Source organism: Chenopodium album, chromosome 21 (genome assembly GCF_948465745.1).
Source record: "Chenopodium album chromosome 21, dcCheAlbu1.1, whole genome shotgun sequence".
In the NCBI taxonomy this organism is placed as follows: domain Eukaryota; kingdom Viridiplantae; phylum Streptophyta; class Magnoliopsida; order Caryophyllales; family Amaranthaceae; genus Chenopodium; species Chenopodium album.
The window spans coordinates 4,931,791-5,066,621 of record NC_137854.1 but is presented as its reverse complement, the minus strand read 5'-3'; the positions used below and the strand labels follow the sequence as shown (position 1 = coordinate 5,066,621).

The 134,831-nt window shown below is 33.8% G+C and overlaps 15 protein-coding genes, 1 long non-coding RNA gene and 1 pseudogene across 27 annotated transcripts; 6 read left to right on the top strand and 11 right to left on the bottom strand.

Moving 5' to 3' along the window:
- The first annotated feature begins 654 nt into the window (after positions 1-654).
- LOC145601450 (chromatin assembly factor 1 subunit FAS2-like) lies at positions 655-5,576 on the top strand. Its single transcript, XM_081657472.1, has 12 exons — positions 655-1,009; positions 1,617-1,728; positions 2,512-2,538; positions 2,623-2,695; positions 3,214-3,317; positions 3,403-3,614; positions 3,698-3,794; positions 4,021-4,093; positions 4,252-4,340; positions 4,425-4,563; positions 4,678-4,778; positions 4,867-5,576. Exons 1-12 carry the CDS (start codon positions 896-898, stop codon positions 5,109-5,111), a joined length of 1,386 nt encoding a protein of 461 aa, XP_081513598.1. The 5' UTR covers positions 655-895; the 3' UTR covers positions 5,112-5,576.
- Positions 5,577-5,624: 48 nt separating this feature from the next.
- On the bottom strand, positions 5,625-6,713 carry LOC145601451 (uncharacterized). The gene has a single exon (XM_081657473.1). The coding sequence runs from the start codon at positions 6,678-6,680 to the stop codon at positions 5,805-5,807; it is 876 nt and encodes a 291-aa protein (XP_081513599.1). The 5' UTR covers positions 6,681-6,713; the 3' UTR covers positions 5,625-5,804.
- Positions 6,714-7,651: 938 nt separating this feature from the next.
- On the bottom strand, positions 7,652-12,346 carry LOC145602180 (protein trichome berefringence-like 7). The gene is made up of 5 exons (XM_081658350.1): positions 12,141-12,346; positions 10,854-11,928; positions 9,583-9,741; positions 8,972-9,251; positions 7,652-8,148 (listed from the first exon to the last, which is right to left on the bottom strand). Exons 2-5 carry the CDS (start codon positions 11,681-11,683, stop codon positions 8,140-8,142), a joined length of 1,278 nt encoding a protein of 425 aa, XP_081514476.1. The 5' UTR covers positions 11,684-11,928; positions 12,141-12,346; the 3' UTR covers positions 7,652-8,139.
- Positions 12,347-12,674: 328 nt separating this feature from the next.
- Positions 12,675-16,020, top strand: LOC145602734 (PKS-NRPS hybrid synthetase cheA-like). The gene is made up of 3 exons (XM_081658901.1): positions 12,675-12,749; positions 13,286-15,308; positions 15,395-16,020. The coding sequence occupies exons 1-3, from the start codon at positions 12,699-12,701 to the stop codon at positions 16,018-16,020; spliced, it is 2,700 nt and encodes an 899-aa protein (XP_081515027.1). The 5' UTR covers positions 12,675-12,698.
- On the bottom strand, positions 15,972-19,107 carry LOC145602878 (uncharacterized). Its single transcript, XM_081659031.1, has 4 exons — positions 18,894-19,107; positions 16,804-16,926; positions 16,308-16,718; positions 15,972-16,220 (listed from the first exon to the last, which is right to left on the bottom strand). The coding sequence occupies exons 1-4, from the start codon at positions 18,951-18,953 to the stop codon at positions 16,098-16,100; spliced, it is 717 nt and encodes a 238-aa protein (XP_081515157.1). The 5' UTR covers positions 18,954-19,107; the 3' UTR covers positions 15,972-16,097.
- A 7,563-nt stretch (positions 19,108-26,670) lies between these two features.
- On the top strand, positions 26,671-27,507 carry LOC145602733 (uncharacterized). The gene has a single exon (XM_081658900.1). It carries the CDS (start codon positions 26,671-26,673, stop codon positions 27,505-27,507), a length of 837 nt encoding a protein of 278 aa, XP_081515026.1.
- Positions 27,508-31,639: 4,132 nt separating this feature from the next.
- Positions 31,640-43,357, bottom strand: LOC145601737 (zinc finger CCCH domain-containing protein 55-like). Of its 3 annotated transcripts, XM_081657806.1 has the most exons (6): positions 43,197-43,357; positions 41,782-42,425; positions 35,579-35,719; positions 35,296-35,480; positions 32,162-34,961; positions 31,640-32,044 (listed from the first exon to the last, which is right to left on the bottom strand). In XM_081657806.1, exons 3-6 carry the CDS (start codon positions 35,672-35,674, stop codon positions 32,015-32,017), a joined length of 3,111 nt encoding a protein of 1,036 aa, XP_081513932.1. In that variant the 5' UTR covers positions 35,675-35,719; positions 41,782-42,425; positions 43,197-43,357; the 3' UTR covers positions 31,640-32,014. The 3 variants fall into 3 exon arrangements, with proteins under 3 accessions (XP_081513932.1, XP_081513931.1, XP_081513933.1); XM_081657805.1 differs by lacking the exon at positions 41,782-42,425; XM_081657807.1 differs by lacking the exon at positions 41,782-42,425 and having other exon boundaries at positions 35,305-35,480.
- A 3,912-nt stretch (positions 43,358-47,269) lies between these two features.
- On the bottom strand, positions 47,270-54,199 carry LOC145601656 (DNA repair protein RAD4-like). Its single transcript, XM_081657705.1, has 11 exons — positions 52,957-54,199; positions 52,768-52,860; positions 51,506-51,598; positions 51,313-51,414; positions 50,875-50,924; positions 49,897-50,634; positions 49,058-49,283; positions 48,765-48,959; positions 48,525-48,674; positions 48,130-48,339; positions 47,270-48,059 (listed from the first exon to the last, which is right to left on the bottom strand). Exons 1-11 carry the CDS (start codon positions 53,260-53,262, stop codon positions 47,670-47,672), a joined length of 2,553 nt encoding a protein of 850 aa, XP_081513831.1. The 5' UTR covers positions 53,263-54,199; the 3' UTR covers positions 47,270-47,669.
- Positions 54,200-55,346: 1,147 nt separating this feature from the next.
- Positions 55,347-58,024, top strand: LOC145602107 (putative pectinesterase/pectinesterase inhibitor 51). The gene is made up of 2 exons (XM_081658257.1): positions 55,347-56,354; positions 57,175-58,024. Exons 1-2 carry the CDS (start codon positions 55,415-55,417, stop codon positions 57,855-57,857), a joined length of 1,623 nt encoding a protein of 540 aa, XP_081514383.1. The 5' UTR covers positions 55,347-55,414; the 3' UTR covers positions 57,858-58,024.
- An 854-nt stretch (positions 58,025-58,878) lies between these two features.
- LOC145602042 (UDP-glucuronate:xylan alpha-glucuronosyltransferase 1-like) lies at positions 58,879-63,516 on the bottom strand. Its single transcript, XM_081658153.1, has 4 exons — positions 63,042-63,516; positions 60,938-61,156; positions 60,166-60,794; positions 58,879-60,053 (listed from the first exon to the last, which is right to left on the bottom strand). The coding sequence occupies exons 1-4, from the start codon at positions 63,092-63,094 to the stop codon at positions 59,020-59,022; spliced, it is 1,935 nt and encodes a 644-aa protein (XP_081514279.1). The 5' UTR covers positions 63,095-63,516; the 3' UTR covers positions 58,879-59,019.
- Positions 63,517-67,454: 3,938 nt separating this feature from the next.
- Positions 67,455-72,562, top strand: LOC145601458 (uncharacterized). Of its 7 annotated transcripts, none has more exons than XR_014104396.1 (9): positions 67,458-67,935; positions 68,071-68,210; positions 68,605-68,762; positions 69,113-69,212; positions 69,299-69,450; positions 70,321-70,390; positions 70,505-70,653; positions 70,766-70,843; positions 71,817-72,562. It is a non-coding gene; the product is annotated as an uncharacterized LOC145601458 (long non-coding RNA). The 7 variants fall into 7 exon arrangements; XR_014104397.1 differs by having other exon boundaries at positions 67,459-67,935; positions 68,081-68,210; XR_014104398.1 differs by lacking the exon at positions 67,458-67,935 and having other exon boundaries at positions 67,962-68,210; positions 71,817-72,109; positions 72,304-72,562.
- A 2,894-nt stretch (positions 72,563-75,456) lies between these two features.
- On the bottom strand, positions 75,457-77,621 carry LOC145601616 (uncharacterized). 4 transcript variants are annotated; one of them, XM_081657666.1, is made up of 3 exons: positions 77,335-77,621; positions 76,959-77,148; positions 75,457-76,172 (listed from the first exon to the last, which is right to left on the bottom strand). In XM_081657666.1, the coding sequence occupies exons 1-3, from the start codon at positions 77,485-77,487 to the stop codon at positions 75,616-75,618; spliced, it is 900 nt and encodes a 299-aa protein (XP_081513792.1). In that variant the 5' UTR covers positions 77,488-77,621; the 3' UTR covers positions 75,457-75,615. The 4 variants fall into 4 exon arrangements, with proteins under 4 accessions (XP_081513792.1, XP_081513793.1, XP_081513794.1 ...); XM_081657667.1 differs by having other exon boundaries at positions 75,457-76,151; XM_081657668.1 differs by having other exon boundaries at positions 75,457-76,148.
- Positions 77,622-80,639: 3,018 nt separating this feature from the next.
- On the bottom strand, positions 80,640-86,582 carry LOC145601781 (putative Histone-lysine N-methyltransferase ATXR5). Its single transcript, XM_081657849.1, has 6 exons — positions 85,881-86,582; positions 85,642-85,722; positions 81,919-82,151; positions 81,613-81,713; positions 81,320-81,532; positions 80,640-81,181 (listed from the first exon to the last, which is right to left on the bottom strand). The coding sequence occupies exons 1-6, from the start codon at positions 86,227-86,229 to the stop codon at positions 81,022-81,024; spliced, it is 1,137 nt and encodes a 378-aa protein (XP_081513975.1). The 5' UTR covers positions 86,230-86,582; the 3' UTR covers positions 80,640-81,021.
- A 3,253-nt stretch (positions 86,583-89,835) lies between these two features.
- LOC145601839 (protein MKS1-like) lies at positions 89,836-91,673 on the top strand. The gene has a single exon (XM_081657917.1). The coding sequence runs from the start codon at positions 90,365-90,367 to the stop codon at positions 91,052-91,054; it is 690 nt and encodes a 229-aa protein (XP_081514043.1). The 5' UTR covers positions 89,836-90,364; the 3' UTR covers positions 91,055-91,673.
- Positions 91,674-92,563: 890 nt separating this feature from the next.
- On the bottom strand, positions 92,564-96,627 carry LOC145602445 (uncharacterized). Its single transcript, XM_081658634.1, has 6 exons — positions 96,229-96,627; positions 96,032-96,117; positions 94,020-95,102; positions 93,654-93,875; positions 93,447-93,571; positions 92,564-93,222 (listed from the first exon to the last, which is right to left on the bottom strand). The coding sequence occupies exons 1-6, from the start codon at positions 96,241-96,243 to the stop codon at positions 93,062-93,064; spliced, it is 1,692 nt and encodes a 563-aa protein (XP_081514760.1). The 5' UTR covers positions 96,244-96,627; the 3' UTR covers positions 92,564-93,061.
- Positions 96,628-106,822: 10,195 nt separating this feature from the next.
- LOC145602800 (uncharacterized) lies at positions 106,823-110,346 on the bottom strand. Its single transcript, XM_081658955.1, has 7 exons — positions 108,883-110,346; positions 108,700-108,790; positions 108,399-108,556; positions 108,228-108,279; positions 108,040-108,119; positions 107,851-107,944; positions 106,823-107,524 (listed from the first exon to the last, which is right to left on the bottom strand). The coding sequence occupies exons 1-7, from the start codon at positions 109,777-109,779 to the stop codon at positions 107,046-107,048; spliced, it is 1,851 nt and encodes a 616-aa protein (XP_081515081.1). The 5' UTR covers positions 109,780-110,346; the 3' UTR covers positions 106,823-107,045.
- A 13,848-nt stretch (positions 110,347-124,194) lies between these two features.
- Positions 124,195-125,897, bottom strand: LOC145602300 (U-box domain-containing protein 27 pseudogene; annotated as a pseudogene).
- Positions 125,898-134,831: the final 8,934 nt, after the last annotated feature.

The window sequence follows — 134,831 nt, the reverse complement described above, 5'->3', positions numbered from 1 at the left end:
CTCTATCATGTGTTTTAAAATATTTTTAATCAATGTTATGCATTTATAAATGCCTAACTTTCCTCCCTTTAAAATTCCTCATTACTCCCTCCACCCACATAGCCAATATTATTATTATTTTGATTGATATAATGATATTGTTAGTAAATGACTTTCAGTTAGCTTTTACAATATTTTTTTTAACCGCAAGTAATGATACTAAGGATTACTAACTTTACCACAACACATATAGTACGTCACACTGATATAAGGAAGTTCCACATATGAGATTTGTTGTGTTGAGACATCAGGAAAACTCTCAGCTCGTGACAACAAGCACGACTTGCAACAATTGACTGGCCCAGAAGTCAGTTGACTTGTTTTAACCAATCAATTTGTCAAATAAAATACACGAAGTATAAAAATTACTAAAAAGCCCAGCATGAAATGGGACGTGACTATGTGAGTCGGACCATACATTATCTCCAATTTTATATGATCAACAAAAGTTTAGTTCAACATGATTTTCCTTAGCTCATTCTATTTTTTAGGTGTCCCATTCAATTTACCTTTTAGACTAATCTAAAATCGGGACTTAATTGTGAATGGTTAGTTTTAAATTCCCTCCCAATTGTTTTTGGTCCGTTATATGGATAAGTGGATAACCCATTGAAACAAGACCTTACAATCTTACGTAACATGGCCTGCCCATTTCCTACTAATTCACCATAGATCTCGAATTTCCCGCCAAAACAGAAAAGGCGCCAAACACCCTCACTCTTCTTCTTCTTCCTCTATCAGATAGGTAGAAATAACCGAACATTTCCCCAATTATTTCTCAAAACCCTAAAATTTTTTAGTACAATTCTGTAGATCTTGATTAATTTCACTCAATTTCTCAAAAATCACTGAGAATATGAAAGGAGGAACAGTTCAGATCAATTGGCACGACACTAAGCCAGTTCTAACCCTAGATTTTCATCCCTTTTCTGGACTTCTAGCTACTGGCGGCGCTGATTTCGATATCAAGGTCTTCTTTTTCTCTCTTCTCTATTTTAATTCTTTTCAATGAAACCCTTATTTGAATTTTCGATTGTAATTGCTTTAATTGAAGAATACTGGATGATGAGCGATTTTTGTGGGATACTTGATTATTATAGTAAATTAGCCGTCTTTATGTGAAATTTGGAGCTGGATTAGGGTTTGGGTTTGTGGGTTCTTGTTAATTTTATCAATTTGGGTGTAATTTTTTGACGGCAGTAGCGCTCTTTATTTTTCGAAATCAATTAGATCCCATTTTTGGGTAAGTTTGAATCTTGAACTAGTTTTTGCAATTGGACATAACAATAAATTTCTGGGAATGAATGAAAATGATCAAGTATATCGCTATAGTAGTTGGTAATATTGAGTATAACATTTCTGTTTTTGATCTTAGGTCTATTATTGTTTAACAAGCATTCTAATTATGCTTCTTTAACATGAGTTTGACTTGCTTGCAACCATGCTGCGCATCTTTGGAATATTTAGATTCTTGATAGTTTCGTTGTTTCGTGTATGTTTAATCTTAAAATGTGTGATGGCATTGACCTGCTTCTGAGTGTTCTCCTGTGTTTAAATGCTTGATGGGATTATTTCAGATTTGGCAACTGGATTCGGGAGAAGCGCAAAATAAAATTCCAACAGCTTCCTATCAAACTAGTCTTTCTTATCATAGTTCTGCTGTGAATGTTCTTCGATTCTCTCCTTCAGGTAAGAATTAATCTTGCTGACTTGCTCAATGCACTTTCAATTTTTCATTTTCTATTCCCACATGCTAAAAAGTCTGAAGCTAAAAGCTTAGAATAGTATATAAGATAAGATGCCAGTAGCCTCACCTTTAGGGCTGCACTGATATTGTTCTTGGTTGCTGTAATATGTAACAATTGATGATGTGACAAATTTGGCTTTCTCAAGTTTTTTCAGTTTGTGTAGTTTATATTTTCTGCCAATGACTCATCACGCTTGATTTTGATAATGGTTGAACTTATACCTTAAGATTTAGTGATGATGCTAGTATGCTAGTTGCCTAGTTTTCAAGAGGAATATGAGTATCTCCCTCCAGTTGATGTTCAAACATAAAGTGTCAAACGTTGTGCTACATAATAATATGTTTTAGATGTCAAGATGATTTGCAGGCTAATTGCGTTTGAATTATTGGGAGACTAGAGGGGGGGGGGGTCTTGGACATGATAGGAGGACTGACTGACCAGATTAATTGGTTGAAAGTTTCTTGGTCTGTTCCAAATTTCCAAGCTTTCAATCAGTGTTTGGAAATATGCTTCAATGTCCTTGTTTATGATTTCTTGTGCAGTTAAAGAAGTATGGAGGTCAAAAGTAGGTGGAACTAAAGTTGTACAATGTGTTTGGAAATCCTTGTTTCTAGTTTGCATGAATGTGGACAGTCCGTATATGCATGTATCTAGTTTTGCATGAACTTCCTTGCGGCTTTGATGATTATGCTAATAAACAATCTTTTGACTGTGCTGTGGACAGGAGATTTAATTGCTTCAGGTGCAGATGGTATGTAAATTACTTGCTGTGATATAATTTCAGTTTGGCTTTTCATTGCTTATTGATTTCTGAATAGAGTTTTAATTACTGTAGGAGGTGAACTTATTTTATGGAAGTCTCATCTAACAGATGCTGGTCAAGTTTGGAAAGTTCTGAAGACGTTGTCGTAAGATTACCTTCTGGACCAACTAATCTATCTTTAGCAAACCTTAGTTAGTTGATTCTATTTTTAGGCAGTGTAGAGAAGTAGTGACTAAGGTAGATATGAAAGCAGTCTTTCTGAGTTAAAGTTTATGAGATACATGGAGATTTGTTTACTTCAATCATTGTATAAAACCTGTACAAGTCATGACTCAACCGCTTCAATTCACAAGGGATTGGAAACCATTGATCTAACCTGATTTGATCATTATTCATTGTAGTGAAATCTTGTTTTTGAATACCAGGCATATGCACAACTGGACTTCCACAATTCCGTTTTGTTAAGATTAATATTTGCTTGTTATTTATTATCTGGGATTCATGATTATCAACTGGGCCATTTAGTTGGTCATTGGTGGAATCAGCAGATTGTATGTTTGAGGACGGGATAGATTGAGAATTTTGTTTTAGGCATCTATAATAGTTTTAAGTTTTTAAAGTGTTAGCATCCTGTGTGTCTGATGTAATATTTTTCTTTTTCAGATTTCATAGAAAAGATGTATTGGATCTGCAGTGGTCCAGGAATGGAGCTTATCTTATCTCTGGGTCTGTTGACAATTCTTGCATCATATGGGATGCTGAGAAAGGTACACAAAGTATTTGAATTGTATGAAAAATACCTGCCTGTTGTTGTTTCATTGTTGTTTATAACTGTAAATCTTTGTCATTCAGGCTCTGTCCATCAGATTTTGGATGGACATCTTCACTATGTTCAGGGAGTGGCATGGGATCCACTGTCCAAGTTTGTCGCATCACTTAGTTCTGACAGAACTTGCAGAATTTATGTTAACAAACCTCAGAAGGCAAAGGGAGTAGAGAAGATGAATTATGCTTGTCAGCATGTGATTGTAAAGGCAGAACAGCAATCTGCAGACGATACCAAGGTTAGTAATGACTTGTTCATAGACTTCATACCAACTGTGTTTAGTATTGATGAGTACTGACATTGTCAAAGTTGGGGATGCAGTGCTTGAGGAGTCACCTCTTTCATGATGAGACATTGCCATCATTCTTTCGAAGATTAGCCTGGTCACCTGATGGTTCATTTTTACTAGTACCTGCTGGTAGGGATCAATACTGGCTTCATTTACTTGTGAAATTATATGTTTTATCCTTTTGGTAGGAGGTAGATTTAGCCCCATTTAGGGGAATTTTCCATTGTATTGATACACGTGGGGTAAATCAAGATTTAAATCTTATGAGGATGAAGAATCTGAAGTTTCTAAGAAGCTAATACCAGATATCATGAACTTGATTTTCATTTTAACACTTGACTGCTTTCTCTTGCAGGTTTATATAAATGTTTGCCTGATTCTGAATCTATCAACACTGCTTATGTATTTTCCAGAAAAGATCTTTCAAGGTAAGTTGCATCTTTTGACTCCAAAATGGAAGTTGTTGCCTGATCTCTTTTGAGATGACTTTTTTACATTTTCATGCATTATTTTGTTATTTTCTTGATTCAAATTGAGTACACCTCCCTATTTTGAGTACAACTAATCTATTTTCATTGACATTCAGACCTGCATTACAGCTTCCCGGTGCCAGCAAGCCTGTAGTAGCAGTGCACTTCTGCCCTTTGGCTTTTAACCTTCGTGGATCAAACTCAGGTAGTATAATTTTTAAGTTTGATGCATATGGTGAACAATTTCACAATCTGATGTTATTAAACGAACCATTATTATCTTTGACAGCTGGGTTCTTCAAGCTTCCATACCGGCTCATTTTTGCTGTGGTAACTCTGAATTCACTGTACATTTGTGACACAGAAAGTGTTGCCCCTCTGGCTATCTTGGCTGGTCTACATTATGCAGCCATAACAGATATAGCATGGTACTGTTCTCCCCATGCTTATGCCCTTCTGTGGGAATAGCATGGTTTACTTTATTTGTAAGTATTCAATATCTGTTTGTATGCTGCAATCCTGAAACATGTAGCTTTTGATAGGTCGCCTGATGGAAAGTATTTAGCATTATCTTCACAAGATGGATACTGCACATTGGTAGAATTTCAAAGTGACGAACTGGGAACACCTATCCCTTTTCCAGGTTTGTCTGTCCATCATTTTTGAGAAATTTTGCCTTTTATTTTGCACGTTTTCTATTACTATATTTATTTTATGTTTAACTTTCTTAGATGGAAAGACTGCTAATAGTCATGTTGATGAGACTCCTAGTCAAAAGAAGCCTGACGCAATGGTGGTCAAAGCTTCTGTAAAAGACAGCACTGTTATTTTAGAGAATAACCAAACTGTAAAAGACAGCCCTGTTGTTTTAGGGAATAACCAAACACATAACAAACAGGCATCACCAGTGGCTAGCACTCCTGTATCTAGCAAGCCAGCTAAGAGGCGTATTACTCCCATGGCAATTGATCCTTGACTTCCATCATCGTCTTTGTAAAGTTCATGTCATAATCATCACTCTGCTCCGAGGTTTGTATTTTCTTCTGCATTTTGTATAGTGAGTCTTGAACTCTTGAAGGGAAGGTTCCATATATCAGTTAAGATTGCAAGTGTATCATGAAATGATGCTAATACATAATTTTGATATCAATTTCAATGTTCAAAACACTGGAGTTTGCCAGCAACTCAGCATTTTCAAGTTTATGGTACAGCAATTGGTACTAGACAGTAACAAATGCGGACTTAATCTCGCAATGCTGAGATGCTGATATTGGGAATTTGGTATTAATACTGCTGGAGTATCCTGCTTTCACCGTTATTACTACTTATTAGGAGGTTTTTGGAAACCCTACAATATCAAATGGTGTACCCAGTAAGATTACTATGGCACTGAATCACACTCGACCTGTTGTACTCCATATGTAATGTTGGCCCTTTTCATTTGTGTCATTCTCAAAATTTTGTTACCAGAAGCATTTGAAAAATGCAATCATAATAATATTTTTTATTAAGAAAAAATATGTCGTGAAAGAAAGAAAGAATTCTGAACTTTATTTGTTGAAATGTACATACAAATTAGCGAATATTAAAGCAACATGGTTAAACTTTTTTCGTTCACCGTTGATTTATGTCCTCGGTGCATGCATATATAGCATGTTCTTCAGCTCATTCATGAGTTCTTGTTCTCAATTTGGAGATGATCAGAGTCAGAATTTGTAGGTGCAGCTGTTTGGAGAGAATGGGGATGATGTGCACCCCTTACATGTGAAGTCCCACTCACTATTTCATCAGTTATTATAGTTTCATGAGTATGAATGTCATCTTCAAAGGTAACGAGCACAGCTTGCTCGCCATGAGGACCACGTACAACATCTTCATGAACGTGCATATGTTCATCAATAGTAATGTTATCAGTCTCCTTGATCATTCTCTTTCTTCTCTTCTTGATGAAGCAAAACAATGCAGCTGAGAGGAATGCAAGAAAGAAGACGCCTCCAAGAGACACAAAGATAATGATGATGGTAGCATGGTGCCCTGGAGCAGGAGGTGGAGTGGGCACCACATGAGGAGGTGGTGGTGGAAGCTTTGGTGGCAGTGGTGGTGGCTTTACTGCTGGAGCAGGCGGAGGCAAGTGATGTGGTGGCCTTGGAGGAGGGGGGTTTGAGGGCTTTGGTGGGGGAAGAGGGTGTGGAGGGGGTTTGGGTTTTGGTGATGGAGGAGGGTTTGAAGGCTTTGGTGGTGGGAGAGAGTGTGGAGGTGGGTTAGGTGTAGGCGATGGGGGAGGGTTTGAGGGCTTTGGTGGTGGGAGAGAGTGTGGAGGTGGTTTAGGTGTTGGCGTTGGAGGAGGGTTTGAGGGCTTTGTTGGAGGGAGAGAATGTGGTGGCGCCTTTGGTATCGGTGTTGGGGGAGGGTTTGATGGTGATGGTGGGGTTGGTTTTGGTGGAGAAATGGGATGAAAGGGAGGTGCTTGTTTCGGCGGGAACGGGAAAGCATGTGGTGGTGGAAAGGGGAAAAATGGATAGTTGAAATTTTGTGGTTGAGCCATGGAGGTTGATTACAACTAAAGAAAGCAAATGTAGTTTTGAGCAGATGATGTTTTAGATGTTTGGGTAAACGACACATATATAAAGCCATCCATGAACTCAGTTGCTTGAATGTTGATTGAACTTCTAAGTGCATATAATTAAGAAACTTGCACTTCATTCTAAGATTTTGAGGCTGTCATCTTGTATTTGAAAAATACTTGATGACTCTTGCTAAGTTTGCTTTCACAACTAGGATTTTCAGTACTAAAATGTTTGAAAATTGATCAAAAAGCTCTTGCATGTTTTTACTAAAATTGACCCGTTATGAATCAACCCGCAACTGATAATCTTGTATTAAGCAAAAATTATTATTCACTTCATTATATAAATCAATACTACATTACTATTTTGGTGTTTAGAGAGGCACTAAGGCAAGTGATGAGAATCGATCCCAAGATCACCTGGAATCGGGAGGGGAATTCTAACCACTTGAGTTATCCCTCACTCTCAATTTTTTGCTCATTGTATAACTTTCATAGAGTCATAGTAATTTGGAGTAATTATGGAGATTGAAATGTAGCAGTTATTTTTTAAATCATGTTGACTAGTAATTTGTCAATCTAATATTTGATAGAGTAAATAGAAATTTGAAGAATTATAGTCTTTCAAAGTCTCTAGTTTCCGTTAGATTTAAACATATGCTACTTTGACATTGACACAAAGACTAAAACCAACTTAGCAAGAAACCATTTTCCAACCCAAATGTATTGCATTCCAAGCATCTTTATAATGAGTGATTGACTGCTTTTAAATACAGAGAAAGTTATATACTTCTATCTTTCTTATTTCTTTTTGTTTTTCCTTAAACTTAAAGACCATAAATCACATGGTTAAAATTAGTTAAAGCTTGAAGCCAAAGCTTTGAAGACATCTTTGTTTTGCTCATTCTAAATTCATATAATTACAAAAAATTATTAATCATATACTTCTCCCACCCAATTTTGAACCTCAGTTCCCTAACAATCTGGAAATGAGCAGTTTTTCTCTAATCCCTGTTTTTATGAACCGATATCAAACATGTTGATCAATGATACAATATTACATAATGCACAGACGTTCTCTGGATATGGAACCAAGCAGCCCGAACATATTGGAAGAGAAAAGGTATGTACAATTTTGCAACTTATATGTCCTATAATGAACAACTATTCATATTTTCTACATACAACAATTGATCAAAGGTGAATGAAAGAATATAACCTTGAACCTCCCAAGGCTTCATTTACAGCTCCTCTTCATACACAAATCGTGGAAGGAAAAATCTGTAGTGAAGGCCTAAGGACAGTCTCTTTAGCAGAAAATCTCTGTACTGATACAAACGCCGCAACTTCTCCAATGTGTATCTGTCCTATCAAATAGAGGACAAGTAATGTATAATGGAGTACGTAAGCCAAAGATTCCAACTTGAACTTTCCCATTTCAGTCAATCTGCAAACAAGATTGAAATGAAAGTTAGAACTATGTTGATATATTCTGAAGAATGTTTAAAGCAACGAGTTATCCAAGGAGGAGCTGCAAGTACAATTCCCAATTTGACAAGTACTCCAAAACAGGAATGTGTTTAAATGTTGGATACAAACATGTAATGCAATTCAAAACTCTGCAAGATTTTGGTTATTCAACATGGATACTTGAAATGAAAATGCCTTTGTACTATACATGTTATCGGAGTACTAAGTAATAGAGTAATTGAAGCTTATCTGATCTAGTGAAATACTTTGGTAATATAGAATTTCAATTGGGAAACTGTTCATGAACCTTCAGCATAACAAAATCCAATAAACAAATGGAATAAAGGATTACCTTGACCTATCCCCAAAACACAGTAAAAATGACAATTTTAAAAAACTTGAATTTCTAAGCACGTGGTCTAAAAATATAATTATTGTTTGACAATACATTTTCTATTTAATGCCATGAGATGAAAAACACATCCTGTGCTTTCATTATTCAATACAACTACACGCTGTCAATACTGACAACCAAGTAACTAAAGAACTTGGAATACGAAAGGGACAAAAGGGTAAGAAGACTTCCCTCTAAAATCAACAGTAGTGTTAAGATTACTAAGGTGACAACAGAGGTTAGAAACGTTGAAATCAAATTTTGAGCACAGCTAGCAGGACTTAGATGCAAAAAAATGAAGTTTAAGGTAATGCAATAAAATGATAATGAATAATGAGATGAAAAAGGGCCAGATAAAATGTTACTTGAATGATTGAAATCAACCCTATGCTAATCATTGCAGTACCTTGTGAGAAAAAAGGTCAGACAACAAAATTTCATTCCAAAAGTCAGGTACCCCAGGCAGACACCAGTGGCTACAATCAGCGAAAGATTTACGGTCACTCCAGTTGCCTACATGTGCATCACCCCTAGAAGCTGACATGGAAGTGATGCGCAACATTTTAACAGGAAATCTCATCTTCTTCACTATATCAATTACCACATCTGAGAATGGGCTCTGATGCTTAAAATCATAATCTGATTCTGGAAATTGCATCACTGTGCAATGTGCGCTGGATTGAATACTGGTACAAACAAGATGGGTAAATGAATAGATTAATCAAATCAGTGTATATTTAGGCCATGCATAGTTGCGCACACACAAGCTGAACAGTAAGGGAATGATTCACAATTGTATTACATACGAAGTATAAATCACCGAGTAAAGTTATTTGAATTATTTTTATTATCTCAATAAGCTTAAACATATAGATATACAAAAAAGGGGCAAGTTTTTCAGCTTGTAGTTCAACACTCAGATCAGTTCAATTCATCAATGGCAGAGGCAGTAAATGTTTGTGTAGCACATTGCGGTAAGCTAATTTTGAAACATGTAGAGGGAATTGCTCAATGTACCTCCAGTGAGATGGCTCAAAAGTACGAAAGTAAACACGTGTTCTTTTTGAATCTACTGAAGCTTCCACCCATGAAGCCCAGGTGGCCATAGCTGTTTTAAAGGCCGAAGGTATTGACATCCCAAGCTTCAGTGAACCACCTAACTGAAAATAGCAACCCCTGTTAGAAGACAATTTAAACAAATTTAGTATATGAATAGAAAAAAGAAATGCAGCCACTCTAAAGGATCTATGCATTTTCAAATAAAAGATTGACAAATTCGTAATACATCACAAACAACATGCAATCTAGCAACTGGCATGCCAACCACAAGCTATTATGGCTTGTCTAGGAATTAGGATGTATAAATCACTACCAAAGAATAGAATTACTGTTTCCTAATACATGATAGCTGCTCCAATAAGTCCCCACTATTGGCTTCACTGGGTGTTGGCAGGTGTATATGTTTAGTCTTACCCTTTCTATAGTCTAGATCAATGAATTGGCTAGGAGGAAAATGATAGAAAGACACCCTCCATACACTATTTGTGCTTATAATAATGACATTGCATAAATATCCATGTTTAACTCATCAAAAATCAAGAAGCATCTTTGCAAACATATATATTTACAACTAGCCTCCTCCCTAATATTTCTTTTTGTCGCTCCAACAATCCCATATCTATCTGTTTTAGTATTGACCAATGCAGCTCCCATATGTTAAGGCTGTGAAAGTGACAACATTATCTTCAGGTCTAGAAAAGAATTTAACAAAGAGCAGTGACCATTCAAGAGGTACAATAAGTAAACTTATCAATATGCACTATTACACTTTTAGCATGGTTGTCTTTCAAGGATGATTGTTGTTGTATTTTCCCCCAAATTCCGAAATCCTTAGAAATGCACACAAGATGGCTTTTTCATATAAATTATTAGAGATATAGACTCTTTGAAAAAGAGTCAGAGAGGTATAAACCTATAAAAGATAGGCATGGAAACATGCTGTACGTCTACCTTTGCACAGATATACATTTAACCCAACCTCGATGTGGACTTGCTGAGAGACAAGTACACATACACACAACATAATAAATTATTGTGACTTTGAGTAATGAGATCACACTAAAATTCATAATATTGTAAACTCCTAAATAATTTGTGATTACTCTAAATAGTATAAAATGACTAAATTCCTCACTTGCAATATCTTTTGTAAACTGTAAAATACAAAGTTGCATAAAATCGATAAATTAACATAGATCACATGCTTTTATATGCACCAGAAGACTTACGTTTCATATAACTTTGACGGTATCCACCAATGTCCCGAGTTGAATATTATTGCATCTGAATTAACCCATTCCTTACTAATGTCATCCATTTTGTCAAGCTTGAGTGTCGACTTCACTCTCTTTGGGGAATGCTTTGTTGCAATACCAGGTTGAACCAAGAAAACGGACCGGTAAAACTCCACAGATAAATTAAAGGAACGAAAGCGAACAACCAAGTGTCTCGTAGTTTTGGTTATGTTCCTTCCTTTCACTTCGTAAACACTCTTCTTGTCCTCCACTCCTGTCATAAGCAGGCATATAAAAGACTCCCATTGTGTCCGACTCATAGAATCTCCCACAAAAACAACCCTTTTACCTCGAAGCCTTTCCAATACGTTAGATGCATTAAAATCAGGGATCTCACAATCTTTGGGCTTCCATCTCCATCTAAGGTAATTTTTATCCTTCCTCCCATTGCCCAAGCAATTGAAACCTTGTTCCACAAAAGGACACTCAGAAGAATTGTACAAAGGATAGTTGTAATCTGATACCCAACTCCCATCAAAGACATCACACTTACTTGATGAAGCACCATACTTATGAAATACCAACCCGAAATTGGGAAAAATATTGAAATACCCAAAAGATAAACACAAGTAAAAGGTGATCAATGGTCCAGTAATGAAGAGAAAGCACAAATTCCGAGAGATCAAGCTATCTCGACGAAGTCCATTGGAGTTGTCTGACTTATCTTTATGGAGAAACACTTTTGGACTACCCATAGCAGTGGCATTCTTCCTATTTGTAGATGTACTCCTACTAATAGATGAACCACTGCTGAAAATGTTCATGGTCTTAAAAGATCACAAAAACACTCCTCAGAATTACACATTACCAAAACCATAGATTCCAAATAACCCTAAATCCCAATTTTCTATAGATTCAATCGACCTTCATCATTCAACTCAGAATTGCATCAAAACCCTCAAACCCCACATACCCATTAATCCAAAAATCAAACTAAATCAACAAACAAACTATTATAACCTGGAAATCTTCTGGGCCTCAAAGCTCAATTTATAATGCAAAGCACAAACTGCAAACACATAGCAATCATATACAAATATGGATTAATTTCCAAGATTCACCAACATCAAAGAACAAAAACAACAATTTAAACTACACCCAACTCATTAATCATGTAAAAATACAAATGGGTATCATTCAAATCTCAAGAAAAATATGTTTCATACAGAATCATAATGATGTAATGGCAGTTTAGAAAGAAAAAATGCATGAAAAAGTTACCAGTTTAGAAGCTCAAGAAGGATCTCCAGGCATCAAATAATGCAGAATTAATGAGTGATTTGAAGAAGATGAGAGAGAATGGGGAGAGAGTAGAGAAGCATGAGATGAAGATTCGAGGGAGAAAGGGTGGGAGCCGAGCAGCACATGACTGAATGAGACAGAGACTGGACAACGGACTGTATTTTTTCATAAACTATTTGAGTAGTTGTTACATTTTGCCAACCCAGAAAATGATAGGGGGTTGTTATTTAACGCCCACAAATTACTCAAAACGCCCGCAAAATTACAAAATAATTACGATATTACCCTTGACTCTATTTCTTACCCTCTTCAACTCTATTTGTTATCTTCCATCCCTTTCATAACTCTAACTCTCAAAATCGAGCTAAAGTAAACTTTACCACCACCGAACACCGCCACGGTTACCAGCATCAACACCACCGCCAGCACCACCAACACCCAACACCACTATCACCACCACCACCACCACCACCACCACCGCCACCACCACCACCACCGCCACCACCGCCAGCACCACCACTATCGCCACCCGGTTACATGTCGGAGGCGGAAAGCAGGGTGTCCACCCCGCCGGACCCACTTGGTGAGGTAAATTTTTAATTTTTCTCGCCGAAAATGTACAAAACCGCCCGAAAAAACCGGTTTGACCATGGTCAAAACGCCCAGGAAAAGCGATTTGACCATGGTCAAACCGCCTAGGACAACCGGTTTACCGTGGTCAAAACGGGTTTTCTAGGCGGTTTGACTATGGTCAAACCGCTTTTTCTGGGCGTTTTGACCATGGTCAAACCGCTTTTCCTGGGCGTTTTGACCATGGTCAAACCGGTTTTCTAGGGCGGTTTTGTATTTTTTTTTAAAAAAAAATCTTTGCTTTAATTACTATTACTATTATTATTATTTCTATTATTATTATTATTACTATTATTATTATTACTATTATTATTATTATTTCTAATATTTTTATTATTATTATTTCTATTATTATTGTTATTATTTCTACTACTATTATTGTTATTTTTATGATAAGTAGAATTAAGTTGTGATCATTGTTGTGATTATTATGTTTTTTATTTCCATTATTATCATGGTTATTATGCTAAATTTCATGTTATTTCTTTGTTTAGGCGTCATTGCCGGATTATGGGGGTGATGGAGTTGACTACAGTGCAGTCTTTATAACGTCAACGATGTTCCCAACTTTTGAAGAGGCCTTTGAATGGGCTCAAAACATCTCTATTGGTTGCGGCTTTTTCCTTACAAAGTCTTCGTATAAGACACAACGAGATGGTCGGCCGGTCAAGTATCTGAAGTGCGATCGTGCCCATAGAAATACAGCCGAAGACAGGGATATGGAGAATGTTGTACGAAAAAACACAAAAAGAAAGGGTATCAAATGTCCTTTTCGGATCAAGATCACATGTGTGGTAGATGATCTTGGGTGGCAAATAATTCCTGTATCTGGTTTGCATGGCATGCACAACCACCCTATGATGGTTTATCGAGAGGGTCATAGACAAGTGAGTGGTTTAAGTCCGGCTGCGAAGCAATTGGTTCGACAAATGAGTTCAGCATGTGCAAAACCTAGTAACATAATGGCAGCTGTGAAAGATGCGTATCCCAATGAGAACCCTAACATGAGGCACATCTATAATTTCAGAAGTCGTTTAAGGGTTGATGATAGTGAAGGGAGAGATGTCGTAAACCAGTTTCTTCACTTGGCCAACGAGCACAAGTACGTTAGTTGGGTAGCTGCTGACCCCGACACACGTGTTGTCACCCATGCCTTTATGGCACATCCAGAGATGTCGAATATGTTGCGGACTTATCCACATGTCATAGGGATGGATTCCACATACAAGACAAACAGGTACAACATGGCGTTCTTCGAGATTGTTGGGGTCACACCGACAAACCAAAACTTTTTGATCGGGTATGCTTTAATGAAGACAGAGTCTTATGAGAGTTACAAGTGGGTGTTGGAGAAATTGAAGCTGTATATGGGTTTTGAAGTGACTCCTACTGCGATTCTAACTGATCGAGAGTTGGGACTGTTGAAGGCGGTGAAAGAGGTATTCCCAGACACAGCTCACTTGTTATGTAGATGGCATATCAACAAAGATGTGTTGGCCAAGGTATATCATTTGTGTAAGAAAGATATGGTGTTAGCTGAGAAATTTAGAAATGGGAGGTGGTCAAAACTCATGAATGCAACAACTGAGGCTGAGTATGAATTTGAGTTGCGTCAAATGAGGGATACTTGGGGAAGATCATGGCGTACCGTTGTGGATTATGTGGAAAAAACTTGGCTTGTACACAAGGAGAAGTTTATCTTGGCATGGACGAATCAGGTGTTGCACTTTGGCAACGTGAACACGTGTAGGGTGGAGAGCCAACATTCTGTGCTTAAACAATGGCTCGGTAGTTCCAGAGGGTCGTTGGATTCAATATTCAGTCGTGTGCACCGCGCCACAGAGGGTCTGCTTATTGGAATTCGTCATCATTTGGAGGACTCCAGACGACGAATTGGAGTGGAGTATAGGGGCATGCCGTTGCACAATCTCAGTGGCCATATGTCCTTCCACGGTCTCAAAATTCTGAAGCATGAGGTGACCAGGATGAGAGAGTTATCTGATGATGTGTACGAGCGATGTGGTTGTGCGTTGTTGATGACACACGGCCTACCATGTGCTTGTACCATATATACCTCGATTCAGGGTGGCACGGGTTTATATTTGGATCAGGTCCATCCTTTTTGGAAGACTCTCGTCATTGGGGATGGTGTAGGCATTCATACTTTTGCTGATGAGTCGGAACAGGACACTGCACAATTTAGATCCCTAGTTGATGAGGTTCTACAACGCGACCCCGGTTTTGTGCGGAGTGTGAACCGAGTGTTGTTTGCGGAGCTTCACCCTGAAGAAGGAGATTACGAAGAACCTGAGATAAACGAGACAACCAGGGGTCGACCACAAGGCCAGCAGTGGTCTTCGTCTACTAGACGGGATGCAAGTGGGTTCGAGCACATTCCGAGCAGTCTTAGTCGTGGTCGTGCTCGTGGGCGAAGTCGTGGTAGAAGCAGGGGTCGTTCTACATCCAGCTCCGGTCGTGGAATATCAAATGAATCTGTAAACATGAGGACGCCACCTGGTATAAATTGTTATTATTATTAATATTTTTGTACATTACGTAATGAATGGCGAATTGTAATTAATGCGTTGATGATGTATTTACAGGTAATCAGATGAACATCGACGAGTTTTTGTACGTTGATTGGTTTCCAAATGTCATGTTGCCGTATTTGGAAGGATGGGTAGACCCTATCGGTGATGGCAACTGCGGATTTCGTTGTGTTGCAGAATTCTTTTGGGGTAACCAGGAGGAATGGATATTGGCCAGGACTATGATTGCGAATGAGATAACCAGGCATCCTAACGTCTACTCTCACATTTACGGTGATCAATTGGAAAATGAGGTTCGTCGTATCACGTGGACTGGTGGTAGGTGCACAGGCGACCATTGGATGGCAGTGTTTCAAGACTTGTTCCCGATCGCAAATCTGTTCAACGCTGTCATTATGCTATTCGGTACAGGCATTGATGGTGTAGGTGTGTATCCATGCATCACTGTGTTACCGTGGAGTGCCCCGTCCACTTCCACGGGCCCGAGTAGGGAGCTTGCACTACTAACGGTGGGGAACTATCACTACGTGCGGTTGCAAATGTCTCCTAATTTCCCTGTTCCCCCAATAGCCGGATTTTGGTATGACGTTCGTGAATTTAGCGTCCAAGATTGGGACCAACGATATGCAAGTAGGATAGCAACATGGCATAATATTAATAGAAATTCTACTTGTAATTAAAAACGCAATTTAAATTCCAGTTTTAATTAGTTTTTAATTACAATTTTAGTTATAATTAAAAATTACATTAAATTCTATTACATTCTCATCATTGCATCCCACGCCGCAATAAGCTCCTGGGCCTCAACCACTGTTGGGGTGACCTCACCGCCCGTGTCTGCAATGAATCGCCGAATCACATGCATGGAACGACCCATCCACTGCAAAATACAAAGCAAATAATCATAACGTATAATATTTTGTACAATAATAAAATAATACAATGATACACTTCATAAAATACTTACGTAATCAGTGTTCGTCCTCTCTGGAACTGCCGGAGGGGCTAGTTCCGCAGTATCGCAGATAAGCCGAGGATGGGAGTACGTAAAAAACCATGGCAAATAGTCAGGTGAGCATGTGGGAATCTCATCTAGTAGAGGTGGATGGACATGCAAGCCGAGACAGCAGCTCCCAGGACCGAACTTCTTCCATAAGACCTGACCCCGAAAAGTGACGCTGTACGACCGGACATTAGCAGGTCTATACGCCTCGTCAGGGACAAAACCAGGGAGCGGTATCCCCTGCACGTGACCAAGTTGCCGTAAGACCCTGTCTGGGTTATACGGCTCGACGATGTCCCGACACTGTATACAGCCCATGTAAGTGGTCCTCGGGACGTCCTGCGCAGGGGTGAGAGAGTAGGGCCGCCAGTTAACCTGCATATGCAATAACAATAAGAATGTTACGTTACATGACAACACGTTAAACAATATTACACATTTAATAAAACAATAACCATACCTCAGCATCAGTCATCTGATCAAGTCGGGCCCGAAATGATGCGAGTCGGTGCTCATCCCTGGACTGTGCTCTAGTATCCCACATCGAGGCACGAGCCTCACCAGGCTGTACCACCAAAGCTCCCTGACATGGCCGAAAGGATGGGAAGTACTCATATATCCATGCCTGGAGAAGCGTGAGACAACCACCAATGGCCTTACACTCAACACGGGAGGCGATACCCAACTGACGATAAAGGAAAGCAAGTGCAGCTGACCCCCAAGAGTAACGGTCAAGATCGTCAGTAGACTTCTTCAACTCCAAAATGCAGGAGGGAAGAAGGCGGTTACCACTCTTGTCAACGAATAAGGTGCTACCGAAGAGTGTAACAAAGAAAGCCATGAACTGAACGTCGGGAACCCGATCCAACAACTTGCACCGCTCATAAATGGTAGTCACCGCAACAACACCGTTTTCCCAAACTGCTCTTGGTTTCACCAACAGCTCATCCCTACTCAACCCCAGCAACTCCTGAAAATCAGCCTGGAGAGACGCACTGTCGCTGACCATGTCCACCAAGTCCCCGTCAACGGGGATCCCAAGAATGTAAGCGACGTCGTGTAGCATGATGGTCATCTCACCAAAAGGGAGGTGAAAAGTGTTCGTATCCGGCTGCCACCGTTCAACGAACGCAGAGATCAGAGGCCAATCAATGTGGGAATGCATGATAGACGGCAAGTGTCGTAGTCCAGTGACACTAACGCGCTCACGTAAATCAGCACTCAACTCTGTCTCCCACTCCTGCAGCGACTTGCACCACTGAATCCTACTGTGGCACCTCAACGGCTCACGATCCTGTCCGACCCAAATACGTGACGCAATATGAGCCGCGTAGCTGGGAATAAGACTCCCATCAACTGGACCCCCCGGCATCGCCTCCTGAACAAGCCAAGTAGTATCCGCGTCTCGAGCAGCACGAGACCTACGAGTACGGCCAGTGCTCGTACTCGCACTACTAGAAGCCACAAACCTCCCTCCTCTACCTTGCATGACGAAAACCCCTGATGGCGCCTCCTCGTGCTCGCCTCCTGCGAAAGTCGAGGCATCCTCCATGTAGTCATGATCAGGATCATAATCGTACATGTCATCATCCGCCGCTCGAGAAGCTGCCCTCTCCCTCCTAACAGAAGCATCAACACCTCGAGATCGTGTATGTCGAGGACCTGATCCTTCGACATGTGTGAACTCGATGTTTAACCTCCTCATGTTTCGTGGCTGTCATTTAATTAATAAATGTAATTGGTATACGATTCAATAAATTTAATATATATAGAAATATAAATGCAATTACTTTTTTTTATCTAATTTCCTAAATATAATGCTATTAATATATAAACTAAAATTTACCAAATATATTAATTAAACTCAACGTAAAATATAAAACTATATTAGTTGATTATCTAAACATACACCTAATTATTTTAAAATTCAAATACACAAATACATTATTTTATTTCTAAACATAAATTTAATAAAGCTACACATATAAAAAAACAAACATATACAATATCATTTTTTTCCTAAACATATAATTAATAAAGCTAAACATATACGAACATATTATTTAATTTCTTATACATAAAACGTGAACTTAAATTAAACAAATATATATAATTAATATTTTTTTAAATTATACATAAAACGTGAACTTCAAATAAATATTTTTTTTTTTACTAAACAAATATTAAAATTAATCTAAACAATTAATAAACAAATATATTATTAGTATAAATTTAAATTAAAAAAAAATAATAATTTAAATTCCAGTGCTCAAACCGCTCAAGATATCCGGTTTGACCATGGTCAAACCGCCCAGTGAAAACGGTTGACCGTGGCCAAACCGGATTTCCTGGGCGGTTTGACCATGGTTAAAACGACCATGAAATCCGTTTCGACCACGGTCAAACCGCCCAGGGAATCCGGTTTGGCCACGGTCAACCGTTTTCACTGGGCGGTTTGACCATGGTCAAACCGGATATCTTGAGCGATTTGACCATGGGTAAACCGCCTATTTTGGGCGATTCGGTCAAGCGTTAAAAAAAAAACCGAACCTGCTCCTCCGGCACGCCGTCTTCCTCCCTCGACCGTCCGACGTTCTTCGTCCTCGGCATCTTGGCGGTTCTCCGGTGGTGTTTTTGGGTGCTTGTGGTGGTGGTGGTAAGGGGGTTGGGTGTTGGTGAAAGTGGTGGTGGTTTTTTGTTTTTTTGGTTTGAAGGGAGTTGAAGAGAATGGTTTAGGGTAGAGTGGTTCAAGGGTAGAGTGGTAATTTCGTTGTAATTTTGCGGGCATTTTGAGTAATTTGCGGGCGTCAAATAGCAGTTCACAAATGATATTTTACTGCCAATTTTAGACAAAAAAAAAAGGATAATTTTTTCAAAAGTAGTTGTGAAAAATAATATTGTTAAATGTATTAATTAATTAATGAATTAATTTTCTTCAAGAAGTTATTGAAATGAGATCATTCAATCACTCGGGGTTATGATGTGTGTTATGTTATCAAATGATTTTTAAGATTGGAGTATGCTAATGAAATCATCAAAACTAACCTGACGGGAAAAAATGAAATCATCCAATCCATAATTTGATATGCTTGAAGTCTTAAATATGAAATGACTAGACCCAAACCAACCGAGGATTCAAAGTGTTAACTCTACATTACACTCATTTGGCCACTAAAGATTGATCTATTTGACTTTTTACAATATCAAAAAATCTTAGATCATTAATATAAACCAGTTTAATAAGATCCATGTGACTAGTACATTGATAAGAAATCTTACTTCAAATTATTTTCTAGATTTGTCGCAAAAATATATAAAAAATTATTCGTGGATATAAATATTTACCATTTATATGACCAACATGCCAAACGTGTGATTAATCAAATCCAAGTTTTTGAAAAGAATTACTTCGTTATTATTATTATAGTGTGAAAAACTAGATGTCTTCATTTTGAAAATTAAAGCATAAACCAAAAATCATGATTAATAATTGTGTATGATTTGATATTGTATGTTGTACTTTTTTTTCGCTATATATAATGACTTTGGATTATATCAATGTTGTACTAATGTAAATATGTAATGTTGTACTTTATGTTCTACTATGAGGGCTACGATAACTGGCCCAAGAGAGATTAAATCTGGGCTTGACTTGGATATTCATCAGATTCTACAAAAATGGATTTTCATGTAAACTAGCCAATGTCTTAAAGCCTGCCTTTCCTCTTTCCCATTTGCTATCTCCAATATGCATTGTAAATTTGCAATATTCTGAATTTCTGATTACCAATATTACAGTTAGACTACCTTCATTTTGGTTAAGTATGAGGGAGGCCATGGCACAAGGCGTACACCTGCCTAACCAAGGCACGCTGCCAAGACACAAGACATTGCCATATCGGGCATGGGCATAACAAGGGGTGAGCCAAGACATAAATGAGATATTTTTAAACACCCAGTTTTCCTCCTAGGACCCTTTATGAACCCGAAGAAGCAATTCAATACATAATCTTGTCGAGTCTTTAATTGTTTTCCAAATACCAAACTTGAAGACATACTATATACATGAAATTGGACTATTTTCAAAGATTTCAAGACCTGGAGTCGAAAACTTTTAGTGATATTATGGGAGGTATCTTAGAATTATATAATGTTGTTTGGAACCATATATGTCCACTAGTCGGTCACATAAAGTCTGTGGCGACTATGTATCTTAGGTTACATAAACAGTTAAACTGACAGTTTAAATGCAAAATAGGTAGTTCTAATAACTCAAGTTGTCTCTCAAGGTCACACAGGGTCCATAGGAAGCCTTAGGGTCCACAAGCTGCATTCCCATCTCTTTTACTACTGAGTCTATAAGGGTTAAAAATTATTCAAAATCAAAGGATATAATCCATGCTTTTGGAACAATTCTAGATTTTTTTTTTTTTTCAAAATTAAAATGAATGTATAAAGTTTCCTTCAAGATTATTATAGAAACGACCGAACTGGAAAAAGTACGCATCTTTCCCTAGGGAAAAGCCTAGCAAAAGTCGAAGAGCAACATGCATATAGAATGGCCAAATAAAGACCCGAATGGCCAAATAAAGACCCATCAAGATGAATTTACCTTTTAATAAACTTTTTCTCAATTAAGAAACATTGGGATACCAAGTAATTTCTTTATCAAACAACATGTCACTATGAAGCTCAGAGTTCAGACTATGAGGAATAACTTACACCTCCTCTCTTTTTATTTTTTATTTTTTTTTTTGTAAAAAAAGAAAAAAATTCATAATTTAATTAAAGGGTTAGTTGAATTTCATAACTCTCATGCATATAAAAACTTTATATTATAATTACTACTATGGCCTGCTCTTTCCCTAATACAGTAACACTTACCCTAGGGTTGGAATAATTATGCTTTATTTAGTAAGCAGCTTTTGATCATTTTTAGTAAGTCCAATCCCTCCTTTAACATCTTTCCTTTTCCTATTTCTCTTTTTCTGTTCCCTCCACTTAGCTCATTAATTCCATCTCCTTTTTTTTTTTTTTTTAATTAATTTTTTTATTATTATGCCTCAATTTTAAAGTTTATACATGAAGAAAATACAGTACATAAAGTTGTTGGTATGAATTTTTCCTTCTAATTCTGATAGTTAAGCTCTTAATTAACTACTAGCCCTATTTAATTGCTAGTTTATCGTTGATGTCGTCATAATTTTCAATCAACTTATGATCATATCCCATAATATCTTATAGTATAGGTCAAAAATAATACTTGCACAGTACAATTTGTCAATTTTGAGACTATTTTTTTTTTTTTTTTCAAAAATAACTTTTGGTAAAACTGTGATATACCTTGCTATAGTCAATAAAGAAATGAGTTAGAACCGTAAATGACTTATTTATTTATTTTTTTTATTTTTTGACTAATTGCATTGTCCTTAACTATTAATGTTTTCGTAACTCCCTACTGTACCAATTTGATATTCTTGCAAGTAACTAAGGTTTTCATTATAGATAAATCTAAGACAATTTACTTACTAATTAATACAAAAGAAGTGTCTAACCTATTATGGGAAGACACCATGAATATTAGAGGATAGACAACTAGTTAATTAAGCATAGTGTACTCTTATTTATATATTGACAAGTGCCCTCTTACACTAAAATAAATAATTGTATTTATATACAATTTTACTTGGTACTAATATATAATACTCCATATATAATAAAATAAAATAAAACTGTTTTGAAAGCTATGTGATATTAGATAAAATTCAAATCAAACATACGGTAAATTCTTACAGATTATGTTGATTGTTAATAATGTTAAATGGATAGTCTCTTTGATAATTAAGTGACATTTTCTAACAACATTCTAAATTTGAAGAATACGTAATTAACACTAAGTATATATTTCTAGTAAAAGTTAGGTGCCATATTTACCTTACGTGAAGAAAGATCAAAGATTTTAAAGCTTGTTAATGGTAAAAAGTCTATGAGATCGATCATCACATATATTCACACATGACATAATGTATGCCTCCTTTTTCTTCTCCAAACTTTACGTCGCAATAATATCGTAGTTCACTACCAAAAAAAAAAAAAAAGAAATATATTGTTGATTGATCACACGTAGAATTAACATGAAACATTAATACATTATTATTTAATACAATAATGTCGTGATGTTATATCATATGATTTGATAATGTGCTGTCAATGATTGATTGATGTTGATGTGATGGCTAATGTTTAGAAAATTAAGGAAAGATATTCCTCGATTGATTGATGAATACTTTGTATGTTACAACTATAAATCTTATACTGAGTATAAAAAAGCTACTAAAGTCTTATCTAGTTCTAAAACTAATAGAGAAATTAAGTCTTAAACAAAAATCATCAAAATTAAGCTTCCTTAACGTAATACATCACATAATTATGGGCGTAGCGAACATAGGGGTGCGTGAGCTCTCCATAATCTTCTACTTCGTATTACTTTTACTTGTATGGAACTAAAGATAATTCAGATAAATTAAAAGTTTTGGTCTCTAAAAATAATATTTAGTATGTCTTTGATCGATCAAATAAATTGTGTCATACACTAGAAGTTGCTTTAATTTGATTTAGGGCATGTTCATATTTACTGAACTAAGCTGAATTAAACTGAACAGAATTGAACTGATTGAAGCTAAACTGAACTGAGCTGAAATGAATATTTTATGAGAGGGGGAAATTAGGTTTTGAACTGAACTGATTGGAGCTGAATTGAACTAAACTGAACTGAACTAAATTAATTGGAGCTGAATTGAACTGAACTGAAATTAAGTAAATGTGAACAAGCCCTGATGGTAGTAAAAATGATCTCTATTTAATAGGAGATTTCTGCGATCCATATACATACTTTTCCATTTTAAAGATGAGGAGAAACCTAAGGGGTTAAGATGTGTAGTTGAGTCATTCACTTTATAATGAACTACACACCGATCGATTAAGTTTTAATTTTGGTATGTAAAGATAATATAATGACCTAGCTTTTTCTTATAAGACACTTTTAATTGTAGTAGGACCTTATTATTGCCTAATCACATTGCAAAATTAAGTCATGGCTAGCTCCAATATAAAATTTCAAACGTTAAAGAAACGAAACATCTAGATATTTAATTTGACAAAGCATTATGCACTAGTTCGTCCAACGATATGTCCAATCGGTTCAAGGTTTTTTTTTTTTTTTTTTTTCTTTTTACTTTTTTTAAATAAAAAAATTGAATCATCGTAGAAGAAGTATATAGATCAATGCTAATTAAATCTTGTAGGAAAGTAGGATTCCAATTAAGGGTTCATCATTTTTCTTTTTTTTTTTTTTTTTTTTTTTTTTTTTTTTTTTTTTTGGCTAGCATGATAGATCAAACAAACACTGAGATACATAGAAAAACAATCCCATTATAGCTCTTCGATCCATTTATGCTGGGAGGGACTTCATGTAAAACCAATTAGGGTTGTTTTGGGACCGAATTAAGGTTCATTGCGACCAATTTCTAGCATGTTTATGGTTTGTGGTTGATTACCACCATACCGTAGATTGAGTAGTGTGGTAGAGTATGAGTATACTACAACTTAAGATAAAAGGGGTGCAAGAAGTATACTCATACGACTGTAACACTTCAAAATATTATACTCATCTAACTTAAATTTCGTCCAAAAAAAAGGTTATGTTTGGATTAATGCATTTAGGCCCTAAATCCTTATAAAACTATTTTTAATTCTAAAATAAGCAGCTTTGTTCATGTACATATAATTACATCAAATATTTATTAGAAGTATTGCAATCTCTCACATAACATAAATAATAAATGCTGTGTATTGCAAGTCAACCCATAATATAAGACTTATAAGTACTGAATCGTACTAACTTCTTGGAGATGCTGATCACAAACGTAGCACAATGATCAGCGCACATTTTTATTTTTTTTTACTTTTATTTATCTCGAAACTTTTTTATTTTTATTATATAAAGTTCTTCCTGTACTTTTACCTAAAATTACGTAGTATCAACAAAAAATAAAAAATAAAAAAATCCAGATAAAACTAAGAGTTGAATAATTGATCGAATGCGAATGTCACTTGCCAATCATTTCCAAACAGATTATTGTCTTTTCAATAAAACAATGGTACATATATAAGTGTATAAACAAATGTTGAATTTAATCAAATAATAATAACAAAACGTTAAGAAAATGAGACAATAAAGGGAGGAAGGCATGATGGGAAAACAAGTAGTTTATCATAAAGTTGTACTAGGAGTGAAATAAGCTTCATAAATATATAAAAGTTTAAATTAAAAGAAAAAAAATAATTACTCCGTAGTTTAGATCAACAAAATTAGCATTTTTCTGTTCACTTTATTTTCACTTAAGCAAGTTTAGATAAGAGAAATAAGTTCTACTCCGTAATAAGTTTTGATAAAATGAATTTAGAAAGAAAAATACTAATACGACTAGAATAAGTTTTGTTAAGTTTTTTTAGACAGGTACAATGTATAATTAAATTTAAATTAGTTAGGTAATTAGTTAAATAGAATGTACTTTTACCATAGTGAAATAATAAAGTTTTTTTTTTAACTATTTAAATTAGTAGTATGAGTATTAGTAGTGTAATATTATTTTAATTGGTATACATAAATCCTTACTAATAATTCTTTTTGGGCTAAATCCTTTTACTTTTGATTCCCTAGGAAGAAAAATATTTCAAATTAATTACTTAGTTAGGTAAAAACTAACCCTTTAATACATGATCCATACTATGTAATTCGTAAAAAAGTTAATTAATCCATATATGAGACTAGTTTCATTACAATTCACAACATTTTGGTGCGATTCGATCACCTATATCAAATTCAAAGTGGAATGTAGTTACTTAAACTGTTATGCTAAGAAGGTTTATGTATATATTCAGGGGTGAATTATTATTATATAATATTGGATGAATTTGTTACATACAAAGTAATTATTGTATAGGCTAACACGAGGCATGCGTTTTACCTATTTCACCGGTAAGAATTTAGAGTTATTTCTTTTTTCGTCCCCTCAATCTTAATAGTAGCTAGACTCCTTATTAAACGTTACTTGTATTAAACGTGGTGACTTCTCTACCATAGTAAAACTAAAATTTCCAATTCCACTCTTTTTGTACGATTGCTACTATGTATAGCTTTTCTTAATAGTTCCACTTTCCCTAGCTTAATCATTTCTATTTAGTACTTATCACTACCAAAATCCCTTTTTCTTGTACATAATTTATTGTCATAACACAAAACTTTAGTTTTTAACCATCCATTTTTTCACCTCACAAATGTGTTGGGATTTGGGAGAGAAATTTGTGTTAAAGTAATAAAAAGGAGAGGGGCATCCTTGTCTTTTCATAGTGCCATATGCTATGTTTGGCTAACTTGGGATGGAGCAAAATAGGCATGAGTTTCAGTTTCATATTAGTATGACTATTATGGTTCGTTGCAATATATTTGTATTGACACTTTTTAATTCATATTCATATTGCATTCATTTCAAATTAATGTAAAGAATTGATTGGAAAATAAGAGAAAAATGAAAATATAGTGTAACCTTGCAAATAAAAAGCAATACAATAGTAAGGAAACTAAAAATAATGTGCCCATGATACATGACAAAGTCTATTAAGTATATATTGATGAACCACATACAACTTGTTTAAAATTCATTCATAGACACAACTTTAAATCACTTAGTTAACCCTATTATTAATAAAATTAGTCAATTATTTTGTTCGAATTAATTGCATTCAAAACAAAGGATATTCATTATATGTTCGGTGTTACTATCACACATTCACACCTATGTTGTAATTTCACTAGTAATGTGACGGCTAAAACCAACTTGATATTATATACGTTGTAGTACGTATTTCTCACTGGAGAAGCTAAGCGAAGAGATATCATGTGTTGTATCCTACCACTTCTAGTCGGCTACAATCTAATAACATTAATAAAATCATTAAAAAAATAAATAAAATTATACGGACGTTTTCACGTGTCCTTAATATTAGAGGTGCAAAATATAACGAATATATATTTATTTTTGATAACCAGTAAAAGGCTATTGGAGTATACATACGTCAAACCCTAATCATATGTCCTTGAATAGAAAGATCATAATGTGTTGAAATTTATGCATAGGGGGGTAAGGCCACCTTTTTAAGCACTTCATTAAATAGGGTTTGCAATTCATTCTCTCCTCTCTTTTTATTATATTTTCTCATACTCCAAATTAAAATTAAACCTTCATATCATTATTCAATTCTTTTCATGGACATCAACCACATACATAATAAACTCCCCATAAACCCCAACTCCACCTTCATCAATTGGGATAAAGGCCTTAACCTTTCCATGGACATGGATGATGATTATCATCATCATCATCAACATCAACATGACCATCATCATCAACATCATAACCATCATGTTCATCATCCATTTATACATGATAGTAATAATAATCCGGTATGGCAAACCTACCATAATCTTCCTACACCACACTCATCTCAACCCTCCATTCCATCATCATCATCATCATACATCATCAAACAAACAAACATACAAGAACAAATAATATTAGAGGAAGATGAGCATGAGTTTGAGGAAGAAGAGGAGCTAGGAGCTATGAAAGAAATGATGTACCGGATCGCGGTTATGCAACCCGTGGATATTGACCCGGCAGCTATCCGTAAGCCTAAGAGGAGGAATGTTCGGATCAGTAATGACCCGCAAAGCGTGGCGGCCCGACATAGGAGGGAACGGATATCCGAAAAGATTCGGATCCTTCAAAGGTTAGTACCCGGTGGTGTTAAAATGGATACTGCCTCTATGCTTGATGAGGCTATTCGTTATGTTAAGTTTCTTAAGAGACAAATCCGTCAACTTCAATCCGGATCCTCCAATCACCAACCACCACCACCACCACCCGTCCCCACGTTGTCGCCTTCCGATTGGCCACCGCCTCCTCCCTCGGTCTCAGCCTCAGCCTCGCTCTTTAGTCCCTACTCTAGCCCCGGGAGGTCCAAAGTGGTGCTTATTAGGGATAATAATAGTAACGGTAATCATCATCATGAGGGGATGATTTTTCAACACCGAGGTAATTAATTAATTAATTAATTGATTAAATAGTTTAATATCGAAATTGATTATATATATATATATATAATCCCTAGGGTATGTATGTATGTACGTTGCATTGTTGTAATAGATAAAATCATTGGTATTATTATTGGGAAATAACTATAATGCTATTTTCAATAATTAAACAATAAGTAGGACTATCTAGCATTATAGTTAGCTCAAAATTGTTCAATTGACATGTATGTATGTACGTGTGTATGTCTGTATTTGCATAAGTGTGTACTTATACATGTACTAATTGAATTGAGATTAATTAAGCTTGTTTAACTATATAAAGGTCTACGAAATTTAAGATTTAATAGTTAAGTTAATTTGTATGTTTGGACAATGCATGTGAGAATTTGAGAAAAACAGAATGAAGAAGAAAAAAGAGTTTGTTAGTATATGATTGACTAAGATATATGGCAGCCAAAAATAATGCTCATAGTACAGTTAGTTTCAGGCTATGAAGATTGGTCCGTCTACCTTTTTTTCATGGCAAACTATATAATATAATCATATAAATGTATAATATAAGTTCAAAATGAGAATATACAAATATAGACTACGTATGATATGTAACAAATTAAGTGTCTGCAAGTTGCCGGAAAATGAGTTCTCCGGGAATAAAACTTAGTGACGTGAGACATTAGTTTAGTTTTGTTTTATGAAAAATGATGTGATTTATATTATATAGACCATATATACTATAGTAGTAAAATATATAATTTGGAGAAAAAGATAATGATGAAAACTATAGTATAAAATAAAAAACATGAGCATGCAAAGAAGAAATGCACGCTATGATAAGAGGGAGAATGAAGAGAGATGCATGAAAATGAAAATGGCTGGTTGTGAAAAGATTACGTGTGGAGAGTTGCACTGCAACCATTTGTACATCACCCTTTAAATCATTACATTATTTAATGGCTCATCACACCCTTGTCACTCCTATTTCCCCCTTTTTTTTCCTCTATAATTTTAAGTAATTTTTTTTTTCCAGTTTTCTTTTGATTAAATTTGATTTACAATTATTTCGTATAATTTTTTTGTTTGAAAGTTAGTGTATGATTGAGTGCTATACGGTCATAGAGTATTGGACTGGAATCAGTTAATTTGGCTAACTGTTGTTAACGTTATTATTCGACACTTGGTTTTTATGTTGATGAATTTGTTTGGTATCACTTGGTTTTAATGTTTTTCTACGATACAATTTGCATTGTATGTAAAATGTAATTTTGAACTAGATTATATGTACAATAAATTATGAGTCATTAATTTTTTTTAAAACAACCCAAAAAAAGAAGTAATGGAAACTACTTTAATCCAATATGCAAACTAATTGTTAGAAACGGTTTATAACTTAGCTCAATTTATTCCTTTTGATGAATAATCTTAGTCAAAAGATAGTAATTGATAAATCGATCACACTTTTCAATTGAATCATTTCCTTGCATGATTTTGGCAAGAGAATGATGAAGTTTGCTCCAATTTATTATAAATTCATTCATCCAAATTCCAAAGTTATGTACTTGTTTATTTGACATTCTTTCTAACAATTGTACCATGACTTATAATATAATTCACAATATAATAAATTTCTCTAGTATGTTGGAGTTAGAATTTGATGGAATACAATTCTAAAATTAGCTTAAGACCCATACAGTCCACTAAAAGAAATGTATCAGTTTGTTTCATGATTTTAGCCATTTTCTTTGTCTTAGTATGATTGTCTACTTTATAGTCAAAGATGCATTTTTTTCATGTACAACTTTTCATCAAAATATAGCTCAATTTTTAAAGATCATATTCTTATTGTATCAATTTTACTCAATTTTTTGTAATATTTATTTTATGTACTGATAAATAAATGTGCATTAAATACTTTATGAATTCCAATTTTATGTTCAGGAAAAAAGTAACATGCATATTGCAGTGTATACATGTTTTTATTTCAACCAAGTAAATCTGAGTTAAAATGCTTGACTTTGATTTGGCTTGATTGAGTCAGTGTTCAAGAGTTTGAGGCTTTCCTTGATTTTGTTTAGCTCACGGGTCTGAGCTGTAGGTATTGACCTTGTACAAATTGTACTTATGGCTACAATTTCGAAGTGTTAGAACAACTTTATATCATCTTGAGTGACGAGCCTGCGAGCCCCTCTTCCGGTCTCAGGTTCGTTTGGTTGACATGGGAATTAAATTTCTGTAAAAAATTGCATTTTATGGGAAGCTATTTCTCTAATAAAATTTTCACTTTCCCCATTATATGTTGCCAACCAAACAAGCTAAGGTCTCAATAATACCTCAAAATCACTTTTATATTTCTCGTGAGTTATAATGACTATATCGAATAAAATTGCCCAAATGTAGACTTAGCTTTGACCTAAAAATATGTAAAAGTATGAATCATCTTGGTTTGTAACTATCAACCAAATACGTGATAAATTGATCAAATAGAAAGTAAATAATTCAAACTTGAACTAAATTGGACGACACTTACCTAAAAAGACCCAAACTCTGAGTTTCTTAATTCAAAAGGAGTCATTTATCATGTCATTGGAGCAATGGAGCTTGTAGTGATTCAGTCTTTGTAAGTCATGCTAAACCTAGATTTGTAAGTGATGAAGCATATATAACAAAGACTTTGTATATGTTAACGACGACATAAATAAAAAATATCACCACAAAAAATTAGATAGATCATCATATAATAATAGATTGGACCAATAATAATTCGATCATTTCCTAATCAATATTGACTTGACCTCAAGAAACCCGAAAACCTTAATATTAACTTTTGATAAATACCTAAATCACTATCAACTCTACATACATACATTGACTTGAACAGTATGTAGAAAACGCAAACCAGATGTCCATACTAGACCCCTATTGTACGCTGACCTTTATAAGAACAACCTTCTATTCTCACCCTTACAAACGCATTTACCTCACGAGTTTTTTATTCTTTTGGTAAAGTTTTTTTAAACAATTCTTGTAGAGAAATTATAATGATGTTGAATACAAAACAAGATTTCATCGCTCAAAGAAAGATTAATATGAACACATTTGTAGTTTTGTACATCATTATAAGTAATTATAATAAATGAGGGAGACACTATATGTGTATAACTTCCACATGCTAATGTAAGGCAACAAGTATTTTATATTTCCAATTCCAAAAAACCAAATGTCATGTGTATACTAGTGTAAACTTATGAGTCGCTACTCACTTTGATTAAGAGGAATAATTTACAAGTAGCATATACTTGTATATTGCTTATAATTTATAAAGCAATTCCCTAAATAAATTAAGTATAGGTAAGTGATGAATCTATAAGTAAAATCCAAGGTATTGGTTTTTTGGGGAATCGAAGGCATGTATTTGTCTCCCTTTAACTGGAAGTTTGTTTCTTCAAGATTGCACACATGACATCATCCACGATGCCCCTTTGTAATGTGATAAAATTCTAAACAAAAATTCTAAACAAAAAATTTTGTTTGCAAGTCGTTGAACCCTAAGCTTACTCTACATCTAGTATAACATTTTTGGAGTTGTAAGAGAGCAATCATTGTTACCGTCCCCATTGTAACTTACCCGTTCCCACGAGTTCGATTCTGATAGCATATGACCCCCTTATATATAGGGCTATATGTTCCATACGGAGAAACCAAAAGACCAACTCAACCAAAAGCCTAAGTTAATTGATCAAATTCGCTTACCAAACTCATGAAAGAGATCAGTATTGTTATATTATGGTTTTCTTAATCAATATCTTACCTTTATCAATGATTAGTATGGTACTTGATCTGTACTTAAATTTACTTCTTACGGAGTACTTGTTAATTTCCACTGTCTTCAAGTCAAAATTGTGACCAATATAATTTTTTGAAGCAAACAATTATTCTACCGTAAAAGTGGTAACTATACAAGTTATACAACTCAAACAGATTACAATGTGTTCAACCATGCTAATTCAATATGCCATTTATTGGTGGTATAAACACAACCTTTCGGATTTCTGACCATTAAGTTGATTTCAGACAAGTAATATTCTACCTGAACGCAAAACTTCATTTAGTTACACTCATATGTAATAAATTCCAGCCTGCAGGACGAAACAAAAACAGCTATATTGTTCGATCTTGATCAATAGAGGTATTCCCTTAAGGCTATACCACTTGCATTTGATCACGAGTCCAAAGTCGAAAACTCAACAGCATTCTGTGCTAGCAAAACATTCTTGAGTGACATATCGCCCAAAACAATATATGGCTACCTCAGAGAAGAAATGCCAAAATAACAAAATCAAATTCATAGATTTATCTCATACATTACAAGCTAGCTAATTTATCTAAAGAGCAAAAATTACATGCAGAAAAAGGGTTACCTCTAATGCATAAAATGAATGTACAAGAATTTTAAAAGACCCAGCTACCACTAATATGGTACAGGAAAATCATATTCAATACAGCAATCCATTAGTCAGATTTAGCTCTTTTGATGTTTCCCCACGTATGCCTGCAAGAACACAAATTAGGTTCAGTTGAATTTCGCTAGCTTTTGCTTCTATGAAAGAGATTCTGCAATAACTATAATCGCAGGATCTAAAGGTGCAAATTTGAAACAGAAACTCACCTGTACAAGTTTGTCAATTTTTTGCTTCGAGCATGACAGATACATGTCGATTTTCTCTTTCGTTTGAGGAATTTGAGGCCCTAGTGTCTCTGTAACTTTGTCAACCACTTTTTTCACTATTGTCTTGTAGGCATCTTTGCTTACATGACCATCCTTCCATGAAGGCTTTAAAAGCTCCTTCACAAACTCTGCTAATGCAAATTTGAATTGGCGGAGTCCCTTTGTATCTTTCAACTTTTTATCGTCATCAGCTCCATCATCTGCACCCATATCCTGAGAAGGCCCGTTTTCCGAAGCCTTAATTATTCCTTCATCTGTTGTTTTGCCATATTTCTCATCCTTGGATGCTGCAAGAGGCTCTTGCTGAGTCACATTATCCTTGTGATGCATTTCATTCTTAGAGATGTTCAGCTCGACACTAGGCAACACATGATTACCCAAGTTCGGCATCTTTGGCTCAACGCTGTTACATACAGGATCATATGGCTTTAGTGCTTCAGGAGCTTGATTTAGCTGGATTAAAGCAGCAGAAACTGGAGGAACAGGTTCTGCTATGTCAGGTGGATTAGACAAACTACAGGGAGTAACAGCAGTCGAAAACTGTGAATGCTGCTGCCTGCTTTCAAGTAGTTGGGTCAGAGAAGCGGTGAGATGGGAGAGTTGTGCCAGTTGCTCATTGCTTACAGAGCTATGAGCAGTAGCAGATTCTGGAGCAACTTCAGATGAAGCTAAACTGACCGCATGAGACCCATCAACCTTTTTATCTAGAAAGGCTGATGGATTATGTGAAATTTGCCTTTGCATTGGCTCTCCTTGAGAAAGATGTGAAGGTGGAGACAACTGACCTTGCCCAGCATTCTGTGATGGGAGTGACAGCTGATTTTGTCCAGGGGAAGGAAGTCCAGGGAATGGCAGCTGAATTTGTCCAGGGGGAGGAGGTCCAGGGAGTGGCAGCTGATTTTGTCCAGGGGGAGGAGGTCCAGGGAGAGGCAGCTGATTTTGTCCAGGGGGAGGAGGTCCAGGGAGAGGCAGCTGATTTTGTCCAGGGGGAGGAGGTCCAGGAAGTGGCAGCTGATTTTGTCCAGGGGGCGGATGTGAAGAGAGTGACAGCTGATTTTGTCCAGGAGGAGGATGCGAAAAGAGTGAGAACTGACTTTGTCCAAGAGGAGATTGCGGAGGGATTGACAACTGATTTTTTCCAGGAGGAAGCGAAGGAATTGATGGCTGACTCTGTCCAGGATTAGAATGTGAAGGGAGTGACAGCTGAGTTTGCCCAAGTGGGGGATTTATGTTTGTATTAGTGTGAACATTGACACTCTGATCAGGCTGAAAATTACCTTGCCCTTGTGGGAGATTCAATGGTTCATTCTGAACAACACATAAGCCATCATGATCTCGAACATCTCTCCTTCCCCCAGAATTCAATATAGGTTTATTATCCTTATAATCTGGATTCTGCTCAGCAAAAGGATCATGAAATACTTTCTGTTCCTGGAATCCAGCTTGGTAATGCTTCTCATATGAAGTTTCTCCAGCCACATCTTGCTGAACAGCTGGAAAAGAAATGTTAGATGCAGTTTGTGAAGATGAAGAGTTCATGCCCTGCTGTTTGACATCCCGAGGAAAAATCTCCATATCACCAGAAAAATTTTCCGTCAAGCCAGGGACGTTATTTTCTATCTTCCACTGAAGTGCCTGCTTTTTGTCCTGGATCTGAGATTTGCCTAAGTTTGCCGATGTTTCTCGTGTTTGTTTTATGTCTAGCATATCATGGCTCCAACAATCATCCCCAGGTCTTGATCCAGTCATGTCTTTGGCCACTTCTGTGATCTCATTTTTATCATCTCCCCAACCATGCGCTGCAGGATTATTAGGTACTGTAGTAACATCACACCAACTTGGACCATCCCAACCTCGGTCACCCTCATATTTATGGTCTGGACCCCTCCCATCGCCTTTATATCTTGCTGTAGTCACTTCTTTCCTTACATTCTTGTCCTCTCCCCAACCTTGCACCGCTGGAACAGTTGAGACAGCAGTCGCATCACTCCATCTTGGACCTTCCCAAACCTGACCACCCTCACTTTTATGGTCTGGGCCACGCCTATCACCTCGGGACCTCCTATCTGGACTATATATTTCCTGAACCTGATGAGAAAATTTGCAATGAGTTCCATTACGGCAATTTCCAGCAGCAAAAAACTTGCATGGAGTTTCACCTCTTTTGGGAGGCTCAAATTCATGATTTCGGTCAGGATAAGTATCCCTCCGTCTGTGGTCAAGATCACGATAGGAATCCCTACTTCTATGATCATGATCAGGATAGATATCTCTACTTCGAAGGTCATGATCCCGGTTCCTGTAGACATCTTCAACCACTCCTTTATCAAACACATCAACAGCAGAATCATCATGCACATACCTGCACGAATCACCTCTTCTACACCTACCCTTCAAATATTCGTTACAGATATGAGCAGATTTCTCAGTCCTTATAGCACTGTCTTTGGTGTCATCAGGAGAATATCTTGAACCTCCAGTCTTTCGACGTCTACTTTCCCAATCTTCTGGTGAGCTGCATTCCAGTCGCCTATTATCATACATTTCATCCTGGTGAAGAAAATGGCAGCTACTCCCTCTCCTGCATCTTCCAGAAGAAAAATCTCTACATATTTGTGCTGGAACTCCAGATCTGCTTCTACTCCTATCATTCACTGCTGGCTCCCGTCTAAAGTTATGAGCTGGACTCTGGCTCCGGCTCCGGCTCCGGCTCCTGCTCCTGCTCCTGCTCTTACTAATCCTAGACATCAAACCAAATTTAGGAGAAAAGGAAAACCCAATAAAAACCTATAAGCAGCTAGCACAAGAAGCTGATAACAGACATGAATCAAATGGTAAAGTGTAAACTACAAGTTTAAAGTGAATGATTGGCTACCCCTTGTTTGAACATATTAACCACTTTGAAAAACCTAGTCTACAATATTTCATGTAGGATATAAAAACAGAAAGGTTTAAAAAAAAAAAAAAAAAAAAGAGTGCCTGTAAGATCTCTGGAAGAGAATAGGATATCAATCAAATTCTAATTACAAAATCCTAAAGAAACATAAAAAGAACAGGACAAATTGGCATCTTACAAGTCGTACCGGTGTGATCGACCCCAACCATTCCTTGGGGACCGACTTGAGTGCCGAGGTCTCCATTCATCTAGTCCTGGAGAAATTCTTGTGCAATTTCCTTCTCTATCCCAAGTCATTGCGCTTTCTTTGCTGCGACTATCGTGTCTACGTGAACCTCTACCAGGTGAAAGAGGCTCTCTAGGCTGTCAATTGAAATTATTATCTACACAGTCAGATTAATATACCAAAAAATAACCCCTAAGCAAGACCATTAACGTACTCCATGAAAAAAACAACCTACCCTCCGTGTCTGAGCCCTATCATAAAAGTTTTCAGGTAGTGCTTCAGCATCTTTATGGTCCCATTTTGAATGGCGTCTCTTGCTACTTCCACTCATTTCTCCAGATAAAATAGCAGGATCTTGATTACTCAAATGTGAGCTCTGCAAGAAGCATTGAAAGAATAAAAGGTTAGTTAAATAATGAAGATATTTCAAACATATAATGCTTTCATTCTAAAAAAAATCTGTCAAGACAAGACCCTGACATATTAAGCAGAGGTATTCATTCCTTCTCAATCTGTCCATAAACGGAAGCAAGCAAATATGGTTTTCAAATGATGTAAACTACCATAAAAATCAATATAATGTAACAAATATATAACTCATAAAACTTCGCCAGCAAGTCAAAGTTCGGTCACTAGCCGCAGAGTCACTTCCAGAGTTCGAGTTAATCACTAAGTCCTCTGTCCAGCTAAGAGACAGATTGACTATACACTCAAGTGTGAAACATCCAAAAGGAATTAACTACACTATAAGCATATTTGACAAAGCAATAAGCATATCTTCCAACTGGCCAAACTAGTACACATCTCTGAGTCCCCCCCCCCCCCCTCTCTATATTGTAGCGTATAAAACTAAAAAGACAGCAAAAAAAAAAATGAAGAAAAAGTAAATAAACAGATCTGCAAATGGGGTTCAAAAGGTTATTGTTCCTTCACATGCTAGTACAATACTTTCTCAAAACTATTTAGTTTGTCAATCTCCCCAATTTGCCTTCAATTGGAAAATCGAAGTCCTGCATAAGTGCATATCAACAAAACAAGTTTTGGAAAGAGGTTGTACTGAATTACAGATAAAAGGCTAGAATGTTGGGAGGAAAAATAGAGCAATTTCAGCTGCTATACATGAAGCAGGCAAAAGGGATAACGAAGGCAAAAAGCACCATTTCCAATTGAATTCCAGTAAAGAGACACCTGCCTTTCTGTCAATTAGATGTTAAACAAAGAGGGCAAGCTGTCCTTAATAAAAGAGCAGCTAATGTCCCTCTCCCCGGTCTCCCCTCTCCAGAAAGAATAACTGAAACTGTGTCTCCAAAAAGAAAGCTCTAGGATGGGATACTCATTCATAAAATTGAGTAATTACACCTTAATTTTGAATAAGCATCTTCTCATCAAGCAATGATCAGTCATAAGAACCCATGAAGTGAATAATTAATATCTCGTATATTAATATCCATGATTTGAAAATACGAATCCGGTTCAATATCACGTTGTCATGGGAATAAATGATGTGTTGATTGTAGACCGCATCGCAGTTGTCACAGTACAAATTTGATTTCAAAGTGTTTTAGGATTTTAAAATAGGTATGCACTATTAAAGTAATTAGAATAGAGTATAAGGGGCTTAAAGCCATTGGTCGGAAGACATGGGGAATATTTCGTTTGAGTTAAACAAAGAATTTGATGTTCATATGAGATAATCGGTTGTTGAACACCCCATACAAAATTGAATTATTTTGGTTTTGTTATTTTATATTTGCAACATCCTAACATGTGCTTTCTCAATTTATTTTTTTTATTTTTTATTTATTTTAAATGTTACCAATTACTGTAAATACTCAATTTCAATGAGTATAAAAAATGTGTGTGGATGTAAGATAAAGTAGAAAAGATGATGTAAAAATGTAGATATGTGCAAGTAAAAAGTAAACAAAGTAAGTTGGTGTAGAAAGGTGTAATAATTGTCGAGTTGAAAGCTATGAAGGGGAAAGATGGTAGAAGGGATAAATCAAAAATAGAATGAAGTAAAGTGAGTAAAAAAAAAAAAAGGGATTAAAATGAAAAGTGAATAGAACAAAAAAGAATAGAGGACATAGATATGCATGTTTTTCCATTTTCCAAAGTGGCATGCTAATCGTTAGAGCTTATTTATGTCATTTCAAACTTTATCTATTCTATTCACATTATAAATACTACCTCCGTTACAGGTTATGTGCAACGATTTGACATAAAGTAGAGAGGGAAAATGTCTAATCGTTGCACATAATCTGTAACGGAGGTAGTATTATATTAGTAAAATTGAGTTTTCTTCATTTAAACACGATTTTAATCATTAATAACCATTAGTTTCATGCAACAATAGTAACAATGAGTTAGTAAAAATAGTTCTAATCATTGAACATTAGTTTTTATTAAAGTTTAATTGCTACTATTGTTAATTGTTATAATGGGCTAAATTGCATTAGCATTAATAGGAGAGCATCATTCATATTGTATAAGATAGAAAATAATTATCCAACATAACAACACACTAATGTACAATTACAAGCCTACTTTTTTATTTAAAAAATACTAATAAATAAAAAAAGAGTGGTTACCAAAGAATAAATAAATAAATAAATAAATACATTTCAATGTTTAAAGCATATCCAAATCATCCCTATTTCCTCATATTTCCCCACAAATAATAGTGATTACCTTTTCCCGTTTCTTTTAATTCTGTTCAACTTCTTTGGTAAGAGAGGCGCCATAGTTTCTAATATGACTTCATTAGACCTTCGCCACAACGCAATTAACAGACAATCCCATACAAGCACCACCAATAGCCAAGTCTTACTTGTTGCTAGTAATATTGTACAAGATTTTGAATAACATTTGGTCATTTGAAAGTTTAGGGCATCCTCTTAAGCACACAAGGCCATTAACCACAAAACTAAAAATATTATAGGCTTCTCCTTATACCCTCTTTATTGGAAGTGCTACTCAATAAATAATTCACTTCAACACCGATTCTTGCTAAAGCTTTATCGACATGTGCCATTGCTTTGTAGCCTCTTTGTGCAACGGGTTCCATAACAATGGATGGCCATTGTACATCCCAATCAACTCAAGCCAAGCTTGGTTGAAGAGCAAATTATTACACCAAGAGTGTTCATAATAAATGGCATATTCAACTTCATTCCCACGTACCTCTTCTTGTTGTTGCTTCGTAACAAAACCATATCATTATGGTTTGTCAAACAACTTTTCTTCTTAATCTTGATATACAGCCATTTACAACAAATTAAGGCACCTTTTTATTGAAACGCATCCACGTATGAGCCTCCACTTTAGCTTCGAAACATTAGTACAGTACGATATTACTCGTATGGCGTGTGAAGGTTTACAAGCTTGTAGAAAGGTCATTACTCCTAAGTTCCAAAAATGAACTAATCGAACGTTACAAACAAATATCGATTCAAATTTGGTGCCTTTCTCGAATCAATAGTCATTTCTCCTAAATCTGGAACCAGCCCTTCCTACTCTAAGATGGAGATGTTAGCTAACCCAACACTTAACTTTCTTTTGTGTCAACTTCAATATGGGATGGGGGCTCCAATCGCTCCATTTAGGGCCTAATCTGCTGAATTGATTGGAGCTGAACTGAACTAGATTGTTTGTCAGAAAAGGAAATTAGGAACTGAACTAATTGGAGCTGAACTAAACTGAACTGAAATTAAGGTGAAAAGAACAGGCCCTTAGTTATTCCTCCATCATAACAAACTTATCATCAATATTAATCGTTTTAAGGTAGGAAATTTCCGGTTTTTATAAAGGTAGGATCCCGAGCTACTTGAGCCTTTCTTAATACGCCATCACTTTACTTCAAGCTACAGACCATGTAACACAAATTAAGGCTTAACCCTTAACTAACAACCATCAATTCCTTTGTAAGCAGATTGATAGTTCATATTCAAACTCAATTCAACTCCTACATCAACCTCTCCATTCTCCTATCATAATCGTTTAATAGTCCAAATCATTATCCACTCCATTTTCAATTTCTTTGTCGACTAAACCATCCGAAATGGGGAAGAAACCTTTTGAAATAAAGAATTGTGAAGAAACCACCGAATGCCCTAACTTCAAGGTGTAAAGTATTATTGCTACATTAATCTCCTCCAAAACTTACAAGCTTTTGCCTTTGACAAAGGCTAAAAATGATCCAACAACCCATCCACCATAAGCAACTAATACTAATGCATGGATAAACCCCAAATCAACATCCCTTATACCAAAATTAGTAACATCTCCCAAGATATAGTAGCTATATGTAAACTCCAATTTATCTAAAGCTCCTCTCACGTGCTTTGTGTTAATATTTAATTACACCCAAACTCCGCCTGAGAGTTTTTTGTTGCCACTTCCAAGCCTAGATATAGAATGAGGGTTACGGTAGGTTAGTGATCCACTGTAAGACTTTGTCACATCACTTGACATGAGCCACAATGATTTAGAGTAGTATTAAGATGGTCAACCTCCTAAACTCCTCATGTTGAATCATGTAGCCGACCCCACTTATGGGATTAAGGCGTTCAAGCAAAAGAAGAAGAAGATCATTTACACCGGCTTTATAAATGCATTGGCATCATTTATAACCTTTAACCTTACCTTTACAAATCATAACACAAGTAATGCTATAATGACATTTGCACATTTCTTAAATTTTCTCACCCAAGACTTACTAACTAATATTATAGTTAAAGTAAGATTTTGGGATCCTCAAAACCACCCCTCAAGTGATCCAAGCTCCTATTACCACTAAAGGACCCAACAGACATGGACTGTCTAAAATAATCATAAGCACATGTTCAAAGCATCGTTCACCATTCATTTGCCTTTATATTTGGTGCAAAACTCATCTTCCAACTCCTCGCTTTAAAAAGCCATCAAGATGCCTTACTCAATCATGAATTTCATATCATATATCACTTTGTTCATGGCCATTATGAAAATTACATCCATTGAGGATTATTCCATAAGCATGGATTGCGGTTTACTTGCCATGTACTTACATTGTCCTAAAAATATTAACATACATTTAAAAATACACTATGGAATATCACATCAAATAGTCATGATAAGCTCATGTATAAAATAAAATAAATAAATAAAAAGACCTTAAGTTCAAAATAAGCCAATATTAACATCTTACATGTTAACCTAGTTTAAGTCTAAATTATTCAAATTAATCAGTAGAAAGTAGTACTTTTGCACATGGGATTTTGGAACAATTTTACTACCATTCCTCATATTTCACTTAAATTTATATACTTTATTTGATTTTGTACAAGTAAAAACAAGTCAATGTAAAAATACAACAAGTTAAATCCAAATAAAAACTCAAAAAAGGAACATAGATCTTGAAACTTAACCCATTTTAGCAATAATGAATGAAGAGAACAAAATGAATAACAGAATAACCATACAAATTCTCCCACATACAAAGCAATAACAAGGAGCACTAGTCTGGCAAAAATAATGAAACTAATTTATTGAAATAAAGTTGCATATGTATAAATTGTGAATACTTAGAACTCCCTCTACTCCTGAATGTTCTTCCTTTTTTGACTATGCACATTGGCTAATGTATTGCTTTGATCATAAATATTTATGGTTGGATATAGTAAAAAATAAAACAATTGAATATTAATAAACTACTCATCAAAACGAATCAAATAAGACAAACAAAAAAAAAAAAAAAAAAAAAAAAAAGATAAGAGGGAGTATTAAAGAGAGGGAAAAAATCCATACAATTATGAATTATGGAATCAACTAATCAAGAAGTTTCCGATATCATATCTATTATTCTAACAAAAGCTACAACACCCAGAAGATAAAGTACATAATTTGATATCAAATTATATTATCTCTATTTCATTTTTTATTGTCCAATTTGGAATTTGTAAACTTTAATAAGACCAGGATTTAACCTTTTAAAATCACATTTGGCTCTCTAGTTAAATCAGGCGCATATCAATATTGGCAGATATTGCCATAATCGAACCTCAATCATTAACACCAAAGCACCCAATCCCTCAAAAAAAGGCCAAAACCTATATTCTAAAAATGTTAATAAAAAAAAGGTATAAATGAAAACATTGGGAAAAGACCTATTCGAAATAAATATTGAAACACACAAAAAGAAAAGTCCATCAATACTCTTATAGGATTAGTATAATCTAGATTTTTTTCTTAAAACAAACAATTAATAACTCTTAGAAAGCAAAGTAGCTTTCTAAATTAGAAGATTCAAACAGACTTTCTAGGGAAATGTTCTCAAACAATCAAATTCCCATGGAGAAAACCTCCCTCTTTTTGCAACCTTGAAAGAAATTAAGAAAATCTATAAATGTAAGCTTTTATAACTGCATAAGAATATGACCATGTCATAAAATCACTAACCTGTTAGTATAGAAAAGCGAGCATTTGATCCAAATCATCAGGATGAAATTTCACGACCAATAAATTTGTACAAGTTGTAGGTCTCACAGTGTTAACAACCAAGTAAAAAGCTCAGATTGTTGCTTCATAAAGCCACAAATATTCTACTACAATGGCCACCTTATGCTAGTAAGGTACATCTTTTTAACAGCCTTCGCATCTCATCAAACATGAAAATTTCCACAAGTTCCATAACTTAACAAAGAATTTTCAATTAAATTAACTCAACACTCAGAAGCTTCTCCAATCTCCAAGCCCCCCACCACAGATAAAAGAATTGAATTCTTAGGATGTTCTGTCTATAGTGCTTATACCAAGAATGATGACAAGTGACTTTACACTTCAGGCTCAGCCGCTCAGGAAGGTAGTATTAAGATGTGTGAGAAAATGGTAATCAGGTTGAACTGTCCTCCAAAGTTTAGAGACGTAAAGCACTTCTATGCAAAAACCTCAGCATTCTCTCGACCAATTTTTATGACTAGCTCAAAATTACCAATAACATTCCCATAAAGGATGCAACTTTAACTGTTTCAGGAACCACATTATTTTAACTGCATCAGCCACAATTGATGAAACTTTGTATAACTTCCAAGCTTCCCATGTTACTGCAGAAAATTTATCCGGTATTAGTTGTACTCTTGGAGCTCTTAGAGTGACATCAAACTAAACAGCAGTAGGAACTACCTATCCTTCAACACAAAAGGCTAACCTACATTCCTATCACCCAAGTATACACAATTAATAGAACCTATAAAGCCCCATTACGGCATTCACTACTACTATAGTACTACCACTTAATTCTAGGGTCAATTTCTTCACTACACTATATGATACTCCACATAAACCCGAATGCCATATAATTTTCACAACCTCTTTCCACAATTTAACCGTCCAATAGAGTCGGAAAAGCTACCAAGAAAAGGGTAACAATTTAAAAAAAAAACATCTTATTCTAAACGCGGGTCTCACTCAATCACACAAGAACGGCCCCTCCAATCGAGCCAGAACCGAAGGGCGGCCGCCCTGGGCTTGGGGAGAAAAGGTCCATTTCTAATAGTTTCTTCCTATAATCAAGATATATAAACAACAGACTGCAACACATTTACAGCCAAATTTGACTCATTTATCAAATCAGGCTCCAAAAATCACATTAACATCTTCTAACATAAGAATATCACCGCAATTTACACATATCGGAATTCCAGCAACAAAATCAATCACTATAATCATTCATAACCTCAGTAATAATCAAAACTTTAAATTTTTACATTACAAGAACCCTAAAATAACTATACTGAAAATTAAATCACAGATAAACCCTAGATTGCGAAATTAAAATTCGGTGATTTAAAAAGGACAATGATAAAACATCTTACCTCGAAGCTGCTTTAATGGAGTAGAGAAAGCTCAGAATCCGCTTCAATGGAGAATTAAGAGCACGCGCTTCAATGGAAGAGAGAGATTGAGGGAGAAGAAGGTGCAGCGTAAAAGTGAAAAGCTCAAACGAAGAAAAAAAATGAAAACTTCGGAGAAAGATTAGTAATGTCTGCCGTCAGATCTACATTATATCAACGATCATTAATTATTTTCATTTAATGTAATTATAGGAATTAAGGATAAATAATCGTAAATAAAGAAATGTAAGATAATAGGTATTTTTTATTTTTTTTTTAGACTGATTAAATTTTAGAGAAAAAAAAATGGAAAATTTCACATTTACCACCAACGAAAACACCCCGTGTCATATTTACTACCCGTTTAAAAAAAAAATTTATTTTGCTCCCACACAAATCCCTAAAATATATATTTCACTACCAAATGACTTTACCTCTACTGTTTCCGTTAGTTGGGTTTAGTCACCGTTCAACCACCTTACAGCCACCCATCCACTTCACTGCCACCTCCCCCCCTGCCAGCGCCGACGCGACCCCACCCCCTCCCCCTTGCCGGCGCGACCCGACCCCCACCTACGCAGCCATCCCCCCTCCCTTTTCCCGTTCTTGCTGCCCCAACCCCCACCCTGAACCGGACTTTCCCTTTCGCGCACGGGAAATCGCTCCTCCCCTTCCCTTACCCTTTCATTCATCTTAATCCTAAACCACCAGCCCCAAACCACCCTAAACGAGGGTTTCGATTTCGATTTCGGTGGTTTGGGGATGGTGGTTTAGGATTTTGATTTCGAATTTTAGGGTTCAAATTTCAGGGTTTTGATTGGCTGGTTGGCTACGTAGGGGTGGGGGAAAGGTCGGGGTGCCGCCGATGAAGAACTTGGTGGAATTTCGCGGCGGAGGTGACGGTTTAGCAGCGGGTGTGGTGACGGTTCAACAAGAAGGGGTTCGTGGTGCACCGACCACGAGATTAGGGTGGTTGGCAGGAGGGGAAATGGAGGAGGTGGGGTTCGCCGGCTTTGGGGAAATATTTGGCCACCAGGAGGGGGGGAGGGTGGCTGACGCGGGACAGGGGAGGGGAGGTGTTTGAGATTTTATTTTTTTTAAAAGGTTTTTTTTATATATAATTTAAATTATTATTTAATGAAATATGGGGCCCACTTAACGGAACCTTAATGAATTCTGTTAAGTGGTAGCAATATATACAGTTAGGGAATTTGTGTGGTAGTAATGTAAAATATTTTTTTAAACAGGTAGTAAATGTGACACGGGGTGTTTTCGCTGGTAGTAAATGTGAAATTTTTCAAAAAAAAATACATGTATGAAGTAAAGTGTAATATTAAAAAAAAAAAAATGGTTATAGTATCATAAAACAAATTTAGTCCTACAGAGTGGGCTAAGTTGAGTAGATTTTATAATTTCGTTGCACTATATTAAAAACTTCAAAAAATTCTGACAAAAAAAAAAAAATATATATATATATATAAGTTGAATTGAATAGGTAAACAAATGTGAACATGATACACAGTCTTGAGTAAAAGCATAAATATCAAAGAGGATTGAATAGCTTTTCATCTCAATTGGAATTGTCCTCTTTGATGTTGAGATTTGTAGAGGATTCTCAAAAGGAATAGTAAATTTAAATTAAATTGCTTTAGTGGCAAAGTTTCACTCATGAGCAAAGTGAGAAGAATGATGATGCTGGAAATCATCACGAGCAATCCTTGTGTAGGGGTGAGCATGGATCGGATATCCGATCCGAAACTGGATTTCGGATCGGATATCCGAATCCGAAAATTCTCTAATCTGATATCCGTATCCGATCCGAAACCTGTCGGATATCCGATATCCGGATATCCGAAAATTTCGGATCGGATAGCTCGGATATCCAATATCCGACCTATTTAATGGCTTTTTTTTTTGCTAAATTGAAGCTCAGCAAGGAAATTAATAAGGAGTCCTATTGTTTCACAAAAAAGAATTAGTATTACATTAATTCGCTTGCTACTTGAATCTGATGAAGATTAAATAGACTAGAACTTAAAAAATATCCAACAAATAATTTTTGCAAATTACAAACAATGAAATTTTATACAAAACAAAGAAATTTGACACAAATCTGTAAACTAATTGTCACAAAAACAGAACAAAGAAATTTTAATTGTTATTGAGAAGAAAAGCCACTGTTGGTGTTGCGGGTTCGAAGCTCAAGCTAGTGATATGCAAATGGTTGCAGTTGTTGTTGCGGTTGTTGATGGACGGTGGTTGGAGGAGGGTGTTGCGAGGACCGTTGGGCATTGGTGAACCAGCCGTGAGTATCGAAGGAGGAAGCTGGTAAGGCGGTGGGGTTACATATATTGAAGAAGGAGAGTAGATCATGAAAGAGAGGAGAGAGAAGATATTAAGAGGAGGATGAAGGAGAAGGTGAATGGTGAGGATGACAGAGAGGAGACTAGGAGAGAGGAGAGAGAGGGGGGCGGTGGGTTAGAGTGTTATTTTGAGGGTTAGGAGGTTACCAGGTTTAGTTATTTGGGCCTTTGGGATATTTGGGCCTTATGTGTATTTAAGGTGCACTTTAGTGGTTTGCGGTATTTTTCCGGATATCGGATCATTTCGGATATTCGGATATCCGAAATTCAAAATTTCGATATCCGATATCCGAAATTTTCGGATCGGATATCCGATCCGAAAATGTTTTCGGATCGGTTATCCTAAATTTTCGGATCGGATGCGAATCGGATTTTCGGATTTTCGGATAATCAGATAGTTTTGCTCAGCCCTATCCTTGTGTACTAGTATATCTTCAAAGTGACTTCCTTCTCAGTTCTCACCCACTGCTACAACTTAATTCTCTTATATGGCTCGTTTTTATAGTTGGTACTCCCTCCGTCCCTTTATACAGCTTTTATTTTTCTATTTTGACACCTCAAAATGTTGTTTCTTTTTTGTTTTTTTTTTAACCTAATTAGGATCCCATGAAATAACCTACTTGCCCTCCTATTCCTCCCCCCCCCCCTTTATTTAGTGTGGTGCCGAAAAGACCTCATTTTTTCTTTTGCTTTTACGATGTTATATTGCATTTGTTTTTAGAGATTACCTCTCTATATTCTTGTCATTATTTACTAAAGTTAGCAGTATTTTTGGGCTACAATTTTTTTAAAGGGCTACAATTGGCAAAATATATATACTTTAAATGGGTGCAATCGACAAATTTTCCAACAAAAATATATGTTCAACATATACTTGTAATTATGCAAGTTGCATCCAAACACAATTTAACAAGTATTCGTAGCTCAAATGCTCAATAGCTGTGAATGACAGAAAGACGAGCAACGTGAAGTGTGTCAAGATTTTGTCTCACATGTTCAATGTGAACAAGTTGAAAAAAAAACACAAGTACATAAAACTAGCTGCCATAAATGATCAATGTCGATAGAGGTGTCCATTATTCGGATAAAAACCGAAATCCAATCCAATCTAAATCGAATAATCAATTCGGACCGGATCCACTCTAAATCGGATCAGATCGGATTGAATTTTTTTTTGAAAATTCGGATTTTTGGATCAGATAGGATTGACCTTGTTCGGATCTAAAAAACCGAAATAACCGTATTATGAAAGCGTTATTTTACAAAAAAATATCGTTAATATTAATCATGTTAAACTATGTTTATGATTATAATAATATTAATCATGTAAACCTATGTTTTCAATACTTGAATAAATCATGTACTACTATACTTTCAAGAATTGAAATTTTATTATTACAATTTTATTTTTATAATCGCATTAAACCCAAAAAAATTAACAACGTATTTTAATTCAGATTTTCGGATTGGATCCAAATAATCGAATTATAATTCGGATTGGATCAGATTAGATTTGGTAAATAATTTGGATTGGATTGGATTTGAAAATTAATAACCGAAATTGATTTCGGATCGGATTTGATTTGGGCTAAATCCAAACCGAAAACCGAATGGACACCCCTAAATGCCGAGCTTCATAGCTCTCTCAGTAGAACATCCAAATCCAGAATACGTCCTGGTTTAAGTGCAACAGTTTAAAAGCATTAAGTTAAGTTGAATTTACATAAATTAACTTCTCTAGCCTTGAGCTCGAAACCAGGATTGGATATAACTAAACCTATACCATTAAAATACAAGTTAGACCTAAAAACCATCATAGCTTCCGATTTGCCTAGCTACACACTGAAGCTAGATCACAACCAAAATCAGATTTTATACAATGGCTCAAGATACACAAAAAACTCAACCTAATTAAACATGGCCCCCAGTTAAGAATGTGCCAATGTGCTTATGAGAACCCCAAACCATGACTCATTCTATCTTATCTCCTTCCTCTACCTTCCCAAAATCTTGACAAAGTTTCAGCACTAAATTTCCCAAAACTAAAAATCCTTCATGCCAACAGTAAGTTGTTCTGTAGTGCAATCTAGTGTTAAAGCTCTTCCACCTGAACTGATACTCCACAACTACACCGTTTTGTTCGGGTCATGCTATCCTCATCAAAACTCTCATCATCTGTCAAAAAGACATGTTCGTGATTTTGCGTGAGCATTTTGTCTGAATCATGAATCTTAGCTCCACGGACATTATCTCGATGAGGCACAGTACTTTCATTCACATATGCAGAAGCAGCACATGAAGATTTACTCTCAGTCTTCAAGGGTTCAGTAACAGTATTTGATTCCACATTGTTCAAGTAAGTATTGTTCAATCTTTGTCGAACAACCATAGATGATAGAAGTTGGTACCACCGCAAAAGTGCCTGCCTCTCCTCCCTCTTCCTGTCTTCCTCCTCTCTTCTCTGCTCCTCTTCTGCATATGCCTGTCAACCTATATATATTTAGTGACCAATACAGCAAATGAATTAAATATGATGCAAGTGTAACTGTTACCTCTAAAACTGTTTCTTTGAATTCAGTGCAGACCACAATGCCTTCATATACAGGTATTGACCGTCCATTTCGAAATTCAAATCCAACCATAGCAGGAGCAAAATTGATCCCGAGTCTCTTCACAACAGGAACCAACCTTGGAAACCGCAGATGCACAGTGCCTGGAGGGAGGCACTTCTCAGACCAAACGTCCACTTGACCACGCTCATTCTACAAGTAGAGGAATAGAGACCAAGTACAAAACATAAATCCATGAAAACCAGGTGACTCGTCCAGCCAACTCATTAAATCAAGCATTTTTGCAAACATCGAAAACAAAAAAGGATGGAAAAACACAAAGTCAAACCATTAAAAATCATACACCAAAAAATCTGTAAAAATACACACATTCCTACCTTAGGCACAATTCCATTTACAGCAGGAGGCAAACACAACGGTTCAGTTTGCCACTTTCCAAACAGAGAAACTTCATCTGACCCACCCTCACAGAGATCTTCTACTTCAATAGTTTGTCCTCTACGATTCTTAGAGCTACTCTTCACCACCTTTCAGAAAAAAGAAAGAACTTGTCAGAAAATACCACAAAGTCCAAAAATTATGATATTGCAAACTTACCATGAAATTATAAATAATACCTTTGCAGGAAACTCACTCTCCTTAACTTGCAGCCCCTCACGGACCCATCTTTCTTTTGTGTGGAGTATTTGCACGCAAGTTCGAGGATAAACAGCGAGACCAGAACAGAAACCAAGTACCGGACCTTTAGGATGCAGAGTCTGATACTTTGTAAGCCATTTTTCAATAGCATACAGTGGATGAGTTCTATAAGCCTGCATTAGCAAACCACATTATCCAAAAGGGACAAAACAACGCGAGCATACATTTAGCAAATGTAAATGGCCAATAACATCAATCACAGTCATGATACCTGTTGACTGGTGGGAAGAGGTTCAGTTAATGCCCTCGTTGCCAACTCCATGTCCTCAACAATGCTCCTACTGTCAACCAAATCTGTTGACTTCATATCTTTGTGATGCACAGGGACCAATCCACCAGTTGCACGAGACTCCAACGGCTTCAATGGCGCTAACACAGCATCCCACCATTCTAAGTAAATTCTTTTTTGGGATATTTTGTACCACTTTTCACAGTACCTGCACTAGAAACATACGCGTTTAAAATTCATAACTGCCTAGAGAATATTCAAACTGTAATTGAAGATTTCACTTACTATTCCACAATCTCAATAGTTATTAAGTTAGTAGTCTTAATACTCCATACTTAAATATATATATATATATATATATATATATATATATATATATATATAACTGTTACATACACTTTATAAATATGAGATCAAACAATAATGAAAACCAAGAATGGAATGATTTCCAAGGTTAAATATCACCCTCTTTTATGGCTCAATCAGTCACAAAGCCTAACTGACTCACTCCCACATAAAAAAAAATAAATAAATAAAAACCTTATGTTTACAAAATGTAGTCACAAGCTTTAATGAAACAAGCACTTAATTGATGGGTCCAAACCCAGAAAACATAGATTTAGTCGTAAAAATTCCAACAGTATCCATAGGTTTTCCATTTTTAAACTAAATATTCAACATTAATATAACCTTTATCCAGAAAAGGTTGCACATAAAAGGTATAAATTGAAGAATCAAAGACAAATAAACCCAGCTGCATATGTCAGAATCAGAAATCAGTCATAACAAAATTGAAAATTATCTTCATAGAGATAGACAACCTGCGTGTGACATCTTTAGCCCCATGACCAGCAAAGGCAACAACATAACTCAAAGACTTCTTGCATGCAGTAACTGCAGCCTCAACCTTCAGCTCTCCATCAACTATAGAATTAACAGCATCAATATGGACCCATTTTCCAGTCATATTTTCACCAGAGCAATAGACCTCTGCCCAATGTAATGGAGCTCCTACTTTTCTTGAACCAATTGCAGTAGATATAGCATGGGAGGATGAGGGAGATTCTTCAGCGATTCTCTTTATTCTTTTAAAGGGAGAAAGGGAAGCTAATGGACTAGTGGGTGAACCACTAGTAGATGCTTCAGGTTTCGTTTCGGGAGCTACCAGTGCTGTGGCGGACATAGCCATCTGCAACTGCATCTCAAATTCCAAGTCTCCTTTCTTCCTTGGGCACTTGTCCTCCTCAGAAGCATTTTGTGTCTCAATAACGGGTAGATCTGACTTTATCAACTGATTAGAAGCAAGTGAATCTTTAACTTCAATATTTGTTGGCAAGCATCCATGCTTAGCTTCAGAAATTGAGGTAACAGAAGTACCGTGGATATTTCCATGGGAAGCAGATGATTTTGTAGAATTTGTCTGACCTGTGCTCATTTTACTAACCATAAGTGTTGAAGAGTTAAAGATATCTTTTCTCTCCCTGCTGCTTGCATTATATGATTGCTCATTTTCATCAACTTCTGGTTTCAAAGAAGATACATCCAACACTGACACAAACCTGGAAAATCAGAACTTATTGAAATCATATCCCCTGAGGTACATTATTCCTAAAACTCAAGCATAGGTTGCACAAGCAAAGCTTTTTTTTAGCTTCTTTCATTGTTTTGGTTGGATTATTTGACTGGATAAAAGATAAAAAGTACTTCATATGAGGATATGCACAGTATGGCACAATTAAAAAAAAAAATGCAAATATAAGGGGAAAAAAATAATAATACACAGAGCTCATTGAAATCACCTTGTTGTAAGATTTAGAGCTCTAAATAATGAAACAGACAGCGCTGCAACCTGTGACAAAACTCCAGTTAAAGGGAATGCATAGAAGTTCATGAAGAAAAGATTAATAAGATACGCATTGTTATACTTTCAAGTTTCAACCAAAGTCAAGAGTCAAGACTAAAACCAAAACAGCAAGCACGATGATATACTCTCTGACCAGTACAATCCAATTTATACTTGTTAGTTGCACATTCAGTAACAAGTATAACACATGCGATATTTTGTCACAATAATGTTAAGATCTAAAATTCTAAATTAACAAGAAATGGAATTGATGTTTCATTGGCAAGTATATCAGCCCATCCATTCCAATCTCATGCTTACAGCACCTATCATGTCACAAACAAAAGCAGAGATATTATTATAACTAAAATGAGCCAACTAAGTTTTTAAGAACCTCTTCAGGACTCCCTCCTTGCGTTTCAAGAGCGTATGCTAAAGCTGATTGAAATGGTTTTTCTGCACTGCTAGGGCTTTTGACTTTGAAATTCTGATGAAACTGCAAAATTATATCAGGAGAATCAATGAAAGTCTTCAGCATAGGATGAATAGCAAACAATTGGAACTTGAAAGCTAAACATGCCATTTACCCAAGAGACAAGAGGAGTCAAAGCATTAGCAGTAACTTTGCCAACTTCAGATAACTTTAGTAAGTGTGGTGGTAAAAGTGAAAGTAAAGAAGCCTGCCACAACATTCAATTTCAAAAATCAGGTACAAGGGCCAAGAGTAACAGAAAGCTATAGCAAGCATTATGCAAGGTATAAAGAAGTGAAAACGAAGAAAGACTTTTCTAAAAGATATAAGCTCCTTGGAAGCTATTGTTGATGGGTTGACTGTGTTCTAGTTTCTACACTTCTACTAATGGCAATCTTCAAAGCAAAAAAATTAGGAAGCAGAGTATTTTTTAGAGAGGGGCAAGCCCCATAAAATAATTTTTACTATGGGTCTAATGGAAACATACTATTTCCTCGCTCATTTTTCAGTGTTACAGTTGTAAAATTACTAGGATAAGACTGCATAAATGGGAGCTTCCCTAGACCCTGTAAGTCCAGATTAGATTGAACAAACTGTCCTAGCAAATTCAGCCTTCCTCTCTTGATTGATTACCTCCTTCAGACAAGAAGCAAGCAATCCATTAAGGTAGAAGACTATGATTCAACTTAGCTAGTAAGCCAATATAAATTTTTGTCCTAAAGGGTTTCCAATCCTCAGGAGATTTTGACAATAGAGAAGGCCTTTTCATTATCAATCTGAGTGTAAAATTCATCTAAGAAAGTAGGCACAATATATCAACAAGATAGGAAGAGGTCTGAATAATGCACATGACAGTATGACACCGTGAGAGACAAAACTCAGCTGCAAAGATTTTGTTGTTTGCAGCAGATAGAGACGGGCAAGAAAATCTTTCCCTGATCATAAGCAGTCTCCATATGACCATATCCATCCGATTCTTACATTCTCTTGAAGATTAAATCTTTAAATTTCTCACATTATGCTCTACAAATATGACATCCCTACCTAATCATAAATCATCCATAATATATGTAGCCTACACTGCTACCTTTAAGCATTTTATGAGTAATATACCTTTTACTTATGATTGTATAATGCTTTATATTCCTACTATAAGCTTCCTAAACTATCCTAACTCTTCATTTCACCTCAAGTACCCATGTAATGATTCATTTTGGGCCATAATCAATATTTTTTACAAAATAAAATAGCCGTACACATGCCCGTGTAGAACATGAGTACCCGAATCCGAGTAACATAGTTAACCTCTTTATCATCTAAAGGGGCAGTTAACAACCCACTCATAACTTGAATATAGCAATAAACCAGTATTATCACCTGAATAAGAGGATCATCACAGGCAGCATCAATTAATCGCCCTCTTGCAATCAAACAAAGCAAATGAGCCTTATGCACAAGCTCTGCAAATTCCTGAAAATTCAAACATCATCAACAAAATTAATTTTAAAAAATACAAAAATTGCATAAAATTCAAGGGCAATGAGACTTTATTAAACAAGAATTCACCTTGTCTTCAGCAGTAGCTCTTCGAATACGCTTCTTTTTCGGCGATTCAGGCAAAGCGTCAAATTCAATGGTAACCCCATTATTTTGATTAACATTATTAACATTATTGTTGTTAGAACATGAAGAAGATGGAATGCAACCTTCTTCCCAATCGGCTTCATCGTCTTGAATTTGAGGGTTTGATTTTTCATCAATTTTGTCGGAATTTTGACGGAATTTGAGAGGTTGATTATCCCGAATGATATCTACACTCTGGAATTTGGATTTTCCAGTGTTTTTCTTCCGTTTAGTGGTGGATTTATCCATTCCCGCCACAATTAAGTGAAATCCCCAAATTTGAATTAACCCTAATTTTTGTTTCCAGAATTCCAGTTAGTTTATGTCGGTTTGTGTGTTTCAGGGTTTGGCGCAATTTTTTTGTTTGGCGTATGAACAGACACTTGCACTTCCCCCATTCTCCTATGCCTAATACACATGTTTTATTTACTCTTACTCATATACTAGGTTAGTAATTTTTAAAACTTAATACTTATTATTAGTTTAGCATTATTATTTAATTATAAAAAATTAAACCTAATTGCAAAATAAGATAAAAGAAACTGTAATTACAAAAAAAAAAAATTAAAAATTTATCACACTAAAGAAAACAGAGAGATTGCGAGTGAGGAATAGCTCAAGTGGTTAGAGCTTCCTCCCGGTTCCAGGAGATCTTGGGATCGATTCTTACCCCCGCCCTTGTGGCTCTCTTAACACACACGCACACACACCAAAAAAAAAAAAAAAAAAAAGAGAAAGAATAATATATACATAACTAATAAAAATAACTATGAATTACATCATAAAGTTATAGATAGAAAACAATTATTGCATAATATTGTATAAAAAAACATAATATCTTTGTTTGATTGTGTACAAATGGAATATACTTATTAAATAGGAAGTTAAATATTATTGAATAGTTTGTATTAAAAACTTCTCTAACAAGCTTTGGCCAAAAAAATAAATAAATAAAAAAAATTAAAAGAAAAAACTTTTGGAGGGAAAATTTTTAACCAGGATATGACATGTGTCATTCCTGATTTCGCCTTCAGTATAAAGTTATAGATGATTTTTGATGAAGTGAAACTACTTGCAATTAAATAATTAATTAACAAATTGAACTTATTTAAATTTAATACGAGGGAGCCCCATTTGATATCAGAGATTAACAATCTAATTTATCTCCTCTCGCAACTTTATGTGTTGAAATCTGTGCCACTTTATTATTTTACTTTTATCATTTAAAAAATAAAAGAAAATGAATAAATTGTGAGAGGAGATTTATTCACATCATTTATCTCAGAGATCAACTTGAATTTACCCATTTAATACTTATCTTTTAAAATTGATTTACTTTTAAATTTTGGGATTGTTTAATTCACCTTATTGTTGCTTACGTGATCCGATCTAGTTATCTGATTTAACCAAACTTTAACCTTACAGGTGCGATAATCTATAAAGAAAAAATATTTAAAAATAAGTTGAACTTGATATAATAAAAGCTTCATTTGGCATATCAATTGGTTTATATGTAATAAATACATGTACTTCATATATTGGCACTTTGTAATTGCTATAACTAATCAACGTGAGATCTTGCTAACGAGTGTCCCCATACTAAAATAACTAATTAATACTTAGGTGGCCCTGTTTAGTTCGCCTTATATTTTCTTATCTGAACTTTAATCTGGTCTGATTTGATCAGAATGTCATATTTGACCTTAAATATACGATAATCTAAATGGAAAAAATTATATCAAGTAGGGTCTTGTTAGACCCGTAATAATGTGTATTTTATTAATATGTGATTTTTTGAATTTTTTCATTACGAAATTAAAGATATTTAGCGATAAAAAAATGCACATAAAACGATGATCTGATATGAACTTAATTTTTTCTAATCTGAAATGATGTGAACTTAATTTTTCTTAAATAAGTAAAAATAAGATGAATTAAACAAGGCCTTACTATGTTTTTTTGTACTTGCAAATATTTGACTTTTACACTATTCATATGTTTCACTTTGACTAGCTTTAATGATTTATTGTTGAACAAAAATATAGTTACTTAAAATCTTCTTAGATCAGTTTCAACTTATATTAATTTAATATCATATTTAGTATATTATTCAACATCATGTGTAAGACTCATTAGTTTTTGCCAAATTACAAAAACATTTTTGGATCATATAAAACATTCGTGAGTTTCCCAAACAAAATCCAACATTGTACTATAGAATCATTGAAGGATAAGCTAAACAACCCGTGGAAACACCATGGTCCACTTTCACCAATAAAAATCCCACACTCATCAAATCTTACCTCATTATTAATCTCCCTATTTATTTACACCTTCCCTACTTCATTTCCATTTTTATCACTCCACTGTCCACTCCACTCCACTCACTGAAATTACCATAATGCCCTCACCGCACCACCTTCTTCTCTTCCTACTACTTTCTCTCTCCACCTTACTCCACCACTCTCTCTCCTCCTCACCTCCCTTCCTCAACATTTGCAAAGCCACTCAATACCCTCTCACGTGCCAATCCACCCTCCTCGACTCCAACCCGAACACGACCCGTAACCCAAACCCCACCCATTTAATCCAAACCACACTCTCACTTTCATCCCACCACATCCAAACCGCTCAATCATTGGTCCATGACATACTCCGTACATTCCCTAACCACCATAACCGTACACTAGCCTCGCGTACGTGCCTTGATTACCTCACTCTCTCCTCCTACCGTACAAGGATCTCTTCCAATGCCCTCACCTCACGTGATACTCTTCATGACGCACGTGCATGGGCTAGCGCCGCGTTAACTTACCAGTATGACTGCTGGTCCGAGCTTTCTTACGTCAATGGGACGCGCGTGGTTGACAAAACGATGTCGTTTTTGAACAATACTCTCATGCAGACGACTAGTAACGCGCTTAGTTTGCTTCACGCGCTGATTAACTATGGGGAGGATACGACGTCGTGGCGTGCTCCTTTGACGGAGCGTAACGGGTTTTGGGAGAGAGGTAGTGGGCCCGGGTCGGGTTTGGGGTTTGGGTTAGGGAGAGTGGAGTTGAGGGGAAGGGTAAATGTGACGGTTTGTAAAGAAGGGAAGGCGCGTGGATGTTACGCGCGAGTGCAAGAGGCGGTGAACGAGGCACCAGCGTCGTTGAAGGCGAAGGGGAAGGATAGATTTGTAATTTACATAAAGGAAGGGGTGTATAAGGAGAATGTGATGGTGCCCTTAGAGAAGAGGAATTTGGTGTTTTTAGGTGATGGGAAGGGTAAAACGGTCATTACAGGGTCAGTAAATACAGGGATTATGGGGATCAGTACGTATAACACAGCTACTGTTGGTAAGTCCATTCGTTTTCTTTAATGCATTAAAGTCGAATTTGTTACTTAGATGTTGTTAATTGTTTTTTTGCTAATTAAAATTGATTTTTACTTATTTAGTTTTGTTAGTTGTTACGTATCTCATACGGATGGAAGTTATGCAAGTATTGTATATTCAAATCAAAATTTTGTTGATAGAAAACAATGATTGACGATAAGATGTAAATTTGGATAGTCTAATGCAGTAATGCATGATACGTTACATGTTAGTATATATATGTCACCTCTTGGAAAGTCGGAATTAGGAGTGAGACTCTAACCAACTGAGCTATCAATGGATCAACCTGTCCCTCACATGCACTCTCGATGGTCAATTCCTAGCATGCTATACGTAGTTTATATAAGTATTGTACTAGTCCAGTATGTATACTTGAATACTTGATAGTGTATGTAATAATACTACTACTAGCTTGCTCCTTTGGTCAATTGGTTATGGGCTTATTCATAACTAGGGAACAGGGATTGGAAGTTATAAATATTATAAGATAAAGTAGTTTAAATGCATTAATAATTCAAAAGGACAAGAATTAGCTAGAACAGGATCACATAGTCAAAAAGTGTTGAAAATATAAAATAGGTGGCATCTTATGGGACATCAATCCGTAACAAAAGCCAAAAGGTAAGGTTAATTATACTTTCCTGTCCTTTTCAATTATTTATGTTTGAATTTTCAAAATTTTTGTAACAAAGCAAGTGATTGTTCCTGAACTTATTTTAGTCGTAAATTGAACTTTGGTAGCTCTTATGTTTTTAAAAACTTGTGAACTTATGTTTGTGTAGGTGTTAAAGGAGATGGGTTCATGGCGAGTGGGATAACATTCCAGAACACGGCAGGCCCAAACGCACACCAAGCAGTAGCATTCCGATCAGACAGTGATTTTTCCCTCGTCGAAGATTGTGAGTTCTTAGGGAACCAAGACACCCTTTATGCACACTCCCTTAGACAAGTTTACAGATCATGCAGCATGGAGGGCAATGTGGACTTTATATTTGGCAATGCAGCTGCCATCTTCCAAGATTGCACCATCCTAGTCAGGCCGCGCCAAGTGGACCCCACAAAGGGCGAGAACAATGCCATCACAGCTCAAGGGAGGACGGACCCTGCTGAGGCTACAGGGTTTGTGTTCCTAGGATGTCACATTAGCGGAACCAATGAGTACATGAAGTTATGGCGAGAAAATCCCAAGGTCCACAAGAACTACCTTGGAAGGCCTTGGAAGATGTACTCTAGGACAATGTTCATACAGTGTACAATGGATGGTCTTATATCGCCTGAGGGATGGATGCCGTTCAGGGAAGACTTTGCATTGTCTACTCTTTACTATGGGGAGTTTGGGAATAAGGGACCAGGGGCTGATTTGTCTAATCGCGTTAAGTGGAGTAACAGGATTCCTGAAGTGCACCTCAGTGCTTATTCTGCTCAAAATTTTATACAGGCTCATGAATGGAGTTCTAGCTTCTGATTTCTCGCATGATGAAAAATGAACTAGTTGGTACTCGGCATACTCCTATATACAGTAGTACTTTGTATGAATTGTATCATCAATTGACCAATGCATATAGATTAGACATGCCATGTACACTCCAATTTGAGTACTCATATATGGAAATGGATTTACATTATGATCAATGAGCTCAAAGTTCTTATATGAGTGCTTGTTATCAGATTTTAAGATCATAATTTAGTCCTACAAATTATGCAAAATAACTACTCTGACATAAGTGACTTCCTTTTAAGGTATGCAAAATCATGGTTCACTATGTAACAACATGTTCACTGGATGGGGGTTCACATTGTCACGATTCTCATCTTCGTGACAATGTGACACATTGACTAATAGTGCACTTTGCTCCAGTGCTATGGTTATGTATTGGAAGGCACCACAAGGTTCATTTACGGATAGGATTTTTAAAGGTATGCTCATCTTCTCTAACTGTATATGTTGAACATGTTCATCATTCATTGCTGAATGTGGAGGATCATTATAAAAATGATATAATTTGAATTAGTTACCATATTTCTACTATGATTTTGCTGTACTGAGAATGACTGTTACCTAGAATATAAACCTTTGTAGAATGGGTTAATTTTGCACATATTGTACTCAAGATTTAGACAGCTTAAAAATGTTTCTATGTGGTAGGTGATTCATTGCCTTTGATCTTTGGATTTCGATCAACAACTAATTTCAACAACTAATTTGCATAGGTAGCTGTCAATCTTTGACAGTGCAACATGTTAAGTGTAGTTTCTATTTTCCTTCAACATGACCGGGTTAGAAAATCTCATTAGAGGCTAATTTTGGTCTAAACTAATGCTTCTAGCAAAGTTTGTCCTTAAATTTACTGTATTTGGGTTGAACAAATAAGATGCTAGTCCATGAAATTCTGAATCCTATACCAAAAAAAAAAAAAAAAAAAAATGACAGCTGATTTAATTTCTGAAACATCTGCTCTGTATTCTGTAAAAGTGTGGAGGTTAAGAGGCTAAATTACTATAATGAAGAGCTTTATGCAGTTTGTATAGATTCTATAGCTAAACCAAATCCAAAGATGAATCCAAGTATATCACAGTATTTTCAGAAAATAAAATAAGAAGGGAAAAAATTGATCAAAAATCCTGGTTTAATGTAAAGAAGAAAGAGGAGTCACTTTAATAGCAGGCGGTGCACGAGCAATAGGCTCATCATCAGTCCAGTTTGTCTCACCCCAGTGCTTCAACATACCCTTCCAGTTACACAACTTATCAATGCACTTCTTCATCCTCTTATCTTTAACCGCGATCTTCCAATGCCCATCAGTGTAATTTCCTTTCTCAGCCTGCCTTCGATCCCACTCAATCTGAGCCTTCTGCTTTGTTCTCAACAGACAGAACTGCTGAAGGTTCTCTGGCATTGCATCATGCACTTTCCACCATCTTGCGTGAGCTACATCACTCGCGAACTCCTGTAAGAAATCTGTATTCCAATTACAGTCATAGTCCTTATGGCATAACCACGGCTTGATACCAAGGTAGTGTAGCACATAAAGTATAGAGGGTTCTGCCCCAAATAGCCTAGTCTTCATTTGCTTCTTCTCTTCCTCGTCGCCTACCCAAAAATGCTTCAAAAAATTCATATGCCTCGGAATTCTATGCCACCAAGTAAAAATTTCATTAAGGTATCCTTGATCACCTCCATTATATGATTCTATTTCATTTATATGATCCATAAGTAGCTGAAAAGTGCAATTCGAGGGCTCTATGACCATGACTCCCGAGTTAAAAAGAGTAGCATCGTTTCCTGTGGCTGATATTTCTGGCATGCTGAAGAGGAAGTCCATGTTCCTTAGGATGAGTAGATCAGCATCAATGAAGATGATCTTGTCATAATCTGTTAGTTGCCATAATCGAAACTTACTGTAGTTCCACTCATTGTAGGCATCTTTCTCAGCTTTTGGATTTCTTATCCTTTGGATTGTCCTGATCTTCCATCCTGCTGCCTCAAGCCCACTCCGGTGATAGTCACTGATTGACTCGTCGACCAGGATGACTAAGTCTCTAGTAGACCCTACCATTCGGATACTCTGAGCGGCTGCTATGGCACCACAGACATAGACATGAGCCGAATGCAGGATTGTTGCATATGCTTCCCTCCTTGGGTTTCCCCTGTATGACCTCTCTGTGTAACAAAATTAAAAAAAAAAATGTTGTGAAATAATACTCTATCAGTCCTGCATTCAGAAATTAATAGCGCGACACAAAAAACATTAGTACAAATGTGTGCATCATACCTTTATCTTTGAGAGGAAGAGCAAGTTCACAGGAACCAACAGGAAGCTGAAGTTTTTCTCTCAACTTATTGAAGTTAGGCTTATATAACCACACATCTCCTTCGTGTTTAACTAACTCCTTACAACTAAACAGGTTCGGTATTGGGAAGCAGTTAGTGATGAAAAGCAAGTGAACTGGGTAATTCCCTTTGGCTGAAGTTGCAAGTCCAGCTGCTGCAAGCTGTAAGTGCAACCGAGCAACATCCCTTGACCAATTCTGCTTATCAACGCGACAAGGCAGCTTAACAACAATGAGGTCAAGTCGTTTCCTTGGTGGCTCGAGCTTTGGAAGTGAAGGGCAAAGTGGTACATCCTTCTCTTCCTCCTCGTCGATCCATTCAGGATACAACGTTTCCCATGTTATGTTTTCTTCAGCATAGTCTAGGTTCAGGACAGTATGTTCAAGTTCAGGAATGATCTGATTCCAGGATTTTATTTCATCTTTGTTGAAGTTTAAAAGGCCAATTGAATGGTACTCTTTTTCATTGAGTTTGTCTAGAACTTTTGAGATGTCATCCCAATTTATTTGTAAATGTGATGTGTATCTAGGATCAGTATTACCCCATATCCATCTTTTCATCAATGTAGGCCTGCATTAATTAATTCATAAATTTACATTAGCTTTTCTCCTCTAAATAAAACAAGTCAGAAGACTAATTAAATGTGAGGGGTTGAGACAGTGTGACAACTTTCTCGAGACATTTGTTTACAATCATGAGACATGTGGACATACCGGGAGATGGAGTGTGACGATAAGTGGTGATGACCACAGAAGGCTGGAGAGTGCAAAAAAATAGTGATGAAAGTAACAGAGACAATGATGAGTAGGGCAAGTTTCAAGAGTGGTAACTTGGTCCTGACACCCTTGTTGTTGTCTAGGAGAGATGTGTTGGATTGTTTCTCGGTATCTTTTGCTTTGCTTCTGTGCAACTTCCTTTTGTAAATGTCTTCACTGTTAAGCAAAAAAAAGAGCTTATTTAAGACATTGATATTGTAATATTAAGCTACATTAGAAAGAATAATTTCACTCAACTTTGGTTAAGATTAAATTAAGACTTAAGAATTAATAATCAAGTGTTCAAACTCTACTAAACAGTTAAGTAAAAGTATCTCTTTTGATCATTTTAATATTAATCATTTCCTTAAATGCAGAGGTAAGCTAATTAAATGGTAAAGTGTACTTAGTCTTTGGGTGTCAACGACACCTAGATGATAGAAAAATTGTATCATCTTTTGATCATTTTAATATATAGATTTTTTTTTTTTTTGAAAGAAGGAATATATAGATTTTAAAATGTCATTCAATTCATTCCCCACCAGCCACCACCCATACAATGATACTTCCTCGGTATACATTGAACTTTTTTAAATAATAAATCAATGAAAATATTGATTGAGTATCTTAATTGAACGCGAGTTATTATGTATGTGAATCTTATACATAATTGATCGGAAAATTAGGTAAAGGTTCACATTCTTTTAAAATGTACTCCGATCCGTATCATTTTTTAAGTGTATTGAAGCATAATAAGTACGAAGTACCCTATTATATACGTGCATATACTTGTATAGTTGTATTTGATAGTTCATTAATATTTCTAATTTTAACACCATTGTTAAGAGCCGGAGGGAAGACGAGGGTGAAGAGAATGGTATCCACGGGATCGAGAGAATAATGTTAATTATGTGGCATAAAATTACTTCAAAACGCTTTTAAATTCATAGTATAGATGCAAAAGAGGCATTTGGGATTTATGAATATATATGGAGTAGAAATATAGTTTATCTTGGAGAAAACATTCTACTTCTGCGTTGTCCTCGACCTTACTGTTTTTGCTTAAAATATACTCATTGGATTAATATTGCTTCATTATTGCCTAACTTAGTTTCTACTCTTTATTATCTAATTGAATTAATTCTATAATTAGCATAATCAGTTTGTTTAGTACCATAAAGTGCAAGCAATCATTGGACCACATTACCTAAGCTAATTACAACTACTTAACCATAATTTGGATGATAATTTTGCTTAATTATATAACTGTACTACATATTATTTATACAATTTTTTCGATGTAAAAGTAAGTAGCTAGGGTTTGTAAGAGTTGCTTGGTTAGCATTAAATACATCAATCAACTTCAATTTGTTCACTCCGTAATAAATTAATTGATGTATGTGACATAAAAATATTTAGTAAGTACATAGTACACAGTCTACACAATAATGTCATAATTTAGTGGTGCTGCATTTTTGGATTAACACAGATTTAGTAATTTACAAAATGACAAGTATTGAAATTTTCTTCCCGTAAAAAAAAAGTATTGAAATTTTCTTACCCTGAAAAAAAAAAAAAGAAAAACAGATGGGGAAATCTCAAGGTAGGTTAGCATGCAATGCAAGCATGTACGTAGTACATCAAAATATCAAATATATCTTACTTCAATTCCATCTTAGTTAGTTTTACTTTCTTTATGCTTACACTATAATTTAAGGACTTAGTCATTATACTTCGGCTGATTTTTTTAAAATATGAATTATTATTACTCTGTAATATTTTGTTGAGATTTTACATTTTGTATATATTGTAAATATTGTGCTAAAATTTAACACAGTACAAATACTATTGGTTAATTAATCTTAGCTAATTTATCTAGTTAACTTATTGTAAGTTCTTAGTGTCTCGTTTCGCTAAAGTTGTAGTTCCATGAAATTATACAGTAATAATATATATAAACTATAAAAATAAGCTTAGACCAAAAAAAAAAAACAAGGATTTTGTAAAAGACAACTAGACAAGTAATCATAATAGCAAGTCATTTAGTAAGTAGAAAACTCACATTGATACGTAGGACCTTTGTCTAGTCTCATTTGGAGTAGTAAATGAACCCATTTTTATTGCTTCTCTTCCTCGATCTTCTTCCTCCTTCAAATGCAAATCTTAAACTTTTACTAAACAACTATATAACATACATGTTATAATGTTGAACAAATTCATCAAGTTCATGGAAAATAATTATATAATCTAGTGATATACTGATCGATATATATATTATATGGTTGTTATGAAGAGCTTTTGTTAGTGCATCGATATAGGTAATGGAAAGAGAGATGATCGAACGAGATCGAGAAAGAGAGGAGGTGAGGAATTGTGGTGGTTGTAGCTAGAAGGATGAAGCAAAGCAAGAGTAGGAAGAAATGGTAGAGAACGTAGGACGACAGGAAGATGAATTGAGTCAATATAATATAAGGGTATTGCATAGAGTAACGTCTACTTGAATTTTTCCTTTTTTAGTATTTCTTTTAACTCTATACTAATCTTACATTCTATGAAATAATCTAAATTGACTAAATATATGTAGTATTTCTATTTTCATGGTTGAATTTTTTTATACTTCTCATCTTCTAAGTTGTTAAATTGTCATATTGAACCCCCACTGATTAATTTACTACCTAATTTTAATATACTTAGTGTCAAATGTTTTTTTTTAATTTATTACTTTATTGATTACTATTATTATTTATTTTAAGCAAACGTGTCGTTCTCAACCCTTTATTTGTGAGGCATTTTACTTATTTATATTTGCAAATAATAAATAATTTAGCTAATTAATTCATATTATAATGCTATGAAAACTAAATTTAAACTAGCTGTAATTTTCTACATATTATTGATTTATACCAAACAATTGAACCCAATAACTTATTAAAGTAAAATTATTTTCTTTATATTCGATCCACTTCTTGTGATTCAACACTTCATCAACATTTAAAAAATGAACCCACTTAATAATATTCGAATCCATTTAAAAATATAATCAACTCCGCAACTCATGATACTCTTAGATACTCAATACGTATTAAATATGTTGTCATTAATTATATACACATTATTACAGTATCTTGTAACATATATACTCGGCATATGATACGAGTAAACCCTTATTATTAGCTCCTTTCTCATTGGGTTTAACCAAAATGCAAATTAGAATCTCTTTGACGAATCCTATCGATTTGAGAACAGTAATAATTTATTTCTTTACACTTCATAATTCATAGAAATGGAGTAGCAAACTCATAAGAATTATAATAGGTCCATGCGTAATAGAATTAAAAAGTAACTAACTACCATGTCCTAGAACATTGATAAAGCACACTACTATCTAGTATGATTATCAAAAGCTAGCATATACACTTTTAATGCATCATTGACATTTTTTAGTGTAAAATCAGATCAAAGACCAAAAATCGAGTTGAAAGATGGACAAGTACATCCAATGAACAAACTCTTCCTCCTTTTTACTTTTACTTCCCGAGACCCCAGCTTCATAATAATTATAAGATGGGTAATAATGATTTTACTTTTCACCTTAAAATTACACTCCCGTTTTTTAGAATTAGTTGTTATATTGTCTTGAAAATTGCGATTTGTTTTACCATGTAGAAGTATGATCCGAAGCCAATGTCACATCTTACTTACCAATAACATATACGCCAACCAATCAATAATCATTTTGTCTAAGGGATAAACATGACTTGAACAAATACATCTTTTGGGTCCAATTTAGGTTGCAAAAGTTATTGTTGGACGAAAATGATCCTTTAAAGCTAAAGAGCTTATCAAAGATTTGATTTGAACAAAAGGTAAATAATTAGCTTAATCAAGAACATCTAACTATTGTCTACTTACTCTGACTAAGGCCAAATTAAATTGATTTAATTTAAATTTTTTTTATCTTTAACCTTTTTTTAATCAAGAAAAGAATAACCCTAATCTAACCTTAACTCTTAACGTTTTTTGCCAAGTATTTGTGAGCTACTATACGAATTAGAGAGTATTAGGGAAAGTCGTTAAGGGAATCATCACTCCCAAAACACCCTCATTTGATAAGATTCAAATACATACCTTAAGGATCTGAGGTGAAAGCCTACCTAAATTGGTCAAACTTTGCTTAATACCTCGTTATATCTTGTTTGGTTGTCAACAAACTCAAGTAATTTTGTCATTAAGAACTAATTAAGTACATACTTAATTAGGAAAATTGCATATAATCTAATCTTGATAAACTTTGTTGGTGAGAGTGTGAAAGGAATGAAAGAGAATGGTAGCTAAATATATGTTCAGTTAAGCAAGGTTAAAAATGACAAACAAACCAAACCAAACTAAACCACTGATAATTTAATCTCATAATTATGATTAATCTTCAAGTCTTAACTCTCAAGTCTAAACAGTGAACTTCATTTTCTTAGGATTAGGTCCTAATCAAAGATCATAGGAAAACGTTACACTTGGCATGCATTAGCATGATGACAATTATGATGGCAGCCTTGCACCCATCTCTCCTTCCGTTTATTATATTAATTTTCTACTAACACAAACAATAATTGAGTAATAGTTCCTGTGTAAAAGTTATGTAAATTAATGTTGTGTAAAAGTTATGTAAATGCATGTATCATTCATTTACAATCTTATTTTGTATTGAGTAGATCCAACAAGTGAAGATAGAATAGAATACAACATTAGTTATCAGATCAAAAAAGGATAAAACAAAGTAATAAATAAGTGAATCGTTATTTAAAAAAAAAAAAATTAACGAAAAATAGAATCGTGATCATGAAATAGAGGGAGTATAATAAAAGCCGTCAACATTATACTTGTTCTAAATTGTTAATTCTTGGTACATGATAAATAAAAAATATATATTTTAAAAAAAAAGGATAATATAATAGAAAGGATACATAAAAAGTAAGCAAAGGTAGGAGAAGAGGATAATACATGAAGACGTGAGAGCGTATAAAAAGTTGTATTGAAAGCAAAGCAAAACCAACCGAAACCGAAAGCCAATTGTGCCACTTCATTCGATCACTCCCATGCATGCTTCAATTCTTATTACTAAGCTTACTTGAATTGCTTAAGTTTCATGCCCAACTCCTTATAATCTCATATACACTATTGTTCAAGTATTGTGAAGTTTATTTTATAAATTTCAATCACAAACTCGTGTTGATGAAATAGAAAATGAACTTCATAAGTTTTTAGGTTCAGTATGTAATTTTCTAATGTGACTACTACTTGTAAAGACCTTATCAGTAGATAGGTGGCAACAACTTCTAAACTAAAGAAAAAGATAGATGGCAACAAGAAAATAAGGTTATTTAAGTTAAATCGCTCTTTTTAGATTATTAAGAATAGTACGGATTGTTGTGTCAAAAAAAAAAACATAAATAAATAAATAAAAGAATAATACTGATTGTAAGTTTTATTCAATTCTTTTTTCTAAGGAAAATTTACATTAAACCACCTTTTATAACACTTTAATTGCAAGAAATCACCTTATAAACACACCTTAATCATAAAATTTTTTGCAACCACACACCTTTTCCCGGAAAATACCCATTGACTTGGTTTTCAGGGGTTGACTCGACCATGAGACGCCCTAAAACCGCTAACCCTCCCTTTTCCCAGCCACCCACTTCCAGTGGCCGGCGACCACCTCCCTCCTTCGTCGCCGACGACCTCATCCCCTCCCTTTCCCAATTCTCGTCCTTAAACCCAACCCTCAAGCCCTAAACCCAATTCTCGTACCTTCGTGAATTGGGTGGCTGGGGAAAAGGGAGGGTTAGCGGTTTTAGGGCGTCTCATGGTCGAGTCAACCCCGGAATACAAGGTCAATGGGTATTTTCTTGGAAAAGGTGTGTGATTGCAAAAAATTTTACGATTAAGGTGTGTTTTTGCGAAAAAATTTTTATAAGGTGGTTTCCTGCAATTAAAGGGTTATAAAAGGTGGTTTAATGCAAAATTTTCTTTTTCTAATTATTTGATCTAATTGATCTAAATTTTAATAAGCTTATTTTATTTGTAAATTAAGCGTAGATAACTTGGCTCTTATTATTAACCACTATCTGAAATTATCAAAACCCATCTAAACTTAATTATATGCGTACATTTTAAGGGAAAAGAGTAGGAGACATATTAATTTGTAAGGATATAGGATATAAAGGATATTAGCCGAAAAAGAAAGGTTAAATTGATACTTATAATATAAATAATTTACAATGTATTATATGGGGAATTTTCTTCGTTCCATTATATGGGTAAATATGTAAATATGTAGACCTTTTTTTTTTTTTTTTTTTTTTTTTTTTTTTGAGGAAAGGTAATATGTAGACTTTTTACTACTCCGTATATCCATAACCATTATAAAAGTGCAAATGTTGCTACTATTCCTTATGAATAGTATTTTTTGGTGTTATTACAGCCTTGTCCCCAACATTAATGAATTGCCAATTATACCCCTTATTTCCACCGACTTACTTGGCCCTTGCTTTTCACCGACTTCCTGACCTTCTTGCTTCTTCCAACTCTTCTTCCATTTTCTCTCTCCTCTACTTCTTCTAAAGTCTGCGCTGATTTTTTTTCGCCATTTTTGTTCCCCATTTTTTCTTCCTTTTTCTACTTCAATGGAGGATGAAAACGAAGCTCAGTTGCTCAACAATTTAATTGATAGAATCAATGAAATTGCTTCAATTTCAGATTATCGTCCTCCTGTTAAGAAACAGTACTGTAATTTAGCTCGTAGGTTGAAGCTTTTGACCCCAATGTTTGAGGAATTGAAGGAGAGTCAATTGCCGTTAGATAACGATGTTGTTATTAATCTCGTTGCTTTTCTCGATTCGCTTGTTCAAGCTCTTGATTTGCTCCGATTTGGTTCTCATGGCAGCAAAATTTATCTGGTTTGGATCTGCTCATTATATACTGTTAATTACTCTTTATTATAAAGGATTTCATGTTAATTTTGCTTATTTATTTGAAGTTTTAGTTTGATTATTGAGTTCTGAGTATTTTTCCCCAAATTTGGTTGATTTGAGGTAAACCTAGAGAGAGAATCCTAGAGAAACCTAGAGAGAGAAACCTAGAGAGAGAAACTTCTGCAACTCAAGATGAACGTGAAATCCAAGGGCGGCGGCTCAAATACCACCACCGATTTTCCCTCCGTCACTGCTTTTCGGTAACTTAAAAATAAATTTCTCATTAGTATTGTTGTTCATTTGATGGTTAATTACCCAACATTTTGAGTTACTTTTGTTGATTGTGAAATGGGGTAATGTGAATTTTTGTGGGTATTTGAAAATTTGAGTTTTTTGTGGTTTAATTTAAGTTTGTAATTGAATTTTTCTATGTATCCTCTCTTTAATTTGAAGCGATGTAGAATTCTACCATCACCACAACTTTCCCCATTTTCTGGCTTCTTGCTCCTTCATTCATTTATGGCGGTGGTGTTTGACTGCTTTCTCTCTCCTTAGATTACTTCCTCTGGTCATTTTTGTGGTATTTAGAAAAATTGATGTTTTTATTTAAGTTTGTAATTGAATTTTTCTGGGTATCCTCTCTTTAATTTGAAGCGATGTAGAATTCTAGGCCGACACAACTAGCGATAGATGCAGAACGCACCACCAATTCGTCCATGGATTACGGCTAGCCTATCTCAAACGGATCAAGGAACTTGAACAGAATGAACACTACCCTTCATCGTCAACAAATTCCTGACCTTGTTCTCAAGGTTCGCACACTCTAATCCTTAACTCTCTGTGATTTTATTGCTTTCTTGCTATGATTGAATTCGTCCTTGATCTTATGTTAGCATTTGTTTGGTTTATTCGGGATTAATTGTCAAATTATCAAGGTAATTTTCTCTAAATCTCTGCTATTGCATGTTTGAAATGGGGATTTTTTTTGTTTTTTTTTTGGGCGCTGCTAATACTTCTTTGTGTGTTACTTTTTTTCCTCTGTTCTGAGAATTGTACATGGAGATAATTTTTTTTAATATAAAAAAAAAATTCATCGCGTTTCTATTGCATTCCAATTATTCTTTCTAATTTTGTTTAATTTGGGTTGTAAATTCAATTTTAGGATTTGGACAATCTCAGAGAAGCTCTGAAGTACTCTGTTCAAATGCTTACAGAGCTTTGAATCTCTAAACTTTCTTCTCCTCATAAGTATATCGAACCGTGTGAGTAATTTCTTGCTGTTATGATTTTTTGCAGATGTTTATAATAGCTTTTATTTTTTCTGAATTTTTAATATGTGTTTTGGAAGCAATGGGACTATGGGAGCTTTAAAAGAATTGAGGAAGCTGGAATTGTTCTTTAAGGATGAGAGCATGCATGGCTTTTCAGTTTTTGATCTTTACGAACTTGTTCTGATCTTTACGAACTTGTTCAAAATGGTAGCAACGTGTTACCGAGACTGTAAGTTTTAATACTATAATTTAAAGCTGTTAGATATTGAGGGCACCTTGAATGCTCTAGATATCTTTTCTGTGATATTCAGTGTTTATATATGTCAGCAAAGCTGCAAGGACCTCTGAACTTTTTTTTTTTCTTACCTTCTATTTTTAATGGTATTTAGGGACTTTGCATTTTTTCTATACTTGACAATTTGCCGCCTTAGGCCTATCTACATTCATGTACAGCCATTGAGCTATACTTCCTTTGTTCTGCATATCCTCAGTAACCCTACGATTCAATGAGTAGCTTGATACAAAAGAGGTGTCACATATCATGTTGTTAGCCTTTTCAGTGCTTGGTTTGGCCTTGGTAGTTATATAGCTTCATTAGAAGGTGATACACTGTTAACAGTTGTTCCAGTCCCATCCCAATTGCTCTTATTTAGCAACTGTTGGAGCTTTAAGGATAAATTCACTTTTGAAAAATTGGAGCTACCAAACATTTCATTCAGTTTAGGTAATTGAATATGGATTATTAACTACTTAAACCCATACGTCAAAGAGCTGTGATTTTGTTAGCTTGCAGATTCGTGAAATTATTTTGCAATCTGGTGCTGTGATTGAATCATATTGTCTCAAAGTTCACGGTCAATTTTGTTGTTTTATTGTCTTAGACGAGTGAGGAAAATAACATGTTGCAGTTGCTTAAGTCTATTTGTTGGTCTATGTGATGAAATCATGAAACAGGTTAAGCTATTTCATTTCTGGGGTTGCATTTGATTTAGCTATTATTTGATGATACTGATGTGATTGCCTTCTACCTGATAAATGAAACCTCTGCTACTGTGCCTTCCAATTTTGTGGTTTTCTGACATCATTCAATGCTTTTCAGGAAAACGTGAAAACAAAGCATCCTCAACTGCTTTACAAGTCCAAATTGTATAAAATTCTGCAAAAAGGAAGTAATGAGCTTATCTTCCATTCTCGACACTTAATTGATTCTAAAACTGAATATAGTAATATTCTTTCCCACATTTTGATATTAGTCTTACTTTGATATTGTCTGATGTTGGCAGCTGGAATTCCTAATGTAAGATGGTTTGGTGTTGAAGGAGACTATAATGTATTAGTCATAGATCTACTTGGGCCCAGCTTAGAAGATTTATTCAATTTCTGTAGTAGGAAGTATTCACTGAAGACTGTTCTTATGCTTGCTGATCAGATGGTATTATGTTTTGTTATTTTTTTTTTGAGGATTGCAAAATAATTTCACTTTGGATAGAGCACTCAAATGGTCTTATTATTTGCTACTTATTATAGTAATATTTTTTGTGCAGGTTTGTTGTTTTGTATATGGAAAGAATGGTTCACTTTGCATTATTCAGCGCATAATTCGGCCAGCAACAATGAATTAGGTGTGTTCTGGTAGATTTTATGGTATTCACTATTTGTGCTTTCCTATCTACGCTGGCACTTTTTTTCAGGGTGGGATGGGATGTTTCTAGATGTTTGTGCTTGATTTATGAAACTTTGTATTGCAATCTCACCTGATATGGTGATTTCTTGTATTGCTTGTATATTCTGTCTACACTTCTTACTTCTTATAGATGCAGGAAACTGATAATTTAGTAATCATGTCATCATGATTACTAAATTATAGGGATATTAGACCAATCCCCATCTCAACCCTCGATTCCCCCCCCCCAACACACACACACGCAGACACCTTTTTTTTTTTTTTTTTTTTTTTTTTTTTCAAAAATGGCATTATTTTACTTTCCGCGACCACTTTCACAACCACCGCCAAATTTAGATTACCCCTAACTTCCTTTAGGAATTTTCATCTTACCAGCTTTACCCCAACTCTGACTTATTACCGACCAAACCCCAGCAGGCCAGCACAATTTGATTCGGAAACCTGTGCTACTCACTAGCAAGAAATGGAGGTGGTGTATGGTGGCTGAGAGGGCTGTGGAACTCTGGTTGGGTTGTGTTGCATGGGTCAGGGGAGGGGAATGGGAAGAGGAGGAGGAGAAAAGAAACATGGTTATCATTTCTTTTTATCAAGTAGTTTGTATTTGGTGGATAATTTAATTTGATGTGTCATCTTTTGAGAACCTATTCTAAGGAATGCTCCTTTTCATTTTTATCAAAGGATTTTCTTTGAAAACATGAAGGTTAAACGATTGTATACTTAAACTGATCCCACTCATTAAAAGTCTGAATGTGTTATGTTTGCTACTATGATTATGTTATTGGAGCTTTTATATTTGTATTTATAGTTTTATACAGCTCATAATGTGGTTATGTGGGCACTTATTTTGTTGGAGTATTTGCTACTATATCTTAAAGTGGGGAATGTAAGACATTTATATCTTTTTAATGTAGGGAAGTGCTAAAAGATTGGTAAAAACTGCATTGCAAGAAGCAGCTAAAAAAAGAGTGATGAGATACTCTGATTTGAAAAAGATAGACCGTGGGGTACGTCAGCATTTCCACGATGACATCACTGTGATTATTGTATTCTTTGATTCAAATCTAATATCCAGAGCTAGCTTAGTAAGGGGTACCACATTGTCCCTCAGAGGTGGTGGTATCAGCCTACCTGCAAAAACTCTAGCCCCTTGTGCCACGCCCATGGAAGTCGGCAACAGGTTAACAGGGCTAACAGCTGATGAAAGGTTTCTCCTTTTTTTTCATGTTATTATCTCTGTTGTATCTAATGCCCCAAACCCTTTTTTCAGCCTTCTCATCAGGTGACACACTATTTAGAAAGATAAAATGGAAGGTTATGATCTTTTTTTAATTTTAAATTTTTTAATGTAAAATGTAACATTTAACTTTGAGATAGCGTGTTAAATTATTTTGCGAGCAGAATGAAAAAGAAAGAATCTGGTCGAGGCAGCTCTGAAAGGTGATGAGAAAGATTCATTCAAGAAAGAATCTGGTCGAGGCAGCTCTGAAAGGTGATGAGAAAGATTCATTCTTTGGGACACTCCTCTACTAATCTTGATCCCATGGTCTTGAAACTCTGTAAATGATTGTATTTCTTATCATTGGAGGGGATTGGGGGTGCGCTCGTAGTGCATGCTTCAACGACTTAAACCTTAAATAAAATAAGTGTTAAGATATTCCCTCCAACTGTATTATCTAAATATCGTATATAAAATAAATTTATAGATAAATAACCCGCAAATAAACTTCAATACATACACATGTGATATTTCTCATTCATTTAATACATTCCACGTCAATTACAAACTCTAACTACTATAATTTTCAACTGAACCACCAATTGAAAATTTTCTACTTTAAAAACTATAACAAACAAATACACAATTCTTTCATATATTTTACATTTAATCTATTTTAAATAACTTCAACCTTTAGTATTGCATTTCCTTAAACTACTCCTTATAATCACAATCATTTCAAAACAAATTATTCAGCAATTATTTAGGTACTCAATAGAAACCATATTGCGTTCTAAAATAATATCTAAAACAATAATATAATTCTTTTTAAAATCTTTAAATTGTAACGAATTCTAGATAATTTCACTTATAACACTGGTTTTTCCATAGGTAATTTCCCATGGAAACTTTATCACTAATTCACTATTGCTTGTCAGTACTAACAAATTCATATATCCTTATTATTACAAAACCCGAACACAATCACAAATATCACAACCACTGACCACAATCGCGAATTTTACTTATCTTATCGTCGGGGGAGCACGCGCATCGCGCGTGCTCCAACGACTAGTCAAGAGTAAATATAACAAAAAATTAATGTTATAATGTGAAATTAAAGGTTATAATAATAATGTAAAGGGTTATTGAAACTGTATCAAAAATAATCTTTGGTTGGAGAGCATCAAGGCAGTGCATTTTTGGTGCATGAATGCATACATGATCACATGGATAACAAGCTAGAAAGCGGTGTTGGGCTCGCAAGTAATGACATTGGCCATCTCACATAAATTTAGTCTCAAACAAGTTTTGGATTTTGGCCTGGGTTAATTTAGCCCTTCTTTTACCTTTTGGTTGAGATAATTATTTATTTACTCACGACTTAAAATGACATTGCGGCTATAAATGATTTTCAATCTAAAATTTTAGAGATAGGGGCACCTTTCTCTATAAAATTTTAACCAATTAAGTTAATAAAGATATGGATCAAATTTATTGAGATATATAACTCTTATGATCTGAATAGTATTTAGACAGTTATACATTTTAAAATGTATATTTACTTATTTTCCCTTATTAATGTTAATTGTTTTTTTAACGTACTCTTAAGAATAGTTTGCAGACACTTGTACCTTTTAAAATATTTACTTATTTCCTCATGAATGTTACCAACAACTAAACTTGTGACATAAAGCCAAACCGAAAAAGCTCTTCAAATATACCTAGCTATAGTGCTTGCATCACGCGTGTTAACCGTCCTAACATAGTTAAAATAAAAGAAGAAGAAAAATCTCTCAAGTGCACTTGACTTTAAGAGTGCCCAACTGTAATTATACAATGTATTTTGGTATTGAAAAATTTATAGTGGATAAGGAATAAACCCCCACAATCCACAAAATAAAAAGAAAGGCAAATATTTGATGAAATGATATGAATGAAATAATAAAAGTTGTTTGTTTGCCAAATGGAAGAAAAAGAGGCCCCCTTTTTTCCCATAGTATTTGAGCCTCTAGTTTTATAAGAGCCTCTAGTTTTCCTACGTAACAAGAAATTTTTTGGAAATGCCTACCCCAGATATTTTTTAGTCAGAATCTTATGTTATAAAACGAATTCTAATGGATAACATCGAATATTATTTGAAATCTGATCATTTGTTGTACACTTGTAATTGATTATGATTTTTATAAATTAATGTATAGTATAATTGTATTATATTTTTCGATCTACTCATTTTTGGATCATATGATTTGGCCAATAAGTTATTTTAGATTGGTATATATATAAGGTCAAATATCATTTGGGGTTTTATATATAAATACTATCTCTATCTTATACCATAAGGAAGCTTTATTATACTAATACTATGCACATATTACATAGTATTGGGAAAATGCCAAAATTTGCGAATAGTGTGGTAGGGGATCCAAACCATGCATAGACCCATCCATCATTGATTTATGATAATAGATATGATAATTAATGTGAAATTTTATATAAGGAAAAAATTCGTCACGGTATTATAAAAAAGTTGAGCAATACATTTATGATAAGTAACATAAGAAGATATCATGGTGCAATATACTACCATAACAAAAATCCTATAGACATTCTCTTCTTTGTAAAAGTAACTATTTCCATTTCCTTGAAGACCTAGACCAACTAGTAACTAAACTTTATAACCTTCATAGATCTAACAAAAAAGGGTTTCAAAAAAAAAATCTAACAAAAAAGGTATCTAAGCAAAGCTACAATACCGCCATTTCTAATTTTCTCATAGGCAAATAGGGAAAAAAAAATTGAGAAGTTAATAAATACGAATATGAAAAACTAAGTAAATATTTAAACAATCTACAAATACTTATTTAGATACATGAACCACCTTTCATTTTAGATCTTTGAGTTTACAGGCCAATTTATACAGATTATTCTTGAATGATAACTAAACTAAATATTACTCTTTATTTTATATTATATTAGACTTGCACTTGCCCTAACATAAGAATAGCTCAATTAGATTTGTGTTATCTGTTGTTATATAATATATTGATCTTAAAAAGTAGCTCAATTATTGATGGGATTGTGTTCTTCTTGCTCACTCTTTAAATTATTGTTTAGAATAGCTCGATCTTTGTACAAGCATTATTTGATTACTTGACTTATGCAAAAGGGCTTTGAGACATTAAATAAACTATTAGATATAGGGTCTCAATTATTGATCTTATGCAAAGGGCTTTGATCACCACATCAATGCTATTAATTTATGAAAAGAAGACTATTTACAAATTCTATCCACCATAACCTACTTATAATAAAACTCTAGCTACTAAAATGTGTACATCAGACAATAGTGACAGTCTGATAAATAAAGAAACATCACTTTATTCATGTGTCTCACTCTATAATATACATGTACCAATATTCTTACAAAACTTATGAATCATAACAATCCCAAAAATTGATTGGACACCCACAAGGCCACAACACTCTTCTTACTAGCAACAATTGATGCTCAAGTTGGAAAATTGATTGGACAATCCCGACCCCCCACCTCCCATTTCCCTTCTCCTCCCTTTCATCTTAGTCACATTTTGTGGGTCCCACTTCTCTAATCTCGAATTACTAATATAATTAGAATTATAATTATTGTGATTACTCTCTTCGTTCCACTTTAATCTTTCTACTTTAACTTTATTTATCTCTCGAAAAGATTCTGAATAGGAAGAACAGATTGTGCCATACGGATTATTATAGCAGGTGGAATTTGAGAGTTTCCATTTGGATAGCATGTAAGTGGGCCTTCTCCAAGGAGGGATGTGGAGGCCCCTCTCCTTAAGGGATTCTTGAGCAGCTGGGCAAAGGAGAGAAATTATCCTGTTTAATTTGTCTTCATTTCCTACAAATATAATTGGAAGTTTGCTAGTGAGTTGTGTGTAGCTTTGAGTTGGCCTTGCTACTTCAAATTGAGACTTGAAATCAATGTCCACTATTAGTTTTTGTGACCTTCCCTTTGCATCATCTTCCTTAACTACTTCAATATATTCATAGCTTCCTGTTAATTTATAGAAAAGGAAAAATTCAATAGGAAATTTAGAATGAAACTTAGATCATGCACTATAGATGATTTGGCAAAACATAGATAATTTCTAAAGATATGTATATTGTCAAATTTTGTTAAAGTATAGTAAAATCACATCATATCTTCAATTACTAAATTAATGGGTATTATTAAATGAATCAGGGTAAAAGTCTTTTTTTCCTTTGAATTGAAAAGGTATACGAAATATAATTTAGTGGCACACATATGGTAGTTGATGGAAAAAGTTATTTTACTAATTAAACTAATTGAGGAATTATTATTATAAATTGACAAAATAAGGTATGATATTATATTGTTATGTAATACGAGTAATTCTTATATAAACTCGAATACAAATAGATCTAGGTGCATTTAAGGGCATATATGTTATTACAATAATGCACTTTATGTGCATCATAGAGGTTTCATAACGAGCAAATACCAATCAAAGGCCCCATTAAATTTTTTTGAGATTCAATCTTTGGGTATGGATAGTATGATCTATATTTATTTACTTGTCAACAAAAAAAAAAAAAAATCTAGCTATCTTTATTTAAACTATCTAAATTTTCGCATATTTCAAAACTTAACAAATTACAAAAATTAACTAAAATTACTTGAAGCAATTAAAACTTTTTTCATTTTCGCTAATAAATCAACAATGATGTCATATAGTCGTAACATGACACCGTACATGAAAGAAAAGATTAACACTTAATTACGAGTAATTAGGAAGAAATGAGTGATAAAGTAAATTACCACAAGGACATGAAGGGGTAGTGACCCAAGAAGTGTGACAAAGTGAAGCACAAATACCCTCCAACTTAAGACACTTCACAACCCATTTCTTGACTCGACTTGTTTTCTCCATATCCATTTTGTTCTTCATAAGCATCTCTACTCTTTCAAGGATATATCTCTCTTCAACTGTCTTCTTCCTTAGAATCTCCTAATATGATCAAACAAAAAAAAAAAAAAAAAACCCATAAACATAATAATAAAGGAAAAGCATGTAACAAAACTAATTCTTTCGTATCTAAATATTGTTCCTTAGACAAGCACGTTAAAAATAAACAACAATATTTAGAGACGGAGTGAGTACTGATTTATAAGTATTATGACGTGAATGACTTACTTGAAGTGTGAAAAATCTTGTAGAATGAAGAAAATGAGCATGTTTATGGGTATTAGGAGGATTATAAAAGTTGTGAGATGAAGTTTGTGAGTCGGATGATTCAATGAAATCATGAACCATTTCTAAGAGCTTCTCTTCTTCTAAACTACCCATATTTCTTAGGAAAATATGATAAATTTCTTAGTTTAATTTGTAGTATAATTATTATAATTATAGTTTGATACAAATAATTTGGTGGGTATTTGTAGGGAGAGATGGGGGTGATGGTGGGAAGTGTGGAGAGCTAAGCTACAATTACGGTCAAGTGGTGATAGATGAGGTCATTGTGGGGAATTTTGCGGAATATCCTTTGATTTTTTTTAAAAAAAAAATAAATAAACAGTCACTAATCTTGGAGAAAGTAAAGTTGGAATTTATTATTTGGGATAAACCTTATTTATTCCTTGGGATCAATTTATTATTCCGCATAAATATAGATGTCATCCATAATCCATATATATATTGAATTTATCCATAAATCCATAATCCACTTATATATATATTGAATTTAGTTAAGTGTTTTTGTTTGTAGCTTAGCCTCATTAGTTAAGTGTGTTTGTTTGCATATACTGGCTATGGGCCAAACCTTCTTCGCTCCGTTGTTAAATTACACAGTTGTTAATTGTTATGTCTAGGTGGACTAAAAAACATAAATATCTAATTTATGGATGTCATCTTTATTAGTTAAGTATGTAAAGAATTATGGACTAGTATTTAAAATTTATGATCAAATATCATTTATATCATTAGGCTATCTACACGTCAAGATTTTTTTTTTTTTTTTTTTTTTGTTAGTTTTGAAAAATGTTTTGGTAATTTTGGAAGATTAACTTAGAGATTATAGGGCATTTCTTAGAAATGTAATTCAGATAATTGAATATAGTAATCCAAGCTCTTTTTTTTTTTTTTTTTTTTGAAAAGTAATCCAAGCTCTTTAATTAACAAAGCATTTATTTTTGATAAATTAACAAAATATTTTGAGTAAACGTAAGTAATGACAATTCTCAAACACTAGAGGTTGGATAAAGTATTTATTTTAATATTGAAGGCATTTGTATACTTCATACTCATTAATGAGTAGCTAAAAAGTTTAACAACTACTGCGTTTTTTTTACCAAAATACCCTAAAAAATATTACTCTCACGATTGGATTTTTTTTTTTTTTTTTTTGTTCAAATTAACGAGTTTTCATTTATTCACAATAAAAAATGTTGTGAGTACTAAGGTACTTGTACTAAAAATAAAAATCACGCCCGTTTTCATTTATTCACATAAAAAATGTTGTGAGTACTAATGCACTTGTACTAAAATTAAAAATCACGCACACTTCTAATTTTATATAACAATTTCTATGTTAAAACTATTCCTCGTAGTCAATTACTTCATATGTCAATAGTATTTACATCGAGATAACTAAATCCGAACGGGAGGAGTGCATTGCATTAATCTTGCTTGCTTAGTCGGCTTAGACGGAAGGAGTAATTCACATAAGACATAACTTCAATGTCCATCCAAAATTTTGGAGCCAAAAGAAGAGTGCAATGTACAAAAAACTTATGGTTTACAACTTTACATATTAGGTGAAGTAGCAAAAAATATGACAATTCTTTAGAATAATCAGAATTTATGAGCCCCTTTAATCAGTTCAGCTGCAAACAAACTTGTCGTGCAAATTGAATTCGTACATACGGAGTAGCATTCTAAGTTTTCAACCAACTTGGTCCGTCCTAATTATTTTCGTGTCTTTGGATTTTTCTTCTTGTTTTGGTCTTAATTTTCTCTTTTTTGTTCTTCATTTTTTTTAATGCAAAATTCTTGACAATGTTACCTAGGATAATTCGATAGGTGCGTATCTAAATTTTGGTGGATCAATTGAAAAAATAAGAACTTGATTTATATGCAAAAGTAACTAAGTTTAGTGAAAATTTTCAATATAAAAAATGTAAAAGATAAAAAAGAAAGGTTTTTAACCTTTTTTTCCTTTCATCAAAAGCGACCAATGAGAGAGTATGTGACTATGTACTTATAAAAAGTTGTAATAAGATTGGACTAAGTGTTGGAAAAAGTTTCCGAATGGTTGAGGAATTTTAAAGGGAGGAAAGTTAGACATTTGTAAATGCATAACATTGATTAAAATATTTTTAAAAAACATGATAGAGAGAGAAAAGAGGAGAGAGATAGGAAGAGAGTGGTTTGTAGGTGGACCCCACCTATTTTTTGGTCGGATTGTATCACGTGATGGGGACCACATGTTGATTGTTCCACTGAAAGTTTATATGGTACCATAGAATCCTCAGTGGTACTATTTATGCATAAATTTTGTACAACTGAATGCATATATGATACCAATATGTGCATATATAGTATCACTGTATATTCAGTGGTACCATTTGATCATCCAATGATACCAGAATATACATTCGCTTGTACATATGTATAATTACATGAATACCCCTTGTTATGCATTTGCAAATGCCTAACTTTCCTCCGTTTCTAGTTCCTCCCGAATGGTTAAACCACTAAAATTGACATTATTATGCTTTGATCACACCATAATTTATTAGGCATAAAGCAAAACTCAATAGGGTTCTTTGTAATGAGCTGATTAAGGCCAGGCCCAACCTTCTAGAGCACCATTTTCTCGGCTAACGGGCTCAGACCCGGATCCAGACTAAATGGTAAGTACATCACTGTAGCTTTTGCAAGTCCTAGACTCTAGTGTCATGAACGGAGAGGTGCTTGCAGTGTTTGCACAAGGCTTGAAAGGTCAAGCACAATTTGCGAACACTGCATGCACCATTCATGACTGTTTAACGAAGTCATGAAGTAGTATGCAAATGCAATGTTCACCCAAGCTGCCATGGATCGATCCTATTACATTAACTACCTTTAAGCTAGCTTTCGAGATTTTCTATTAGACCTACAGGATAAATATATCCAAGATCAGCAATGTGCTGAAAACCAGACTGCTAGACACCTTTTAAAGACGAACACGTACACACAGTGACACAGTGAATGCCAACTAGCTAAGTTGGTATATGCTTGGGGTGTGGAATTGAATCCTGTCAACATCAATATTTCAATACCATTGTGTGGCCTCTTTATGCACCAAAAACTAGACACATATGCATGAACAAATATAAGTAAATTATCTGGATGTGCTAACTACAGAAGGAAGATACAGTAAGCGAAGATAATACTAAGAAAATGCATCCGAGAAAATAATTAATAAAGAGAAAATTGAGATTATAATGAAAAATGAATTATTTCCATTTTTTCCTGTGGTCTGAAATCAGGATGGTCATTTAAAAATGAGTTCCAGCCAGAGACCATCCATCATAATCAGAATCCTATAAAAAAAAATAATAAAAAAAAAAAAAAACAATTTGCTGCTCTATAGTTCCCTAAGTCCACATTGTGGACCTCTAAAACACCCTAGAAAATTTAATAAATTCGGCTGGATAAATTTCTTTCACTTAAAAATAGAGAGGGGGGGCAAAAGAAGCTTGCTAGGAGAAGAAAAAAATGTTTGGCTGTGCATCAATGATAACCTGAAGATTATTTACCCTCAAATGGAGCCGGTGAACCTACAGTGATGTCTCTGTATTCCAAATTAGACGATAGCCTCTGTGCAGGAGTCTTCAGAATTCAGATAAAATGATGAGTCGGATACTCATGCTCATACCCATTGTAGTCATAGTACAGCCTCTCTCCCTTGGCGATGTCACGGGTGACAACTAGAAGGACACAGCATTCACCATTCACATCATACCTCACACATTTAAGATTCTGTTTCTTCTTACTTTCCCTGCATAGGAAAAGCACTCCAGTGAACCTCTATATTTTGTATGAAGATGCAGTCCCAAAATTCCTTTTCTCGAGTTTGGAGTTTTGGACATAAACATTGGCTAATGGTTGAGCAAAAGAAGGAAAACAAAGGGCTTACGGTGTATAGTTGTTGATGCCGCTGATGAAGCGAGCAATATTTCCACGCTTGTCAGGACAAATAACCAGACTCTTAGATGGATCAGTCGCGAGAAGAAGGGTCATCAAACTATCACAGTCATCTCTTTCCCGATTTTTTATAAAATCCACATCTCCAGCGTATTCCGCTAAGATTGTCATATCCTTGATCGGGGCATCAGCCTGAACAGTGTACCTGCATCCACATTTCATTATAGGCAAAATCAAGCTTCAAACCGAGAACAATGAAAGAATATGTGGCTCAAGATCAAGTACCCTTCACACGAGTCATAAACTACCAATAGAGGTGGGCATTCGCCTCTTCTGAGCATAGCTCTGCACTGTGTTACTGTCTCATAATCCTCTTTGGACAGTACCTATAACAAAACAAAACACAATAAACAAAGGCAGAATGATAAATCAGAAATTTCCTATGAATCTTTTTAATTAATAAGGATCTGATCAGTTTCAGTAAGGGATTACAAAAATTAATTGAATGACTTCGTATTTATTATTTTGTGGGAAGGAGGGAGTTTTTCAGTTGCTCATACTGAAAGATAAGTGGCAAAGATGAGCTCGCACCTGCATTCCGCCATCTTCCAATATTGCCTGATTAGCAGATCTTGGAGCCATCCCAGGCACGTAGGTCAAATCGTTGCTGAACTCCATTTTTAATGCAGTCAAAGCTGTAGCTAGAGAACCCATTTGTCCCAACCTTTGAGCTGGATCATCACTTGGAACATATGGAAGCAGTCTCCTCTTTTTCTTCTTATAGCAAACCAATGTGCCAGGGCGTCTTCGACGCTTCTTGGTATCTGAGAAACAAATTGATACTTCAGTCTAGGAGTGCATATATCTGATATAATTAATATTAGGTAGTGAAATCAATCCACGAGATACAGATCCTATAGAGATAATATGCATACGACATGCCTTATTAGAAGAAGTTTGTTCACAGTTGCTTGCCTTATACGTCATATACTTTTAAATGTTCACACAGAAATACAAGTTGTCAAAAACATTAACTCAAGCTATAGACTTTCAAATCCTTATCAGCTAAAACACTAACTCTGTAGCAAAGAAAGCCATGAAGAATAAATCCAATCCTATCAACCCGAAGCTATCAGACTGTGTCAATCACACTGCACTGAGAGTTCAGCAAGTTCTCAATGTTAGTTCTTACGTGCAGATCAAATACCACATGCTTTCGTATTACAGTATTATTACACTATCACAAAAGGATCGTTCCAGTTATGCTTAAATGCTTAATAATCACTAACCCAAAAAGAATACAATATTGTAGGAATTTATCCCCAACTCTTTAGTTTTTTGAAGGACAGGGGTAGGAAAAAAATAAAAAGGTCTTATCTTAGACACATTTAGGCTAAGCTAAATGTAGTGTACATCAGAGATCGAAACAAAACCTAGTCAAACCTTAATCCACTAGGTGAGCCTGGCCAATTGGATCCTAAGCACTAAAGCAGCAAAGAAATCCCCCACGGTGAGGCTCCAAGTCTCCAACCGAGTTTGAAAAAAGGCTATTCAGTCTACCCTCATAGTCATATGATTACTTAATTATACAATCCCCAGAAATTGCCACTAGAGAACGTACTTACATTAATGCTAGGGAATTCACTAGTAATGAGAGGATACGCTTTCATAATAAGCATTAAATGCGGTGCTGAGAGCCTTTCGTGCAATTTGAAAACCATAATACAACAAAGATACGTATTAATAGTAAATACAAATGCTAATTACACTTCACACCAGTAGCTTATTCTTCAACAAAGATATGCATATAATATTACATTATTACGTTTTCAGTTCATCAAAAGGTTATGTCCCCTATAATAAACAATTTTACCAATTTTGCCTTTTACTCTATCTATCCATATCAAGAGTCTTCATAGATAGAGTGAGCAGGCATATCTAGTCTAGCATACCAATAACTGAGAATAGTCTATGCTTCTATATGACAATGCAGCTAAACTGAAAAATCTTTTGCCAGATGCAATTGACATCTATTTCTGCAATACATAAACTAAAAGAGCCAAGAATCAGGTCACACACTTTCCCAGGTTGACCATCTCTTACGCAAATCTAACATGGACAGAATGCCAAAAAGGAGGTAACTGCAGTAATTGGTTCCAGAGTAAGAGCAGTGCAGCCCACATTTAATTAGAAGCATATTGGATGGGAATCAGTCATAAAAAACAGTGAAATACGGACAGTACAGAAATATCAACACCAGCAATAGCCAAACTATGGTTCTACAAAGTTTCATTGATTTGATTACATAACATGCAGTTGACAAGAGGATTCTAGTAGTCAAGTTGTCTCTCCCCCAATTAAACAGAGTGGAGGACATAGGGTGGCCAAGTATTTCCTACTAAGCTTAAGTAGAGGAGCAAGCTTATTTGTAGGAAACTCTAGAAGTGCTGGAGCACAAAACAAAAACTAAAAAAAAAACTATATAGAGTACTTGGTTACTAAGCTTACAAATTGGGCTAGAATGGTTCTTAGGCATAGGAGTCCAAGATATATGCATAGGACAATTGAAAAGTGGCTAGTATGTTGACATAGTGAGCTTCAAGGTAGGATTATAGATATCTCATGTATTTACCTTCTGTAGTTATCCATATATCTCCGTAATTGTCTAGAAAGTTCTAGGGTGTTAGGTAAGATTTGTGGTTAAGAATTATCCACATATTACAAATGCAATAATGTATAGTGCCAAGTATAGATTATTTTGGCCACATCTCAAGGAGGTTATAGGGGTTCGAATCCTATAAAAAAAAGGCACAAGAGGTTCATGCAAAGAATTGGAGAGATAATTCTAAAAGGAAGTATAGATCCTTTACATTGATAAGTTGATTATACTTTGATGTCATATGTATGAATGTTATAAGAGAATGAGGGTGAGAAAATTGGTTTAAGGTATACAATTCACAAACAACACACAACTACAACATTTTAGATTCCATAAACATACATTAAAAAAAATTATGGAAACAAATTACATGCCACAATATATATACAATTTACCTCTCAATAATGACTTCGAATCGTTGATATTAAAAGATTTCAAATCAGGTTTATTAGAAAACACAACTTTATATGAAACATAAAACATGAATCAAAAAATGAAAATAAATCACCTGTAATTGGAATGATATTGTTCTCATCAAGTTAAAATCATATCTTGAATAGTTGAATTTAAAATATTCTAATCAATTAACAAAGACCTACATGATATTAGAAATTTTAGTTAAAATAACTACTCATTTATTTGAACTTAATGTCTTCGAGTTCTTTGATATAGTATGATGAATACCCCACATTTCTCACAATTGATTTAGGAAACTTAGTCTTTTATCATATATAAATTTTTAATAATTTACTTAGTTACCTAATTTATATTTATTCATTACGTGTTAATATCATTATTCAATTAATGGATTATTCTTTATTTAGAAAACTGAACATATACATTTTTTTTTAAAAAAAATATGACGTATCTTCCAAAATCATTACTCACATGCAAACGTCTTTTTATAATTACATAAATCAACATTCCTCACCTTAAAATTAGGGTTACACTTCAATTAAACAAAAGCCTTTACAAAAACTTAAACACTTTCGATTCAAGTTTATTACAAGACACATAGTTCAAATGAATCTAAAGAAAAATTTGTTATTTTTTAATGCTTTTATCTTTCTTAAACAACCTTCTTATTTTTAAGTTTATTGAATAACTCTTTGCTTACGTAAATTTATCAAATTAAGTTCAATGCTTTCCATCTTAGTTTGATTTCCAAAAAAACAAATATTTATTTAAACTCTATACTTAAGTTTTGATAGGATCAACAATCAAGCAACATTACGTTGCTTTTATATATTTATCAAACTCTTAGATAAAGTTCAATACTTTCATTTTAATCTGATACTCCAAACAACTTTCTCATGATTTAATGTACCATTATCACATCTTTGAATCGAAATTAAACAAAAATCTCTCTTTATTTTTTTGTTAAACTAAATCCTTCTACTAATAATTTTTAAAATATACAGTACAATTTAGTAATACTCATCCTTGATATTATGTGCAACTTTATATGTTGACCTTAATTATAATTCATGACAAATTGACCACCAATATAAAAATGATAGTTTCATTTCAAAAAAATAAAACTTTTTTCTTTTTGAAATATAATATTCAATAAAGAAAACAAAACTACAATCCATTTGTAAGAGTATACACAACCAAATAAAACATAACAATTGAACACTCATTAGTCATATTACCTTGAGAAGAAGTACATTCATACTTCACTTCATTACTCTTCTGAATTCTAAAAAAGTCTATAATCTTCTTCTGCGACAAACCTATACAAATTTTTATTTTTTAATCAAATTACAAAAAAAAACCCAAATAAAATTATCAAAAATTATACATGCATGATACATAAAAATAAAAACCCAAATAAATAGAAAATTCAAAAATTATTTTCCAATAATAAAAAATAGTAATTGAGGTTCCCTACTTCTTACTGGAGGCTGGCCGGAGCAAGACGAGCAAAGCCAGGATCCGATTGGGACCCGAGTAACAATGGGTCGGACACAATTCATATGATAGCCTTTGTCACATTTATCACATAACAATAGCTCCATTTCACCATCACCCGAACCACATTGCTCGCACTTTACATCGGAGTAATCTTCTTTTTCTACTACTGCATACTTTGCCTTTGCATAAATCTCCGCTATTGTTTTGTACTTTCGTTCTTTCTTTGTTGTCGTCTCCGATGATGAGCTCGCCGGAGATGGCGCCGCCGTCCGATGAACCGATCCATTGATCGGAAATTGCTTCTGGGTTAGGCTGAAAGGTGCCATTTTTAACTGTGTTTGTGTTTGATTTTGATTTTGTGGGGTGGAAATTATGTGGGTCGGGTGATTTTGACCCGGAATTTTGGGTGGATTTTTCAGAAAATTGAGGTGGTGGGAGGTGGGGTTTTGGTGGTGGCGGTGGTGGTGGAGCTCATGATTGTAAGAAATTGCATTGTAATTGAGAAAAAAAAAATGAAATTAATGAAGAAAAAAATTGTATTGAAAAATGAAAAATGGTTTAATTTTGTTTTTGTTGGCGATGGAATAGAAGGAGAGGAAAAGGTTTTTTTGTTAATTTTTTTGGGGTTTTTATTTTACTTTTTCTAGTAAGTTTGAAAGTATTTTTCTTTGTATTTTATTTTTTTTGTATGGAGTTTTTAGCCGTTGAATACATGTTAGGTTTATATAAGGGGGTGAAAGAAAATGAGAAATTACTCACACTAATTGAGTTTTTGTGTATGAAAAGTTCTTGGGAAGGTACTTGGTATTTGGCATGGGTATTTGTATTTGGATAGCATAGTGTGAAATAGAAGATTTTTGGATCTTGCTCTATATAATTAATGGTTCATTATCATGGTGATTTTTTTCCTTTTCTATGTTATACGGGATAAAGGATAGAGGAACGGTTAGAATGAATTTGAATGTAGACAAGTTAGATAAATCGGGAAAGAGATCAAGAGAGATAGATAGATAGAGAATGGAAAGACAAGTTGAGTTGAAACGATCATGAAAGCATTGAATGGCTGCTCAAATTACATGATATGTGGCATTTTATACATAAAATGGGACTATAATCAGGCAGGTTTTGAGCTAAATTGTCTTCTTGCAAAGTGTTAAAAGTCGTATTTGTTGTAAAAAGTATAACATTGTATTCAAGAAGGAAATCCATGAATAAATCCGCACAATAAAATTTGTATGTAATCATTGTAACTGCAACGTGTGAGATACGATAGTATTCTAACAGTAAGAAAATATTATACTTCGAATCTAAATCAGATTACTCTTGTATACATTTTGTCGCGTTCTTAATAAATTTACAGTAAAGGAAGAGTATCATAATCAAAGTTACTCCAATTAAAAGGTCACGTGATAAGCTAAGAGATTAATTGTTAAAAGTTATTACGTACTCAATTATGAATTGTTTTTGGCACGAACTCAATTATGAACTTTAGTTCGGCATACATTAATTAATTTTAATAACGATATTAAATTACATATATTTTGCTATGTTTGAAAAATTTTAAAAATCAAGTGAGAAAACCTAACCACATCACATTCAATTCATTGATACACCTATGTAACACCTATATGATCTATACAAAATGATTAGTACACACCTATGTCACATTCATAAAACCTAACTTGATGTTTAGGGCCTGTTCTCAATGACTGAACTGAACTTATTAGAGCTCAACTAAACTGAACTGAAATGATTATTTTATAAGAGAAAGAATGAAAATAGGAGTTGAATTGAACTGAACTAAAAAAAATCGTATGAAAATAGACCCTTAGTATTGAGCAATTATGGTGTATTATAGAGTAATTTTCATAATTGCTCTATCCAAAATCTCTCATATATAAGGTATATTCAATCAAGCTAAACTTCTTATGATTAGCTTTTACTTTTTGTTCCCATCTCAGAAATCCTTTTAATTTACTTTGTAATTTTCATGATTCGGGTGATGATCATGTGCATGCAAATTATTGAAGCCACCGGCGCTAATTTGGTAATAGATCAAGCAAATTCTTGAGTACAAACATCAATCCTTTCCAAAATTTCCTCCAACCAACCTATTTACATAGGTAATACGTTTAATGAAATACAATGTATATGTACTTCGTATATATTTCTATAAAGGTGAGACACAATAGTGTACAAATCGAGAAGCCAAAATCTTTTAATGAGGTTAATGAGAATAGTGGTGATCTTGTCTTATTTTTTATATCACACAATAAATTATAGCCATTGGTCATTTTTGTGAGGAAAACATCACGAATAACCATAACATATGTACTTATATATTGTACATGTTAAGTCCATCTTATATCATATGAAATGCTAATACATATACAAATTTTAATACACTATATTATTCAAATCAAGTTGTGATCATTATTCTGAAATTTTTACAATAAAGGTTCTTGTCGTCAATATATGAGCATTTTTAATGACTACTTGGAACATATAATATGGTTTGAAGAGCAACTGATATATGTATATTGTATAGTAGTATTAAGAATATTTTTTTCAAGTTATATTACCACAAGTCCACAAGAAGTAGATGACTTGAATTTGAGACTCAATTTGTCGATTTGCCCTATTGACTTTTTACTTTCTAAATTGCGTTCTAGTCCCTATTTAGCTTGATCAATGCATTATTACATCAGTAGAAACTTTAAATTGTGGATTATATATCTAAATTTGATCTAGGTATAAAATACTTTATTTGTTAGTTTTTAAGTTGATGTCGAATAGATAAATTGATACTTTATGGTGTTAGTAAATTATTTGGTGGTGAAAATGAATAAACATCCCAAGGAGTTGAAATCATAAACTAAATTTCTTCAAAGAACTAATTTCATAGAACTTGACGAAATTGAATTTTAGGATTAATAATCTAATCATTAGTATTAGTTTCTTGAATTTTGACCACTTGTCTTTGACCCTCAAACTTTGATTAAATTGACCAAAATTTTATATTTGAGCTTTTACTTTTCTGGAGTTACATCTACAAACCTAAATTTATTTCTTATTTTCAAACCTTGTAAAAGTAATTACTCCTATTTTGCTTTAAGCATGTATCATTACCAACCAGCCACTTATATAGATCATTAGATGTCACGAAATAAATCAATACTCAAAAACTTGAATTTGGTATCTTACAAGTTACAACTCATGCTTGTTTTCGCCTTAGCTAGTTGCCAATTATGAGGAAAGCAAATTCACTCTTAAATCATTGAATCTCACATGTCGACGAGGACGAGTAGCTCATTTCTTATGTAAGGTGAAACTAAGGTGTTTTTATTTTGTAACTGCATTTTTTATTATCCTAGGATAAAAAAAAAAAAAAAAAAAACAAGCTGTGTCCAGTTAATTCCCCAGATAAACAAAATTACGTAATTTTCATTTTACATGTCCAAGTAACAAAATAACTAACCATTTAGTTAAACCAACCAATACATCTAGTGAAGCAATCATACACTAATGTTTATTCCATGCATGTAATGAAAAACAGATACGTACTCAAATATTCTTGCCGATACAATAATATTGTAGCTAAATGAAGAAGCTACCATAACAAAACATCTATGTACGAATTTACCATATTAGTTAGTGATGATGGTGCAATGATCTGATGATCCCCATTGGACATTGGTATAGAGCAATTTCCAAACCATTGAAAGAGATGTCCTTATCGTTGGCATCTAATTCCGCACACCCTCATTTTCATCACAGCCCAACATTCACTATTTCTCTTTTCCAAATCACCATGCCCCTATTTTCTTCTTTCCCCTTTTAATATTGTTGCCACTAGTAAGAGCAATCAATAGTTTTTGACTTATGTAAACCTCCAATCCCTTAGCTTTATCCGTGTTTATTTTACACTATTTATATCCTCACTACTTATATACGAATACTTTCGTACATAGCACATTATTTCTAATTAGAGAAATTCTACACAATAATACGAGTACATTTTTTTTGCCCTACTCTAAAACCATCCTTCACTTAGACATTGATATCATGAAGTTGTGTGTTAAACAACCGTATTTAGACGAAACAAAAGTCTTTGATACGAAGTAGGATGGATGAATATACAAATACTCGTAATAATGAATAAAATATTACGAAAATCCACATGTGTTGACTATTCCAAAGATTGACTTCTCTCTTTCCTGAGCCCTTCCCATATAACTCAACAAACAAATTTAATATCACTACTCATTAATCAATTTTGCCTCCCAACCAATCTTCCCCATTTTTTCCAAAATCACCGAATTTCATTCTTTCAACCCAGAAATCCAACCAATACTAACGAAAAAACCCACCATTTATACTTTCATTTCCTCCCAAAAATAAAAAAAAAAAAAAAAAAATTCACTCATTCACTTCCCCTGTTTTCTACCATTTTCCGGCGAGATGAACCCGCCGCCGCAACCGCCGGCGAAGAAGGCGAGGAGAGAGAATCAGATCCAGATCCAGGGCCCAAGACCCAGCCCACTTAAAATCAACAACAATTCTCAGAAAATCAAGAAACCTCCGATTGTACCCAAACCCGCTTCTCAAGCTCCAGACCCGGTTACCGGGAACCAACCCGTGATAATCTACTCGGTTTCCCCAAAACCCATCTTCGTAGAAGCTTCGAATTTCCGGTCAATAGTTCAGCATCTCACCGGAAAAGAATCAACGGCGTCGGAAACTACTTTTTCCGGCGAAGTCCCTGTTTCTCCGGCGGCGAGATTTGCAGCGATTGAGAGAAGTAGTCCGAGTGAGAGGGAGAGGAGAGAGAGAAGAAGTGAGAATGATTGTGATATGATGAAGATGATGATGGGAGGAGAGAGAAATGATGGGGTTGGAGAATTGGATATGAGTCAATTTCCGGGGATTTTGTCGCCGGCGCCCGCGAATTTGCCGGGGATATCGGCTGCGATGTTTTCGCCGATTAATACAGTGGAGAATCAAGCATGGTTTGGTGTGAATGAATTGTTGATGAGTCCATTTATGAGTAATATGAGCTTCATGCCAAGTCCTTCAGCTCTGTTTTTGTCAAATGCTCCTATTGTTTCTCCTTCTTCCTTTGGTGAGCTCTTCAACAACTTTGACTTTTAAATTTTAGGGTAATGTAACTTTTATTTGTTTTTTGGTAGGTTTATTATTTTATTGGGTGTAATTTGAATGGTGTACATTAGTTGTAGACTTGGAATATTGGAAGTAAGTCTTTGTGGTAGTAGTACAAATGTAGTCGAATGGTCGAGGACAATGATATAAACGGGATTTTGTAGGGGTAGATAAAAATAAAATGGGTTGCAAGAAGACTTTGCTGGTTAGGGAATAGGGAGTTATAACTTATAACTGTATAAGTTAGTTGGAAATTGGCATCCACAACTCCACTAGATTAGTCTTGTTGAAGAGGAGGGAAATAAGTTGGTCAAAAATTGAATTGTCCCAATTTTTTTTTTAATGAATATTTAACTTATATTGGGAGGAGAAATTAGAAGGGTTTGTACATTGTATTATTGCTAATTTGATATGATTCAAGATTATATAAAGTGTATATACTATGTATTACTATTGACTATTTCATTCATTCATAATTTTCAGAAGTTTATAGTGTATATATGTATCAGTATTTCATTCAGAATATGCAATTTGAGAGATCATGTATAAATGTGTGATAGCAAAAAATACTCCTTTGTAAGAATAAATTTAATAGTGTCATTTTCTTCCATTGAAATTTCAGTAATGTACGAAGTATATATACAGAGGTTAAAATACTTCTAGCGTTGGGTTGCCTAACATGTAGTACTTCTAAGACATGATTTACGCAGTCAATTTTTGCTAAATCAAATAATTTTGCTGATTAAAACTTATGAAATACATTATAGATACATACTAGTAGTATTCAAAACTAAATAAATACCGAGTAAAAATTACTTCGTATATGTTATACTCCATATAGGCTTTTGCGATGGTGTTTTGCAAAACTATTAATCCGTAGATTGTATTATTTGCTTATAAGATACGCAGTAGTACATATAAATGATAAAATACCCCTATAATTTGCCATTTTTTATAAACTAGTGGAGTACTAGATACCACAAAAAATTATCTTATGAGAACATACTGACTACAAACTACGAGTACAATGATACTTGGTACTAGTATATAATATGGTTGCGCACATCCTACGTCACCAAAAATGCTACTTATACGGATTATGCAACAATAATGCTGTAAGATTCCACTAAAATGACTAGATACAGCTGATTAATAATGTTTCTATTGTAGCAAAACTGCACAAATGCTAAACCACCAAAGGCCACTAGTTTATGTCTCATTCACTACCTTCATTGCCAGAAGCCCACAGCATAGTTGCTTTCACGGACATCGGTTGATCTTCCTTGTCTTCAACGATGTGTCGAAATCTATCATGCATTCATGCCTCTATAAGCTTCACAAAACTTAGACAGTGACTCAATGCTATTGTCCCAAGACTACAGAAAGTCCTGGCCATAATATTATAGATAACAAGGAATACTATCGTCGAATGATGCAAATTGAAAAAAGGTTTTATCTTCACCTTTTGCCAAATAAAACTGAAAACAAACAAAGGAGTAGTAATTAAGATTTGCCAATGCATACAAACACTCCTATTCTCTTTCACCAAAAACTGGGTGAATGAAAGTATGTCACCTAATGCAACCAAACAAGCTTAGAGCAGTGAATCAGTTTGAGCTACAAAAAATAAATTACAGGCCTACAAAATTGCTGATAGTAAACATATTCAAAGCAAAACTATGTTCAAAACCGAGGCATATCAGACTTGTATGAACTATGTGTATGTGAATAACTTCCTAAATCCTAATAGGCACATCCTTACACTTTTTCTTTGGCTTGCCCTGTCTGTTTTCATGTGTACTGTACATTTTCTTGATTCAAAAAGGTAGCATCTCTAAATATATAATGTACTGGCCTCGAAGCTTACAAAATTTCTGGGACATTCAAATGATTATTTCTCCCAAGCAGTCTATCTTCGTTGCAGCTGACTACTGCATTTTATCCCAAGCAGTCTGTCTTCAACTCTTCGTCAATGATTATTTCTCCCAAGCAGTTTATCTACGCTTGAAGGACACGTTGAACTCCTACTTTCTCAGCAATGCCCAAATCCTTTTTGTGGTACATAGAGTCACTGATTTGGGAACCAGGCAGCCCACTTGTCAAGAAAGTTTCTTGCTTGGGCTTAAAGACACTCCATAGATAGTATTTACTACGGAATCCTAAAAAGTAGAAAAGTAGGAACATGTTAAGTACATTTTAAAATACAGTATTAACACTACCCCAACTCCCCGAGTCCCCAATGCTCCTTAAAAACTAAGATGCTCCTTCCCTAAGCAAGTACAAGATCAAATGTACATAAGTTTACCCACAGAAAGGCTAGATCCAATATATAATCTCATAGCTCTATTGTTTAATACAATAAAAAAGAATAGTATCAACTTACTCCATTCTTCTCGAGGTAGTTCTTGCGAAGTAAAAACCAAAAGCTCCAAATTGTTGATGCGAGATTTCAGCACAAGTTCATCCTCAATCATCTTGTCAAGTAGAACCTCATACCTCTTCTCATCTCTGCATCAACTAATATTGGTCAAAGCCTCAAAGGAAGAAAGGAGGTACAAATAATACAGTAATCAAAAAGGGTTGAGATTACCTTTCATCCACTGGAAAGAAATAGAGACCAATTGTGTCACCATTGGGAGGTGCCTTCTCAAAACTCTTAGGCCATGCATCATTCTTCTGCAAAATTTCAAAGCTAAGAGAATTTGGCAATGCACTTGCAGCACCGATAACCTTTTCATGAGCTTTGTTTGATAAATGAGCCTCAAGTTTAAAAGACATAGGATGCACATCATCACTGATGCTAAAAAATCCCCTGGTAAAACAACAAAGGTAATGGTCAGTAACATGCATCATGGGAGCATTTTGCTAAATAACGTATTCTATGACTAATAACAGAAGTGCTCATCATTGAAAACTAGAAAGTAACAGATGATCCAATGATAAAGACACTAGATACCTCCATACTGCATTCATTATTGGCTGCGCAGGGCCACGTATATCAGGCATTACATTTGACAATGGAGGGATGACACATTTGTCATGATCTATGGAAAATTTTGGAGGCGGTATATAATCATCTGACTTAATATTAGGAGATGGTTGAGTAGGACAGTGATCATGTGACTTCATTAGACGCCTTTGATCAAGACCTTTTGCAGAAGGCTCACCATGCATATAAGTAAAACCCTCTCTAACATTAGGTAAAATCTGAGGATGATCAGCCCTAGCGTAAACAGGTTCTTCATCGGAATCAGAATATTCCACAGAAATAACCAACCTCCTCTTCTTCCTACGAGTTTGATCCATTTGATGAGAAGCAGGAACAGCTTTTGTTTCCCCAATATTGTCTGAAGTTATGTCTTCTGCACCATCTGACTGTTTACAGGTTTCAGAACACCCAATTTCTTGCTGTTCATCTAGAATACTTGAATGAATTCCAGATAAAGATTGCCCATGTTGATGCCAGCTCTCTGAGACAGAATCTCCACCCCTTATCTCATCAACTTCATCAGTTCCTTCCATGCCATGGGCTGATTCCTCGGATAACTGAGAACCCAAATACTTTTTCTGATCTGTTTGTAGATCTTCACCACCACACAAAGAGTTCAAGTCCTTAATATTTTTTCCTGTCAACATAGAAGGTTCTGAACTTTCCTTCTTTGCACCACCAGCTGAGTTCACCTTTTTCTTCTGCCATAATAGAGGAGACAGTTCAGAATCTCCCATCTTTGAAGCAATTTTATTTTTCTTCAACTTTTCTTCTTTACTTTTTACAAATTCCTTTTTCTTCTCATCCAAGGTAGATGAGTCATCTGCCCCTTTATAAGCTCTTTTCTTCACACAATTTGATTTTTCAACCTTTGACATACTCAAACATTTATTCCGAGCTAATCCACATAGTGTCTCTTGATCTACTTTTGAATTAATACGTTCACTTTTTCTAACTGCTGGAGAGGCCTCAAACATTCGAGGAACACAAACCTCACACGACCAGCTAACTTCATCATCGTCAATATTAGCAGGACCATCTACACAATACCTGCCAATGAATGAAGATATGAAAGACGATTAAAAGAGGACCATAATTCATAAGCTAAATCCTCTCTAATGCTGTGTTTTTTTTTTAAAACCTAAAATGAACCGGCCCATTTGGTAGTAGGCAGTAAATGAGGGTAATGGTAATTTTTATATAAACTTATTGTTTCTGAACTTATCCTAAACTAATTGTAAATAAGGTGAACAAAACAGACTTCAAGATGACAAATAAGTTATGAAAAGGCTAATAAACTTTAACAGCTAGTCTTGAAAAGCCTAATAAGTTATGAAAAGGCTAATAAGTTATGAAAATACCGCTACGTCAAACGCTACCATCAAATAGGGCCTTACTTATACCAAAGCAAATTACACTTCAAAGTGACTAAGAAAACCGAATATGCCAAGCACCAACCTAGAATTAATAGTGTACCTCCTATATTTCCTTATAGATCAAGAAGCCAATGTCACTAAATGTTGCACATTTGCCCTTCAAATTTACTAAGGGAACCGAATTCGCCGAGAATTCATAGTGTGCCTCATGTATTTCCTTATAGATTCACAAGACAATGTCACTAGAGGTTGCAAAATTAAATAAGTGTATTTATAGTACATATTCCTACCAAATTAAGTAAAAATCATATCTACTACGGAGTACAAACTACAAAGGTTGCATGAACTACTAAATTTCTAATACAAACATTAGACCACATCATTGTACAACCCCTAAAAATAGTAATTTTGAGAAATTGTGGAAGTTGAAAAAAATATGTAATATCAACAGATTTCTTCAGAATTCTACTCAATTATGCAGAAAAACTCAGTCTAAATCCTCATTAATACACCCAAATTATACTTCGTATAAAACTACTTCGTATTTGTGCTTATCCCCCAAAATCACGAAAATCAATTTTTTTTAAAAATTATACAACTTACCGATGAACTGCATTAATCTGACATTGAACACAGTGAATTAGAAGATCCAAGTAACCTTTGCTACCACAAGTTTGGCAAATATTCATCTGAAACATACAGAAACAATAACAAAAATTCAATAATTTGCACCCAGAAAAAAAAAAAAAAATCGAGAAATTAAGAAATAAATTTATGAACGAAATAAAAACCTAACTTACAGAATTCTGAGACATGGAGTTGAAATCTTGCAACTAAAATTGCGACCCAAAAATTAAAAATCACGTTGAATTGTGCACCCAGAGAACTACAGTATTTCGCACTTATCAAATTATCAATACACTATTACATGCAGAAATTGCCAAAAGGAGAAGTTAAAAGTGATACAGAGAAAGTTCCAGAAGATGTAGAGTCGATCAATTCAATTGGCCCATACCAAGGGTTTTGGGTAAGGAAGTATAGACTATCACGAGTTAGATGGTTGTGGATTGTGACTTTTGACCGGCGCACGACCGAGCCCGATTGGTATGAGTCGAGTCGAGTCGAGTTGAGTTATGTAGTGTTGAGTATTTCAAGGTGCTTAATTAATTTAGGTAAAGGTTTATAGAAAATTTTTCTTAAAATATATTGTTACTTATATAATAGCAACATTAGAATTCAAATAGATGTAGGAAATAAGACTTTCCTTAAATATTTTAAACTTAATAATGTAATTCTATTCTTAAATATCACGAAGAATATTTGTTTTCCTAAATATTATCATAAGATATGTATGGAAAATATCTCACAATAATACAGCATATCATATATATTCACTAATCTATAAAGCTAAATTCTAATTGGGCCACGAAAAGATGATATTAGGTAGGTTTTTTTTTTTTTTTTTTTGTGAAATCCATAGGTAGGAGTAGGACACTTTTGCACTTCCTTATGACCACAACTAAGCATTAACATGGCACACATGAAGCCAATTAAGTTTATATGGATATATTTTTTTAAGAATAAAAATAGTGTTAAAGTTTATATTTGATAAACATCCAATATTACACATATAAAAATTTGATAACCGACCTATAATATCCATCGACAAATCTGATTCAATTGGGTACGTAATTTGTGGGAAGGTGGGAAGTGACATGTGTGTTTCAAGAGTGGGGGGAGGTTCGCTGGTAGTTTGAGAGGAAGGGGAGGGACATCAAGGCGAAGGAGAGGGGCAACTTGATTGGTGTTTTCGGGGAGGGGAAAGGGAAGCAAGGCGTTTTTAGGGGTGGGGATAGGGTGGTGAAGGTGGTAGTGGTTGTGAGGGTGTATTGGTTAACCATGATTAGTTGTGTTAAAATTTCGAAAAAATTATGGAAAAAATATAACTCCAATCCTATTTAAGTGATTTATGAAAAAAAAAATTTACAGCAATGAGAAAACCTCCATATTTTATGAAAATATAATATTTCTTAGGTTACAAAATTCCTTTTAGAAGTACTATGATAAATTATACGAAAGTAATAATTCAAATTTCAATACAATAAAAGAAAATGTGTATTGTACTTTATTTATTTTAAATTTTCAAGATTATATTTTTTCACTTAAATTTGTTAAAAGTATAAAACTCATAATATATTACACTTGTTATTCCTTTTTGTTATACACTTAGAAAAATTTGTAAGGAAAAAAAAAACCTTTTAAAAGCTTTTTGGAAAAAAAAAAAAACCACCATGTTCATTTTTTTTTGCGAGAGGAAACCTATTTCTATAATAATCCTCTAATTAAGTTAATGAGACTCTAATTTCCTCCCATTTCTTCTAATTAACCACTAAGCCACCCAATTACTTAATAATTATATTTAATTTATACATAAAAAGAACCACCAACCAACCACCCTTCCCCTTCTTCCTCCCTTTCCCCCTCCCTTTCAAGCAACCCCCTCACCCACCGGACCTGCCGCCCGGAATCCCCCCCCACCTCCGGCAACCTACCTCCACCGCCGGTGGACCATCCCTTTCTCCCTTATCCCCGTTGGCGACCACCGCCTCCTTTCTTCGAATTTTTAGATCTCATATACTCAAACATGCTCAAATCAAGTCCAAATCAATTACAATTTGTTACAAATCACCCTAACATTACATACATACATAATCAAAGCCAAAACAAGCATCAATTGCAAGAAAGATGCACAAAATTTTTTTAAAAAAACCCCAAATCAATTTTCTAGGGTTTTTCAAAATCAAGGAAATGGTTTGTTGCGATGTGATTAGGGGGAAAGGGAGGGTCGTTTGGAGGTGGAGGAGGTCGCCGGAGGTGGGGGATCCGGACAACGGGTGGTCCGGTGGAGGAGGGGTTGATTCCATGGGAGTAGGAAGGAGGAGTAAGGGGAGGGAGGAAGGGAGAAGGAAGGAGGGGTGGTGGTATTTTTGTATATATATTAATTAAATCTAATTATTAGTAATTTGGTGGGTTAGAGGTTAATTAGAAGAATTTAGAGTTTAATTATGTTAATTAGAGGGTAATTAGGGGAATAGGTTTCCTCTCGCAAAAAAAAAAATGGATGTGGTGGTTTTTTTTAACCAAAAAGCTTTTAAAAGGTTTTTTCGCAAAAAGGTGCTTTTAAAAGGTTTTTTTTGACAAATTTGTCATTCACTTATTCCCATGCGTGTTGATTTTCTTACCCATTGATTTGTTTCATAATCACGGAATACATTCCTTTGTATCTTGTTCTTACATAAATCAATGATATGCCTCCAATGAAACTTTTTATTTATGATAACTTTAATGTCAAGATTTTCATTACAAAGCAACTACAATATTAAGATTAAATTTATCAAACAAATACTCCCTCCGTCCCTTTTTTACATTCTTACTTTTTTTTTTATTTCCGTGCGAAAAAGGTCCATAAATTCCAAAATTGAAGGCTATTATCCACATTTTATGAAAAATTTTGAAGGTTTCGGGACCCGGTATCGGAAAGTCTTGAGATGCAATTGGATACATCTAGGGTCATATAATGACGTTTGGAACTATATATGACCATTATATGTTGTCATAAATGTCCGTGGTAAGTTTGAATTTATGAAATCGGTGCAAGTTGTAATTGGGTAAATTGACTGTTTAAAAGCGTATTGGATGGTTTTATCCATCCAAATGAGCTCCGGGAGGATATCAGGGACCACGGTAAACATCTCAACAATTTTTATTTTCGTACCAAAAAAGGTCATTAAATTCCAAAATAGAAGGCTATTACCCACGTTTTTTGAGGAATTTTGGAGGTTTCGGGACCCGGTATTGGAAAGCCTTGAGATGTTAAGGGATACATCTAGGGGTCATATAATGACGTTTGAAACCATATATGACCATTATATGCTGTCATAAATGTCCGTGGTGTAGCTTGATTTTATGAAATTAGTACAAATTGTAATCGGGTAAATTGACTGTTGAAAGGCATATTGGATGGTTTTATCCACCAAAATGGGTTCCCAGAGGATATTAGGGACCATGGTAATTTAAACATCTCGACAATTTTTATTTCCGTGCGAAAAAGGTCAAAAAATACCAAAATTGAAGGCAATTTCACATTTTTTGAGGAATTTTGGAGGTTTCGGAACCCGGTATCTTAAAGTCTATAGATGCTATGGGATACATCTAGGGGTCATATAACTATGTTTGGAACCATATATGACCATTATATGTTGTCATAAATGTCCGTGGTAGGTTTGTATTTATGAAATCGGTGCAAGTTATAATCGGGTAAATTGACTGTTTAAAAGCATATTGGATGATTTTATCCACCCAAAAGGGCTTATGGAGGGTACTAGGGACCATGGTAAATATCTCGACAATTTAGAATTCTGTGGGAAAAAGGTCAAAAAAATTCAAAAATTGAAGGCTATTATTAACGCTTTTTGAGAAATTTTGGAGGTTTCGGGGCCCGGTGGCGAAAAGTGTTGAGATGTAAGAGGATAGATCTAGGGGTCATATAATGACGTTTAGAATCATATATGATTATTATATGTTGTATTTCCTCCGTTCTTTTTTACTTGACCCGCTTTGACTTTTACACTATTCATCACCCCTCCTTTGACCGTCTTTTGTGAATAATATGCAAGGAAAAACATATTCGTGTAAGATCTTTTTGAATTCGTCTCAGTAAGTGCTATCATAATATGTAAATTTTACAACTATTACTTATGGAGAATTAAAGTTATTAATCGTTAAAGTTTTGCATTGGCAAGCGGGATAAAAGAAACAGGTCAAGTAAAAAAAAACAGAGGAAGTATAAAATGTTCGTGGTGTAGCTTGATTTTATGAAATCAGTACAAGTTTTAATCGGGTAAATTGACTATTTAAAGGCATATTGGATGGTTTTATCCACCCAAATGGGCTCCCGGAGGATATTATGGATAATGGTAAACATCTTGACAATTTTTATTACCGTGCGAAAAAAGGTCAAAAAAGTTCCAGAATTGAAGGCTATCATCTTCGTTTTTTGAGGAATTTTGGAGGTTTCGGGACCCGGTATAAGAAAGTCTTGAGATGCTAGGGGATACATCTAAGGGTCATATAATGACGTTTTGAACCATATATGACCATTATATATTTATATGTTGTCATAAATATCTGTGGTAGGTTTGAGTTTATGAAATAGGTGCAAGTGGTTATCGGGTAAATTGACTGTTATGAAAAAGCTATTATCCACGCTTTTTTGAGAAATTTTAGAGGTTTGGGGGCCCGGTGGCAAAAAGTGTTTATATAATAGGGGATATATCTCGGGGTCATATAATATTGTTTGGAACCATATATGACCATTATATATTGTCATAAATGTCCGTGGTAGGTTTGAATTAACGAAATCGGTGCAAATTGTGAACGGGTAAATTGACCGTTTACAAGGCCGCGCCTAGGATGTATCGAAGTCGCGCACTTTGTGGCTTTTGAGGACTCGCAGGACCCTTAATTTGTTTGCCCTTTGGGGCGGCAAATCCATTGCGACCCTAGGTTAAGCGGGGCTACCCACTGAGTTTAAACATATCAATAAGCGGAGGAAAAGAAATTTACAAGGATTCCCCTAGTAACGGCGAGCGAACTGGGAACGGCCCAACTTTAGTAGAGATGCCTTAATTTAATTAATAGCCTTAGTGTGGTTAGCTCACACACTTAGGTATGAATAGTCAAGTCGAAACCTAACCTCTCTAAACTCGACCTTGAGCTTGACAGTAGTGAGCTCTAGCTTAGCTAGAACTCGAAGCTCGTCGAGCTTAAGATATTATTTATCTCGACTCAAGCTCGAAACATATACAAACTGGCTTGGCATAGTTTTAAGCTTAACTCAAGGCTCGACTAAAGCTTGAGTTAGGGCTCGAGCATTTAGTTCTTTGTTTCACTCAATTTAACTTGTTTTAACCAAATTTCCCTACTTTAGTTTTATCAACTATTAATGAATTAGATTTTATCGAATCGGACACTTAACAATTCACGAGCAACCTCGACTCGTTAACACCCCTTGGGGTATGAAACAACTTGGCTTAAAAGTGATGCTTTAAATGTTGTCCAAAAGTTTTGTAAGAGATGATAATGTGCAGCAATCAAACAACTTGGCTTAAAAAAAATTGAAGAATGAAAAAATGAAAATAAATCCAAATATCACTTAATTAAGTAAAAGCTCTTATATTCTTTCATGTACCAAAGAATTATTTCAATCACCACCAAATGTAAATACATTAACATCCCCACCTCCAAATTAAACACCTAAGACTAAAACAATCCCAACAAAGGATGCATATATATTAGAGTTGTTCATGGGTGGGACGGCCCGCCAAGCCCGTCCAACCCGGCCCGCAAAAAGGGCAGGCTTGGATAACCTTTTTGAAAAAAATTGGATATTTGGGCGGGCTAGGCCCGGCCCGTTAACATAAATGGGCGGGTATGGACAAGAAATATGTATTGCGGGCTAGCCCGCCCGGCCCGTTTATTAATGTATAACAATAATAATAATAATAATAATAACAACATTCTTATTTTAATAATTTTATTTAATTAGTTAGTTATGACATACTTTGTGTATTTTTGAAAATAAATACAACGAGACTATATTGAACTATAAGCATTTATTAGTTACATTTATTCATTTTAATTTTATATTTTATCATTAACACTTATTAAATAAGTTTTATCTTACATATATTTATAGCATATGTCATAATTTCAACCTTTTTTTTTAATTTTTATTATCATTTGTGAACAAAAAATTATAAGACAACTATACCAAAATAATTTTAGCACTAGTAAATAATAAAAAGATTAGTTAGTATTATAAAAAATAAAACAAAAATTAAGGCCCGTTAGCCCGCGGGTAAGCCCGGCCCGTTTAACAAGCGGGCATGGACAAAGTATCAAGCCCGCATAAAAGGGTTCGGGTTTGCCACATAAAGCCCGTTGGACAAAAAAATAAGCATTGGCCCGGCCCGCTACCCGTCCAAGCCCGCAAATGATCACCTCTAATATATATGGCTTAGGCATGGTAATAAATTGGAGGAGATTAAAAAAAGGAGATTGCAAATGAAATACCCTAAACACAACCATCATATTCATGAAAGTTGCACAACCCAATCGAATGGCCTAGGCATGGTAAGAAATTGGAGGATATTGAAACTTGGAGGAGATTGAAAATGAAATACCCTTCGATGTATAGGTCAAACACAACCATCATATTCATGAAAGTTGCACAACCCGACCAACATTATAACCTGTTTGGCTAATATAATGTTGAATTACATACTCACATTTGTACCTATCACAAATAAAAAGTATCAATATAAGATATTACAAAAATATAAATGATAATAACAATTAACAATTACTGTTTTTACACAATGAAGCTTACCATACAAACTATCACTTCAGATGGTGAATGAGCTTGCAACAAGTGAATTTGAAGTTTACTTAAATATGCCCCACATATAATATTTCCTTTGAAATCCTGTAATACAAAATATTTTAAATAATCAAAACAACATTAAAAATAAAAAATGTTAAAGAATTACAACCAACTTAAATCAATAATTGATCGATTAAATTTGTAAAAATAATTTCAATTCATCATTAAAACTTAGGCGACGTATTAGTTTAAAAAAATTAATTTTAACACTTAGGGCCTGTTCTCTTACGTTGAAATTCAGTTCAGTTCAGTTCCTAATTTCCTTCTCTTATAAAATATTCATTTCATTTCAGTTCAGTTCAGCTGAGTTCAGTTCAGTTCAGTTCAGTTCAGCTGAGTTCAGTCAATGAGAACAGGCCCTTACTCCAATGTTCTTGAGGTAGTTCTTGTGACGGAAAAAGTACAAGATCTAAATTATTATTGATGTTAAATGTCCAAGCAGAGTGAAGGTTAATCATTTTTTCCAACACAATGTTGTACGCTTCCTCATCCCTACATAAAAAATCCAAGAAATATGTTTAGTTAAATATCAAAATCAATTAATTCATAAAAAAATCAAAATGAAAAACGCAAGATAAATAATACATCTATATTAAAACCCAAATATAAAAATTGAATAACATTAAAACTTTTACAATATAGGTCAAGCACACATCATTAAAGAAAACTTCATGCATCAAGGGCTAATTTACAATATAAATACCTCTCTTCGGATGGAAAGATGTATAAAGCAATATCAGCACTTATAGGTGGTGCGGCTTCAAAAGCTTTAGGCCACACTTCTTGCTTTGGCACAAGTTTAAAGATCAATTCTTGTGGCAATACACTTGTTGCTCCATGTATCCTTAATGATGCTGTATTTGAAAGATGAGCTGAAATTCCCACAGATATATGTTGTAAATTACATATCATGCTACATCTTCCTCTGCCAATAAATATTAATTTTATGGTAATATTAGTGTAAAGTAAAAAATAAAAAATATTAATGATATAAAATAATATTCAATCACTCCATAAAAGATATGATATCTTGAAATATAACATAATATAAAATTAATAAATTCTTGTGTTTATATATTTATATTCCAAAAAATTATATCTCTATAGAATTAATCACCTATTTTTAGAAATACAAAACCTTACCCACTATATTTTTTTTAATAAACCAATTAAAATCTAGTCAAAATTGTTCCAACAATCATATCGTCATAAGAATCAAATAATAAAGAACGAAGGAAATAATATCAACAACATAAATAATAATGAAGGCTAAATACATAATTAAAGAAAATTAAATAATATTAAAAAGGAAAAAAAGGAAATGTACCTCCATGCGACTTCAATAATTGGTTGTGTAAACACATTTGGAATTGATTGAAGAAGTGCGGTAGCACCAACATTGCTAGTTGCACTAACGTTAAGTGGACAATAAACTGAAGTGTTAACACCAACAAGGTTGGATGGTTTAGGTTTCAAGCAATTCAACTCTCCATCATAATTCTTTTCAACAATCAACTTTTTTCGAACATCTTTTGATTCTTGTTCATCACATATCTCGTGATAAGATGGATAACTTGAATACTCAATATTATCTAGTTCCTCATAGTCATTTTCATGAAAATAATCCTCAAATAATTTCCTTTTGACTAAGTTGGATGATTTTTCTTGGTGGTACACATTTGTGGTACCATCCATCATCACTTTCATTATGTTGCAAAAGCTCTCTTTGTTCTTCACAACTACAACTAAACGATTCATTGCCATCTTTTTTTCCACTCGACAATTCCTTAGAAATCTCAAAATATTCTTCATCATACTCCGATCCTCATCTTCGACAAGTGTATTTACATCATTATCCAACTGCAAATAAGTATTTTCTGTTGAGACTGTTGATGCAGGAGACTTCAAATCCATAGGGCATTGAGGAGATGAAGAATCCATATCATTCATCAATTTCAACAAATTAGCTTGATTTCTACCATCTTTACTCTCTTGAGCCAAGACACAATCATCAATAGTATTCCTTTTGCTATTTGATTGATTTTGCCTTATAAAGTCTTGAATATCTTTATAATTTTTGCCCCCCTTTCGAGCTTTTCTTAACAAAGCCTTTTGTACTAGTGAGGTTATGCGAGAACTTGTTCTCTTTAGTAGTTGAGTAGGCTTTCCAAATTCAACATCACAGTCTTCACACAACCAAACATTATTCCTAATTTTCAAAGGATCTTCCACACAATAACTTAAAAATTGTAAAACATAATTATTTTCCTCGACATTCAAAATCATGACCATGAAATAAATGTTAAATTTTCAAAAATATAAAATTTCTTAAGTAATATAATCACAAAAAAAATTTACTTGAAAAATTATATTCATATTAGTAAATTTGATGAAAATCTAATTATATGAAAAGAAAATTCACATTGAAAAGTGAAAAAAATTTATAATATGGAAAAAGCTAACAATACCCGAGACATTAGATAATTAATTATTTAATGCTCTAAGGCACTCGTTAGCAAGTATTTCCATAATAATAAACTTTCTAAAATAACATTGATGAAAAAGTTAAGACTAAATTACATTAAACAATTGAAATAATTTTTTTTATACAATTTTTTAAGCATCCAAAAAATAATACTTCAAAAAATATACAGAAAAAATAAAATAGATAAAACGACGATAAAAGTGCCTAATCAATTTAATTGTTTCAAATAAAATAGATAAATCAATTTCCACACCAACATACCTATGAATTGCAACATCTTTGCAATGCATGCAATAAATAAGATGTTTTTTGCCTTCGACTCCGCATGTGTAGCAAACGGTCATCTAAGAATAGAAAAAAAAAATGTTAATGCTTGATCAATGATCTCAGTTATTTGAAAAACTAAATTAATAAGCAGACTAACTAATTAGATTATACAAAATATTAACCCAAAAAAAAATTAGAGTGTACTCTTAAACTTTTCCATCATATTACCTTCAGTCCTTCACATTTCACACAATGAGGTTTGATATTGACTTTAAATAGTGTGTAAGTCAGATCATTTTAGACTAACCTTATAATTATAACTTATATTTATTGTAAATCCGATTTTATGTATAAGTTTTTATACTATAAACTCATTTGATCTGGATTAGCTAGGTAAAGAGAACATAGGCCAAATAGGCTAATTAGTTGGTTAAAGTATTGAAAATACTATCTACAGTGTCTACAATCATATCCAACTCAAGTCACAATAATTAAGGTAGTGAAAGTATGCTAAGCAGTCCAGATGTTGGACACATTTAATAATGGAGGTCCAACTCAATTGGTTAATTATAGGCTTCTTTTGGTGCGATGATAAATGAAGGATAATGTATGGTTTAGTGGTTTACTACATGAACATGGATATTTAGACTAGATTTTACATAATTGGTAAGTTATGTGTATTTGGGGTGGGCTATATGTCATGATTTATCAGGCTAAAAACAAAATACTAGGTACATCTAACGTTTAGTAGTAAATGATGGTAATTGGCTAATAGTTATCATAATTGCATCTAATAGTAACTGATTTGTTCAGCTGTTATTATGGTATAATATGTCAATTTAATCATGTACTTGTACTAATTTGTTTCAAATTCCATGTTTTAATATGATATGAGTAATCAAATGAGCAGATTTGAGTTATACACGACGATACAAATATAGACATATAGAAGTCTTACTCCGTATTATCTTAATCTAATTGTCTCAAGTGATGTCTTGAGTTGTTATAGATTGTACAATAGCCAATACGAAGCAATTTGAAGAGAAACTATAAAGTATAATTCCGTAAATATAAGAAAATTTCCTCCTCTGTATAACTTCGGTAATCAATTACTCCGTACCATATACAAGCTGAACTACAATGATACTACACAAAGAAAGAGCAGAGAAACCAAATGTTACATACAATCACTCTACTTAGGCTTCAGCTACCCTTTGAGGAATTAATGAACAACCAAGAGATTGTTACTCCCAAATAAGCCACTATACTATATTTGCAAAAAATGTATGTACACAATATGAATGCTACACATTACAACTAATTGTATGATTTTGGTTGTTGGTATTCTACCTATATAATCTCTAAACTCTAGTGGGCAGACCATAGTTATGGTACGCCGTGATCTTTCCATTCGAATTAGCCGTGACAGTCACAAGCCCCCATGTCGGAAAATGAGCAACATTGTTATGCTCTTGGCAATGGTCCTTAGTGTAGATAGGAAGCATGTCCTCAGGCAAAATGGCAGAGCTCTTAGACGCGAACAAGTTACTTAGGTTCACATTAGGAGGAGATCGGTTTATAGAGGCCGCTTCATGGTTAGTAAATAAGCTACTAGAATCCTTCGGCAGTGTTGTAGTACCACACCAAGGTACTGCAACACACACACCTTCAGAGTAAAAATGCTCACAAGAACGAATAGACTTTGTATTGCTCGATGATGATTGATCTGTTGTTGAGTCATGATTCCATACATATACGCGTGAATCCTGTCCAATTGATACTATATGACTACCGTTTGATGTAAATGAAGCTGACATTTGACTTCCTGACTTGTTAAGACCTGCAGTAGGAACGAACAGCATAGTTAAGTGAACTGTCCTGTATTAAACAAAAGATGATACGACACGTTTGAGATTAAGGTTAAATACATTCATATTAGGCCAAATGGGTATATAATTCATATAAGAGACTTGCTAGTTGTTTAGATTACAGCTGGAACGAGTTAAATAGCTCGATCACCCAAGCAATTATAGTCAGTATATACCACAACTGTTTTTTAACTGATTTTTTTGCATATTAAAACTGATCTTTGCTGATCTTTCCTTATCAAAACATATTATTATTAGTCAATTGTAACATATTACACCTATAGATTTGGATGCCTACCTCGGAATCTACAGACAACATCCATCTTGTCAAGTATACAGAGTTTAGAATCTTCTGACGAAACCATAACCTTCTGAGAGTCCTCTGACGAAAACTGCAAACAGAAACAGCAGCAAATTGCTTAGAACAAATTTGACAGAATCACTAAAGAATGTTAGTAAAATAAGAAAATCAACTTTAAGGCGCAACCTGTATTCCTGTAATCCTATTAGTGGATGATCTTTTGCATCCATGAAGTAAAATATGTGCACTAAGCTCGAATGATTTCCCTAGATTATCAACAAACAGAATCTCAGAAAACCGGATGATTAAGAATAAAGCGAAAACTAAAGACAATGAAAGCAACTTAATCCAATCTTTAATGAGGGAATATGTACCTCTTGTCTCATAGAACTGGCAGCAGCCACTAACAGATCCTACGACGAATGCCTGTTTACAGAAAGGATAAGATCAGTAAGATGGTGACCTTAAACAAATATATCCTGTATTATAAAACAGAATTTACAGAAAGCATTTCATAAATATGTAAGCATGTAGTTGAAACATACCTGTCCATCAGGCTGGTAACATACAGCTGTGACTGCATCTCTGATATCGGCCCAGTCTAGAACCCGGTGCTTTGATACTCCCCATACACGAACCTTTCCATCGATTGAACCACTTATGAAGTAACGATTGTTTACGGGATTGAATTGTACACAAGTAACTGATTCAAGGCAATACATGAACTTTAATCAGGATCATTTGATTCTACAAGTCTAAATCATACAGTACTACTTTACTATTATAAATTTAAGAGATTTTGACATGAAGATTGTAATCTGTACATATTTTACATTTTATACTTACCATAATCAGTATGATGGAAAGTGTTGAGACATGTATCAGATCCAAGTTTCCACAAACGAACAGTTTTATCCATGGATGACGAAAGAAGATACTGAAACACGAATAAGTTGTACTAATTTAGCTGAATGTAGAAATATGCAACCAATGAAAAGCTAGTAAATTCTTCAGGGAGGAAAAACTTACATTAGAGTTAGACCAAGCAAGGTCTAAGACATCCGCGGTATGACCATGAAACTCTTGTACAGGCAGCTCGTCGATTTTGAACATTTTATCAGGAACTACAACTGGTATTTCCACCTTCTTATCTCTTTTATGACCACTAATTGGTTCATCTGGAAACCTCTTAAGGCATGAATCTATCGAATTAATGAGCCAAACTCGAACAACACCATCTTCTCCACCAGTTGCAAGATACTGACCATCAGGACTAAACTTCATAGTCCAAATGATACCATTATGAGCTTGGATTTCCTGTGCTGCAAACAACGCGCTGAGCTCCTTAAACTTTTTTTTGTTCACTTGCACTTTCGTTCTACTCATCTCGGATTTACGAGCCTTTTCACAATCACCAATACTTCCTCTCTGTTTCTTCATAAAATCATTCCACCAATGCCTAATTTTCTTGTTTATAGACTTACAACTATTGGAGGTTGATACCTCATCATCCTCACAAACATCACCCAAACTCGGCCTAATTTGATGATCATCCTCAGATTCATTAACATGATCCACATTATTATCTCCACTACATTCCCTTCCACAATCAATAGCAGACGAAGCACACGAACTCGAAACAGCTCCACTGCATTCCACCATCCTTTCCAACCCCATTTCAGCTTCAGCACCAGCAGCATCAGTAGATTTTGTATCGGCTTCAGACAATGAACAAGGATCAATAAAACCCATTTCGCGTAAGAAAGTATAGCGCCTTTCCTTAACACTCTTAAGCTCATTACTCCAGAATTCATACCCCAAAACTTCATTATTAGCAACAGAACAATGTTCAGCTGACATATGATCAACAGAATCAAAGAACTCATCGTCCGCCTCGAAACATTTCACCTTGTGTTGCATTTCCATAAGCCTAAAAACTTACCAATACATAAACATCAAGATCCAAATTTTTCTATATTTTATGTTACAACTTACAAGATATATTCTTACTCACAACTTTAACCAACAAAATCCCAAACTCTAAGCCTTAGCTTTATCTTTACTACTATCAAGGCGACTAAAAATGCTTTACACAATATTACAAACTCGTTATAACAAACTAATAACTCGTCTCTTATAAAAATCGCAAACTTTGGTGTTGCTCGAACCGAGGACTTAACAACCAATCAACAACAACAAAAAAAAACAGGATTATGGAGCACAGTACAATGTAAGATCCCAATAGAAGTAAACCCAAGAACTAAACAGCCATGATTACGGGTTTTACCTCGGATTTAACAAAAAATCGTTATAATAACACCGACTTTCCTATGATTGTGGCATTATGTTGAAAATGCAAGAGTCAAATTCCAACACTAATTCAATAAACAAATTCGAAAAAATTAAAATAAAAATTAGACCAAAATGATTGGAACGAAGTCCTTTGCATTGAGCCACTAAGGTCAGTGAGGGTGTTTGGAGAGAGGAGAGAGAAAATGGCGGAGGAAGGAAAGGGTGATCATGGAGTTTAGGGGGGAAGTATGCTTATTTATATTATAAAGCGTGTGCAAAATTAGTGTATTGTTTATTTAATCTTACGTTTAAAGAAAATTAAAGGAAATTATTTTTCTAATTTGGGTAAGTTCCTATATTTATTTGATTTCATATAGTTTAATTATTTTTTCTATTGGCACCGTATGTGGTATTTTGTTATATTTTTCGTCTTTGCCTTTACTTGGTCATGAAAATATTGGGAAGAAAAAGTATAATAAGACCTCAAATGTGTCCATAAATGAATTGACTGATTGAGTAAACCCATAAAAACCAAAAACAAAAAAGTTTTGTTGTAGAGACTAGAGAGGCATGTAGCAGTGTAGGTCGTACTTTGAAGTAAATTGTAAATATGCATGACTCGAGGAGGCAAAAAAATATTAATCCCTTCTTTAAAGTTCTTCCTGTTTTGACTTTTTTTGCAATACAATCACCGTTAAAATAGAACGAACTTTTAGAGATAATGAGAGAATATGACTAATAACTTAATAAGGTAACTGATCTAATAAGACTTGAAATACACGATTCAATTGTATTTATACTCTGATCTTATCCCACTTTTCCGAATTATTAATCATGTCACTCTAGCTAGTTCGATTTGTAATACTTGAAGTATTGTACGGTTGTGAGCTTGTGAGTTGTGATAACATGTTCCAGTCTCATTTTCACATTGATAATTAGCCTTGATGAAAATCATTTTTTGGTGTTCCATTGTTAATCTTATGATCAATATTATTAGGATCAGCTCAATAAAACAGTATTAGCAAATCATTTCTCAACTCCTAGTCCTAGTACGATGACAAAAAAAAATGTTAATATTTTAATTGAATGGAATACTGACAAATTGTTGGGTATCAATTACTCTGTATATGCAACCAAATTAATGAAATTAAAAGAAACCATGTAATCAATGATCCACCGACTGTAACAGAATAAAAACATCGATTTTTCTGGTACTGTACGAATGTTCTAAGCATCAACCAATTAGAACAAATCTTATTAGAAAAATAGAAATGGATTTTTGTATTTTTGAGAGAATATTAGAAATATAATGATTAGATCATCTATAATCGATCATACAAGTTTTAAAGCAGTACTCCGTACTAATTTGTGAGAGTTTATGTAGTGAATACCATGCACAAACTTTATTACGCATCGATGTATTTAGTTATTTACAGTATCTAAAAACACACTCATGATAGACTTTATTAGCTAGATTCATTTGTGTAATTTTTAGCTATACAAGATGAAAGATATGCATTAAAAAAGTTAAAAAGTATGAAAAATAAATAAATAAATAAATCAAATAACACAAACAATAAGAAATAAGTATGATATTTTTATACATGGAGTACATGGGTGGCATGGTGTTCCTTATTACATACAAATAAACATAGGTAGTATATATTATGGGACCAAAAACTAGGTCCATTCTTTAATAATTTAAAGAAGTCTATATTACCTTGGGAGTTATAGTAGGATTAAACTTTGTTTCTCAAACAACATCAATAATAGTTTTGTATGGGTTTGCATGTGATCATTAAACTTTTGGTTAAACCAATACAATGTTACTTTATTTGCTAGCTAGTAGCTCATTGAAATTTGAAAATTCACAATGATTTGTGACCAATCTTTATCTAACAAATTATAATAAAATAAAGTGATACAATTTATATTTGTATCTTCCTAAAAAATGCATATATATTTGTTAATTTAATCACTCAAATGAGTCATATCAAACCAGTAATAGCTAAAAACAGTGAATTGAATTGACAATTTATATGGAAACAAGTACGTATATGATTAAATTGGCAACTTATATGGAGTAACAATTACCGAACCCATCACTTCCAATTCAATGCAATTATAAGATAAGCTAATTAGTTGTTGAATTAATCAGCCATCTATCATTCACTAATAACATTATTAGACGTACGTACGTTGTATTTTGTTTTTAGCCTAATAAATCATGACATATATCCCACCCCAAATTGCAAATCATTGACTACTTTTGTAAAACCTAGTCTACCAAACAATATATTCCCACCAAAAATAAATTTCTTTAATTAAGAAAGTGAGTTGGACCTACATTAATGGTGTCCAAAATTTAGACAGCTTAGCATACATGATACATTTATCCTCACCATAAATATTTATTGAGACTTGAGTTAGGGTATATCAATGAATTATCGTGTTGACTTTTGCCATGCATGTGGCTAGTAGTTGTGCTTAGTTGTCAAAAATTGGCAAGTTCAAGGGAAAAATATATTGCAACAAAATATTTGTCAAACTACCTACATTCATAGTATGGTTATATATTCTCGTGTACTATTGAAAATTAAAAGTTGATAATAATGCGTTTAACTATAGCATTGTTGTGGTACCACAATAATAACTAATAAGGTCAATAATCTCCATTTCACCAACAATAATATATATACATACTATTAAAATTTGAACTTCATAAAGAGGTCTACATGAAACTACCTCTAGGTTTGGAGTTAACTAGACAAAATATGTTTTGTAGAAAAAGTTGTTATATGGCTTAGTTAAAAATAGGTTCTCTAAAGATTTGATGGGTAGATTTATGTGAATCTTAGTTTGACTATTATCTATCTATTTACATTGTAAAGGGGAAATTCTCAATGAAAAAAGAGCATTGGGTCAATCCAATATTTTTGATTGATTAACTTCACTTTTTAATATTTGAGTTTGGATTTCCTATTACAAATGTACAAGTCAAAGTTGTAATGGCAACATAATAGTACATTTTATAGCTTAGGCTTATTTTAATTACATAATGATTTTTTTTAGTTGTTTATATTTTTTTAATTTGTTGGAACATTGTAGAATGATGTTAGGGTTTTTTTGGCTTCCACTGTATTATAATAAAGCCATATGATTTAAACATTAGACAAGAATGAGATTTCAGTTTATGACAAGTGGCTTGGCTTGTGTATTCGAAATAATAAAAGTAAAAACACTTATTGCAATTTGTGTTCATCTTGTTAATTATATTGTGATTGTTAAGAAACCCTTAGTTCATATCTTCCTATGAATAATGAAACTATCATTATTATCTTTCGGATCTATTTTGACCTTTATCATAGGTTAAATAACGTAAAAGAGCTTTTTATTTGACAAGGCTAAAATAATAGCCAAATACTCTGTAAGGCTAATTAAGAAAATTACTTAGACTACTTGTTGTCTATTTCTTCTATCCTATTTCTTGCTAGTTTATCAACCCGTCCACTATTGATCAACTACTTACCCATAACCTGTATTGACCAACCCTTTAAAAACCGACCCGCCAATAAATATGTTTATCATTAATTAACTAACGGGTGTGCCTTACTGGCTCAAATGGTCACACCAGGCCAATTTATTTAATTAATGGTGAAATCTAACAGCTTGCAATTTCGGTACGTTCAATAAACAAGTACTTTGTACTTGCACAGGCCCATGATGCAGGCCCACATAATAAAGCCTCTTTCGCCCTAATCAGCCTTATTTACGTAATTCGGGTCTCATTTAAGACTGTTCAAACAGTAATAATGTCGAATACTATCCATATTGAGTCATTTGAAATAATTTTTTTCACCCTAAATTAAAATGTATGGTATTTTTTTTCAGTTATTGCATATTTATAGTTTATATATAAGTATGTGTTTGATAAGATATAGGGCCTGTTCATATTTACTGAATTGAGCTGAACTGAACTGAACTGAACTGATTGGAACTGAACTGAATTGAACTGAACTGATTGGAACTGAACTGAACTGAACTGAACTGAATTGAGCTGAAATGAATATTTTATGTGAGAGAGAAATTAAGAGCTGAACTGAACTGATTGGAACTGAACTGAACTGAACTGAACTGAACTGAAGTAAATGTGAACAGACCCATAGTGAAATCTGCCGAATATTATATTCTTCCATTTCAAGTTATAGGTTTAGTATTCTCATTGAGCATAACTCTTTCTACTATAGTCTAACCCTCTACCTATAGTCCTAATCATACACAATAAAATCCTTATCGAAATAAACAGATAAAGTAAACAACTAAAGTTTATATCAACAAGAAAGTAAAGACCAATATTTCATAATCATCACTAGATAAAATGCAATCAAATGAACGAATATAATGGTAGAAAATTACATAATGTGTACATTGCAAGAAAACACGAAATAAATAAACCTTGAAATACATAGCTAGCAATCAAGAGTTTAACATACATACCTTTTGTTGAGCAATTAAGTTTTGATGATTATAAACTAATGATGATTATCTATCTAACGTGTATGTTAAGTTGTGCATAGAAAGAGCAAGTTATGTTTGGAACAGGATACAAGGAACCTGAGCAATGACAAGTATATATACAAGGAACTTGAGCAATATAGGATAAGCAATAGAGGAACAAGAACAATGATAAGTGTTACGGTTGATAAGCATGTTGATGGCTAAGGAACCATGAAGGTAACTATGTAAATAGGTGTTTACATATGTTAGCTTCACGAGGTAAGTATCCTATACATATATATGTCATGTATGTGTAAAAGTCTTTTAATTTAGTTTAGTTTTTTTTTTACTGTTTTTATAAATGAAAAAACTAACCTTCTGAGTTGCTTTGTTATCCTCAGAAGTTTGCTCAGTTTGTCATCATTAAAAAGGGGCAACCTGTTGACCCTTATGAGGTTTTGATGATGATGTTAAGAATTGAGCAAACTTCCATTTAATAAGGATTTTCTAGTGTTGTGATGTTTGCAGGTTCAGTAAGCGTTGAGGGCTGAAGTAGGAACTGAAACAGAGGAACTTTAGAAGATCCACGAGGATACAAGTAAAGTTAGAAGAAGAGTTCCAGAAATGGAACTTCCAGAAGTTTCTTAACAGGAACTTCGAAACGGGTTGTAACGACCTGGTTCCGGTGTAATGCTGGGGCAAACCCTAAGATCCAGAATATATCAAGACTACAGGATTCCAGAACAAGAGTTTCAGAGAAGCAACATGAAGACAGAGAAATAGAAGTATATTGCTCTAGGATTCATGTAAGTATGTTGGACATAAAAGTCGGTCTGGAACAAGTCTTTATAGAACCAAGGTGAACTCCAAACAGTCAATGAAACTAGAGTAACTGACTTGTCAGGAACTCGGAGACTGTCAGAGTTCAGGAACCTAATAGGAACTTAAGTGTGCACGTTGTTAAAAGTCGGTTTTAATGATATATATATTTACCTTATACGTGCATATCTTTTAGGGATTTGGTTTTACTGAATAAAGATATTTATCTTCTAATAAATCCCTTTTGGAAAAAGATAAATTTTGTTTAAAAAGTATTTTTAAACTAAAAGATAAGATTGGAATTAAATCTGATTTTATGTTAAGTTTATCTTATTATTATTGACAGATTTTATTCTTAACAAAAAGATATATTTTTGGAAAACTTGTTTTTAGAAAATATCTTTTAAACTTATCTTTTCAGAAAATCTATCTTTTTCAAGATGAAATGAATAATTCGAGTGTACTATAAATATGCTCATATGTATTCATTCAAAGTTGAGGCTGACGAAGTGTAGTGGTCGTGCTTAATGGTTTTAGCCTTCACCACGAAGCTAAGTCAGTTCTCCTGGTCAAAGTTCCTATCAGGTTTTGGTTACAGTACGTCCAGTGAGTTCCAGACAGGTCTCGAGTGTTCAACATATTAGTTTTATCTCTTTATTCATAGATATGTGTTTAGGGATATTCAATGAGATCTTGTAATGGGAAAAAGGGTTTTTTGAGTGTTTTGTATTTTGGGGTGAGATTGTGGATTCTCTTAAATTCACACAAGTGTATGAGTTTGAAATCTCGTAAAATTCGAGTGGTAGTTAGTCACCCCGAGTCTGTCTTGGGTTGCAAGTGGGAAAAAGGAACCTGAGTGTGTCTTGGGTCGAAAAAGGAACCTGAGTGTGTCTTAGGTCGAAAAAGGAACCTGAGTGTGTCTTGGGTCGAAAAAGGTGCCTGAGTTTGTCTTAGGTCTGATAGGATAGGTTCTTATCAATTAGCAAGTGTCGTAAGAGGAACTTGCGAAGCAAAGGTCTGTGTAATAGGTTGTACTAGGAGAGTTGCCTATTATAGTGGAATTTGTTTAAAGTCCCAATGGGCCGAGGTTTTACTTCCAGTTAGGCACTGGATGGTTTCCTCGTAAAACTTGCTGTGTGCTTTAAGTTCCTTTACGCATTAATTGTTTATTTTCGCTTAAGTTCCGCGATTGGAACCTACTACCATTCACCCCCCCTCTTGTAGTAGTTCATCTAAACTAACACCTTTCCTCAGAGATCGATAGTAATTATCTTTACCATGACAAACTCACAAGCAGAGAAAAATATACCAAGGGTTGTACTAAGATTGAGTATTTGGTAATATAAGAAGATAGCTTAGAGAAAAAAGGCTTAAGAAGACAACTTAATTAGACAAGTTAATGAGAGTTAATCACTAATTCACAACATTTAAAAAAATTGCAAGTAAATAATTGAACAATTAGACCAAATAATTGGTGAGCCAGGCCACCTAAGCATCCTTGGAACCCATGCTGTAAGGAATTTAAGTAGAAGCGTATCTCGGTTTTTTGTGATCTTATAATTTAATATTTCCATCACATTTAAAGCCAAAAGTTCGTCCTTGTTTTTAGCTGTTTTTTTTTATTCTTCATTTTTTTTTTCTACTTTTATTTAGTTTTACAATCAAAAGAGAAATTCACGTGTAATATTACATGTGAAATTAAAAGCTGTAATTTGCTTTAATGCTTTATATTATTGAAGGTTTATCAATTAAATTGCATACATGCAATTATGTTCGGATGTTGGGATCGAATAACTTGTAGCATTTGTACGTATTATACTTTTTCGTCAATCAATAAATGAATTAGGATTAAAATGTCCCATTAGTGATGATTGAGGATTGATGAAGATAATTAAAGATAAAACATTAATTAATTCCTAATATTCTCTTACTATGTTCACACAAATTATCATTGTGATTAATCTTATTAGCCTTATGTACAAGTGTAAGTTAGATGACTTCATTATCATGTCTAACCTACATTGAAATCTACGGAGTATAAGGAAATTTCTAGAAAATCTAACAATTTACGCATATAAGAAAGAACTCTTATTAATATAAGAGGCGTATATGTAGCTAGATTTAAAGTCAGCTAATATAACGTAGTTGGAATGAAAATGCATGTACGACTTGTCCAATAATTATTCCTTGCATATTGCTTTGTATGCTAGCTTATGTTAATCTGACTAAAGACAATATACGGTGATATATATACGATTCTTACATCCCATGTTCAAATTAAATTGGTTGAACAGTATAATGTTAACTATTGTGAATTATACCTCATTAACAAGTTTCAATTCCTAATCCGGCATTGTAAGTTGTGCTAGCAAATCAATCTCAACAACATAGTTACACAATCGAGCATCCCACTTCGCCCTCCATGTGTACAAATTACAATCAAGACATGCATGTTAGCAAATAATTAGAGGATCATACATGATCATGAATCACAATCTGGTGGTTAGTAGTCCAAAGCCATGATCACATGATCAAACCAAATCTTGACACTTGATATCTTATCAAATGTACATTGTTCAATGAGGACATTCTTGATTAGCAGAATCTGTTAATTACTACTTAATTAAGCAAGTATCAAATTGAAAGAGAACATAACTTGAAAGAATCATATAGAATGGTTAAGAGAATGGGCACGTCAATAAAATTTGTCAGGCAAAAATGGAAATAAAATAAAGAGTTGGTGATTTAAGGCTTAGAAGAATGTGCATTACAGGTCAAAGTGATTTGTTGGAAATTTTTTGGATTAAAACTTTAGATAAGATTACAACAATATTTTGCATGTGAGTGGGGTCTAACAATTAAAGATTACTAGGAAATACGAGTATAATTATAAAATATTGGATCTACAATTCATAGATTTGATAAGAGCATGTATATAATTATACATAGTTCCGATTTTCAAGGTTTCATTCAATCATAGACATAGATTTGGTAAGCGTGCAATGCCACTTCATTTGCGTATTTTATATTGGTAGGTCATGGCCTTATGGCCTTATGGCTGTTATTGCCAATTTGCCAGCTAGACGGCTAGTCGATGAATTTGACAAAAATGATAAGACTTGAATAATCCGATCCGAATATAAGTTGTACTTGAAACGTGATAATCTAAATTGAATTACATATGTAGTATAACTTTAACCCAAATCATATCCAGAACTAGATGATCTCAAAGAAAATTGAACTAACCAAAATCATAAAAATTTAAATTGAAATTAGTTTCATACTAAAAGTCCACTTTAATTACTAGTATATGAGCATTATGCAAATGCATCCTACTACCCGACTCGAACAACCTACTTATTAACTTTACTTGTCCACTAGGTCAATCAAATCAAGCCTATATACGTCTTTGATTAGAGTTTATGTAAGAAATTATATGAAGTATTAAAAAATCGGATGTAATGAATATAGCCATATAGGATACCAGATACAACACTTACCGTCTGTAAACCTAAATGTCAACTATCGTAATCAGTTTAACTTTTATTGTTACTATTTATCTATAATATTTGTCTCTAGTAGCTTTCTCACTCAAAAAAAAAAAAAAATACAAATTGAAATTTGTCAATTTTGATCCTTTCAACCAGTATCTAAGGGCTTATTTGGCATCATTTTTTGTTTTCAGTTTTCTATTTTTCTGAAAACTAAAAACCAAAAACAGAAAACAAGAAAAAGGTGTTTCCACTTTTTTGTTGTCAGTTTTCAAAATTATAATGATTTTAATAAGTCTAAATAATTTTTTATTCATTATGTGACATATATAATATACTTTTAAAAAACAAAAAACAGAAAAACACAGCGATACCAAACGAACTCTAAAATTATAAGTGTCATTTCATAAATGGGTCAGATACTCAGATGAGTGTAATTGACTTCTCCTCTCTATATGTTTTTCCTTGCCCATTTGGGTTGGGCCTTCGTAAATATAACAAGCCTAGTCATCAATCTGGATATCTATTCACAAATATTACCTCTTAAAAACTGGGTCAAGTAGAGTGATAAACTTATTTTGAATGGCCCAATGTAATACCAAATATCCAAGTTGAATTGTTTCTAATGTTAGTCCACCCTACAGCTCTCTCTATTTGTTTCCGTTAGACCGTTAATTCAATAACTCATTGAAAGATTTGAAACTATAAACATTATTCTATATTGAAAAGAGGGGTGGATGATATTCAAACCTGTAATTTTTATGTCATGCTGATTCTGATATCATGTTAAAGAATCAAATTAACCAAAAGCTTAAATTAATGGTTGAGTGTCAGGAATATGTTTTACTGTATATATATGTATGAAGTATTAATATTGACACAAAGTATAATACGGAGAATTAATGAGTGCGGAAATGGATTTATGTAGTGCGAAAACCATTTACTCCTTAGTCTTTACTACTTGTACTGTATTTAAGATGGACGCTAAAAGAAAAAAAAGGGTGAGCAATCAGTGTTGCAGGCGTTGCTAAAGCATCAACATCTTACAAGTTACAGCACCAATGAGTTGTCATATATAACTAAATCTTTTGGATCCGGTTCAATTGTTATTATCAACTACAATAATGTTAGTACGTAGAATACTAGTATCACATGATCAAACTGTTGATATTCCTTAATTAGCTAGAAATTAGTTACTGTAACTACTAATGCATCAGCCATTTCATAAGCCTGAAAAATAAGGTTGGTCACGTGAGATAGCCTCTAAATTGATCAAGCACATGCGTAAGCTTAACTCATACGAGTATGAATCATCATATCAATAATCTTTAATAAAGCAGTAGATATAATGGTTGCTCATTAGCCCCATTGCATTTGTTTTTAGAAAAAATTTCAAAAGGTTATACCTTTGGTGTACAAAGATCCGTGAAAATAAACATTGTGTACTTCTTATAATTTTACAACATTCGATGGATTGGACCTAATTTAGGGTTTGTTATGATTGATTGAAGTGAGCTGAGCTGAGCTGAACTGAACCGAACTGAACCGAACTGTAACTTATTAAAACTGAACTGAACTTATTGGAGCAAAACTGAATTGAAAATAAGCTGAAGAGATCAGACCCTTAGTTAGAGATGAACAAAAATTATCCACAATGGACTCATTGACAATAAGTGAACAAGTTTAACCAAGTTTGTTTGCTAGCTATGTATACAAACATATAGACTCGTTGACATGCTTTCTCAGTTTATTATATCAGTTTTTAAAGTTTGTTTCTCTTTAGTCGGTAAAAAAGTATTGCTTATATAATACTTCATCCGTTTCATATTAGCTGTCATTTTTTTATTTTAATATTCACATAAGTTATTACTTTGGTTTTCATTCATGGTGATTTATACTTAAGGAAAAACATAGTCATATGAGTTCGTTCTAATTAGGTTAGTCTCAATATTTACATTTTCCAAACACAAACATTGTATAAATTTTTTAGATAATGATTATAAATATTTATATTTGAAATTATGCATTAATAAGTATACCTCTAAAGTAAATCTAAAAATATATCTCATCTCACAATTACTAGAAGAGAAATTTGGATGTTAATATCGGAAATTAACCCGGATAACCTCAAAAACAAATGGACGAATAAGTATATTGTACTGAAACTTTTGGGCAGTATATTTAGACAAACAGACATTTATTCTGCTGCCAATTTGCAAGTAAGAAAAAAAAAAGAAATAGAAGCAATAATGAATAATGATTAAAAGTAGACAAGAGACAAGAGACAATTTGCAAGAGTAATTAATTGTGAAGCCCACCCACACATACACAATTACACACACACACTCACCCTACTTATGAAATATAATTATCTATCATTCTTTACCACATTCGTAGGATCCAATGACTAATACTAGAATACTTTAACTTGCAACTACGATAATAATATCTGATTAATTTAACTTTGATTAATTAAATTAATTAATTAATTAACGTCAGAAAACAAATCGAGTTGTGGGGACCTTCCTAGTGGTCTTTGGAACCCTTGCAACTTTCACAATTTCAGGAGAATCCCCTGCCTTTTTGCTTACATTTTTTTTTAACCTATGCTTTTGATGTATATATTGCATACCAGGCCATATGACTATTTATTATAGTTTGGACCAAAAATTCTTCCACTTTTTTCATCAAATCAATTAATAAAATGACTTAATTCATCTTTGAACTATTGGATTGAGATTTGACTCAATTATTCAAATTTAGTGTATTGATAGACTTGATAAGTTGATATAGATGAGATTAGTTTTTCTTTTTTTTTTCTTTTTATAATAAAAAAAACTTACAAAAATGGTTGGTCTTATTTGCTCAAGTAACGTACGAGTACCATTGTATTTGTTTAAAAAAGTACTTTGTGTACAATTTTTAGTACATGACATGCTGATTTGTTGTTTGATGTCTTGTATTGTGAACTTCATTTTGGATCTTGTGCTAATGTGCTATGTTCAGTTGTTCGCTTACAAATGTGATGCATATCAATCACTCAAAACAATGCAGAAGATTGGAATTTCAAAAATATTGGTAATCACATATTCACATTGATTTTCATAAATACGAGTAAAATTCCTTGTATTTAGCAAATTGAATTGATTTTTACTGAATAAGATCAATTTTTGTTGATCTACTAGGTATTTCGAGTTGAAATATTTGTGTTTGTCTAAGAAATTGTAATTATTTCCTCATCAATAGAGAAATAATCCACAAACTACAAGTAATACAAAATTTCCCCTAAATTTCATCTTTGATGCTTCCTCCGTTTTTTATAGTTGACACCGTTTGTCTTTTACACTATTTACACAATATACTTTGACTCGCTTTTGTGATTTTTGAAGTTATTAAGCGTTAAAAACATGCGTTGGCAAGCGTGATAATAGAAAAATGTCAACTAAAAAAAAACATAGGAAATATATAGTAATTTGTAACACGACTCCTCTTAAATTTTTTCCCATAGCACACCTTTTTCTTAGAAGTGGATAAGTACAACTATAATTCACATTAAACATCTATTCTTTGTACTATGACATGGTATAATATTCAAATTCATAACAAGTATGAATCAATGGACCATCTAAGACCCAAAAACATGAAGTTTAAAGATAAGGAGTACCATAAAAATATTCAAAAAAAAAGTACCATAAAAAAATATTAAGGTGTGTACGTGTATCTATGGGCTAGGGGTCCACTAATAAATTTTAATTGGTTAATTAGAGGGTGCAAATATTAGGAAAAAGGATGCTTCATGTTTAATCTTTATGCATGTTCAAAACTTTCCAGCCTACATGTGTTTTTGTGTATCATACGAAAAATGCCACAGTCAAACTTCATTTCTTTATCAATCTAGATTCCCGTCTTTTTCTTCCTTTTTTTCATTTTTCTTTCTACTTATTTTATATTTATTTACTAGTATATGATTTATGAAAAAAATAATCTTGGAAGAAGCCAAGGTTTTAGTCAGCAAGGCAAGTAATATTTCAGGAATTTCGGACCCTTGTTTTTGGGATCATGGCTTTCTTTTTTGGTTCACTTTTCGTTGCTTTGTCTTTAATTAACCTAAAGCATAACAAACAAACCACCCCACCTCCTCCCCAAACAATTGAATGAACATAAAAAGAAAACAAACTGTTATATTGGTTGAGTTGTAGTCTTGTAGAGATGATCAACAATGGCTTTAATTGGTTTGGACATAAACACATTCCTTAACTAGCTCTATGCCTTTATGCATGTCTCGGACCATCTTTCATACATCATGGATAAGTTATATAATATTTTCGAGTATCTTTGTGATCCCTATTTAATACTAACTTAATTTTACTGTTTCGCTTTGTGTATATGTTGATTTTACATGTGTCTTAATATCCCTATAAAAATTACATTAGGTGCCCCTTCACACAAGGGTACATAAAATTGAACTTAACATTGTGGAATTTCTCAAATAACTTTGTCACATATTCTAAAATATGAAAGCAATATATAGCTTTGAAGGATATAGATGCAAATACACGTAAACATGAAACTTTGATCACACGAAGTTGACAAATTAAGGGAGTATAAAGCTACATCTATTAAACAGTAATCTAGATTTAAACATGGATTTTCCTCGTTAATAATGTTGGTATGAAATGAAAGGTGGTGGAAAATGATTTCCCAAGTAAATGGATGACAACAAAATAAAAGATGTGCCAACCTCACTCACCCAAAAAAATAATGAATCCGTATGTCAAAAAGAGTAAAAAGAAGAAGTGGAAGAAAGCATCTTAGTGCATACTACAATTTACTTATAAAAATATGCCTAATATTCTTGTCTTGGTATATTTGGTAAACGCTTACGCTACATTGTGCAAATTTGTGGTAAAACTCATTGGCATATTCCTTTACTATAGTACATTGTCTATATCCTTAATCATAATTTCAGTTTTCTAATTAATACTTTAGCCTAAACATATCACCCCAAAAGTGTTTTGCCTTATATTACCTTGTTTAGTAAAAATCCTACCCCGAATTTGTCAATAATTTTTTTAAAAATTATACATCTACCGTATCATTTTTGATAACTTAGTTCATTATTATCCCATCTAGCAATTGCACCGGAAAAAAATCCTGTTTTTTTTGACATAATCTAAAACAAACAAAAAAAAAAAAAAATTACAGTAATTAACAAGGCATAATATGGCTATATGGGTAAATTTAGTATTCACAGCTAGTCACAAAATAACAATAAATGAAGGAATGAATTTCCTTTCTATAATTCATCAAAATTTTCGTTTCTTTTCTTTTTTTTTTCCTTATCATTTACAAAATTCTTGTATATTAATCTCTCCCAAATTTTCACCTATTTCATCACCCAAATTGAAAAATAAAAAAATTAACCCAAGACTAACATGGCATAATATGGGTAGTTTTAGTATCGTAGCTAGAAAGGCAAGACTTAGAATTAACCCTGAAAATCCTAAGCAAATCACAGCACATCCTCTTAACAGCAGGGGAGCAATCACTCTGCATCAACAATAATATCTTGGTTAATCCACCATTGCTTCTCATAACAGATTCCTTAACTCTTTGATCGCGAAACAAGTAACACAAACCCCATAGTAGTGTAATACCATGCTCGTTTACAGCGCTCGAAACCTTCATTAACTTGTTGATTATCATTGGTATACAATTCGGATCATCAATTATAGCTAGGCGACCCTCCGTGCACCCTGCTAGCATTTCTAGCAGGGTGAAAAGGAGCTCAACGGTAACAATAGTATTAGTACTAACGCTAATACTATTGTTACCGTGTGAGGTAATCATGTCGCCTATGGTTTTAACTCCTCCCGCTCGGACCAACTTTTGTTTGTTGCGCCGAGGGGAGGCGAGAGAAATCAGGCAGGATAACACTGCCTGTTTCTCTACCTCTTGTTCGAATCTCCCTTGCTTTAGTATTCCCAAGAGCTCAACACCGAGCTCTTGGTGATCGAACACGGTTTTTTTCTTTTCGATATCTTGAGCAAATGCCTCGAGTATCCCAGCCGCTGCGACCCTGGACCCTGGCCGGCCAGTTTTAAGAACCTGAGACAGGGCCGAAACAAGGTCGCAGCGGCTGCTACTACCCATCTTGTCATTGCCTGCTGCACCATTATTATTCGAGGCAATGACAAGATGGAGTAGTTTGAGCACGGCCTCGAGGAGGTCCGGGGAAAGATCCGGACCTCCCGAGGACACGACTCGAATCAAGAAATCAACAAAAACCCCATTAGAACCAAGAAATCTCCTGTTCTCAACCGATTCGGAAGCGAAACACAGAATCTTAACAACACCCTCGAACAAAACCCCATCATCCTTCTCCTTCTCATCCTCCAATTTTAACAATTGTTTTATCAAATCCGATACAAAAGCAGATGACACAGAATGGAATTGCGGAAGAAGAGCACCCTTGAGAGCAGAGGCGGAATGGTGGTTGGTGGACCAGATCTGAATGAGGCGTTGAAGGGTATGGTTAGGAACGAAATCCTTGGTGTCTAACACTTGCATCGTAGCCGGACACGTGTTGTTGCCGCTGTCTAACCACCGTTGGATGCTGGTGCGGTCGTAGGTAACACCAGTACACAAACTCACTGGTGATTTCATTACATCTAATGAAATTGGACACTTGAAAAAACTTGGCACACTTATGTATAATTCATCCTTACCCATGATAATTTTTTTAAAATTTAATTTTATGGGAAATTTTGTTAATTTTTGTGATTGATAAATCAGTCAATCAATTCAATCAAATAAAAATGAAAGGAAAGAAATATTTGGAAAAATGGGAGAGAAAGAAGAAGAAGAGAGAGAAAGAGGAGGAAGAGAGAGAATGGTATAAGAAGAAGAAAAGAGGTCAAATGTGAAAGGTATAGGAGAAGAAGGGTGACGTAAGAAGGGAGAATTTTAATTGGAAATATAAAATTAAATAAATAAAATATATTCGATTCAATGTTGGTGTGGTCTACGGTCAAAAAAAAGAGAGAAAAAGGAAAGATTGTGATTTATTTAGTTTATTTTTTTAGAAGTGTATTTAATTTGATTTTATTTATAGAATTCAGTGGGTGGGAAAATAAAAGTGGTTGTACGATACGGCGTAGGTCTACTAGTCGATCTTTTTAACAAATCAAAGTTTTATTTTATGAAGCATTTTTGGGTTGTGAATTTTGGAAGTGGTCAAGTGGATTATTTGTGGAGTTTGGAGCTAAGCAAAGTGGCTTGTGGACCCCTTACTCTTTAGGCGAGTTTCATTTGTTGCCTTGGGATTTCATTTAATAATAAAAAATTAATGAGGGGTTTGGTTATAAACAGGTTAGGTCGGGTAACCGAATGTGTTATGTGAACAGGTCTTTTCACTCTTTTGTTTTCTTAAGAATGGTTTAGACTTTAGAATGGATAAAGAAAAAATCGTATTGTGTCGGGTTGGTTTTATTTTAATCTTTAATAAATGGAATGCATATATTGGTGAGTCACTATATCGAGCCAATAAGCCCTCTTAAAAAGTTCTACTTCGTACATAAAAAAAATTATAGGTTGGCATACGACATGGTCTGTCGTGTTAGTTCCAACTTTTAGAAATAATATTCAGGACAACCATGGCCCATTGGTGTGCTTGTTCTATTGTATCGGATTTATATCTTGTGGAGTTACATGTTGTGTTTAACAAAGTTATCATGTCGGCTCAACCCATGTCCAACTTTATTCTTAACATATGTGTCTTGAATTTAAGTTTTTTCTTTTGGCTTACAGATGATACACTTCAACCAAAGTGTTGATGATTTAGGCCTGTTCTGATATACTGAAATGAATTGAATGGAATTGAACTGAACTGAACTAGAATGAACTGAATTGATTAGAGCTAAACTGAACTAAACTTTGTTTATTTATCCAATAATACTGAGATTTTTATTCTTGGTAGGGTAGTGACTAGTGAGTAGTGCTTGTTTGTTTCACCTTATTTTTGCTTAACTGAACTTGTCTGATCTGATTTAAACTTATCTAATTTGGTATTGTCTAATCTAATTGTTTGATTTGACCAAACTTTGACCTTAAGTGTACGATAAACTATAAGGAAAAAAATATATTAATAGGGATCTTGTTAGATTCGTAATAACGTGTATTTTATTAATATGTAATTTTCACACCTTTTTTCATTACGAAATTAAAGATATTTAGTGAATAAAAGTTGCACATAAAACAATGATCTGATCTGAACTTATTTTTTCAGATCTCATTTGATCTGAATTTATTTTTCTAAAATGAGTAAAAATAAGTTGAACTAAACAAGGCCTATGTCATAAGCGGAACATACATGGTTTGACTTCTTGATACAACTGATTTTTAGTTTAATCTAAAATTTGGTGCATTGTCTTTAGCCTAGCTTGCAAAAAAAACATGACATAAAAATGTAGAACTATTTTCCTTTGAAAGTTTTCCATTTAACTATTTGAATTCGTGTACTCCCTTAGCTTCTTAGCTTGACTTTAATTCTAATAAGTGATTGTTGAAGCTAGACTTGAAGTTACGTCTACAAATTAAAAACTAATTATACTCGTCGACACTAAGTCACTAATAATATCTTGAACAAGGATTACAAGTATTTGATGAATAATATCATGCATAATTATTTTTGACGAAAACTCATTTCCTTGTTGATTCATCTAGCTTATTGCTTTCAAAATTCCAAATATCAAAGAAAGAAAAATAACCTTCCATAAATATATATTTTCTTATGACAACATACTTTGTAGATCATGACATATAAAAAGCTCTTATTGTATGATTTTAATGGGAAAAAGGCACCATATATCATGGAGTGATGCTTATTATAGGCTTCACAACTTTGAGCACATTATAACTAACTAAAACTCCTTTCACTCTACGTTATCCTCATTTTAGACAATTCAAAACCTCCATTTATTTTATGGGTTAGTTTTGGAATGTTTTTTTGGGATTGCTTATTAGAAGCCTAAACCCAATAAAAATTGGACATCTAGCCAAAATTAAAGCAAATCTTATATTATATGCATCTCTCATCATTATTATATCACAAAATTCTCATGGACAGACTTGGGCCTTGGGCTAGTTAGTCCTACTTCTTAGTGGCCCAATTTCTCAGCCCAATAACAATTACATCTTTTTTTGACGAGAATAACAATTTATAAATGAATTAGTATGAAAAAAAAAAAAAAAAAACATTTTTGAATCCAACTGTTGGATTATTGAACATTTCTTCTGGGCTGATTTCCCATTATAACAATGAAATCGTATACGTGGAAAAAGGCTGAAAATTTATTAAACGAAAAAATAGAAAAAACAGAAGAAATATTAACGTGTAAAAAACATCAAAACAAACAAACAAATAAATTTTCCAAACTTTACGTAAGAAAATGTAAGTAGACAAATAATATAAGATGGGTCCGTCAAAATTGAAGGAGTGTCAAATCAAGAGGGCCCAATTATGGAAAAAAAAAATGAACATTATTTAATTTGACTAGTTCAATAACTTGCACATTTTCTCCAATCAAATTAACTGCTCCTGAAGTTGATATTGAAATTGGAGTTTTGTTACTTCAATTAATGTTATTCTGCAAGTTTTGACGTACTTGGCCTCTAGCTTCCATCTCTTACCAACTTCATTGTGTAAATAGAACCACATTTATTACATGATTCAATGTTGACATATCATAAGCAATCAAGTGCAACTAGAAGTTGGGTTTGTTTGTTAATTAAGGTTATCGACAAATGCATAAATACAATACAGAGAAAATGTACTCCCTCCGTCCCTAAATTACATTCCTCCTTTTTATTTTTAGTATTCCAAAATTACATTCCTCCTTTCTATCTTTGGTAAGTTTTTTTTAGTAAATCAACTCCCTTTTTTTGTTTTATATTTAATGCTTTCTCACTCATCCTTACCTAATCTCACTCATAATCCTTGTGCCAAATTACAATGAATATGATTGGTTAAAAATTTTAAATTAGGAGCATGTGATTTATTCTTTTTTTTTGCAAAGGATTGATGACATGTCATGAGTAATAACTATTCTATCTTTGTACTTCCCATTGCATTATCTAATTATTGTTATTTGTCTTATTCTTCTCTCCTTAATTCCCGTGTAAATTTCCAAAGAGGAATGTAATTTAGGGACGGAGGGAGTAATAATATAATGATGACCCTGTTAAATCAAGACTTCTTATAAGTAATTAAACCAACCTAGTATGTCTATATACAAATTAAAACAATTTCTTGAAAGTGGGATAAGAATATGAAGTTCCTCTCCTCCCATCAAAGAACCTCAAAAGTCAAACATGTGATTAGAATGAATAAGGCAATTATTTAGTTAAACCAAGTACTACTTAAAAATAACAATTATTTAAATATCGACTTATAAATTTTAGTGTAAGTAAACATGTAAGCACTAATTTGAAACTTCTTTTTTTAAAGACGAGTAATCCCCAATCGTCTCACATTAATGAACACAAGAGACACATTCACAAGTCATCATGTACGTGACCTCAGCTAGTAATGGAGTAGTACTATAAATGAAAGTAAGCAGTAATTCTATTATTCTAATTTGGCTCACAAACAGCTGTACACATAAAACATTCACCCTTTTAAGCTTTTAATTTTCACCCTGCTTTTAGTGATTCAATTAAGTTTCACCCCCGCTTTAATGAAAATAAAGTTACATAAAACTTGGTGATACTTGAAAATTTACCCCAACAAATAAAAATTTACCCTATGCAGTAACAGTATAATTGAATAAATAAAAAAGGGTAACTGTTTGGTTTCCTAATTCGTACATGAAAATCTTTACCCCCTTCTCCGGCAAAAGGGGAACTGCCAAAACTTTGCAACACTCCAACAATATAATAAAATTAAATTATACATCAGCAAGGTACTCTTAATAGTATAATTGTATAGACTATATAGAGTATATAGACATACAAATATTACTTATATTTTGAGGGACAATTTCCTTAAATTATGTGGCTACTTCACTATCAAATCTTTCTCTTTGATTCTAAAGGTACTTTTCCTATTAATTTATTTACTATCTCTATTCTTCATGATTTTGTTGGAAAGTTTTCATGTATCAACAAGATGATGAATGAATGGATGACAAAAAAAAAAAAAACTAACCAATTTCTTGGTTACACTTATCTCTATTTGTATATGGGTATAAATTGAAGACATTTTATGTTTTACTGCATTAGTAAGGGCTTGTTCTCTTCAGATTATTTTCAGTTCAGTTCAACTCCAATAAGTTCATTATATTTTGGTTCAGTTTCAATAAGTTCAGTCAGTTCAGTGTTCAGTTCTTAATTTCCTTCTCTCATAAAATATCCAGTTCAATTCAGTTCAGCTCCAATAAGTTCAGTTCAGCTCAGCTCAGCTCAGTTCAATCTATCAGAATAGGCTCTAAATTATTTAAGTTATTAATTCATCTAATATGACAACATGGTATCAATCAAGCAAGAATTTAAGAAATAGGAAGTTGGTAGTCGTTGAAAATTTCAAGTCCTAGGATTGAATGGTTTAAAGTTTAAATTAAAGTGATTAACTTCATAGCTTACTTAATTGAGTCAAGTGTAGGGTCCTCAACCCATTTTATATTTCCATGTTTATATGACTTAATTATTAGTTTTAAGCTACCTCAATCTTTGTACTTAAATTTTCGTATTAATAAGCTATACAACAAGATAAGATAATCTCATCAAATTACACAAATACACACTACAGAATAGAAGTTAAGATAAAGCCATTAAAGTCCTTTATTATTAAATAGATGTTCACATTTTATTTACCACAAATTAAAACACTCATTCATCCATCTAATTTTTTTTACCTAGGAGTACAATTCTTTTCAAAGTTTCAACCTTTGTTTATCCCAAAAAATAAAATTCAACAGTGGGACCCTTTTCACTCAAATTACCTAACCACCCTACCACATTACCATCACCCTAAAAGTTTTTTTTTTTTTTTTTTTTTTTTTTTTTTTTTTTTTTTTTTTCAAAAACCTTTTTATTTTATTTTCTTAAAAAAAACACCCAAAAAAAAAAAAGACCTTTTCCAACTCCTTTTACCTCATCACTTCACTTTGTTCTTTACACATTCTCTTCATCCCACTTACTCCTTCTTTCCTTTCTTCAATCCCCTCTCTCTTTTCATTGCTTTTGTCACCCCTCTTATAACCCCAAAATGACTATTTCAAACCTACAAAACAACCTTCTATTTCAAACAAACACCATTTCTTCATCTTAACTTTAGCTTCCTTCATTCCTACAACCCTTCCTCAACCTCTACATTCAACCTCATCATTGAATTGTCCCTATTCTTCTCTTAACAAGTGCCTCTAATCACAAGAATCATCGTTGTCGTTGTCGTTATCGTTATCGTTATCGTTATCGTAAGCCAATCAATACCATGAGAAGTAGACGAAGATTGTCACTAATCAACAAGTTATGGGTGCACATTATGGTACTAATCATGTTCATCATCAGCATTAACTTGTGTGAAGGGTTAAGAACTACAAATGAGTTTAGATTCAACCCATCAAAACCCAAATACTCGAATTCGGGTCATTTTTTAGGGTTCTTTCCTAAGAGATTTCCTATTCCTTCTTCTGCTCCTTCAAGAAAACACAATGATCTTGGTTTACAAAGTTGGAGATCTCCTTAAGTTTTTCCTTTTTTTTTTTTTTTTTTTTTTTTTTTTTTTTTTTTTTTTCTAAAAAAAATTATTTAGAGAAAGATTATGATCATATATATTATGAAGCTGACATGCATGTTTTTTTTGGGAGGTTTTTGATTTACTAAAAATAGTTGACACAACAACTTTTGGTGGGTACATTGTTGTATTTTAATTTAATTTCTACTACTAAATTGTTAGATTGTACATTTTTGAGCTCATGCTTTATTATTTAATGTTATGAGCAACTTAGTATATAGTATTATATGGAGTAAATTATATGGTTTTTGCTTCAAGCTTTGGTTTGTTCATATTGTTTTCCTTGTATATGTTTTAATTTTTCTATAGTTTTGTTGGTGTTTTTTAATTTCTCTATATATTGCATGCATTGTAGTTTATTTTCATTCGCAATGATCTTTTTGTATACTCCGTATGTATAAAATTCCTTTCTTCAATTTATCGTTCATAATTAATAGTCACGTTGATATTATATGCGAGGATAATTATTGATTAGGTTAATTAAAATAAATGTGAGAACTTTATTGACTTTATAAGGTTATATCATGGAATAATGAATTAATTAAGAATAAAACATATAGGAGACAAATTGCATTAATTTAAAACTTGCACAATTCAGTAGGCCATGCAAGTTTTAAGATAAGGGAGTGAATAAAATTAAAATTAAATCATGTTTATTTTTAATTTTTTTATTTTTATTTTGGACGATAGGAGAAAGTGTCTTATCGGATCGAAATCTCGTATAGGTTAACCCAATGGACAATTGGTTTGTCATGTTATAGAAAGTAACTGTAGCTTTGCTTGTATAAGTAGATAAGGAAAAGAGAAAGATCGAGTACAATGATATGCACCCCAATTGATGGAAATTAGTTAAATGAAATATATTTTCATGGGTCATGTATGTCCACCAGTTTGTCTGCCATTTTCTTTATCATTAGGTGTACGCCAAATTTATGTCTATATAATATTATTATGAAAAAATTATGTGGATTACTACAGGACAAGTTAATGAATAAACAGAAAATCATGAAGTATACAATTATTAATACAATACACGGCCAAATAAGAATAACATCAGTGAAATATATTTATGTGGAGTACATACGAGTGACAAATAATGTCAGAGTAATTAGGTAGGTATATATGCAATGATATCATCTTCACATGCATGTTCTAATTTGGAAAATCTAAGCTTGATTGGTTGATGTATTTTCAACAATAATTAAGGCTGGTTCTAAGGAATTAAATTTTTAAAATGGAGGGAGGAAGGAGATAAAATATGACATAATTTACCATGTATTAACTTGTGCTATCCCGAGTTCTGAATATAATACGAACATTTTTTTTTTTTTTGAAGGAAATATGATACGAAAATTTTGGAAAATTAATACCTTATTTATAGTGTTACATAGTCAAAATTATATAAAATCACGAGTTTATTCCACCATGTATCGTATTTAAGTAAAATTATACTCCATTTTCAATGTACTCATATGGAAGCTTTTTAGTTTAAACAATAAACAAATGAATGAATGAATGAATGAATGAAGCTAAGGTTTCTTTTTATATTTTCATGGAATGTAAGTCAAAACAAAAATGTCATAAATTAAGTAACCTACCATACCTAATGGACCCTCAAAGAAACCTAGAGCACTAGGCATTCAATCTTGATGTTAGTCAAAAATCAGACACAAAGAGTCACATGTAACTTAGATTATACTACGTAACTCATTCAAAGCCTAAAATTATTTTTCTATAGCCTTTTTTATTCTCAGTGGAGAATTTGTTTGGATTAATGTTAAAGGCTTCCTTGGTTGTCTGCTGCCAAAAAAAAATAAAAAAAAAATAAATAAAAAATTATTAGCTTCCGAATTACTAATAAACTAATTCTTATTTCAAAAAAAATAAACTAATTCTGATCTAATACTAATGTAGCTTCCTAGAAATTGACTTATGCAAATATCACAATAAAATAATATGCTTCTTAACAAATTACAGTAACTTTTACCATCATGTGACTCAAATTAAATTATTAAAACTCTAAAGTACTTGAAATTCCCATTGATTAATCATGTGAAATGATATTAACTAATTCAAAAAAACAGAAACGATAAGCTCCATCTTTTATGCCAAAAGTAAAATAATTAAAAGAAGGCTTTAATTATTAATTTATTTTAAATACTACTTTAATTATTAATATTTTTGTAAAAAAAATGCTTTAATTATTAATTATTCAGCTGGAGAAGTAATGATGAAAAATATGTGACAATGAGAATATATGGCCCATCAAATGTTTAATCAAAATTGATTGACATAAGATGAGGCCATGAGCTATGTTTTCTCTTTAATTATTTATATCATCAAAAAGATGTGATTATAATTAAGCTTGATACTTATTTATTTAGTATGATTGTAGTATTTAGGGCCATAATATTTGAAATTATGTTACTTCTTGTCATAATCACATACATAATGTTTTCACGTATTTTTTTCTAGGAAAATCATAGAAAATCATGGATTATCCAATTTAATTATGAAGTTTAGGATTCAGCTCATTCACTGCGCAAATGGAGGACACCCTTAAATGTCAATGGTAAAAGTTACTTTAGTTTTGCCATAATTATAATGAAATTCGAGCATGATTATGGTAAATCATAGTTTTTCCTCTTTTGTATAAGATTTTATTCTTTAATTTTTTTTTTTTTAATCTTTGATGCATACGCAAAGAAATTTGCATCAGCTATTAGTTTAATAAGACTAATACGTCTTTACATGGGATTTAATCATTTTAAATCACTCAAAAATCTCACAAAGCAACAACTTTAAGCCCTAATAAGATTTTACAAGAATTAATAAGAGTTAATCAAGTTCAGTTTATGTTTCAGAAAAAAAAAAGTTAAATAAGTCATTTCAAGTAAGATAAATTTAGAAAAGTTTAGCTGAGTAAATATAAGGAGAATAGAGCACACTAATGTAATATAATTTGACATTTATTAATTTTGGTGAATTACAATACCTTTTGAGTTTTGATACAGTAGAATATTGGCAACTCATGATACTTAAGTCTTTTTTTTTAATTATTTGTCTTGATCATACAATATTAACCA

What these genes read in the sequence shown, in the direction of transcription:
- LOC145601450 (XM_081657472.1), top strand. Translation starts at nt 896, where the DNA reads ATGAAAGGAGGAACAGTTCAGATCAATTGGCACGACACTAAGCCAGTT. An exon ending in ATTTTTACTAGTACCTGCTG is followed by an intron (nt 3,795 to 4,020) that starts GTAGGGATCAAT and finishes TTTCTCTTGCAG; the next exon opens with GTTTATATAAATGTTTGCCT. An exon ending in GCCATAACAGATATAGCATG is followed by an intron (nt 4,564 to 4,677) that starts GTACTGTTCTCC and finishes AGCTTTTGATAG; the next exon opens with GTCGCCTGATGGAAAGTATT.
- LOC145601451 (XM_081657473.1), bottom strand. Translation starts at nt 6,680, where the DNA reads ATGGCTCAACCACAAAATTTCAACTATCCATTTTTCCCCTTTCCACCA.
- LOC145602180 (XM_081658350.1), bottom strand. Translation starts at nt 11,683, where the DNA reads ATGAACATTTTCAGCAGTGGTTCATCTATTAGTAGGAGTACATCTACA. An exon ending in CCGTCAAAGTTATATGAAAC is followed by an intron (nt 9,742 to 10,853) that starts GTAAGTCTTCTG and finishes GTCTTCTAACAG; the next exon opens with GGGTTGCTATTTTCAGTTAG. An exon ending in TTTGAGCCATCTCACTGGAG is followed by an intron (nt 9,252 to 9,582) that starts GTACATTGAGCA and finishes TGTTTGTACCAG; the next exon opens with TATTCAATCCAGCGCACATT.
- LOC145602734 (XM_081658901.1), top strand. Translation starts at nt 12,699, where the DNA reads ATGTCGGAGGCGGAAAGCAGGGTGTCCACCCCGCCGGACCCACTTGGT. An exon ending in CGCCGGACCCACTTGGTGAG is followed by an intron (nt 12,750 to 13,285) that starts GTAAATTTTTAA and finishes TTCTTTGTTTAG; the next exon opens with GCGTCATTGCCGGATTATGG. An exon ending in AAACATGAGGACGCCACCTG is followed by an intron (nt 15,309 to 15,394) that starts GTATAAATTGTT and finishes ATGTATTTACAG; the next exon opens with GTAATCAGATGAACATCGAC.
- LOC145602878 (XM_081659031.1), bottom strand. Translation starts at nt 18,953, where the DNA reads ATGCCGAGGACGAAGAACGTCGGACGGTCGAGGGAGGAAGACGGCGTG. An exon ending in ATCAGATGACTGATGCTGAG is followed by an intron (nt 16,719 to 16,803) that starts GTATGGTTATTG and finishes TTGCATATGCAG; the next exon opens with GTTAACTGGCGGCCCTACTC. An exon ending in AGAGGACGAACACTGATTAC is followed by an intron (nt 16,221 to 16,307) that starts GTAAGTATTTTA and finishes TGTATTTTGCAG; the next exon opens with TGGATGGGTCGTTCCATGCA.
- LOC145602733 (XM_081658900.1), top strand. Translation starts at nt 26,671, where the DNA reads ATGGACATCAACCACATACATAATAAACTCCCCATAAACCCCAACTCC.
- LOC145601737 (XM_081657806.1), bottom strand. Translation starts at nt 35,674, where the DNA reads ATGAGTGGAAGTAGCAAGAGACGCCATTCAAAATGGGACCATAAAGAT. An exon ending in ATAGGGCTCAGACACGGAGG is followed by an intron (nt 35,481 to 35,578) that starts GTAGGTTGTTTT and finishes TTCAATTGACAG; the next exon opens with CCTAGAGAGCCTCTTTCACC. An exon ending in AAATTGACAAACTTGTACAG is followed by an intron (nt 32,045 to 32,161) that starts GTGAGTTTCTGT and finishes GTGTTCTTGCAG; the next exon opens with GCATACGTGGGGAAACATCA.
- LOC145601656 (XM_081657705.1), bottom strand. Translation starts at nt 53,262, where the DNA reads ATGGATAAATCCACCACTAAACGGAAGAAAAACACTGGAAAATCCAAA. An exon ending in AGAGTGAGTTTCCTGCAAAG is followed by an intron (nt 48,675 to 48,764) that starts GTATTATTTATA and finishes TTTTTCTGAAAG; the next exon opens with GTGGTGAAGAGTAGCTCTAA. An exon ending in TAAATGGAATTGTGCCTAAG is followed by an intron (nt 48,340 to 48,524) that starts GTAGGAATGTGT and finishes CTCTACTTGTAG; the next exon opens with AATGAGCGTGGTCAAGTGGA.
- LOC145602107 (XM_081658257.1), top strand. Translation starts at nt 55,415, where the DNA reads ATGCCCTCACCGCACCACCTTCTTCTCTTCCTACTACTTTCTCTCTCC. An exon ending in GTATAACACAGCTACTGTTG is followed by an intron (nt 56,355 to 57,174) that starts GTAAGTCCATTC and finishes ATGTTTGTGTAG; the next exon opens with GTGTTAAAGGAGATGGGTTC.
- LOC145602042 (XM_081658153.1), bottom strand. Translation starts at nt 63,094, where the DNA reads ATGGGTTCATTTACTACTCCAAATGAGACTAGACAAAGGTCCTACGTA. An exon ending in CAAAGGTCCTACGTATCAAT is followed by an intron (nt 61,157 to 63,041) that starts GTGAGTTTTCTA and finishes TTTGCTTAACAG; the next exon opens with TGAAGACATTTACAAAAGGA. An exon ending in TCGTCACACTCCATCTCCCG is followed by an intron (nt 60,795 to 60,937) that starts GTATGTCCACAT and finishes TAATTAATGCAG; the next exon opens with GCCTACATTGATGAAAAGAT.
- LOC145601616 (XM_081657666.1), bottom strand. Translation starts at nt 77,487, where the DNA reads ATGGGTAGTTTAGAAGAAGAGAAGCTCTTAGAAATGGTTCATGATTTC. An exon ending in CAAGATTTTTCACACTTCAA is followed by an intron (nt 77,149 to 77,334) that starts GTAAGTCATTCA and finishes TGATCATATTAG; the next exon opens with GAGATTCTAAGGAAGAAGAC. An exon ending in TACCCCTTCATGTCCTTGTG is followed by an intron (nt 76,173 to 76,958) that starts GTAATTTACTTT and finishes ATAAATTAACAG; the next exon opens with GAAGCTATGAATATATTGAA.
- LOC145601781 (XM_081657849.1), bottom strand. Translation starts at nt 86,229, where the DNA reads ATGGCACCTTTCAGCCTAACCCAGAAGCAATTTCCGATCAATGGATCG. An exon ending in CGGCCAGCCTCCAGTAAGAA is followed by an intron (nt 85,723 to 85,880) that starts GTAGGGAACCTC and finishes AAATTTGTATAG; the next exon opens with GTTTGTCGCAGAAGAAGATT. An exon ending in TGGAAGATGGCGGAATGCAG is followed by an intron (nt 81,714 to 81,918) that starts GTGCGAGCTCAT and finishes GTTTTGTTATAG; the next exon opens with GTACTGTCCAAAGAGGATTA.
- LOC145601839 (XM_081657917.1), top strand. Translation starts at nt 90,365, where the DNA reads ATGAACCCGCCGCCGCAACCGCCGGCGAAGAAGGCGAGGAGAGAGAAT.
- LOC145602445 (XM_081658634.1), bottom strand. An exon ending in CAGATTAATGCAGTTCATCG is followed by an intron (nt 95,103 to 96,031) that starts GTAAGTTGTATA and finishes ATTCATTGGCAG; the next exon opens with GTATTGTGTAGATGGTCCTG. An exon ending in TTCTTTCCAGTGGATGAAAG is followed by an intron (nt 93,572 to 93,653) that starts GTAATCTCAACC and finishes TAGTTGATGCAG; the next exon opens with AGATGAGAAGAGGTATGAGG.
- LOC145602800 (XM_081658955.1), bottom strand. Translation starts at nt 109,779, where the DNA reads ATGGAAATGCAACACAAGGTGAAATGTTTCGAGGCGGACGATGAGTTC. An exon ending in GTTACCAGCCTGATGGACAG is followed by an intron (nt 108,280 to 108,398) that starts GTATGTTTCAAC and finishes TTCTGTAAACAG; the next exon opens with GCATTCGTCGTAGGATCTGT. An exon ending in TGTTGTCTGTAGATTCCGAG is followed by an intron (nt 107,525 to 107,850) that starts GTAGGCATCCAA and finishes TTCCTACTGCAG; the next exon opens with GTCTTAACAAGTCAGGAAGT.